The 141,922-nt window shown below is 51.2% G+C and overlaps 1 protein-coding gene across 2 annotated transcripts; it reads left to right on the top strand.

The window, feature by feature from the left end:
• The first annotated feature begins 52,175 nt into the window (after nt 1-52,175).
• On the top strand, nt 52,176-110,122 carry LOC140201726 (POU domain, class 2, transcription factor 2-like). Of its 2 annotated transcripts, XM_072266308.1 has the most exons (15): nt 52,176-52,451; nt 69,299-69,364; nt 71,083-71,117; nt 73,791-73,853; nt 75,805-75,918; nt 77,409-77,618; nt 79,018-79,135; nt 86,861-86,952; nt 88,067-88,252; nt 88,892-89,033; nt 94,224-94,372; nt 95,258-95,437; nt 103,109-103,175; nt 104,217-104,364; nt 109,997-110,122. In XM_072266308.1, exons 2-15 carry the CDS (start codon nt 69,307-69,309, stop codon nt 110,034-110,036), a joined length of 1,602 nt encoding a protein of 533 aa, XP_072122409.1. In that variant the 5' UTR covers nt 52,176-52,451; nt 69,299-69,306; the 3' UTR covers nt 110,037-110,122. The 2 variants fall into 2 exon arrangements, with proteins under 2 accessions (XP_072122409.1, XP_072122408.1); XM_072266307.1 differs by lacking the exon at nt 77,409-77,618.
• The last annotated feature ends 31,800 nt before the right edge of the window (nt 110,123-141,922 follow it).

The raw sequence follows: 141,922 nt of genomic DNA, 5'->3' as shown, positions 1-141,922 counted from the left end.
GACGGTGTGTGTTGGTACTGGTAGACGGTGTGTGTCCGTGCTGGGATACGGTGTGTGTCGGTTCTGGGAGACCGTGAGTGTCGGTGCTGAGAGACGGTGTGTGACCGTGTTGGGAGACGGTGTGTGACCGTGCTGGTAGACGGTGAGTGTCCGTGCTCGGAGACGGTGTGTGTCCGTGTTGGGAGACGGTCTGTGTCCGTGCCTGGAGACGGTGTGTGTCGCTGCTGGGAGACGGTGTGTGTCGGTGCTGGGAGACTGTGTGTGTCGGTTCTGGCAGACAGTGTGTGTCGGTTCTGGGAGACGATGTGTGTCCGTGTTGGGAGTCGGTCTGTGTCCGTGCTAGGAGACGGTGAGTGGGTTGGTGCTGCTAGACGGTGAGTGTTCGTGCTGGGAGAAGTGAGTGTCCGTGCTGGGAGACGGAGTGTATCCGTGCTGGTAGACCATGTGTGTCGTTGCTGGGAGATGGTGTGTGTCTGTGCTGGGAGACGGTGAGTGTCCGTGCTGGGAGACAAAGTTTGTCCGAGCTGGAGACGGTCTGTGTCACTGCTGGGAGACGGTGTGTGTCGGTGCTAGGAGACGATGTAAGTCGGTGCTGGGGGACATGTGTGTGTCGGTGCTGGGAGACGGTGTGTGTCCGTGCTGGGAGACGGTGAGTGTCTGTGCTGGGCGACGGTGTGTGTCCGTGCTGGGAGACGGTGCGTGTCCGTGCTGGGAGACGGTGTGTGTCCATGCTGGGAGACGGTCTGTGTCCGTGCCTGTTGACGGTGTGTGTCGCTGCTGGGAGACGGTGTGTGTCGGTGCTGGTAGACTGTGTGTGTCGGTTTTGGGAGACGGTGTGTGTCTCTGCTGGGAGACGCTGTGTGACCGTGCTTGTTAACGCAGTGTGACTGTGCTTGTTAACGGTGGGTGACTGTGCTGGGAGATGCTGTGTGTCCGTGCTGGGAGACTGTGCATGTCCGTACCTGGTTACGGTGTGTGCCGCTGCTGGGAGACGGTGTGTGTCGATGCTGGTAGATGGTGTGTGCGCTGCTGGCAGACGGTATGTGCGCTGCTTGGAGACGGTGCGTGTCGGTGCTGGGAGGCGGTTAGTGTCGGTGCTGGGAGACGGTGAGTGTCCGTGCTGGGAGACGGTGAGTGTCCGTGCTGGGAGACGGTGTGTGTCGGTGCTGGGAGATGGTGTGTGTCGGTGCCTGGAGACGGTGCGTGTCCGTGCTAGGAGACGGTGTGTGTCCGTGCTAGGAGACGGTATGTGTCCGTGCTAGGAGACGGTGTGTGTCAGTGCTGGGAAATGGTGTGTGTCGGTGGTGGGAGACGGTGTGTGTCAGTGGTGGGAGACAGTGTGTGTCAGTGTTGGGAGACAGTTTGAGTCGGTTATGAGAGACTGTGTGTGACTCTTTGGAAAGATGGTTTGTGTCTGCACTAGGAGACAGTTTGTGTCCGTTGCTAGACAGGGCTTGTCTGTTTTGGGAGACAGTGTGTGTCCGTGTTGGGAGGCGGTGTGTGTCCGTGCTGGGAGAAGGTATGTGTTCGTGCCGGGAGACGGTCTGTGTCCGTGCCTGGTGACGGTGTGTGTCGCTGCTGGGAGACGGTGTGTGTCGCTGCTGGGAGACGGTGTGTGTCGGTGCTGGGAGACTGTGTGTGTCGGTTCTGGGAGACGGTGTGTGTCCGTGCTGGGAGATGGTGTGTGTCCGTGCCGGGAGAAGGTGTGTGTCCGTGCCAGGAGACGGTGTGTGCCCGTGCTGGGAGACGGTGTGTGACCGTGTTGGGAGACGGTGTGTGACCGTGCTGGTAGACGGTGAGTGTCCGTGCTGGGAGATGGTGTGTGTCCGTGTTGGGAGACGGTCTGTGTCCTTGCCTGGAGACGGTGTGTGTCGCTGCTGGGAGACGGTGTGTGTCGGTGCTGGGAGATGGTGTGTGTCGCTGCTGGGAGACGGTGTGTGTCGGTGCTGGGAGACTGTGTGTGTCGGTGCTGGGAGACGCTGTGTGGCGGTTCTGGGAGACGGTGTGTGTCCTTGCTTGGAGACGGTGTGTGTCCGTGCTGGGAGACGGTGCTTGTCCGTGCTGGGAGACGGTGTGTGTCCGTGCTGGGAGACGGTGTGTGTCCGTGCTGGGAGACGGTCTGTGTCCGTGCCTGGAGATGGTGTGTGTCGCTGCTGGGAGACGGTGTGCGTCGGTGCTGGGAGACTGTGTATGTCGGTGCTGGGAGACGATGTGTGTCGGTTCTGGGAGACGGTTTGTGTCCTTGCTGGGAGACGGTGTCTGTCTGTGCTGGGAGACGGTGAGTGTCCGTGCTGGGAGACGCTGTATGACCGTGTTAGGGGACGGTGGGTGTGTCGGTGCTGGGAGACGGTTTGTGTCGGTGCTGGGAGATGGTGAGTGCCCGTGCTGGGAGACGATGAGTGTCGGTGCTGGGAGACGGTGTGTGTCGGTGCTGGGAGACGGTGAGTGCCCGTGCTGGGAGACGGTGAGTGTCCGTGCTGGGAGACTTTGAGTGTCAGGGCTGGGAGACAGTGTGTGACCATGCTGGGAGACGGTGAGTGTCCGTGCTGGGAGACGGTGAGTGTCGGTGCTGGGAGACGGTGAGTGTCCGTGCTGGGAGACGGTGAGTGTTCGTGCTGGGAGACGTTGAGTGTCAGTGCTGGGAGAAAGTGTGTGACCGTGCTGGGTGACGCTGTGTGACTGTGCTGGGAGACGGTTTGTGTCCTTGCTGGGAGACGGTGTGTGTCCGTGCTGGGAGACGGTGCGTGTCCGTGCTGGGAGACGGTGCGTGTCCGTGCTGGGAGACGGTGCGTGTCCGTGCTGGGAGACGGTCTGTGTTCGTGCCTGGAGACGGTGTGTGTCGCTGCTGGGAGACGGTGTGTGTCGATGCTGGTAGGTGGTGTGTGCGCTGCTGGCAGACGGTATGTGCGCTGCTTGGAGACGGTGTGTGTCGCTGCTGGGAGACGGTTAGTGTCGGTGCTGGGAGATGGTGAGTGTCCGTGCTGGGAGACGGTGAGTGTCGGTGCTGGGAGACGGTTAGTGTCCGTATTGGGAAACTGTGTGCGTCGGTGCTGGGAGACGGTGAGTGTATCGGTGCTGGGAGATGGTTTGTGTTTCTGCTAGGAGACAGTTTGTGTCTGTTGTTAGACAGGGCTTGTCTGTTTTGGGAGACAGTGTGTGTCCGTACTGGGAGATGGTGTGTGTCCGTGCTGGGAGACGGTGAGTGTCCGTGCTGGGAGACGGTGTCTGTCTGTGCTGGGAGACGGTGAGTGTCCGTGCTGGGAGACGCTGTATGACCGTGTTAGGGGACGGTGGGTGTGTCGGTGCTGGGAGACGGTTTGTGTCGGTGCTGGGAGATGGTGAGTGCCCGTGCTGGGAGACGATGAGTGTCGGTGCTGGGAGACGGTGTGTGTCGGTGCTGGGAGACGGTGTGTGTCCGTGCTGGGAGACGGTGAGTGTCCGTGCTGGGAGACTTTGAGTGTCAGGGATGGGAGACAGTGTGTGACCGTGCTGGGAGACGGTGAGTGTCCGTGCTGGGAGACGGTGAGTGTCGGTGCTGGGAGACGGTGAGTGTCCGTGCTGGGAGACGGTGAGTGTCCGTGCTGGGAGACGGTGAGTGTCCGTGCTGGGAGACGGTGAGTGTTCGTGCTGGGAGACGTTGAGTGTCAGTGCTGGGAGAAAGTGTGTGACCGTGCTGGGTGACGCTGTGTGACTGTGCTGGGAGACGGTGCATGTCCGTACTGGGAGACGGTGTGTGTCCATGCTAGGAGACGGTGAGTGTCGGTTGTGGGAGACGGTGTGTGTCCGTGCTGGGAGACGGTGAGTGTCTGTACTGGGCGATGGTGTTTGTCCGTGCTTGGAGACGGTGAGTGGGTTGGTGCTGCTAGACGGTGAGTGTTTGTGCTGGGAGAAGTGAGTGTCCGTGCTGGGAGACTGAGTGTATCTGTGCTGGTAGACCATGTGTGTCGTTGCTGGGAGATGGTGTGTGTCTGTGCTGGGAGACGGTGAGTGTCCGTGCTGGGAGACAGAGTTTGTCCGTGCTGGAGACGGTCTGTGTCACTGCTGGGAGACGGTGTGTGTCGGTGCTAGGAGACGATGGAAGTCGGTGCTGGGGGACATGTGTGTGTGGGTGCTGGGAGACGGTTAGTGTCGGTGCTGGGAGACGGTGAGTGTCCGTGCTGGGAGACGGTGAGTGTCCGTCCTGGGAAAGGTGCGTGTCCGTGCTGGGAGACGGTGCGTGTCCGTGCTGGGAGACGGTGCGTGTCCGTGCTTGGAGACGGTGCGTGTCCGTGCTTGGAGACGGTCTGTGTCTGAGCCTGGAGACGGTGTGTGTCGCTGCTGGGAGACGGTGTGTGTCGGTGCTGGTAGACTGTATGTGTTAGTTCTGGGAGACGGTGAGTGTCCGTGCTGGGAGACGCTGTGTGACCGTGCTTGTTAACGCTGTGTGACTGTGCTGGGAGACGCTGTGTGTCCGTGCTGGCAGACCGTGCGTGTCCGTGCCTGGAGACGGTGTGTGTCGGTGCTGGGAGACGATGTATGTCGCTGCTGCGAGACAGTGTGTGTCGGTGCTGGGAGACGATGTGTGTCGGTTCTGGGAGACGGAGTGAGACGGTGTGTGTCTGTGCTGGGAGACGGTGTGTGTCTGTGCTGGAAGACGGTGTGTGTACGTGCTGGGTGACGGTGTGTGTCGGTGCTGGGAGACGGTGTGTGTCGGTGCTGGGAGACTGTGAGTGTCCGTGCTGGGAGACGGTGAGGGTCCATGCTAGGAGACGGTGAGTGTTCGTGTTGGGAGATGTTGAGTGTCAGTGCTGGGAGACAGTGTGTGACCGTGCTGGGTGACCCTGTGTGACCGTGCTGGGTGACCCTGTGTGACCGTGCTGGGAGACGGTGTGTGTCCGTGCTGGGAGACGGTGAGTGTCCGTTGTGGGAGACGGTGTGTGTCCGTGCTGGGAGACGGTGTGTGACCGTGTTGGGGGACGGTGTGTGACCATTCTGGTATACGGTGAGTGTCCGTGCTGGGGAACGGTGTGTGTCCATGTTGGGAGACGGTCTATGTCCGTGCCCGGAGTCGGTGTGTGTCGCTGCTGGGAGACGGTGTGTGTCGGTGCTGGGAGACTGTGTGTGTCGGTTCTGGCAGACGGTGTGTGTCGGTTCTGGGAGACGGTGTGTGTCCGTGCTGGGAGACGGTGTGTGTCTGTGCTGGGATACGCTGTGTGACCGTGCTGGGAGATGCTGTGTGACTGTGCTGGGAGACGGTATGTGTCCGTGCTGGGAGATGGTGAGTGTCCGTGCTGGGAGACAGTGCGTGTCCGTGCTTGGAGACGGTGCGTGTCCGTGCTTGGAGACGGTCTGTGTCTGAACCTGGAGACGGTGTGTGTCGCTGCTGGGAGACGGTGTGTGTCGGTGCTGGTAGACTGTATGTGTTAGTTCTGGGAGACGGTGAGTGTCCGTGCTGGGAGACGCTGTGTGACCATGCTTGTTAACGCTGTGTGACTGTGCTGGGAGACGCTGTGTGTCCGTGCTGGCAGACCGTGCGTGTCCGTGCCTGGAGACGGTGTGTGTCGGTGCTGGGAGACGATGTATGTCGCTGCTGCGAGACAGTGTGTGTCGGTGCTGGGAGACTGTGTATGTCGGTGCTGGGAGACGATGTGTGTCGGTTCTGGGAGACGGAGTGAGACGGTGTGTGTCTGTGCTGGGAGACGGTGTGTGTCTGTGCTGGGAGACGGTGTGTGTACGTGCTGGGTGACGGTGTGTGTCGGTGCTGGGAGACGGTGTGTGTCGGTGCTGGGAGACTGTGTGTGTCGGTGCTGGGAGAGAGTGTGTGTCGGTGCTGGGAGACGGTGTGTGTCGGTGCTGGGAGACTGTGAGTGTCCGTGCTGGGAGACGGTGAGGGTCCATGCTAGGAGACGGTGAGTGTTCGTGTTGGGAGATGTTGAGTGTCAGTGCTGGGAGACAGTGTGTGACCGTGCTGGGTGACCCTGTGTGACCGTGCTGGGTGACCCTGTGTGACCGTGCTGGGAGACGGTGTGTGTCCGTGCTGGGAGACGGTGAGTGTCCGTTGTGGGAGACGGTGTGTGTCCGTGCTGGGAGACGGTGTGTGACCGTGTTGGGGGACGGTGTGTGACCATTCTGGTATACGGTGAGTGTCCGTGCTGGGGAACGGTGTGTGTCCATGTTGGGAGACGGTCTATGTCCGTGCCCGGAGTCGGTGTGTGTCGCTGCTGGGAGACGGTGTGTGTCGGTGCTGGGAGACTGTGTGTGTCGGTTCTGGCAGACGGTGTGTGTCGGTTCTGGGAGACGGTGTGTGTCCGTGCTGGGAGACGGTGTGTGTCTGTGCTGGGATACGCTGTGTGACCGTGCTGGGAGATGCTGTGTGACTGTGCTGGGAGACGGTATGTGTCCGTGCTGGGAGATGGTGAGTGTCCGTGCTGGGAGACAGTGTGTGTCACTGCTGAGAGACATTGTGTGTCACTGCTGGCAGACGGTGTGTGTCGGTGCTGGTAGACTGTGTGTGTCGGTTTTGGGAGACGGTGTGTGTCTCTGTTGGGAGACGCTGTGTGACCGTGCTTGTTAACGCTGTGTGACTGTGCTTGTTAATGGTGTGTGACTATGCTGCGAGACGGTGAGTGTCCGTGCTGGGAAACGGAGTGTATCCGTGCTGGGTGACCATGTGTGTCGTTGCTGGGAGACGGTGTGTGTCGGTGCTGCGAAACGGTGTGTGTCGGTGGTGGGAGACGGTGTGTGTCAGTGGTGGGAGACAGTGTGTGTCAGTGTTGGGAGACAGTTTGAGTCGGTTATGAGAGACTGTGTGTGACTCTTTGGAGAGATGGTTTGTGTCTGCACTAGGAGACAGTTTGTGTCCGTTGCTAGACAGGGCTTGTCTGTTTTGGGAGACAGTGTGTGTCCGTGTTGGGAGGCGGTGTGTGTCCGTGCTGGGAGAAGGTATGTGTCCGTGCTGGTAGACGGTGAGTGTCCGTTCTGGTAGACGGTGAGTGTCCGTGCTGGGAGACGGTGTGTGTCCGTGTTGGGAGACGGTCTGTGTCAGTGCCTGGAGACGGTGTGTGTCGTTGCTGGGAGACGGTGTGTGTCGGTGCTGGGAGATGGTGTGTGTTGCTGCTGGGAGACGATGTGTGTCGGTTCTGGGAGACGGTGTGTGTCCTTGCTGGGAGACGGTGTGTGTCCGTGCTGGGAGACTGTGCTTGTCCGTGCTGAGAAACGGTGTGTGTCCGTGCTGGGAGACGGTGTGTGTCCGTGCTGGGAGACGGTCTGTGTCCGTGCCTGGAGATGGTGTGTGTCGCTGCTGGGAGACGGTGTGTGTCTGTGCTGGGAGACGCTGTGTGACCGTGCTGGGAGACTGTGCATGTCCGTACCTGGTGACGGTGTGTGTCGCTGCTGGGAGACGGTGTGTGCCGATGCTGGCAGATGGTGTGTGCGCTGCTGGCAGACAGTATGTGCGCTGCTTGGAGACGGTGCGTGTCGGTGCTGGGAGACGGTTAGTGTCGGTGCTGGGAGATGGTGAGTGTCCGTGCTGGGAGACGGTGAGCGTCGGTGCTGGGAGACGGTTAGTGTCCGTGTTGGGAAACTGTGTGCGTCGGTGCTGGGAGATGGTGAGTGTATCGGTGCTGGGAGATGGTTTGTGTTTCTGCTAGGAGATGGTTTGTGTTTCTGCTAGGAGACAGTTTGTGTCTGTTGTTAGACAGGGCTTGTCTGTTTTGGGAGACAGTGTGTGTCCGTACTGGGAGACGGTGTGTGTCCATGCTGGGAGACGGTGAGTGTCCGTGCTGGGAGACGGTGAATGGGTTGGTGCTGGGAGACGGTTAGTTTTCGTGCTGGGAGACGGTGAGTGTCAGTGCTGGGAGATGTTGAGTGTCAGTGCTGGGAGACAGTGTGTGACCGTGCTGCGAGACAGTGAGTGTCCATTGTGGGAGACGGTGTGTGTCCTTGCTGGGAGGCGGTGAGTGCGTTGGTGCTGGGAGAAGGTTAGTTTTCGTGCTGGGAGACGGAGTGTATCCGTGCTGGGTGACCATGTGTGTCGTTGCTGGGAGACGGTGTGTGTCCGTGCTGGGAGACAGTGAGTGTCCGTGCTGGGAGACAGCGTTTGTCCGTGCTGGAGACGGTGTGTGTCACTGCTGGGAGACAGTGTGTGTCGCTGCTGGGAGACGGCGTGTGTCGGTGCTGGGAGAAGGTGTAAGTCGGTGCTGGGAGACTGTGTGTGTCGGTGCTTGGAGTCTGTGTGTGTCGGTGCTGGGGGACGGTGAGTGTCCATGCTGGGAGACGGAGTGTGTCCATGCTGATAGACGGCGTGTGTCGGTGCTGGGAGACGGTGTGTGTTGGTGCTGGTAGACGGTGTGTGTCCGTGCTGGGAGACGGTGTGTGTCCGTGCTGGGAGACAGTGAGTGTCCGTGCTGGGAGACAGCGTTTGTCCGTGCTGGAGACGGTGTGTGTCACTGCTGGGAGACAGTGTGTGTCGCTGCTGGGAGACGGCGTGTGTCGGTGCTGGGAGAAGGTGTAAGTCGGTGCTGGGAGACTGTGTGTGTCGGTGCTTGGAGTCTGTGTGTGTCGGTGCTGGGGGACGGTGAGTGTCCATGCTGGGAGACGGAGTGTGTCCATGCTGATAGACGGCGTGTGTCGGTGCTGGGAGACGGTGTGTGTCGGTGCTGGTAGACGGTGTGTGTCCGTGCTGGGAGATGGTGAGTGTCCGTGCTGGTAGACGGTGTGTGTCCGTGCTGGGAGACGGTGTGTGTCCGTGCTGGGAGACGGTGTGTGTCGGTGCTGGGAGACCGTGTGTGTCGGTGGTGGGAGACGGTGTGTGTCGGTGGTGGATGACAGTGTGTGTCTGTGTTGGAGACAGTTTGTAGCATTGTTTGTAGGCATTGTGAGTCTCTGCTGGCAGACAGTGTGTGTCTGCCTCGGAAGACTGTGTGTTTTTGTGCTGTGACAGAGTGCCTGTCCATGCTAGAACACAGTGCGTGTACGTGCTGGAAGACACTCTGTTCGTGCTGGGATATAGTGCGTGTCCTCGCTAGGAGGCATTGTGTGTCTGTGTTGGGAATTTCTTGTGAGTCTGTTCTGGGAAAAGTTTTGTGTCTCTGCTGGAAGACAGTGTGTTTCTGTTTTGGGAGACAGTTGTGTCTGTGCTTGCTGACAGTGTGTGTCAGTGTTGGGAGACAGTTTGAGTCGGTTATGAGAGACTGTGTGTGACTCTTTGGAGAGATGGTTTGTGTCTGTGCTAGGAGAGAGTTTGTGTCCGTTGCTAGACAGGGCTTGTCTGTTTTGGGAGACGGTGAGTGTCCGTGCTGGGAGTCGGTGAGTGTGTCGGTGCTGGGATACGCTGTGTGACTGTGCTGGGGGACGCTGTGTGTCCGTGCTGGGAGACGCTGTGTGTCCGTGCTGGGAGACGCTGTGTGCCCGTGCTGGGAGATGGTGAGTGTCCGTGCTGGGAGACGGTGTGTGTCGGTGCTGGGAGACCGTGTGTGTCGGTGGTGGGAGACGGTGTGTGTTGGTGGTGGATGACAGTGTGTGTCTGTGTTGGAGACAGTTTGTAGCATTGTTTGTAGGCATTGTGAGTCTCTGCTGGCAGACAGTGTGTGTCTGCCTCGGAAGACTGTGTGTTTTTGTGCTGTGACAGAGTGCCTGTCCATGCTAGAACACAGTGCGTGTACGTGCTGGAAGACACTCTGTTCGTGCTGGGATATAGTGTGTGTCCTCGCTAGGAGGCATTGTGTGTCTGTGTTGGGAATTTCTTGTGAGTCTGTTCTGGGAAAAGTTTTGTGTCTCTGCTGGGAGACAGTGTGTTTCTGTTTTGGGATACAGTTGTGTCTGTGCTTGCTGACAGTGTGTGTCAGTGTTGGGAGACGGTTTGAGTCGGTTATGAGAGACTGTGTGTGACTCTTTGGAGAGATGGTTTGTGTCTGTGCTAGGAGAGAGTTTGTGTCCGTTGCTAGACAGGGCTTGTCTGTTTTGGGAGACGGTGAGTGTCCGTGCTGGGAGTCGGTGAGTGTGTCGGTGCTGGGATACGCTGTGTGACTGTGCTGGGAGACGCTGTGTGTCCGTGCTGGGAGACGCTGTGTGTCCGTGCTGGGAGACGCTGTGTGCCCGTGCTGGGAGACGGTGAGTGTCCGTGCTGGGAGACGGTGTGTGTCCGTGCTGGGAGATAGTGCGTGTCTGTGCCGGGAAACTGTGCGTGTCCGTGCTGGGAGACGGTCTGTGTCCGAGCCTGGAGATGGTGTGTGTCGCTGCTGGGAGACGGTGTGTGTCGGTGCTGGTAGACTGTGTGTGTCGGTTCTGGGAGACGGTGTGTGTCTGTGCTGGGAGACACTGTGTGACCGTGCTTGTTAACACTGTGTGACTGTGCTGGGAGACGCTGTGTGTCCGTGTTGGGAGACCGTGCGTGTCCGTGCTGGGAGTCGGTGCGTGCTGGGAAACGGTGCGTGTCCGTGCTGGGAGACGGTCTGTGTCCGAGCCTGGAGACGGTGTGTGTCGCTGCTGGGAGACGGTGTGTGTCGGTGCTGGTAGACTGTGTGTGTCGGTTCTGGGAGACGGTGTGTGTCTGTGCTGGGATACGCTGTGTGACCGTGTTGGGAGACGCTGTATGACTGTGTTGGGAGACGCTGTGTGTCCGTGCTGGGAGACGGTGTGTGTCTGTGCTGGGAGATGGTGAATGTCCATGCTGGGAGACAGTGCGTGTCCGTGCTGGGAGACAGTGCGTGTCCGTGCTGGGAAACGGTGCGTGTCCGTGCTGGGAGACGGTCTGTGTCCGTGCCGGGAGACGGTCTGTGTCCGTGGCTGGAGACGGTGTGTGTCGCTGCTGTGAGACGGTGTGTGTCGCTGCTGGGAGACGGTGTGTGTCGGTGCTGGTAGACTGTGTGTGTCGGTTCTGGGAGACGGTGTGTGTCTGTGCTGGGAGACGTTGTGTGACTGTGCTGGGAGACACTGTGTGACTGTGCTGGGAGACGCTGTGTGTCCGTGCTGGGAGACCGTGCATGTCCGTGCCTGGAGACGGTCTGTGTTTCTGCTGGCAGACGGTATGTGTCGGTGCTGGGAGACGGTGTGTGCGCTGCTTGGAGACGGTGTGTGCGCTGCTTGGAGACGGTGTGTGTCGGTGCTGGGAGACGCTTAGTGTCGGTGCTGGGAGACGGTGTGTGTCGATGCTGGGAGACGGTTAGTGTCGGTGCTGGGAGACGGTGTGTGTCGATGCTGGGAGACGGTTTGTGTCGGTGCTGGGAGACGGCGAGTGTCCGTGCTGGGACACGGCGTTTATCCGTGCTGGGAGACGGCGAGTGTCTGTGCTGGGAGACGACGTGTGTCCGTGCTGGGAGACGACGAGTGCCCGTGCTGGGAGACGGTGTGCGTCGATCCTGGGAGACGGTGTGCGTCGGTGCTGTGAGACGGTGTGTGTCGCTGCTGGGAGACGGTGTGTGTCGGTGCAGGTAGACTGTGTGTGTCGGTTCTGGGAGACGGTGTGTGACCGTGCTTGTTAACGCTGTGTGACTGACCTGGGAGACGCTGTGTGTCCGTGCTGGGAGGCGGTGTGTGTCTGTGCTGGGATACGCTGTGTGACCGTGTTGGGAGACGCTGTATGACTGTGCTGGGAGACGCTGTGTGTCCGTGCTGGGAGACGGTGTGTGTCTGTGCTGTGAGATGGTGAATGTCCGTGCTGGGAGACAGTGCGTGTCCGTGCTGGGAGACAGTGCGTGTCCGTGCTGGGAAATGGTGCGTGTCCGTGCTGGGAGACGGTCTGTGTCCGTGCCGGGAGACGGTCTGTGTCCGTGCCTGGAGACGGTGTGTGTCGCTGCTGTGAGACGGTGTGTGTACCTGCTGGGAGACGGTGTGCGTCGGTGCTGGTAGACTGTGTGTGTCGGTTCTGGGAGACGGTGTGTGTCTGTGCTGGGAGACGTTGTGTGACTGTGCTGGGAGACACTGTGTGACTGTGCTGGGAGACGCTGTGTGTCCGTGCTGGGAGACCGTGCATGTCCGTGCCTGGAGACGGTGTGTGTCTCTGCTGGCAGACGGTATGTGTCAGTGCTGGGAGACGGTGTGTGCGCTGCTTGGAGACGGTGTGTGCGCTGCTTGGAGACGGTGTGTGTCGGTGCTGGGAGACGCTTAGTGTCGGTGCTGGGAGACGGTGTGTGTCGATGCTGGGAGACGGTTAGTGTCGGTGCTGGGAGACGGTGTGTGTCAATGCTGGGAGACGGTTTGTGTCGGTGCTGGGAGACGGCGAATGTCCGTGCTGGGACACGGCGTGTGTCCGTGCTGGGAGATGGCGAGTGTCCGTGCTGGGAGACGACGTGTGTCCGTGCTGGGAGACGCTTAGTGTCGGTGCTGGGAGACGGTGTGCGTCGATGCTGGGAGACGGTGTGCGTCGGTGCTGGGAAACGGTGAGTGTGTCGGTGCTGGGTGACGGTGTGTGACTGTGCAGGGAGATGGTTTGTGTGGGTGCTGGGAGACGGTGAGTGTCCGTGCTGGGACACGGCGTGTGTCCGTGCTGGGACACGGCGCGTGTCCGTGCTGGGACACGGCGCGTGTCCGTGCTGGGAGTCGGTGAGTGTGTCGGTGCTGGGATATGGTGTATGTCGGTTCTGGGAGACAGTGAGTGTCGGTGCTGGGAGACAGTGAGTGTCCGTGCTGGGAGACGGCGAATGTCCGTGCTGGGAGACGACGTGTGGCCGTGCTGGGAGATGACGAGTGTCCGTGCTGGGAGACGGACTGAGTCGATGCTGGGAGACGGTGTGCGTCGGTGCTGGGAGACGGTGTGCGTCGGTGCTGGGAGACGCTGTGTGTCTGTGCTGGGAGACGTTGTGTGACTGTGCTGGGAGACACTGTGTGACTGTGCTGGGAGACGCTGTGTGTCCGTGCTGGGAGACCGTGCATGTCCGTGCCTGGAGACGGTCTGTGTTTCTGCTGGCAGACGGTATGTGTCGGTGCTGGGAGACGGTGTGTGCGCTGCTTGGAGACGGTGTGTGCGCTGCTTGGAGACGGTGTGTGTCGGTGCTGGGAGACGCTTAGTGTCGGTGCTGGGAGACGGTGTGTGTCGATGCTGGGAGACGGTTAGTGTCGGTGCTGGGAGACGGTGTGTGTCGATGCTGGGAGACGGTTTGTGTCGGTGCTGGGAGACGGCGAGTGTCCGTGCTGGGACACGGCGTTTATCCGTGCTGGGAGACGGCGAGTGTCTGTGCTGGGAGACGACGTGTGTCCGTGCTGGGAGACGACGAGTGCCCGTGCTGGGAGACGGTGTGCGTCGATCCTGGGAGATGGTGTGCGTCGGTGCTGTGAGACGGTGTGTGTCGCTGCTGGGAGACGGTGTGTGTCGGTGCAGGTAGACTGTGTGTGTCGGTTCTGGGAGACGGTGTGTGACCGTGCTTGTTAACGCTGTGTGACTGACCTGGGAGACGCTGTGTGTCCGTGCTGGGAGGCGGTGTGTGTCTGTGCTGGGATACGCTGTGTGACCGTGTTGGGAGACGCTGTATGACTGTGCTGGGAGACGCTGTGTGTCCGTGCTGGGAGACGGTGTGTGTCTGTGCTGTGAGATGGTGAATGTCCGTGCTGGGAGACAGTGCGTGTCCGTGCTGGGAGACAGTGCGTGTCCGTGCTGGGAAATGGTGCGTGTCCGTGCTGGGAGACGGTCTGTGTCCGTGCCGGGAGACGGTCTGTGTCCGTGCCTGGAGACGGTGTGTGTCGCTGCTGTGAGACGGTGTGTGTACCTGCTGGGAGACGGTGTGCGTCGGTGCTGGTAGACTGTGTGTGTCGGTTCTGGGAGACGGTGTGTGTCTGTGCTGGGAGACGTTGTGTGACTGTGCTGGGAGACACTGTGTGACTGTGCTGGGAGACGCTGTGTGTCCGTGCTGGGAGACCGTGCATGTCCGTGCCTGGAGACGGTGTGTGTCTCTGCTGGCAGACGGTATGTGTCAGTGCTGGGAGACGGTGTGTGCGCTGCTTGGAGACGGTGTGTGCGCTGCTTGGAGACGGTGTGTGTCGGTGCTGGGAGACGCTTAGTGTCGGTGCTGGGAGACGGTGTGTGTCGATGCTGGGAGACGGTTAGTGTCGGTGCTGGGAGACGGTGTGTGTCAATGCTGGGAGACGGTTTGTGTCGGTGCTGGGAGACGGCGAATGTCCGTGCTGGGACACGGCGTGTGTCCGTGCTGGGAGATGGCGAGTGTCCGTGCTGGGAGACGACGTGTGTCCGTGCTGGGAGACGCTTAGTGTCGGTGCTGGGAGACGGTGTGCGTCGATGCTGGGAGACGGTGTGCGTCGGTGCTGGGAAACGGTGAGTGTGTCGGTGCTGGGTGACGGTGTGTGACTGTGCAGGGAGATGGTTTGTGTGGGTGCTGGGAGACGGTGAGTGTCCGTGCTGGGACACGGCGTGTGTCCGTGCTGGGACACGGCGCGTGTCCGTGCTGGGACACGGCGCGTGTCCGTGCTGGGAGTCGGTGAGTGTGTCGGTGCTGGGATATGGTGTATGTCGGTTCTGGGAGACAGTGAGTGTCGGTGCTGGGAGACAGTGAGTGTCCGTGCTGGGAGACGGCGAATGTCCGTGCTGGGAGACGACGTGTGGCCGTGCTGGGAGATGACGAGTGTCCGTGCTGGGAGACGGACTGAGTCGATGCTGGGAGACGGTGTGCGTCGGTGCTGGGAGACGGTGTGCGTCGGTGCTGGGAGACGCTGTGTGTCTGTGCTGGGAGACTGTACACGTCTGTGCCTGGAGGCGGTGTGTGTCGGTGCTGGGAGTTTGGTGTGTTTCGCTGCTGGGAGACGGTGTGTGTCGGTGCTGGGAGACTGTGTATGTCGGTGCTGGGAGACGATGTGTGTCGGTTCTGGGAGACGGAGTGAGACGGTGTGTGTCTGTGCTGGGAGACGGTGTGTGTACGTGCTGGGAGACTGTGTGTGTCGGTGCTGGGAGACAGTGTGTGTCCGTGCTGGGAGACGGTGTGTGTCGGTGCTGGGAGACGGTGTGTGTCGGTGCTGGGAGACCGTGAGTGTCCGTGCTGGGAGACGGTGAGGGTCCATGCTAGGAGACGGTAGTGTTCGTGCTGGGAGATGTTGAGTGTCAGTGCTGGGAGACAGTATGTGACCGTGCTGGGTGACCCTGTGTGACCGTGCTGGGAGACGGTGTGTGTCCGTGCTGGGAAATGGTGAGTGTCCGTTGTGGGAGACGGTGTGTGTCCGTGCTGGGAGACGATGTGTGTCCGTGCTGGCAGACCGTGCGTGTCCGTGCCTGGAGACGGTGTGTGTCGGTGCTGGGAGACGGTGTGTGTCGGTGCTGGGAGACGGTGTATGTCGCTGCTGCGAAACGGTGTGTGTCGGTGCTGGGAGACTGCGTATGTCGGTGCTGGGAGACGATGTGTGTCGGTTCTGGGAGACGGTGTGAGACGGTGTGTGTCCTTGCTGGGAGACGGTGTGTGACCGTGCTGGGAGACGGTGCGTGTCCGTGCTGGGAGACGGTCTGTGTCCGTGTCTGGAGACAGTGTGTGTTGCTGCTAGGAGACAGTGTGTGTCGGTGCTGGGAGACGCTGTGTGTCTGTGCTGGGAGACTGTGCACGTCTGTGCCTGGAGGCGGTGTGTGTCGGTGCTGGGAGTTTGGTGTGTTTCGCTGCTGGGAGACGGTGTGTGTCGGTGCTGGGAGACTGTGTATGTCGGTGCTGGGAGACGATGTGTGTCGGTTCTGGGAGAAGGAGTGAGACGGTGTGTGTCTGTGCTGGGAGACAGTGTGTGTCTGTGCTGGGAGACGGTGTGTGTACGTGCTGGGAGACTGTGTGTGTCGGTGCTGGGAGACAGTGTGTGTCCGTGCTGGGAGACGGTGTGTGTCGGTGCTGGGAGACGGTGTGTGTCGGTGCTGGGAGACCGTGAGTGTCCGTGCTGGGAGACGGTGAGGGTCCATGCTAGGAGACGGTAGTGTTCGTGCTGGGAGATGTTGAGTGTCAGTGCTGGGAGACAGTGTGTGACCGTGCTGGGTGACCCTGTGTGACCGTGCTGGTAGACGGTGTGTGTCCGTGCTGGGAGATGGTGAGTGTCCGTTGTGGGAGACGGTGTGTGTCCGTGCTGGGAGACGGTGAGTGTCCGTGCTGGGCGACTGTGTTTGTCCGTGCTGGCAGACGGTGAGTGGGTTGGTGCTGCTAGACGGTGAGTGTTCGTGCTGGGAGAGGTGAGTGTCTGTGCCGGGAGACGGAATGTATCCGTGCTGGGAGACCATGTGCGTCGTTGCTGGGAGACGGTGTGTGTCCGTGCTGAGAGACGGTGAGTATCCGTGCTGGGAGACAGCGTTTGTCCGTGCTGGAGACGGTGTGTGTCACTGCTGGGAGACAGTGTGTGTCGCTGCTGGGAGATGGCGTGTGTCGGTGCTGGGAGACGGTGAGTGTCGGTGCTGGGAAACGGTGAGTGTCCATGCTGGGAAACGGTGAGTGTCCGTGCTGGGAGACAGTGTGTGTCGGTGGTGGGAAACGGTGTGTGTTGGTGGTGGAAGACAGTGTGTGTATGTGTTGGAGACAGTTTGTATCATTGTTTGTAGACACTGTGAGTCTCTGCTGGCAGACAGTGTGTGTCTGCCTCGGAAGACTGTGTGTTTTTGTGTTGCGACAGAGTGCCTGTCCATGCTAGAACAGAGTGCGTGTACCTGCTGGAAGACACTCTGTTCGTGCTGGGATATAGTGTGTGTCCACGCTAGGAGGCATTGTGTGTCTGTGTTGGGAATCTCTTGTGAGTCTGTTCTGGGAAAAGTTTTGTGTCTCTGCTGGGAGACAGTGTGTTTCTGTTTTGGGATACAGTTGTGTCTGTGCTTGCTGACAGTGTGTGTCAGTGTTGGGAGACAGTTTGAGTCGGTTTTGAGAGACTGTGTGTGACTCTTTGGAGAGATGGTTTCTGTCTGTGCTAGGAGAGAGTTTGTGTCCGTTGCTAGACAGGGCTTGTCTGTTTTGGGAGACAGCGTGTGTCCGTACTGGGAGACGGTGTGTGTCCATGCTGGGAGACGGTGAGTGTCCGTGCTGGGAGACGGTGTCTGTCCGTGCTGGGAGACGGTGAGTGTCCGTGCTGGGAGACGCTGTATGACCGTGTTAGGGGACGGTGGGTGTGTCGGTGCTGGGAGACGGTGTGTGTCGGTGCTGGGAGATGGTGAGTGCCCGTGCTGGGAGACGGTGAGTGTCGGTGCTGTGAGACGGTGATTGTCGGTGCTGGGAGACGTTGAGTGTCAGGGCTGGGAGTCAGTGTGTGACTGTGCTGGGTGACGCTGTGTGACCGTGCTGGGAGACGGTGTGTGTCCGTGCTGGGAGACGGTGTGTGTCCGTTGTAGTAGACGGTGTGTGTCCTTGCTGGGAGATGTTGAGTGTCAGTGCTGGGAGACAGTGAGTGGGTTGGTGCTGGGAGACGGTTAGTTTTCGTGCTGGGAGATGGTGAGTGTCAGTGCTGGGAGATGTTGAGTGTCAGTGCTGGGAGACAGTGTGTGACCGTGCTGCGAGACAGTGAGTGTCCATTGTGGGAGACGGTGTGTGTCCTTGCTGGGAGGCGGTGAGTGGGTTGGTGCTGGGAGAAGGTTAGTTTTCGTGCTGGGAGACGGTGAGTGTCCGTGCTGGGAGACGGAGTGTATCCGTGCTGGGTGACCATGTGTGTCGTTGCTGGGAGACGGTGTGTGTCCGTGCTGGGAGACAGAGAGTGTCCGTGCTGGGAGACAGCGTTTGTCCGTGCTGGAGACGATGTGTGTCACTGATGGGAGACAGTGTGTGTCGCTGCTGGGAGATGGCGTGTGTCGGTGCTGGGAGACGGTGTAAGTCGGTGCTGGGAGACTGTGTGTGTCGGTGCTTGGAGTCTGTGTGTGTCGGTGCTGGGGGACGGTGAGTGTCCATGCTGGGAGAGGGGGTTTGTCGGTGCTGGGAGACAGTGAGTGTCGTTGTTGGGAGACGGTGTGTGTCAGTGGTGGGAGACGGTGTGTGTCGGTGCTGGGAGATGGTGAGTTTCGGTGCTGGGAGACGGTGTGTGTCGGTGCTGGGAGACGCTTAGTGTCGGTGCTGGGAGACGGTGTGTGTCGATGCTGGGAGACGGTTAGCGTCGGTGCTGGGAGACGGTGTGTGTCGATGCTGGGAGACGGTTTGTGTCGGTGCTGGGAGACGGCGAGTGTCCGTGCTGGGACACGGCGTTTATCCGTGCTGGGAGACGGCGAGTGTCCGTGCTGGGAGACGGCGAGTGTCTGTGCTGGGAGACGACGTGTGTCCGTGCTGGGAGACGACGAGTGACCGTGCTGGGAGACAGTGTGCGTCGATCCTGGGAGACGGTGTGCGTCGGTGCTGTGAGATGGTGTGTGTCGCTGCTGGGAGACGGTGTGTGTCGGTGCTGGTAGACTGTGTGTGTCGGTTCTGGGATACGGTGTGTGACCGTGCCTGTTAACGCTGTGTGACTGACCTGGGAGACGCTGTGTGTCCGTGCTGGGAGACCATGCGTGTCCGTGCTGGGAGGCGGTGTGTGTCTGTGCTGGGATACGCTGTGTGACCGTGTTGGGAGACGCTGTATGACTGTGCTGGGAGACGCTGTGTGTCCATGCTGGGAGACGGTGTGTGTCTGTGCTGGGAGACTGTGCACGTCTGTGCCTGGAGGCGGTGTGTGTCGGTGCTGGGAGTTTGGTGTGTTTCGCTGCTGGGAGACGGTGTGTGTCGGTGCTGGGAGACTGTGTATGTCGGTGCTGGGAGACGATGTGTGTCGGTTCTGGGAGAAGGAGTGAGACGGTGTGTGTCTGTGCTGGGAGACAGTGTGTGTCTGTGCTGGGAGACGGTGTGTGTACGTGCTGGGAGACTGTGTGTGTCGGTGCTGGGAGACAGTGTGTGTCCGTGCTGGGAGACGGTGTGTGTCGGTGCTGGGAGACAGTGAGTGTCCGTGCTGGGCGACTGTGTTTGTCCGTGCTGGCAGACGGTGAGTGGGTTGGTGCTGCTAGACGGTGAGTGTTCGTGCTGGGAGAGGTGAGTGTCTGTGCCGGGAGACGGAATGTATCCGTGCTGGGAGACCATGTGCGTCGTTGCTGGGAGACGGTGTGTGTCCGTGCTGAGAGACGGTGAGTATCCGTGCTGGGAGACAGCGTTTGTCCGTGCTGGAGACGGTGTGTGTCACTGCTGGGAGACAGTGTGTGTCGCTGCTGGGAGATGGCGTGTGTCGGTGCTGGGAGACGGTGTAAGTCGGTGCTGGGAGACTGTGTGTGTCGGTGCTTGGAGACGGTGAGTGTCGGTGCTGGGAGACGGTGAGTGTCCATGCTGGGAAACGGTGAGTGTCCGTGCTGGGAGACAGTGTGTGTCGGTGGTGGGAAACGGTGTGTGTTGGTGGTGGAAGACAGTGTGTGTATGTGTTGGAGACAGTTTGTATCATTGTTTGTAGACACTGTGAGTCTCTGCTGGCAGACAGTGTGTGTCTGCCTCGGAAGACTGTGTGTTTTTGTGTTGCGACAGAGTGCCTGTCCATGCTAGAACAGAGTGCGTGTACATGCTGGAAGACACTCTGTTCGTGCTGGGATATAGTGTGTGTCCACGCTAGGAGGCATTGTGTGTCTGTGTTGGGAATCTCTTGTGAGTCTGTTCTGGGAAAAGTTTTGTGTCTCTGCTGGGAGACAGTGTGTTTCTGTTTTGGGATACAGTTGTGTCTGTGCTTGCTGACAGTGTGTGTCAGTGTTGGGAGACAGTTTGAGTCGGTTTTGAGAGACTGTGTGTGACTCTTTGGAGAGATGGTTTGTGTCTGTGCTAGGAGAGAGTTTGTGTCCGTTGCTAGACAGGGCTTGTCTGTTTTGGGAGACAGCGTGTGTCCGTACTGGGAGACGGTGTGTGTCCATGCTGGGAGACGGTGAGTGTCCGTGCTGGGAGACGGTGTCTGTCCGTGCTGGGAGACGGTGAGTGTCCGTGCTGGGAGACGCTGTATGACCGTGTTAGGGGACGGTGGGTGTGTCGGTGCTGGGAGACGGTGTGTGTCGGTGCTGGGAGATGGTGAGTGCCCGTGCTGGGAGACGGTGAGTGTCGGTGCTGTGAGACGGTGATTGTCGGTGCTGGGAGACGTTGAGTGTCAGGGCTGGGAGTCAGTGTGTGACTGTGCTGGGTGACGCTGTGTGACCGTGCTGGGAGACGGTGTGTGTCCGTGCTGGGAGACGGTGTGTGTCCGTTGTAGTAGACGGTGTGTGTCCTTGCTGGGAGATGTTGAGTGTCAGTGCTGGGAGACAGTGAGTGGGTTGGTGCTGGGAGACGGTTAGTTTTCGTGCTGGGAGATGGTGAGTGTCAGTGCTGGGAGATGTTGAGTGTCAGTGCTGGGAGACAGTGTGTGACCGTGCTGCGAGACAGTGAGTGTCCATTGTGGGAGACGGTGTGTGTCCTTGCTGGGAGGCGGTGAGTGGGTTGGTGCTGGGAGAAGGTTAGTTTTCGTGCTGGGAGACGGTGAGTGTCCGTGCTGGGAGACGGAGTGTATCCGTGCTGGGTGACCATGTGTGTCGTTGCTGGGAGACGGTGTGTGTCCGTGCTGGGAGACAGAGAGTGTCCGTGCTGGGAGACAGCGTTTGTCCGTGCTGGAGACGATGTGTGTCACTGATGGGAGACAGTGTGTGTCGCTGCTGGGAGATGGCGTGTGTCCGTGCTGGGAGACCGTGCATGTCCGTGCCTGGAGACGGTGTGTGTCTCTGCTGGCAGACGGTATGTGTCGGTGCTGGGAGACGGTGTGTGCGCTGCTTGGAGACGGTGTGTGTCGGTGCTGGGAGACGCTTAGTGTCGGTGCTGGGAGACGGTGTGTGTCGATGCTGGGAGACGGTTAGTGTCGGTGCTGGGAGACGGTGTGTGTCGATGCTGGGAGACGGTTTGTGTCGGTGCTGGGAGACGGCGAGTGTCCGTGCTGGGACACGGCGTGTGTCCGTGCTGGGAGACGGCGAGTGTCCGTGCTGGGAGACGACGTGTGTCCGTGCTGGGAGACGACGAGTGTCCGTGCTGGGAGACGGTGTGCGTCGATGCTGGGAGACGGTGTGCGTCGGTGCTGGGAAACGGTGAGTGTGTCGGTGCTGGGTGACGGTGTGTGACTGTGCTGGGAGATGGTTTGTGTGGGTGCTAGGAGACGGTGTGTGTCGGTTGCTAGACAGGGTTTGTCTGTTTTGGGAGACAGTGTGTGTCCATGCTGCGAGACGGTGTCTGTCCATGCTGGGAGATGGTGAGCGTCCGTGCTGGGAGACGGTGTGTGTCGGTGCTGGGATATGGTGTATGTCGGTTCTGGGAGACAGTGAGTGTCGGTGCTGGGAGACAGTGAGTGTCCGTGCTGGGACACGGCGTGTGTCCGTGCTGGGAGACGGCGTGTGTCCGTGCTGGGAGACGGCGAATGTCCGTGCTGGGAGACGACGTGTGGCCGTGCTGGGAGACGACGAGTGTCCGTGCTGGGAGACAGACTGTGTCGATGCTGGGAGACGGTGTGCGTCGGTGCTGGGAGACGGTGTGCGTCGGTGCTGGGAGACGGTGAGTGTGTCGGTGCTGGGCGACGGTGTGTGTCTGTGCTGGGAGATGGTTTGTGTGTGTGCTAGGAGACGGTTTGTGTCTGTTGCTAGACAGGGCTTGTCTGTTTTGGGAGACAGTGTGTGTCTGTGCTGCAAGACGGTGTCTGTCCCTGCTGGGAGACGGTGAGTGTCCGTGCTGGGAGACGCTGTATGACCGTGTTGGGGGACAGTGGGTGTGCCGGTGCTGGGAGACGGTGTGAGTCGGTGCTGGGAGATGGTGAGTGCCTGTGCTGGGAGGCGGTGTGTGTCGGTGCTGGGAGACGGTGTGTGTCGGTGCTGGGAGACAGTGTGTGTCGGTGCTGGGAGACGGTGAGTGTCCGTGCTGGGAGACGGTTTGTGTCGGTGCTGGGAGACGGCGAATGTCCGTGCTGGGACACGGCGTGTGTCCGTGCTGGGAGATGGCGAGTGTCCGTGCTGGGAGACGACGTGTGTCCGTGCTGGGAGACGCTTAGTGTCGGTGCTCGGAGACGGTGTGCGTCGATGCTGGGAGACGGTGTGCGTCGATGCTGGGAGACGGTGTGCGTCGGTGCTGGGAAACGGTGAGTGTGTCGGTGCTGGGAGACGGTGTGTGTCGGTGCTGGGAGACGGTGTGTGTCTGTGCTGGGAGACGGTGTGTTTACGTGCTGGGAGACGGTGTGTGTCGGTGCTGGGAGACCGTGTGTGTCCGTGCTGGGAGACAGTGTCTGTCGGTGCTGGGAGACGGTGAGTGTCCGTGCTGGGAGACGGTGAGTGTCCGTGCTGGGAGACGGTGAGTGGGTTGGTGCTGCTAGACGGTGAGTGTTCGTGCTGGGAGAGGTGAGTGTCTGTGCCGGGAGACGGAATGTATCAGTGCTGGGAGACCATGTGTGTCGTTGCTGGGAGACGGTGTGTGTCCGTGCTGGGAGACGGTGCTTATCCGTGCTGGGAGACAGCATTTGTCTGTGCTGGAGACAGTCTGTGTCACTGCTGGGAGACGGTGTGTGTCGGTGCTGGGAGACGGTGAGTGTCGGTGCTGGGAGACGGTGAGTGTCCATGCTGGGAGACGGTGAGCGTCCGTGCTGGGAGACAGTGTGTATCGGTGCTGGGAGACCGTGTGTGTCGGTGGTGGGAGACGGTGTGTGTCGGTGGTGGAAGACAGTGTGTGTATGTGTTGGAGACAGTTTGTATCATTGTTTGTAGACCCTGTGAGTCTCTGCTGGCAGACAGTGTGTGTCTGCCTCGGAAGACTGTGTGTTTTTGTGTTGCGACAGAGTGCCTGTCCATGCTAGAACAGAGTGCGTGTACGTGCTGGAAGACACTCTGTTCGTGCTGGGATATAGTGTGTGTCCATGCTAGGAGGCATTGTGTGTCTGTGTTGGGAATCTCTTGTGAGTCTGTTCTGGGAAAAGTTTTGTGTCTCTGCTGGGAGACAGTGTGTTTCTGTTTTGGGATACAGTTGTGTCTGTGCTTGCTGACAGTGTGTGTCAGTGTTGGGAGACTGTGTGTGACTCTTTGGAGAGATGGTTTGTGTCTGTGCTAGGAGAGAGTTTGTGTCCGTTGCTAGACAGGGCTTGTCTGTTTTGGGAGACAGTGTGTGTCCGTGCTGGGAGACGGTGTGTGTCCGTGCTGCGAGAAGGTGTGTTTCCGTGCTGGGAGACGGTGTGTGACCGTGTTGGGAGACGGTGTGTGACCATTCTGGTATACGGTGAGTGTCCGTGCTGGGAGACTGTGTGTGTCGGTTCTGGCAGACAGTGTGTGTCGGTTTCGGGGAGACGGTGTGTGTCCGTGCTGGGAGACGGTGTGTGTCTGTGCTGGGATACGCTGTGTGACCGTGCGGGGAGACACTGTGTGACTGTGCTGGGAGACGCTGTGTGTCCGTGCTGGGAGATGGTGTGTGTCCGTGCTGGGAGATGGTGAGTGTCCGTGCTGGGAGACGGTGTGTGTCCATGCTGGGAGACGGTGTGTGTCCGTGCTGGGAAACAGTGCGTGTCCGTGCCGGGAAACGGTGAGTGTCCGTGCTGGGAGACGGTCTGTGTCCGTGCTGGAGACGGTGTGTGTCGCTGCTGGGAGACAGTGTGTGTCACTGCTGGGAGACGGTGTGTGTCGGTGCTGGTAGACTGTGTGTGTCGCTGCTGGGAGACGGTGTGTGTCTCTGCTGGGAGATGCTGTGTGACCGTGCTTGTTAACGCTGTGTGACTGTGCTTGTTAACGGTGTGTGACTGTGCTGGGAGACGGTGACTGTGCTGGGAGACTGTGAGTGTCCGTTCTGGGAGACGGTAAGTGTCCGTGCTGGGAGACGGTGTGTGTCCGTGCTGGGAGACGGTGAGTGTCCGTGGTGGGAGACAGCGTTTGTCCGTGCTGGAGACGGTGTGTGTCACTGCTGGGAGACAGTGTGTGTCGCTGCTGGGAGACGGCGTGTGTAGGTGCTGGGAAACGGTGTGTGTCGGTGGTGGGAGACGGTGTGTGTCAGTGGTGGGAGACAGTGTGTGTCACAGTTGGGAGGCAGTTTGAGTCGGTTATGAGAGACTGTGTGTGACTCTTTGCAGAGATGGTTTGTGTCTGCACTAGGAGACAGTTTGTGTCTGTTGCTAGACAGGACTTGTCTGTTTTGGGAGACAGTGTGTGTCCGTGTTGGGAGGCGGTGTGTGTCCGTGCTGGGAGAAGGTATGTGTCCATGCTGGGAGACGGTCTGTGTCCGTGCCTGGAGACGGTGCGTGTCGCTGCTGGGAGACGGTGTGTGTCGGTGCTGGGAGACTGTGTGTGTCGGTTCTGGGAGACGGTGTGTGACCGTGCTGGTAGACGGTGAGTGTCCGTGCTGGGAGACGGTGTGTGTCTGTACTGGGAGACGGTGTGTGTCCGTACTGGGCAACGGTGTGCGTCGGTGCTGGGAGACCGTGTGTGTCGGTGGTGGGAGACGGTGTGTGTCGGTGGTGGACGACAGTGTGTGTCTGTGTTGGAGACAGTTTGTATCATTGTTTGTAGGCATTGTGAGTCTCTGCTGGCAGACAGTGTGTGTCTGCCTCGGAAGACTGTGTGTTTTTGTGCTGCGACAGAGTGCCTGTCCATGCTAGAACACAGTGCGTGTACGTGCTGGAAGACACTCTGTTCGTGCTGGGATATAGTGTGTGTCCTGGCTAGGAGGCATTGTGTGTCTGTGTTGGGAATTTCTTGTGAGTCTGTTCTGGGAAAAGTTTTGTGTCTCTGCCGGGAGACAGTGTGTTTCTGTTTTGGGATACAATTGTGTCTGTGCTTGCTGACAGTGTGTGTCAGTGTTGGGAGACAGTTTGAGTCGGTTATGAGAGACTGTGTGTGACTCTTTGGAGAGATGGGTTTGTGTCTGTGCTAGGAGAGAGTTTGTGTCCATTGCTAGACAGGGCTTGTCTGTTTTGGGAGACGGTGAGTGTCCGTGCTGGGAGTCGGTGAGTGTGTCGGTGCTGGGATACGGTGTGTGTCCGTGCTGGGAGACGGTGCGTATCCGTGCTGGGAGACGGTGTGTGTCGCTGCTGGGAGACGGTGTGTGTCTGTGCTGGGAGACGCTGTGTGACCGTGCTGGGAGACGCTGTGTGACTGTGCTGGGAGACGCTGTGTGTCTGTGCTGGGAGACTGTGCATGTCCGTACCTGGTTATGGTGTGTGTCGCTGCTGGGAGACGGTGTGTGTCGATGCTGGGAGACGGTGTGTGTCGGTGCTGGGAGATGGTGAGTGCCCGTGCTGGGAGACGGTGAGTGTCGGTGCTGGGAGACGGTGTGTGTCGGTGCTGGGAGACGGTGTGTGTCCGTGCTGGGAGACGGTGAGTGTCCGTGCTGGGAGACTTTGAGTGTCAGGGCTGGGAGACAGTGTGTGACCGTGCTGGGAGACGGTGAGTGTCCGTGCTGGGAGATGGTGAGTGTCCGTGCTGGGAGACGGTGAGTGTTCGTGCTGGGAGACGGTGAGTGTTCGTGCTGGGAGACGTTGAGTGTCAGTGCTGGGAGAAAGTGTGTGACCGTGCTGGGTGACGCTGTGTGACTGTGCTGGGAGACGGTGCGTGTCCGTACTGGGAGACGGTGTGTGTCCGTGCTGGGAGACGGTGAGTGTCCGTACTGGGCGATGGTGTTTGTCCGTGCTAGGAGACGGTGAGTGGGTTGGTGCTGCTAGACGGTGAGTGTTTGTGCTGGGAGAAGTGAGTGTCCGTGCTGAGAGACTGAGTGTATCTGTGCTGGTAGACCATGTGTGTCGTTGCTGGGAGATGGTGTGTGTCTGTGCTGGGCGACGGTGAGTGTCCGTGCTGGGAGACAGAGTTTGTCCGTGCTGGAGACGGTCTGTGTCACTGCTGGGAGACGGTGTGTGTCGGTGCTAGGAGACGATGGAAGTCGGTGCTGGGGGACATGTGTGTGTGGGTGCTGGGAGACGGTGAGTGTCGGTGCTGGGAGACGGTGAGTGTCCGTGCTGGGAGACGGTGAGTGTCCGTCCTGGGAAAGGTGCGTGTCCGTGCTGGGAGACGGTGCGTGTCCGTGCTGGGAAACGGTGCGTGTCCGTGCTTGGAGACAGTATGTGTCTGAGCCTGGAGACGGTGTGTGTCGCTGCTGGGAGACGATGTGTGTCGGTGCTGGTAGACTGTATGTGTCAGTTCTGGGAGACGGTGAGTGTCCGTGCTGGGAGACGCTGTGTGACCGTGCTTGTTAACGCTGTGTGACTGTGCTGGGAGACGCTGTGTGACCGTGCTTGTTAACGCTGTGTGACTGTGCTGGGAGACGCTGTGTGTCCGTGCTGGCAGACCGTGCGTGTCCGTGCCTGGAGATGGTGTGTGTCGGTGCTGGGAGACGATGTATGTCGCTGCTGCGAGACATTGTGTGTCGGTGCTGGGAGACTGTGTATGTCGGTGCTGGGAGACGATGTGTGTCGGTTCTGGGAGACGGAGTGAGACGGTGTGTGTCTGTGCTGGGAGACGGTGTGTGTCTGTGCTGGGAGACGGTGTGTGTACGTGCTGGGTGACGGTGTGTGTCGGTGCTGGGAGACGGTGTGTGTCGGTGCTGGGAGACTGTGTGTGTCGGTGCTGGGCGAGAGTGTGTGTCGGTGCTGGGAGACGGTGTGTGTCGGTGCTGGGAGACTGTGAGTGTCCGTGCTGGGAGACGGTGAGGGTCCATGCTAGGAGACGGTGAGTGTTCGTGTTGGGAGATGTTGAGTGTCAGTGCTGGGAGACAGTGTGTGACCGTGCTGGGTGACCCTGTGTGACCGTGCTGGGTGACCCTGTGTGACCGTGCTGGGAGACGGTGTGTGTCCGTGCTGGGAGACGGTGAGTGTCCGTTGTGGGAGACGGTGTGTGTCCGTGCTGGGAGACGGTGTGTGACCGTGTTGGGGGACGGTGTGTGACCATTCTGGTATACGGTGAGTGTCCGTGCTGGGGAACGGTGTGTGTCCATGTTGGGAGACGGTCTATGTCCGTGCCCGGAGTCGGTGTGTGTCGCTGCTGGGAGACGGTGTGTGTCGGTGCTGGGAGACTGTGTGTGTCGGTTCTGGCAGACGGTGTGTGTCGGTTCTGGGAGACGGTGTGTGTCCGTGCTGGGAGACGGTGTGTGTCTGTGCTGGGATACGCTGTGTGACCGTGCTGGGAGATGCTGTGTGACTGTGCTGGGAGACGGTGTGTGTCCGTGCTGGGAGATGGTGAGTGTCCGTGCTGGGAGACGGTGTGTGTCCGTGCTGGGAGATGGTGAATGTCCGTGCCTGTTGACGGTGTGTGTCGCTGCTGGGAGACGGTGTGTGTCGGTGCTGGTAGACTGTGTGTGTCGGTTTTGGGAGACAGTGTGTGTCTCTGCTGGAAGACGCTGTGTGACCGTGTTTGTTAACGCAGTGTGACAGTGCTTGTTAACGGTGTGTGACTGTGCTGGGAGACGCTGTGTGTCCGTGCTGGGAGACGGTGAGTGTCCGTGCTGGGAGATGATGTGTGTCGGTGCCTGGAGATGGTGCGTGTCCGTGCTAGGAGACGGTGAGTGTCCGTGCTGGGAGATGTTGAGTGTCAGTGCTGGGAGGCAGTGTGTGACCTTGCTGGGTGATGCTGTGTGACTGTGCTGGGAGACGGTGTGTGTCCGTGCTGGGAGACGGTGAGTGTCCGTTGTGGGAGACGGTGAGTGGGTTGGTGCTGGGAGACTGTTAGTTTTCGTGCTGCGAAACGGTGAGTGTCCGTGCTGGGAAACGGAGTGTATCCGTGCTGGGTGACCATGTGTGTCATTGCTGGGAGACGGTGTGTGTCGGTGCTGGGAAACGGTGTGTGTCGGTGGTGGGAGACGGTGTGTGTCAGTGGTGGGAGACAGTGTGTGTCAGTGTTGGGAGACAGTTTGAGTCGATTATGAGAGACTGTGTGTGACTCTTTGGAGAGATGGTTTGTGTCTGCACTAGGAGACAGTTTGTGTCCGTTGCTAGACAGGGCTTGTCTGTTTTGGGAGACAGTGTGTGTCCGTGTTGGGAGGCGGTGTGTGTCCGTGCTGGGAGAAGGTATGTGTCCGTGCTGGGAGACGGTCTGTGTCCGTGCCTGGAGACGGTGTGTGTCGCTGCTGGGAGACGGTGTGTGTCGCTGCTGGGAGACGGTGTGTGTCGGTGCTGGGAGACGGTGTGTGTCGGTGCTGGGAGACTGTGTGTGTCGGTTCTGGGAGACGGTGTGTGTCCGTGCTGGGAGACGGTGTGTGTCCGTGCTGGGAGATGGTGTGTGTCCGTGCTGGGAGACGGTGTGTGTCCGTGCTGGGAGACGGTGCTTGTCCGTGCTGGGAGACGGTGTGTGACCGTGCTGGTAGACGGTGTGTGTCCGTGCTGGGAGACGGTCTGTGTCCGTGCCTGGAGATGGTGTGTGTCGCTGCTGGGAGACGGTGTGCGTCGGTGCTGGGAGACGGTGTGAGACGGTGTGTGTCCTTGCTGGGAGACGGTGTGTGTCCGTGCTGGGAGACGGTGTGTATCCGTGCTGGGAGACGGTGTGTGTCGCTGCTGGGAGACGGTGTGTGTCTGTGCTGGGAGACGCTGTGTGACCGTGCTGGGAGACGCTGTGTGACTGTGCTGGGAGACGCTGTGTGTCCGTGCTGGGAGACTGTGCATGTCCGTATCTGGTTACGGTGTGTGTCGCTGCTGGGAGACGGTGTGTGTCGATGCTGGGAGACGGTGTGTGTCGATGCTGGTAGATGGTGTGTGCGCTGCTGGCAGACGGTATGTGCGCTGCTTGGAGACGGTGCGTGTCGGTGCTGGGAGATAGTTAGTGTCGGTGCTGGGAGATGGTGAGTGTCTGTGCTGGGAGACGGTGAGTGTCGGTGCTGGGAGACGGTTAGTGTCCGTATTGGGAAACTGTGTGCGTCGGTGCTGGGAGACGGTGAGTGTATCGGTGCTGGGAGATGGTTTGTGTTTCTGCTAGGAGACAGTTTGTGTCTATTGTTAGACAGGGCTTGTCTGTTTTGGGAGACAGTGTGTGTCCGTACTGGGAGACGGTGTGTGTCCGTGCTGGGAGACGGTGAGTGTCCGTGCTGGGAGACGGTGTCTGTCCGTGCTGGGAGACGGTGAGTGTCCGTTCTGGGAGACGCTGTATGACCGTGTTAGGGGACGGTGGGTGTGTCGGTGCTGGGAGACGGTTTGTGTCGGTGCTGGGAGAAGGTGAGTGCCCGTGCTGGGAGACGGTGAGTGTCGGTGCTGGGAGACGGTGAGTGTCCGTGCTGGGAGACGTTGAGTGTCCGTGCTGGGAGACGGTGAGTGTCCGTGCTGGGAGCCTTTGAGTGTCAGGGCTGGGAGACAGTGTGTGACCGTGCTGGGAGAGGGTGTGTTGCCGTGCTGGGAGACGGTGTGTGTCCGTTGTGGGAGACGGTGTGTGTCCTTGCTGGGAGACGGTGAGTGGGTTGGTGCTGGGAGACGGTTAGTTTTCGTGCTGGGAGACGGTGAGTGTCCGTGCTGGGAGATATTGAGTGTCAGTGCTGGGAGACAGTGTGTGACTGTGCTGCGAGACAGTGAGTGTCCATTGTGGGAGACGGTGTGTGTCCTTGCTGGGAGACGGTGAGTGGGTTGGTGCTGGGAGATGGTTAGTTTTCGTGCTGGGAGACGGTGAGTGTCCGTGCTGGGAGACAGAGTGTATCCGTGCTGGGTGACCATGTGTGTCATTGCTGGGAGACGGTGTGTGTCCGTGCTGGGAGACAGTGAGTGTCCGTGCTGGGAGATAGCGTTTGTCCGTGCTGGAGACGGTGTGTGTCACTGCTGGGAGACAGTGTGTGTCGCTGCTGGGAGACGGCGTGTGTCGGTGCTGGGAGACGGTGTAAGTCGGTGCTGGGAAACTGTGTGTCGGTGCTTGGAGTCTGTGTGTGTCGGTGCTGGGAGATGGTGAGTGTCCATGCTGGGAGACGGAGTGTGTCCATGCTGGTAGACCGTGTGTGTCGGTGATGGGAGACGGTGTGTGTCAATGCTGGCAGATGGTGTGTGCGCTGCTGGCAGACGGTATGTGCGCTGCTTGGAGACGGTGTGTGTCGGTGCTGGGAGACCGTTAGTGTCGGTGCTGGGAGATGGTGAGTGTCGGTGCTGGGAGACGGTTAATGTCCGTGTTGGGAAACTGTGTGCGTCGGTGCTGGGAGACGGTGAGTGTATCGGTGCTGGGAGATGGTTTGTGTTTCTGCTAGGAGACAGTTTGTGTCTGTTGTTAGACAGGGCTTGTCTGTTTTGGGAGACAGTGTGTGTCCGTACTGGGAGACGGTGTGTGTCCGTGCTGGGAGGCGGTGAGTGTCCGTGCTGGGAGACGGTGTCCGTCCGTGCTGGGAGACGGTGAGTGTCCGTGCTGGGAGACGCTGTATGACCGTGTTAGGGGACGGTGGGTGTGTCGGTGCTGGGAGACGGTGTGTGTCGGTGCTGGGAGATGGTGAGTTCCCGTGCTGGGAGACGGTGAGTGTCGGTGCTGGGAGACGGTGTGTGTCGGTGCTGGGAGACGGTGAGTGTCGGTGCTGGGAGACGGTGAGTGTCCGTGCTGGGAGACGTTGAGTGTCAGGGCTGGGAGACAGTGTGTGACTGTGCTGGGTGACGCTGTGTGACCGTGCTGGGAGACGGTGTGTGTGCGTGCTGGGAGACGGTGTGTGTCCGTGCTGGGAGACGGTGTGTGTCCGTTGTGGGAGACGGTGTGTGTCCTTGCTGGGAGATGTTGAGTGTCAGTGCTGGGAGACAGTGCGTGGGTTGGTGCTGGGAGACGGTTAGTTTTCATGCTGGGAGACGGTGAGTGTCAGTGCTGGGAGATGTTGAGTGTCAGTGCTGGGAGACAGTGTGTGACCGTGCTGCGAGACAGTGAGTGTCCGTTGTGGGAGACGGTGTGTGTCCTTGCTGGGAGACGGTGAGTGGGTTGGTGCTGGGAGACGGTTAGTTTCCGTGCTGGGAGACGGTGAGTGTCCGTGCTGGGAGACGGAGTGTATCCATGCTGGGTGACCATGTGTGTCGGTGCTGGGAGACGGTGAATGTCCATGCTGGGAGACGGAGTGTGTCCATGCTGGTAGACCGCGTGTGTCGGTGATGGGAGACTGCATGTGTAGGTGCTGGGAGACAGTGTGTGTAGGTGCTGGGAAATGGTGTGTGTCAGTGCTGGGAGAGGGTTTTTGTCAGTGCTGGGAGACAGTGAGTGTCGTTGTTGGGAGACGGTGTGTGTCAGTGGTGGGAGACGGTGTGTGTCGGTGCTGGGAGACGGTGTGTGTCGGTGGTGGGAGATGGTGTGTGTCGGTAGTGGGAGTCAGTGTGTGTCTGTTTTGGGGACAGTTTGTATCATTGTTTGGAGACACTGTGAGTCTCTGCTGGCAGACAGTGTGTGTCTGCCTCGGAAGACTGTGTGTTTTTGTGCTGCGACAGAGTGCCTGTCCATGCTAGAACAGAGTGCATGTACGTGCTGGAAGATACTCTGTTCGTGCTGGGATATAGTGTGTGTCCTCGCTAGGAGGCATTGCGTGTCTGTGTTGGGAATCTCTTGTGAGTCTGTTCTGGGAAAAGTTTTGTGTCTCTGCTGGGAGACAGTGTGTTTCTGTTTTGGGAGACAGTTGTGTCTGTGCTTGCTGACAGTGTGTGTCAGTGTTGGGAGACAGTTTGAGTCGGTTATGAGAGACTGTGTGTGACTCTTTGGAAAGATGGTTTGTGTCTGCGCTAGGAGACAGTTTGTGTCCGTTGCTAGACAGGGCTTGTCTGTTTTGGGAGACAGTGTGTGTCCGTGCTGGGAGATGGTGTGTGTCCGTGCTGGGAGAAGGTGTGTGTCCGTGCTGGGAGTCGATGTGTGACCGTGTTGGGAGACAGTGTGTGACCGTGCTGATAGACGGTGAGTGTCCGTGCTGGGAGACGGTGTGTGTCCTTGCCTGGAGACGGTGTGTGTTGCTGCTGGGAGACGGTGTGTTTCCATGCTGGGAGACGGTGTTGACCGTGTTGGGAGACGGTGTGTGACCATTGTGGTATACGGTGAATGTCCGTGCTGGGAGACGGTGTGTGTCCGTGGTGGGAGACGGTCTGTGTCCGTGCCCGGAGTCGGTGTGTGTTGCTGCTGGGAGACGGTGTGTGTCGGTGCTGGGAGACTGTGTGTGTCGGTTCTGGCAGACGGTATGTGTCGGTTCTGGGAGACGGTGTGTGTCCGTGCTGGGAGACGGTGTGTGTCCGTGTTGGGAGACGCTGTGTGACCGTGCTGGGATACGCTGTGTGACCGTGCTGGGAGACGCTGTGTGACGGTGCTGGGAGACGCTGTGTGTCTGTGCTGGGAGACGCTGTGTGTCTGTGCTGGGAGACACTGTGTGTCCGTGCTGGGAGATGGTGTGTGTCCGTGCTGGGAGGTGGTGAGTGTCCGTGCTGGGAGATGTTGAGTGTCAGTGCTGGGAGACAGTGTCTGTCGGTGCTGGGAGACGGTGAGTGTCCGTGCTGGGAGACGGTGAGTGTCCGTGCTGGGAGACGGTGAGTGGGTTGGTGCTGCTAGACGGTGAGTGTTCGTGCTGGGAGAGGTGAGTGTCTGTGCCGGGAGACGGAATGTATCAGTGCTGGGAGACCATGTGTGTCGTTGCTGGGAGACGGTGTGTGTCCGTGCTGGGAGACGGTGCGTATCCGTGCTGGGAGACAGCATTTGTCCGTGCTGGAGACGGTCTGTGTCACTGCTGGGAGACGGTGTGTGTCGGTGCTGGGAGACGGTGAGTGTCGGTGCTGGGAGACGGTGAGTGTCCATGCTGGGAGACGGTGAGCGTCCGTGCTGGGAGACAGTGTGTATCGGTGCTGAGAGACCGTGCATGTCCGTGCCTGGAGATGGTGTGTGTCGCTGCTGGGAGACGGTGTGTGTCGGTGCTGGGAGACGGTTAGTGTCGGTGCTGGGAGACGGTGTGTGTTGGTGCTGGTAGACGGTGTGTGTCCGTGCTGGGAGACGGTGTGTGTCCGTGCTGGGAGACGGTGTGCGTCGGTGCTGGGAGACGGTGTGTGTCGGTGCTGGGAGATGGTGTGTGTCGCTGCCTGGAGACGGTGAGTGTCCGTGCTAGGAGACAGTGAGTGTCCGTGCTGGGAGACGTTGAGTGTCAGTGCTGGGAGGCAGTGTGTGACCTTGCTGGGTGACGCTGTGTGACTGTGCTGGGAGACGGTGTGTGTCCGTGCTGGGAGACGGTGTGTGTCCGTGCTGGGAGACGGTGAGTGTCCGTTGTGGGAGACGGTGTGTGTCCTTGCTAGGAGACGGTGAGTGGGTTGGTGCTGGGAGACGGTTAGTTTTCGTGCTGGGAGACGGTGCGTGTCCGTGCTGGGAGACCATGTGCGTCGTTGCTGGGAGACGGTGTGTGTCCGTGCTGAGAGACGGTGAGTATCCGTGCTGGGAGACAGCGTTTGTCCGTGCTGGAGACGGTGTGTGTCACTGCTGGGAGACAGTGTGTGTCGCTGCTGGGAGATGGCGTGTGTGGGTGCTGGGAGACGGTGTAAGTCGGTGCTGGGAGACTGTGTGTGTCGGTGCTTGGAGACTGAGTGTGTCGGTGCTGGGGGATGGTGAGTGTCCATGCTGGGAGACGGAGTGTGTCCATGCTGATAGACTGTGTGTGTCGGTGATGGGAGACGGTATGTGTAGGTGCTGGGAGACAGTGTCTGTAGGTGCTGGGAAATGGTGTGTGTCGGTGCTGGGAGAGGGGGTTTGTCGGTGCTGGGAGACAGTGAGTGTCGTTGTTGGGAGACGGTGTGTGTCAGTGGTGGGAGACGGTGTGTGTCGGTGCTGGGAGACGGTGAGTTTCGGTGCTGGGAGACGGTGTGTATCGGTGCTGGGAGACCGTGTGTGTCGGTGGTGGGAGACGGTGTGTGTCGGTAGTGGGAGTCAGTGTGTGTCTGTGTTGGGGACAGTTTGTATCATTGGTTGGAGACACTGTGAGTCTCTGCTGGCAGACAGTGTGTGTCTGCCTCGGAAGACTGTGTGTTTTTGTGCTGCGACAGAGTGCCTGTCCATGCTAGAACAGAGTGCGTGTACGTGCTGGAAGATACTCTGTTCGTGCTGGGATATAGTGTGTGTCCTCGCTAGGAGGCATTGCGTGTCTGTGTTGGGAATCTCTTGTGAGTCTGTTCTGGGAAAAGTTTTATGTCTCTGCTGGGAGACAGTGTGTTTCTGTTTTGGGAGACAGTTGTGTCTGTGCTTGCTGACAGTGTGTGTCAGTGTTGGGAGACAGTTTGAGTCGGTAAAGAGAGATTGTGTATGACTGTTTGGAAAGATGGTTTGTGTCTGCCCTAGGAGACAGTTTGTGTCCGTTGCTAGACAGGGCTTGTCTGTTTTGGGAGACAGTGTGTGTCCGTGTTGGGAGATGGTGTGTGTCCGTGCTGGGAGAAGGTGTGTGTCCGTGCTGGGAGAAGGTGTGTGTCCGTGCTGGAAGTCGATGTGTGACCGTCTTGGGAGACGATGTGTGACCGTGCTGATAGACGGTGAGTGTCCGTGCTGGGAGACGGTGTGTGTCCGTGCCTGGAGACGGTCTGTGTCCTTGCCTGGAGACGGTGTGTGTTGCTGCTGGGAGACGGTGCGTGTCCGTGCTGGGAGACGGTGCGTGTCGCTGCTGGGAGACGGTGTGTGTCGGTGCTGGGAGACGGTGTGTGTCTGTGCTGGGAGACGGTGTGTTTACGTGCTGGGAGACGGTGTGTGTCGGTGCTGGGAGACGGTGTGTGTCCGTGCTGGGAGACAGTGTCTGTCGGTGCTGGGAGACGGTGAGTGTCCGTGCTGGGAGACGGTGAGTGTCCGTGCTGGGAGACGGTGAGTGTCCGTGCTGGGAGACGGTGAGTGGGTTGGTGCTGCTAGACGGTGAGTGTTCGTGCTGGGAGAGGTGAGTGTCTGTGCCGGGAGACGGAATGTATCAGTGCTGGGAGACCATGTGTGTCGTTGCTGGGAGACGGTGTGTGTCCGTGCTGGGAGACGGTGTGTGTCGGTGCTGGGAGACGGTGAGTGTCGGTGCTGGGAGACGGTGAGTGTCCATGCTGGGAGACGGTGAGCGTCCGTGCTGGGAGACAGTGTGTATCGGTGCTGGGAGACCGTGTGTGTCGGTGGTGGGAGACGGTGTGTGTCGGTGGTGGAAGACAGTGTGTGTATGTGTTGGAGACAGTTTGTATCATTGTTTGTAGACACTGTGAGTCTCTGCTGGCAGACAGTGTGTGTCTGCCTCGGAAGACTGTGTGTTTTTGTGTTGCGACAGAGTGCCTGTCCATGCTAGAACAGAGTGCGTGTACGTGCTGGAAGACACTCTGTTCGTGCTGGGATATAGTGTGTGTCCATGCTAGGAGGCATTGTGTGTCTGTGTTGGGAATCTCTTGTGAGTCTGTTCTGGGAAAAGTTTTGTGTCTCTGCTGGGAGACTGTGTTTCTGTTTTGGGATACAGTTGTGTCTGTGCTTGCCGACAGTGTGTGTCAGTGTTGGGAGACTGTGTGTGACTCTTTGGAGAGATGGTTTGTGTCTGTGCTAGGAGAGAGTTTGTGTCCGTTGCTAGACAGGGCTTGTCTGTTTTGGGAGACAGTGTGTGTCCGTGCTGGGAGACGGTGTGTGTCCGTGCTGCGAGAAGGTGTGTTTCCGTGCTGGGAGACGGTGTGTGACCGTGTTGGGAGACGGTGTGTGTCCGTGCTGGGAGACGGTGCGTATCCGTGCTGGGAGACAGCATTTGTCCGTGCTGGAGACGGTCTGTGTCACTGCTGGGAGACGGTGTGTGTCGGTGCTGGGAGACGGTGAGTGTCGGTGCTGGGAGACGGTGAGTGTCCATGCTGGGAGACGGTGAGCGTCCGTGCTGGGAGACAGTGTGTATCGGTGCTGGGAGACCGTGTGTGTCGGTGGTGGGAGACGGTGTGTGTCGGTGGTGGAAGACAGTGTGTGTATGTGTTGGAGACAGTTTGTATCATTGTTTGTAGACACTGTGAGTCTCTGCTGGCAGACAGTGTGTGTCTGCCTCGGAAGACTGTGTGTTTTTGTGTTGCGACAGAGTGCCTGTCCATGCTAGAACAGAGTGCGTGTACGTGCTGGAAGACACTCTGTTCGTGCTGGGATATAGTGTGTGTCCATGCTAGGAGGCATTGTGTGTCTGTGTTGGGAATCTCTTGTGAGTCTGTTCTGGGAAAAGTTTTGTGTCTCTGCTGGGAGACTGTGTTTCTGTTTTGGGATACAGTTGTGTCTGTGCTTGCCGACAGTGTGTGTCAGTGTTGGGAGACTGTGTGTGACTCTTTGGAGAGATGGTTTGTGTCTGTGCTAGGAGAGAGTTTGTGTCCGTTGCTAGACAGGGCTTGTCTGTTTTGGGAGACAGTGTGTGTCCGTGCTGGGAGACGGTGTGTGTCCGTGCTGCGAGAAGGTGTGTTTCCGTGCTGGGAGACGGTGTGTGACCGTGTTGGGAGACGGTGTGTGACCATTCTGGTATACGGTGAGTGTCCGTGCCGGGAGACTGTGTGTGTCGGTTCTGGCAGACAGTGTGTGTCGGTTTCGGGGAGACGGTGTGTGTCCGTGCTGGGAGACGGTGTGTGTCTGTGCTGGGATACGCTGTGTGACCGTGCGGGGAGACACTGTGTGACTGTGCTGGGAGACGCTGTGTGTCCGTGCTGGGAGATGGTGTGTGTCCGTGCTGGGAGATAGTGAGTGTCCGTGCTGGGAGACGGTGTGTGTCCATGCTGGGAGACGGTGTGTGTCCGTGCTGGGAAACAGTGCGTGTCCGTGCTGGGAAACGGTGAGTGTCCGTGCTGGGAGACGGTCTGTGTCCGTGCCTGGAGACGGTGTGTGTCGCTGCTGGGAGACAGTGTGTGTCACTGCTGGGAGACGGTGTGTGTCGGTGCTGGTAGACTGTGTGTGTCGCTGCTGGGAGACGGTGTGTGTCTCTGCTGGGAGACGCTGTGTGACCGTGCTTGTTAACGCTGTGTGACTGTGCTTGTTAACGGTGTGTGACTGTGCTGGGAGACGGTGAGTGTCCGTTCTGGGAGACGGTGAGTGTCCGTGCTGGGAGACGGTGAGTGTCCGTGGTGGGAGACAGCGTTTGTCCGTGCTGGAGACGGTCTGTGTCACTGCTGGGAGACGGTGTGTGTCGGTGCTGGGAGACGGTGAGTGTCGGTGCTGGGAGACGGTGAGTGTCCATGCTGGGAGACGGTGAGCGTCCGTGCTGGGAGACAGTGTGTATCGGTGCTGGGAGACCGTGTGTGTCGGTGGTGGGAGACGGTGTGTGTCGGTGGTGGAAGACAGTGTGTGTATGTGTTGGAGACAGTTTGTATCATTGTTTGTAGACACTGTGAGTCTCTGCTGGCAGACAGTGTGTGTCTGCCTCGGAAGACTGTGTGTTTTTGTGTTGCGACAGAGTGCCTGTCCATGCTAGAACAGAGTGCGTGTACGTGCTGGAAGACACTCTGTTCGTGCTGGGATATAGTGTGTGTCCATGCTAGGAGGCATTGTGTGTCTGTGTTGGGAATCTCTTGTGAGTCTGTTCTGGGAAAAGTTTTGTGTCTCTGCTGGGAGACTGTGTTTCTGTTTTGGGATACAGTTGTGTCTGTGCTTGCCGACAGTGTGTGTCAGTGTTGGGAGACTGTGTGTGACTCTTTGGAGAGATGGTTTGTGTCTGTGCTAGGAGAGAGTTTGTGTCCGTTGCTAGACAGGGCTTGTCTGTTTTGGGAGACAGTGTGTGTCCGTGCTGGGAGACGGTGTGTGTCCGTGCTGCGAGAAGGTGTGTTTCCGTGCTGGGAGACGGTGTGTGACCGTGTTGGGAGACGGTGTGTGTCCGTGCTGGGAGACGGTGCGTATCCGTGCTGGGAGACAGCATTTGTCCGTGCTGGAGACGGTCTGTGTCACTGCTGGGAGACGGTGTGTGTCGGTGCTGGGAGACGGTGAGTGTCGGTGCTGGGAGACGGTGAGTGTCCATGCTGGGAGACGGTGAGCGTCCGTGCTGGGAGACAGTGTGTATCGGTGCTGGGAGACCGTGTGTGTCGGTGGTGGGAGACGGTGTGTGTCGGTGGTGGAAGACAGTGTGTGTATGTGTTGGAGACAGTTTGTATCATTGTTTGTAGACACTGTGAGTCTCTGCTGGCAGACAGTGTGTGTCTGCCTCGGAAGACTGTGTGTTTTTGTGTTGCGACAGAGTGCCTGTCCATGCTAGAACAGAGTGCGTGTACGTGCTGGAAGACACTCTGTTCGTGCTGGGATATAGTGTGTGTCCATGCTAGGAGGCATTGTGTGTCTGTGTTGGGAATCTCTTGTGAGTCTGTTCTGGGAAAAGTTTTGTGTCTCTGCTGGGAGACTGTGTTTCTGTTTTGGGATACAGTTGTGTCTGTGCTTGCCGACAGTGTGTGTCAGTGTTGGGAGACTGTGTGTGACTCTTTGGAGAGATGGTTTGTGTCTGTGCTAGGAGAGAGTTTGTGTCCGTTGCTAGACAGGGCTTGTCTGTTTTGGGAGACAGTGTGTGTCCGTGCTGGGAGACGGTGTGTGTCCGTGCTGCGAGAAGGTGTGTTTCCGTGCTGGGAGACGGTGTGTGACCGTGTTGGGAGACGGTGTGTGACCATTCTGGTATACGGTGAGTGTCCGTGCCGGGAGACTGTGTGTGTCGGTTCTGGCAGACAGTGTGTGTCGGTTTCGGGGAGACGGTGTGTGTCCGTGCTGGGAGACGGTGTGTGTCTGTGCTGGGATACGCTGTGTGACCGTGCGGGGAGACACTGTGTGACTGTGCTGGGAGACGCTGTGTGTCCGTGCTGGGAGATGGTGTGTGTCCGTGCTGGGAGATAGTGAGTGTCCGTGCTGGGAGACGGTGTGTGTCCATGCTGGGAGACGGTGTGTGTCCGTGCTGGGAGACAGTGCGTGTCCGTGCTGGGAAACGGTGAGTGTCCGTGCTGGGAGACGGTCTGTGTCCGTGCCTGGAGACGGTGTGTGTCGCTGCTGGGAGACAGTGTGTGTCACTGCTGGGAGACGGTGTGTGTCGGTGCTGGTAGACTGTGTGTGTCGCTGCTGGGAGACGGTGTGTGTCTCTGCTGGGAGACGCTGTGTGACCGTGCTTGTTAACGCTGTGTGACTGTGCTTGTTAACGGTGTGTGACTGTGCTGGGAGACGGTGAGTGTCCGTTCTGGGAGACGGTGAGTGTCCGTGCTGGGAGACGGTGAGTGTCCGTGGTGGGAGACAGCGTTTGTCCGTGCTGGAGACGGTGTGTGTCACTGCTGGGAGACAGTGTGTGTCGCTGCTCGGAGACGGCGTGTGTAGGTGCTGGGAAACGGTGTGTCTCGGTGGTGGGAGACGGTGTGTGTCAGTGGTGGGAGACAGTGTGTGTCACTGTTGGGAGGCAGTTTGAGTCGGTTATGAGAGACTGTGTGTGACTCTTTGCAGAGATGGTTTGTGTCTGCACTAGGAGACAGTTTGTGTCTGTTGCTAGACAGGGCTTGTCTGTTTTGGGAGACAGTGTGTGTCCGTGTTGGGAGGCGGTGTGTGTCCGTGCTGGGAGAAGGTATGTGTCCATGCTGGGAGACGGTCTGTGTCTGTGCCTGGAGACGGTGCGTGTCGCTGCTGGGAGACAGTGTGTGTCGGTGCTGGGAGACTGTGTGTGTCGGTTCTGGGAGACGGTGTGTGACCGTGCTGGTAGACGGTGAGTGTCCGTGCTGGGAGACGGTGTGTGTCTGTACTGGGAGACGGTGTGTGTCCGTACTGGGCAACGGTGTGCGTCGGTGCTGGGAGACCATGTGTGTCGGTGGTGGGAGACGGTGTGTGTCGGTGGTGGACGACAGTGTGTGTCTGTGTTGGAGACAGTTTGTATCATTGTTTGTAGGCATTGTGAGTCTCTGCTGGCAGACAGTGTGTGTCTGCCTCGGAAGACTGTGTGTTTTTGTGCTGCGACAGAGTGCCTGTCCATGCTAGAACACAGTGCGTGTACGTGCTGGAAGACACTCAGTTCGTGCTGGGATATAGTGTGTGTCCTCGGTAGGAGGCATTGTGTGTCTGTGTTGGGAATTTCTTGTGAGTCTGTTCTGGGAAAAGTTTTGTGTCTCTGCTGGGAGACAGTGTGTTTCTGTTTTGGGATACAGTTGTGTCTGTGCTTGCTGACAGTGTGTGTCAGTGTTGGGAGACAGTTTGGGTCGGTTATGAGAGACTGTGTGTGACTCTTTGGAGAGATGGGTTTGTGTCTGTGCTAGGAGAGACTTTGTGTCCATTGCTAGACAGGGCTTGTCTGTTTTGGGAGACGGTGAGTGTCCGTGCTGGGAGTCGGTGAGTGTGTCAGTGCTGGGATACGGTATGTGTCGGTTCTGGGAGACGGTGAGTGTCGGTGCTGAGAGACGGTGTGTGACCGTGTTGGGAGACGGTGTGTGACTGTGCTGGTAGACGGTGAGTGTCCATGCTGGGAGACGGTGTGTGTCCATGTTGGGAGACGGTCTGTGTCCGTGCCTGGAGACGGTGTGTGTCGCTGCTGGGAGACGGTGTGTGTCGGTGCTGGGAGACTGTGTGTGTCGGTTCTGGCAGATGGTGTGTGTCTGTTCTGGGAGGCGATGTGTGTCCGTGTTGGGAGTCGGTCTGTGTCCGTGCCTGGAGACGGTGTGTGTCGCTGCTGGGAGACGGTGTGTGTCGGTTCTGGGAGACGGTGTGTGTCCGTGCTGGGAGACGGTGTGTATCTGTGCTGGGATACGCTGTGTGACTGTGCTGGGAGACGCTGTGTGTCCGTGCTGGGAGACGCTGTGTGCCCGTGCTGGGAGATGGTGAGTGCCCGTGCTGGGAGACGGTGTGTGTCCGTGCTGGGAGGTAGTGCGTGTCTGTGCCGGGAAACTGTGCGTGTCCGTGCTGGGAGACGGTCTGTGTCCGAGCCTGGAGACGGTGTGTGTCGCTGCTGGGAGACGGTGTGTGTCGGTGCTGGTAGAGTGTGTGTGTCGGTTCTGGGAGACGGTGTGTGTCTGTGCTGGGAGACACTGTGTGACCGTGCTTGTTAACGCTGTGTGACTGTGCTGGGAGACGCTGTGTGTCCGTGCTGGGAGACGGTGTGCGTCTGTGCTGGGAGATGGTGAATGTCCGTGCTGGGAGACAGTGCGTGTCCGTGCTGGGAGACAGTGCGTGTCCGTGCTGGGAGACAGTGCGTGTCCGTGCTGGGAGACAGTGCGTATCTGTGCTGGGAAACGGTGCGTGTCCATGCTGGGAGACGGTCTGTGTCCGTGCCGGGAGACGGTCTGTGTCCGTGGCTGGAGACGGTCTGTGTCCGTGGCTGGAGACGGTGTGTGTCGCTGCTGTGAGATGGTGTGTGTCGCTGCTGGGAGACGGTGTGTGTCGCTGCTGGGAGACGGTGTGTGTCGGTGCTGGGAGACTGTGTGTGTCAGTCCTTGGAGTCTGTGTGTGTCGGTGCTGGGGGACGGTGAGTGTCCATGCTGGGAGACGGAGTGTGTCCATGCTGATAGACTGTGTGTGTCGGTGATGGGAGACGGTATGTGTAGGTGCTGGGAGACAGTGTGTGTAGGTGCTGGGAAATGGTGTGTGTCGGTGCTGGGAGAGGGGGTTTGTCGGTGCTGGGAGACAGTGAGTGTCGTTGTTGGGAGACGGTGTGTGTCAGTGGTGGGAGACGGTGTGTATCGGTGCTGGGAGATGGTGAGTTTCGGTGCTGGGAGACGGTGTGTGTCGGTGCTGGGAGACGATGTGTGTCGGTGGTGGGAGACGGTGTGTGTCTGTGTTGGGGACAGTTTGTATCATTGTTTGGAGACACTGTGAGTCTCTGCTGGCAGACAGTGTGTGTATGCCTTGGAAGACTGTGTGTTTTTGTGCTGCGACAGAGTGCCTGTCCATGCTAGAACAGAGTGCGTGTACGTGCTGGAAGATACTCTGTTCGTGCTGGGATATAGTGTGTGTCCTCGCTAGGAGGCATTGCGTGTCTGTGTTGGGAATCTCTTGTGAGTCTGTTCTGGGAAAAGTTTTATGTCTCTGCTGGGAGACAGTGTGTTTCTGTTTTGGGAGACAGTTGTGTCTGTGCTTGCTGACAGTGTGTGTCAGTGTTGGGAGACAGTTTGAGTCGGTTATGAGAGATTGTGTGTGACTCTTTGGAAAGGTGGTTTGTGTCCGCGCTAGGAGACAGTTTGTGTCCGTTGCTAGACAGGGCTTGTCTGTTTTGGTAGACAGTGTGTGTCCGTGTTGGGAGATGGTGTGTGTCTGTTCTGGGAGAAGGTGTGTGTCCGTGCTGGGAGACGGTGTGTGTCCGTGCTGGAAGTCGATGTGTGACCGTGTTGGGAGACGGTGTGTGACCGTGCTGATAGACGGTGAGTGTCCATGCTGGGAGACGGTGTGTGTCTGTACTGTGCGACGGTGTCTGTCGGTGCTGGGAGACAGTGTGTGTTGGTGCTGGTAGACGGTGTGTGTCCGTGCTGGGAGACGGTGTGCGTCGGTGCTGGGAGACCGTGTGTGTCGGTGGTGGGAGACAGTGTGTGTCGGTGGTGGAAGACAGTGTGTGTCTGTGTTGGAGACAGTTTGTACCATTGTTTGTAGACACTGTGAGTCTCTGCTGGCAGACAGTGTGTATCTGCCTCGGAAGACTGTGTGTTTTTGTGCTGTGACAGAGTGCCTGTCCATGCTAGAACACAGTGCGTGTACGTGCTGGAAGACACTCTGTTCGTGCTGGGATATAGTGTGTGTCCTCGCTAGGAGGCATTGTGTGTCTGTGTTGGGAATTTCTTATGAGTCTGTTCCGGGAAAAGTTTTGTGTCTCTGCTGGGAGACAGTGTGTTTCTGTTTTGGGAGACAGTTGTGTCTGTGCTTGCTGACAGTGTGTGTCAGTGTTGGGAGACAGTTTGAGTCGGTTATGAGAGACTGTGTGTGACTCTTTGGAGAGATGGTTTGTGTCTGTGCTAGGAGAGAGTTTGTGTCCGTTGCTAGACAGGGCTTGTCTGTTTTGGGAGACAGTGCGTGTCCGTGCTGGGAGACGGTGCGTGTCCGTGCTGGGAGACGGTGTGTGTCCATGCTGGGAGACGGTGTGTGTCCGTGCTGGGAGAAGGTGTGTATCCGTGCTGAGAGACGGTGTGTGACCGTGTTGGGAGACGGTGTGTGACTGTGCTGGTAGACGGTGAGTGTCCATGCTGGGAGACGGTGTGTGTCCGTGTTGGGAGACGGTCTGTGTCTGTGCCTGGAGACGGTGTGTGTCGGTGCTGGGAGACTGTGTGTGTCGGTTCTGGCAGACGGTGTGTGTCGGTTCTGGGAGACGGTGTGTCTCCGTGCTGGGAGACAGTGTGCGTCTGTGCTGGGATACGCTGTGTGACTGTGCTGGGAGACGCTGTGTGTCCGTGCTGGGAGACGCTGTGTGTCCGTGCTGGGAGATGGTGAGTGCCCGTGCTGGGAAACGGTGCGTGTCCGTGCTGGGAGACGGTCTGTGTCCGTGCCTGGAGACGGTGTGTGTCGCTGCTGTGAGACGGTGTGTGTCGGTTCTGGGAGACGGTGTGTGTCCGTGCTGGGAGACGGTGTGTATCTGTGCTGGGATACGCTGTGTGACTGTGCTGGGAGACGCTGTGTGTCCGTGCTGGGAGACGCTGTGTGCCCGTGCTGGGAGATGGTGAGTGCCCGTGCTGGGAGACGGTGTGTGTCCGTGCTGGGAGATAGTGCGTGTCTGTGCTGGGAAACGGTGCGTGTCCGTGCTGGGAGACGGTCTGTGTCCGAGCCTGGAGATGGTGTGTGTCGCTGCTGGGAGACGGTGTGTGTCGGTGCTGGTAGACTGTGTGTCTCGGTTCTGGGAGACGGTGTGTGTCTGTGCTGGGAGATACTGTGTGACCGTGCTTGTTAACGCTGTGTGACTGTGCTGGGAGACGCTGTGTGTCCGTGCTGGGAGACGGTGTGTGTCGGTGCTGGGAGACGGTGTGTGTCTGTGCTGGGAGACGGTGTGTTTACGTGCTGGGAGACGGTGTGTGTCGGTGCTGGGAGACAGTGTGTGTCCGTGCTGGGAGACGGTGTCTGTCGGTGCTGGGAGACGGTGAGTGTCCGTGCTGGGAGACGGTGAGTGGGTTGGTGCTGCTAGACGGTGAGTGTTCGTGCTGGGAGAGGTGAGTGTCTGTGCCGGGAGACGGAATGTATCAGTGCTGGGAGACCATGTGTGTCGTTGCTGGGAGACGGTGTGTGTCCGTGCTGGGAGACGGTGCGTATCCGTGCTGGGAGACAGCATTTGTCCGTGCTGGAGACGGTCTGTGTCACTGCTGGGAGACGGTGTGTGTCGGTGCTGGGAGACGGTGAGTGTCGGTGCTGGGAGACGGTGAGTGTCCATGCTGGGAGACAGTGAGTGTCCGTGCTGGGAGACAGTGTGCGTCGGTGCTGGGAGACCGTGTGTGTCGGTGGTGGGAGACGGTGTGTGTCGGTGGTGGAAGACAGTGTGTGTATGTGTTGGAGACAGTTTGTATCATTGTTTGTAGACACTGTGAGTCTCTGCTGGCAGACAGTGTGTGTATGCCTTGGAAGACTGTGTGTTTTTGTGCTGCGACAGAGTGCCTGTCCATGCTAGAACAGAGTGCGTGTACGTGCTGGAAGATACTCTGTTCGTGCTGGGATATAGTGTGTGTCCTCGCTAGGAGGCATTGCGTGTCTGTGTTGGGAATCTCTTGTGAGTCTGTTCTGGGAAAAGTTTTATGTCTCTGCTGGGAGACAGTGTGTTTCTGTTTTGGGAGACAGTTGTGTCTGTGCTTGCTGACAGTGTGTGTCAGTGTTGGGAGACAGTTTGAGTCGGTTATGAGAGATTGTGTGTGACTCTTTGGAAAGATGGTTTGTGTCCGCGCTAGGAGACAGTTTGTGTCCGTTGCTAGACAGGGCTTGTCTGTTTTGGTAGACAGTGTGTGTCCGTGTTGGGAGATGGTGTGTGTCCATGCTGGGAGAAGGTGTGTGTCCGTGCTGGGAGACGGTGTGTGTCCGTGCTGGAAGTCGATGTGTGACCATGTTGGGAGACGGTGTGTGACCGTGCTGATAGACGGTGAGTGTCCATGCTGGGAGACGGTGTGTGTCTGTACTGTGCGACGGTGTCTGTCGGTGCTGGGAGACAGTGTGTGTTGGTGCTGGTAGACGGTGTGTGTCCGTGCTGGGAGACGGTGTGCGTCGGTGCTGGGAGACCGTGTGTGTCGGTGGTGGGAGACAGTGTGTGTCGGTGGTGGAAGACAGTGTGTGTCTGTGTTGGAGACAGTTTGTACCATTGTTTGTAGACACTGTGAGTCTCTGCTGGCAGACAGTGTGTATCTGCCTCGGAAGACTGTGTGTTTTTGTGCTGTGACAGAGTGCCTGTCCATGCTAGAACACAGTGCGTGTACGTGCTGGAAGACACTCTGTTCGTGCTGGGATATAGTGTGTGTCCTCGCTAGGAGGCATTGTGTGTCTGTGTTGGGAATTTCTTATGAGTCTGTTCCGGGAAAAGTTTTGTGTCTCTGCTGGGAGACAGTGTGTTTCTGTTTTGGGAGACAGTTGTGTCTGTGCTTGCTGACAGTGTGTGTCAGTGTTGGGAGACAGTTTGAGTCGGTTATGAGAGACTGTGTGTGACTCTTTGGAGAGATGGTTTGTGTCTGTGCTAGGAGAGAGTTTGTGTCCGTTGCTAGACAGGGCTTGTCTGTTTTGGGAGACAGTGCGTGTCCGTGCTGGGAGACGGTGCGTGTCCGTGCTGGGAGACGGTGTGTGTCCGTGCTGGGAGACGGTGTGTGTCCGTGCTGGGAGAAGGTGTGTATCCGTGCTGAGAGACGGTGTGTGACCGTGTTGGGAGACGGTGTGTGACTGTGCTGGTAGACGGTGAGTGTCCATGCTGGGAGACGGTGTGTGTCCGTGTTGGGAGACGGTCTGTGTCTGTGCCTGGAGACGGTGTGTGTCGGTGCTGGGAGACTGTGTGTGTCGGTTCTGGCAGACGGTGTGTGTCGGTTCTGGGAGACGGTGTGTCTCCGTGCTGGGAGACAGTGTGCGTCTGTGCTGGGATACGCTGTGTGACTGTGCTGGGAGACGCTGTGTGTCCGTGCTGGGAGACGCTGTGTGTCCGTGCTGGGAGACGCTGTGTGTCCGTGCTGGGAGATGGTGAGTGCCCATGCTGGGAAACGGTGCGTGTCCGTGCTGGGAGACGGTCTGTGTCCGTGCCTGGAGACGGTGTGTGTCGCTGCTGTGAGACAGTGTGTGTCGGTTCTGGGAGACGGTGTGTGTCCGTGCTGGGAGACGGTGTGTATCTGTGCTGGGATACGCTGTGTGACTGTGCTGGGAGACGCTGTGTGTCCGTGCTGGGAGACGCTGTGTGCCCGTGCTGGGAGATGGTGAGTGCCCGTGCTGGGAGACGGTGTGTGTCCGTGCTGGGAGATAGTGCGTGTCTGTGCTGGGAAACGGTGCATGTCCGTGCTGGGAGACGGTCTGTGTCCGAGCCTGGAGATGGTGTGTGTCGCTGCTGGGAGACGGTGTGTGTCGGTGCTGGTAGACTGTGTGTCTCGGTTCTGGGAGACGGTGTGTGTCTGTGCTGGGAGATACTGTGTGACCGTGCTTGTTAACGCTGTGTGACTGTGCTGGGAGACGCTGTGTGTCCGTGCTGGGAGACGGTGTGTGTCGGTGCTGGGAGACGGTGTGTGTCTGTGCTGGGAGACGGTGTGTTTACGTGCTGGGAGACGGTGTGTGTCGGTGCTGGGAGACAGTGTGTGTCCGTGCTGGGAGACGGTGTCTGTCGGTGCTGGGAGACGGTGAGTGTCCGTGCTGGGAGACGGTGAGTGGGTTGGTGCTGCTAGACGGTGAGTGTTCGTGCTGGGAGAGGTGAGTGTCTGTGCCGGGAGACGGAATGTATCAGTGCTGGGAGACCATGTGTGTCGTTGCTGGGAGACGGTGTGTGTCCGTGCTGGGAGACGGTGCGTATCCGTGCTGGGAGACAGCATTTGTCCGTGCTGGAGACGGTCTGTGTCACTGCTGGGAGACGGTGTGTGTCGGTGCTGGGAGACGGTGAGTGTCGGTGCTGGGAGACGGTGAGTGTCCATGCTGGGAGACAGTGAGTGTCCGTGCTGGGAGACAGTGTGCGTCGGTGCTGGGAGACCGTGTGTGTCGGTGGTGGGAGACGGTGTGTGTCGGTGGTGGAAGACAGTGTGTGTATGTGTTGGAGACAGTTTGTATCATTGTTTGTAGACACTGTGAGTCTCTGCTGGCAGACAGTGTGTGTCTGCCTCGGAAGACTGTGTTTTTTTGTGTTGCGACAGAGTGCCTGTCCATGCTAGAGCAGAGTGCGTGTACGTGCTGGAAGACACTCTGTTCGTGCTGGGATATAGTGTGTGTCCTCGCTAGGAGGCATTGTGTGTCTGTGTTAGGAATCTCTTGTGAGTCTGTTCTGGAAAAAGTTTTGTGTCTCTGCTGGAAGACAGTGTGTTTCTGTTTTGGGAGACAGTTGTGTCTGTGCTTGCTGACAGTGTGTGTCAATGTTGGGAGAGAGGTTGAGTCAGTTATGAGAGACTGTGTGTGACTCTTTAGAGAGATGGTTTGTGTCTGTGCTAGGAGAGAGTTTGTGTTCGTTGCTAGACAGGGCTTGTCTGTTTTGGGAGACAGTGTGTGTCCGTGCTGGGAGATGGTGTGTGTCTGTGCTGGGAGATGGTGTGTGTCTGTTCTGGGAGAAGGTGTGTGTCCGTGCTGGGAGACGGTGTGTGTCTGTGCCTGGAGACGGTCTGTGTCCTTGCCTGGAGACGGTGTGTGTTGCTGCTGGGAGACGGTGTGTGTCCGTACTGTGCGACGGTGTCTGTCGGTGCTGGGAGACGGTGTGTGTTGGTGCTGGTAGACGGTGTGTGTCCGTGCTGGGAGACGGTGTGCGTCGGTGCTGGGAGACCGTGTGTGTCGGTGGTGGGAGACGGTGTGTGTCGGTGGTGGAAGACAGTGTGTGTCTGTGTTGGAGACAGTTTGTATCATTGTTTGTAGACACTGTGAGTCTCTGCTGGCAGACAGTGTGTGTCTGCCTCGGAAGACTGTGTGTTTTTGTCCTGCGACAGAGTGCCTGTCCATGCTAGAACACAGTGCATGTACGTGCTGGGAGACGGTGTGTGTCACTGCTCGGAGGCGGTGTATGTCGGTGCTGGGAGACCGTGCGTGTCCGTGCTGGGAGACGGTGAGTGTCTCTTTTGGGAGGCAGTGTGTATCAGTTTTCAAAGACCATTTGCGACTATGCTGGGAGACAGAGTGTGTCTGTGGTGGGGGCAGTACGTGACTTTGCTGGGAGACTGTGTGTGCTTATGCTGGGAGTCAGTGTGTAACTGTTCTGGGAGACAGTGTGTGTCCATGCTGGGATACAGTGTGTGCCACTCTGGGAGGTAGTGTGTGTCCCCATAATGGGAGATCATGGACATCTCTGCTGGGAGACTGTGTGTGTCTATTCTGGGAGAGAGTGTGTATCCGTGATGGGGACAGTTTGTGTCTGTGCTGGGAGACAGTGAGTGTCTGTGCTGGGAGGCATTCTCTGTCTGTGCTGGAAGACAATGTGTGTGTCTGTTTTGGGAGATACTGAGTGTCTGCTGGGAGACAGTATATTCTGGGAGACCGTGTGTCTCTCTGCAGAGAGATTGTGTCTCTCTCTGCTGGGAGTCTTTGTCTCTCCGCTGGGAGACTGTGTGTCTCTGCTGGGAGACTATTTCTCTCTCTGCTGGGAGACTATGTGTCTCTCTGTTGGGAGATAGTATTTGTCTGTTTTGGGAGGCAGTTTGTCTTTGCACTGGGAGACAGGGTGTGTCTTTTTTGGATTACAGTGTGTATCTGTGCTGGGAGACAGTGCATGTATATACTGGAAGAGAGTGTGTGTCTGTGATAAGAGACTGCCTGTCTCTCTGCTGGGTGACTGTGCCTCTCTCTGCTGGGAGACTGTGTGTCTCTCTGCTGGGAGACTGTGTGTGTCTGTTTTGGGAGGCAGTTTGTCTTTGCACTGGGAGACAGGGTGTGTCTTTTTTGGAATACAGTGTGTGTCTGTGCTGGGAGACAGTTCATGTATATACTGGAAGAGAGTGTGTGCCTGTGATAAGAGACTGTGCGTATCTCTGCTGGGACACAGTCCTTTCTGGGAGACAGTGTGGGTATGTTTCGGGAGACAGTTTGTGTTATTGCTGGAAGACAGTGTGTGTGTTTGTTGGAAAACACTGTGTGTCCGTGCTGCGAGACAGTGTGTGTCCGTGCTGGGAGACAGTACCTGCTGGGAGGTAGTGTGTGTCTCCACGCTGGGAGACTAAGGTGTCGGTGCTGGGAAACAGCATGCGTCCATACTGAGAGACGGTGTGTATCCGTGCTGTGATGCTGCGAGTGAGTGTGTGTCTCTGCTAGTAGGCGGTGTGATCTGGGAGGCTTTGTGTGTCTCTGTTGGGAGACTGTGTGACTGTTCTGGCAGATGGTTTGTGTCACTGTTGGGAGACTGTGTGTCTGTTCTGGGAGACAGTTTGTGCTGGGAGACTGTGTGTCTCTCTGCTGGAAGACAGTGCATGTATATACTGGGAGAGGGTATGTGTCTATGATAAGAGACTGTGCGTATCTCTGCTAGGATGCAGTCCTTTCTGGGAGACAGTGCATGTCTGTACTGGGAGACAGTGTGTGTCTGTGATTCGAGACTGTGTTTATCTCTGCTGGGACAGAGTCTATTTTGGGACTGTTTTGGGAGACAGTGCGTGTCCGTGCTGGGAGACAGTGTGCATACCTGCTGGGAGGTAGCGTGTGTCTCGGTGCTGGGAGACTGAGGTGTCCATGTTTGGAGACAGTGTATGTCCATGCTGGGAGACAGCATGCGTCCGTACTGGGAGACGGTGTGTGTCCGTGCTGGGAGACAGTGTGTGTCTGTGTTAGGAGACTGTGTGAGTTGTTCTGGGAGACAGTGTGTGTCCATGCTGAGAGACAGTATTTGTCTGTGCTGGTTAATAATGTATGTCTGTTTTGGAAGACAGTGTGCGTCTGTGCAGGGAGACAGTGTTTGTCTGTGCTGGGAGACTGTGTGTGTCTGTTTTGTGAGACAGTTTGTGTCTGTGCTGGTTGACTGTGTGTATCTGTGCTGGTTGACTGTGTGTATCTGTGCTGGGAGACTGTGTGTGTCTGTGCTGGGAGACAGTTTGTGTCTGTGCTAGGAGACAGTTTGTGTCTGTGCTGGGAGACAGTGTTTGTCTGTGCTGGGAGACAGTTTGTGTTTGTTTTATGAGACAGTTTGTGTCTGTGCTGGGAGACAGTTTGTGTCTGTTTTATGAGACAGTTTATGTCTGTTTTGGAAGACAGTTTGTGTCTGTGCTGGGAGTCTGTGTATCTGTGTTTGGAGAGAATGTGTGCCTGTGCTGGGGGACAGTGTGTGAGCAATCACAGCAGGCTTTTACTGGTGTCCCGTACCTGGATGTTGCCTTTACAACTACCCAGAGGCACACAAGGGAAGCAGATGCTAGAATCTGGAGCAACAATCTATGCTTAATTTGATCGGTTGGTCGTGCAGTGTGTGTTGATGGAAAGGAATTGGCAACATTTCAGATTGGGCTTGTGCCACTGAACCTTCCTGGGTTTTCTGCACTGGAGATTTTTATTGGGAAATCTCGGTTGATTTGGAATTGTGTTACGTGGGAGAACAGTGTGTTGTTTCTGGCCGTGGGATGGCTGCTGACCCAGTTGATTTTCAGCCGTGGCCGCCAGCCTGTTGGTAGAGTGTGTGGGAGCTCTAAATGTGTCTCTAAGGTGCTGAGTCCACCAAACGTCTCCCCAGAGCTTGACTCAGTCTCGCTCTGAACTTCGGGGACACCCCCTCCGCCTTTCACGGGATCTAAAATAAGAACTGACTTCCTCTTTCTGTTTTATCAGAAGCAGAAGGTATGGGCGCAGATGCCAAGGGCGGACTGTGTTAAAGGGTGCCCAGACCACCCCTGCTGGTCCCAGAAATAGATTGTACTGTCTTAGTCACTAGGACCCTTGGTGTTGGAGCTGGTGCTGGGCACAAAGAGCAGACACTGGGAACTCCTGACCCGGATCATGAGCACAACCCCCCCCTCCCCCTGCACCCAAAAGTCCTGAAGTTGGCAGCTGAGGCACAGCACCACAGATTGCGGAGATTCTCCACTGAAGGCAGGGTCTGCTGTCCCGCAGTCCCACATAGCTCGTCCACAGTGCCGGCCCAAAACCCAGGCAAACCACGGCCGGGTCAACTATCCCTGGGCTGGGCTGAGGCTCGGCTGTGGATGTGGCCAAGGAACCCAGACACTGTGTAACCTCATCAGTGCTGCCAGTCAGGGGCTGTCTGCAAAAAGGCATTGCACTTATCGTTAGGGCTGTGTGTAGGTCAGCAGTGTGTGACTCAGAAGGGGGAAGACAGTACGAGGTAAGACAGCTGGTGTAGACCGGGGAGTAATGTGCTCATGTAAACTGGTGCACATTGAAGAAGTATGTGAATCAGAGTGTAATTAAAGAGAGTCAGGGATGGGTACGTTGATGAAACCTGTGAGTGTGTAAATCAGGGTGTAATGTGTGTGTGATTGAGAAGTACATATATTGATGGTCTGTGCGTGTGTAAATCGGGGTAATTAGTGTGATTCAGGGGAAGCTTGTGAGTGTGTAAGTCGGGGTAATTAGTGTGATTCAGGGGAAGCTTGTGAGTGTGTAAATCAGGGTAATTAGTGTGATTCAGGGCAGATACATTGATGAGGCTTTTGAGTGTGTAAATCAGGGGGTAATTAATGTGATTCGGGACAGATACGTTGCTGAAGCTTGTGAGCATGTAAATCAGGGGGTAATTAGTGTGATTCAGAGGCAGGTACACTAATCAAGCTTTTGAGTGTGTAATTCGGGTTGTAATGAGTGTGATTCGGGGCAGATACATTGGTGAAGCTTGTGAGTGTGTAAATCAGGGTGTAATGAGTGTGATTCGGAGCAGATACATTGATGAAGCTTATGAGTGTGTAAATCATTGGGTAATTAGTGTGATTTGGGGCAGATACACTGATCAGGCTTTTGAGTGTGTAATTCGGGCTGTAACGAGTGTGATTCAGGGCAGATACATTGGTGAAGCTTATGAGTGTGTAAATCATTGGGTAATTAGTGTGATTCAGGGGCAGATACACTGATCAGGCTTTTGAGTATGTAATTCAGGTTGTAATGAGTGTGATTCAGGGCAGATACATTGGTGAAGCTTGTGAGTGTGTAAGTCAGATTTGGAGTATAAATGTCTTTGCCTGGGTGAATTGTGTAACCCAGTGTTGTGTTGTGGGATTTAATCTGGAGGTATATTCATCCTGCGTGGACTCAGCCACAGGGGAGGCTTGGTGCGGAAGGAGTTAACCGGGTATAGTCTGAGCAGCAGGGTTTGCTGGGCTGTGCGAGTCAGCTCGAGCTTCCAGCGGAGGCCACGTGTGGTTTGATGTGGTTGTCTCACCAGTGCCTGTTGCACCACGTGCAGAGGCTGATTTGCTTACAAAGTGCGTCTCGGGGGCTGAGCGATACACGTCCTTCCTCCACCCCCAGGGGGTGGGGGTGGGGGGGGGCTGACTCAGGCATCTCTCCGACTGCCACTCCGTCACGCCAGGTTGTCTTTCCCACTCTCCACCGTCCCCTGACCTCTGGTGTCCCGACACCTCTCCTAGCTCGCGAGCTGGCAGCCCTCTGAATCCGTGCTGAAACCGTTGGTGGAGGCAGTGAAAGTGGAGCACTGAGAGGATGGTGTGTGGGTGAAGGTGGAACCCAGTCGCTGGGACTCAGTAATCTGGTACACTCAGCTTTTTCTTCCCCTCTCCTTTCTGTGCAACATCCCGGGCTCTCTGTCGCTCCTCGGTCTCTGCACCCCTCTGAACCCCACATTTACCCCACCCATTATCAGGTGATACTTGTCTTTCCTTTAAGGCACATCATTATGCAAACCGCTCACCTCCTCTGAATAACTTTCTGCTCCCCCTCCTGCTAACATCTCCCGATGTGGCTCGCTGTCATGTTTTATAGTGGTGTACAAACGCGGATGTGTTGTTCTTGGGGGCAGTGGGGATGTGGTGATGTGTTCAGTGCCCCACTGTGGGAGATCTGTCTTTGGCTCAGCTCTCCTACAGCAACAGGTCCTCTGAGATACGAAGGTTCCCTGGACAAGGTCTGAGTCTGGAAGTTCCCACACAGCCAGCAGTGGCAGTGTTCATACCGATTTTCTGTCAGGGAGCAGTGGAATGTCCATAACTTTGTTCAAAGTATGTCAACCAGAGTGGTCCGTGGCTGTGTGTTTTCTACTGCGTAAGTGCTCCATTGGCCAGTCTGTGTCACGCATGCTTGGCTCTCCATGTCAGTTTGTGTGGTTATTTCAGCCTGAGTGTTTGAGCTTCAATGTGTTTCTGATTTAGACATTTTGTGACTTTGTCATGCCTTCAGAATGTGCACCTTGGAGCACGCGGGTGTTTCGATATTGTTTAATTTGAGAGAAAGTGTATTCAGTGTGTGTTGGCGTGCTGCATTGCCTGCGTCTCAGCAGAATCAGAATCAGCTTTGTTATCCCTGACGTGTGGTGTGACATTTGTTGTTTTGTGGCAGCGTTATGGTCATAAAATTTACCAAAAGTCACAAAAACAAATAGTTTAAAAATATTGTGAAGAAGAGGGACAGCGAGGGTAGTGTTCATGGGTTAGTGAAGCAGTCAGAAATCTGATGGTGGATGAGAAGAAGATGTTCTTCGGGGTGCCACGGCAGTGTAGCAGTTAGCACAATGTTATTACAGCTCGGGACATCGGAGCTCGAAGTTCACCTCCGGCATCCTTTGTGAGAAAGTTTTTATGTTCTTCACGTGTCTATGTATGTTTCCTCCAGCTTGTTTGATCTCCTCCCAAAGACGTACCAGTTAATTGGTCATTGTAAACTGTCCAGTGATTAGGCGGGGGTTAAATCTGTGGACTGCAGGGTGATGCAGCTTACTGGGCCAGAAAGGCCTGCTCCATTTGAATCCCTAAATAAAATAACATGCTGGGGCTCCCGTGTCACTGACAATTATTAGTGACTCATTAGAGAGTAAGGGCATGCAGCAGCACGGTGAGTAAGAATCGAGGCGGAGAGGCCATAGAAAGCGTGTGACCTTAAAGGCCATTTGGGCCATCTGGAAAAGAGTTGCCCCTCCTATTCCCACCTCCCCTCACAGGGTTCTGTGGCCTTGCAGTCTACGTGTGGTTAGACTTGCTGCCACCTCCCCCACCCTCTGACGGAAGAGTTTCAGTTTCCCACCACCCACCGGCAGAGAGGTTTTTCCAAACTTTGCTTTTACCCCTTCAGCCCATCACTTGAAATGTTACTTCACCACTCCCCCCCACCCCTGACCTGAATTCCAGCACAGGACCAAGCCCCCAGACCATCCATCAGTATCTATCCTAATTCCACAGCATTTGTCTATCACAGTCTCTGCCTTGGTGAGTGTAGATTCTGCTTCTATACGAGAATGGCTCTGCCTCCACCACCCCCTCAGGTATTGTGTTCCAGATTCTAACCACCCCCACCTCCGGGTGAAAAAACAGTTCCTCCTTAAGTCCCCTACCCACACTCTCCAATAATAGATGCCTCTGCCAAGCAGACAGCTCCACCCTCCACTCTATTCTTGTACGGGGGTCCAAGTCCACAGGTCTCTGAAAGTGGCTGCCAGGCTGATGGAGTGGTAAAGAAGTTCACGTAGCTTACTTGTATCGTCAAAGCTCTGAGTTCAGGAGTCAGGAAGTTGTAATGTAACTTAGTAAAACTCTGCTTTGGCTACATCTGTGATATTGTTTTCAGCTCTGGGAGCTCAATTGCAGTAAGAATGTGGAGGCTCTGGAGAGGGTGCAGAAGAATTTCACCAGGATACTGCCTGAATTAGAGGGTATGGGCTGGAAGGGGAGGTTGGATAAACTTGGGTTGTTTTCTCTGGAATGACAGAGACTGTGGAAATCCGATAGAAGTTTATAAGATTGTGAAAGGGCATAGATCAACAACCAGTATCTTTTCCTGAAGGTTTTATTTTATTTTTTTATTTGTTCATTTATGGGACGTGGGCATCGTCAGCTCAGCCGACATTTATTGCCTGTCCCTAGTTACCCTTGAGAAGGGTGGTGATGAGCTGCCTTCTTGAACCGCTGCAGTCCCTGAGGCGTAGGTACACCCATAGTGGGAGGGAATTCCATAATTTTGACCCAGCAACAGTGAAGGAACGGCGTTATGTTTCCAAGTCAGGATGGTGAGTGACTTGGAGAGGGATTTCCAAGTGGTGGTGTTCCCAGGTTTCTGCTGTTTTCGTCCTTCTAGATGGTGGTGGTCGTGAGTCTGGAAGGTGCTGCCTTAGGAACTTCGGTGTGTTGTTGCAGTGCATCTTGTAGATAGTACACACTGCTGCAACTGTTCAGCGATGGTGGAGGGATTGGATGCTTGTGGAAGGGGTACCAGTCAAGTGGGCTGCCTTGTACTGGATGGTGTCAAACTTCTTGAGTGTTGATGGAGCTGCGTTCCTTCAGGCGAGAGGTGAAATGTCTAATAGCAGAGTGCATACGTTTAAAGAGAGGGGGGTAAGTTCAAAGGAGATCTGCGGGATGGGTGTTTTTTTCACACCCTGGAATGCGCTGCCAGGCATGGTGGTGGCTCTCAGATATGTACACGAACGTGTAGAATGGAGGGTTAAGGACATTGTGTAGGCAGAAGGACTAGTTTAGTTTGGTATTTGATTACTAATTTAATTAATTCATCACAACATGGTGAGCTGGACGGTGTGTTTCTGTTCAATGCTCTTAGTCTCACGAATGCGTATACGTCAATCGAGTCCCTTGGCCTGACTGACATATGCAATGTCTTTCCTGTTTACTCAGTCTGAATCCCTCCCGACTGGCAGTCCTGTTGGGGGTCTGTGTGGGAAGTCGTGATTTTCCCCGGCCACTGTGCTGCTCGCTTGGATTGAGGTCTGTTTTGGCTGAAGGGTTCCATCCTTCTGTTGAGTCATGGAATCAGAGTCAATACCAATGCAGGCCCTGTTCTTTGTCTAATGGACATGGCCTGGGCACAACAAAGGATTCAGTAATCACTTGTCAATCTTATAAGCCATGGTGAAGTCTTACCACAGTTCCAAAGGAAACAATCCAGCCAGTCCAGCCCATCCTCATAGCTAGAGCCAACGACCTTATTCCCTCTCCGGAGTAATCACATCCCTCCTGTAATGTGGTCCCTCGGACCATTGGTGTAAGATACAGTTTGAGCATAATAGCTTCCCTGTCCCTTACTCTCTGTGCATGAGGCGATAGAGGAAACATCCCAAAAGCCTTCCTAATCATCTCACTGCCCCTCATTGCTTTCTCTCCCTTCCCTAGTCTTGGTCATAGAACATACTGTAGACTAGCACAGGATCCAGCCCCTCAGCCCATGATGTTTTACTGAACTAATTAATTAATCCAACTAAATTCATTCCTTCTGCCTACACAATGTAGATATCCCTCCTGTCCTATGCACGTTCATCTGCCTATCTAAACATCTCTTGAAAGCTTCCACCACCAACCCTGGCAGCACGTTCCAGGAACCCACCACTCTCTGTTTTAAAAGCATGCTCTTTGAACTTTGTTTACAAAATTATGAGGGGTATAGACAGAGTAAATGCAAGTAGGCTCTTTCCACTTAGATTAGGAGAGATAAATACGAGAGGACATGGCTTTAGGGTGAAAGGGGAAAAGTTTAGGGGGAACTTCTTCACTCAGAGAGTGGTGGGAGTGTGGAACGAGCTGCCATCTGACATGGTAAATACGGGCTCACTCTTAAGTTTTAAAAATAAATTGGATAGATACATGGATGGGAGAGGTCTGGAGGGTTATGGACTGGGAGCAGGTCAATGGGACTAGCGGAATAAAGTTTCGGCACAGACTAGAAGGGCCGAATAGCCTGTTTTCTGTGCTGTGATGTTCTATGGTTCTGTGGAACTTAACCCCTCTCACCTGAAATGCAGACCCTCTGGTATTATAGATTTCAATCCTGTGAACTCTATTTAGAGTTATAGAGACAAAGAGGTACAGCACAGAAACAGGCCCTTCAGCCCATCTAGTCCATGCCAAAACCATTTAAATTGCTGACCCCCATCGACCTGCACCGGGACCATAGCCTTCCATATCCCTACTGTTGATGTACCTATCCAACTTCTCTTAAACGTTGAAATTGAGCTCACCTGCACTACTTGTGCTGGTAGCTTGTTCCACACTCACCACCCTCCGACTGAGGAAGTTTCCCCTCATGTTTCACTTAAACTTTTCACCTTTAACCCATGACTGCTGGTTGTAATCCCAACCAACCTCAGTGGAAAAAGCCTGCATGCATTTAACCTACCTTTACCCCTCATAATTTTGTAAAACTCTATCAAGTCTCCTCTTGGTCTTCTGTGTTCTGAAGAACACAGTCCTAATCTATTCAATCTTAACTCACGTTCCCCAGACCACATCAGGGAACTATGCACTTGAAGCCCAAAATGCCTCTCATAATCATATAGATCTCTATCAAATCTCCCCTCATCTTCCACCACTCCACCAATCCAAGTTTGCCCAACCTGTCTTCATACCCACATGCCCTCTAATCCAGGCAGCATCCTGGTGAACCTCTTTTGCACCCCCTCCAAAGCCTCCACGTCCTTCCTGTAGTGGGCATCCCACATTGAATGCAATACTCCAGATGTGGCCTAAACCAGATTTCTCTAAAGCTGCCATAACTTCCTGTCTCTTGAACCAAATGCCTTCACTCATTAAGGCAAGTGTGCCATATGCTTCATTATCACCCTATCAGCCTGCGTAGCCACACTCAGGGAACTATGGACTTGGGACCCCAAGATCTCTCTGCTCATCAACACTGTTAAGGTTCCTGCCTTTAACAGTACACTGTCTCTTTACCTCTGATCTCCCAAAGTGCAACACTTCACATTTGGCCGGGTTAAACTCCGTCTGCCATTTCTCTGCCCATATCTGCTACTGATCTATATCCCACTATACTCTTTGGCAATCTTCTACCCTATCCAAGCTATTTATATATATCACAAACAGCAGAGGTCCCAGTACAGATCCCTGCAGAATATCTTCAGCCCAAGTAGGTCCCATTCACCACTACCCTCTTTCTTCAATGTGGAAGCCAGTTTTGAATCCAAACAGACAATTCACCATGGATCCCATTCATCTTAATCTTCCCAATGAACCTCCTATGAGGAACCTTGTTAAACACCTTAATAAGATTCATGTAGACGACATCCACAGCTCTACTTTCATCAATCACCTCCGTCACTTTCTCGAAAAACTCAATCAAGTTCATAAGACACGTCTTTCTCTGCGCAGTCATGCTGACTGTATCTAATTAGGCCAAGGTTTTCCAAATGGTCGTAAATCCAATCCCTAAGCATCCTCTCCAGTAACATCCCTACCCCTGACGTGAGAGTCGATGGCCTGTAGTTTCCAGGATTATCTCTGGTTCCCTTCTTGAATAATAGAACAATATCAGCTAATCACCAGTCATCTGAGACCTCACCTGTGGCTGGAGAGGACACGAAGAGATTGGTCAAGGCCCATCGATCTATAGCACATCATGCCCTTGTGAACTTATCCACCTTAGTGTTCTTTAAAAGACCCAACACTACCTCTGCCTTTATTTTCAAACACTCCTTCACATTAATATGCTCCACACTGATCTCTTTATCCACATTCTTCACCTCCAAGCACATGTTCCTTTCTTTATCTTTGAGTGGTCCTACCCTCTCCCTAGTTATCTTCATGCTATTGATGTATATATAGAATGTCTTGGGATTCTCTTTAATCTTACTTGCCAAGGACCTTTTATGACTCATTCCGGCTTTCCTAACTCTGCTTGAGTTCTTTTGCAGCTTCTTCATATCCCTCAAGGGCTCTGCTTAATTTTGGCTTCCTAAACCCAACATGTGCTTCCTTTTTCTTCTTGACTACATTTGCCATCTCTCTCGTCATGTAAAGTTGCCTTACCTTGCCACCCTTATCCTTCCTTCCTACTGGAACATGCCTTTCCTATACATTGTGTAGTTGGTCTTTAAGCACGCTCTACATGTAACATGTGGACTTGCCCAAAAGCAGCTGTTCCCAATGAACTTTCCCTAGTTCCTGTTTAATAGTCTCATAATTTTCCCTGCTCCAATTTAATACTCTCCCATAAAGTCTGTACTTATTTATCCTTATCTATAGTTATCTTAAAACCTAAGGAATTGTGGTCACAGTTCCCTAATTGTTCCCCACTGAAAGGTCAGTCACCTGGCCAGGCTCATTTCCCAGCACCAGGTCCAGTGTGGCTCCACATTGATTTAAGAAACTCTCCTGGATGTACCTAACAATTTCTTCTCCACCTAAACTTCTTTCACTAAGGAGGTCCATGTCTACATGGGAGAAGGTGAAGTCACCCACAACAACAACCTTATTGTTCTTATATGTTTCCCTAATCAGCCTGCATATCTGCTGCTCAACGTCTCAGTGTCTATTGGGGACTCTGCATCATCCAATATAGTGATTGCACCTTTCTAGTATTTGAGATGTATCCATGTAGATGCAGAGGATGAGGCCTCTATTCTGTGCAGGGAAGATTCTAACATGGATAAAGCAGTGGCTGACTGGCAGGGGGCAATGAGTGGGAATAAAGGGAGCCTTTCTGGTTAGCTGCTGGTGACTAGTGGTGTTCCACAGGGGTCTGTTTTGGGACCAATTCTTTTTCTGTTATATGTCAATGATTTGGACAATAGATTAATGGCTTTGTTGCAAAATTTGCAGATGATATGAAGGTAGGTGGAGAGGGAAGTAGTTCTGAGGAAGTAGAGAGGCTACAAAAGGACTTAGACATATTAGGAGAATGGGCAAAGAAGTGGCAGATGGAACACAGTGTGGGGAAGTGTACGATCATTCACTTTGTTTCCTATGGTGGGAGAGTTGAAGACACAGCCTCAGAATAGAGGGGTGCCCTTTTAGAATGAGATGAGGAGGAATTTCTTTAGCCAGAGAGTGGTGAATCAGTGGAAGCCAAGTCTGTATGTACGAGGGCTAATTGATAAGTTTGTGGCCTAAGGTAGAAAGAGACGAGTTATTAACTTCAAATTTTCTGCATTTTCACACAAAGAGTTGAACTGCACGTGCATGTAACGAGAGCTGTATAACTTACCTCCTTCTACCTTAGGCTATGAACTTATCAATCACCCCTGCTGTGGACTACCTGGAGGTCCAACATACTCCCGTTACATGCACGTGCAGTTCAACTCTTTGAGTGAAAATGCAGAAAGTTTGAAGTTAATAACTCATCTCCTTCTACTTTAGGCCATGAACTTATTAATCACCCCTGCTGTCAACCACTTCTACAAACAAGGGATCCTTATGCTCCACGACCGCTGGACTGAGTGTGTACATGTAGGAGGGGACTATGTTGAAAAATAAATGTGCTAGGTTTTCTAAAATTGACTCCTTCTACCTTAGGCCACGAACTTATGAATCACCCCTCATATGTTTAAGGCCGAGGTTGATAGAGTCTTGTTTGGTCAGGGCATGAAGGAATGTGGGGAGAAGGCAGGGGACTGGGGCTGAGAGGAAAAATGGATCAGCAGTAATGAAATGGCGGAGCAGACTCAATGGGCCAAATGGCCTAATTCTACTCCTATGTTTTACAGTCTTATGGTGTCCTTTGAATGCAGCTGATTAATAGCATTACTCCCCTCCCTCCCCCAAATTTATTTTATCTCCCGCCATATCATTCTTTAAGCATTGAAACCGTGGAACTTGAAGCATCAAGCCATGTCCCTCTCTCTCAACCAGGTCTTTGTTATGGCCACATCATCATAGTTCCGTGCACTGATCCATGTTCTTCTAAATTCGTCAGCCTTACCCATATTTCTCCTTGCTTTAAAATACACACATTTCAATCTGTCTATCCCAATGTATCTATTACCCTGCTCCTGCTTGTCCTTACTGGTCATGGCGACAGCCTTCCTCTCAGTCCCTCCACTTTCCAACCTAATGCTCTGGTTCCCATTCCCTTGCCAAACTAGTTGAAACCCTCCTGAATAGCACTAGCGAGCTTCCCGGCCAGGATATTGGTTCCCCACCTGTTAAAGTTCAACCTACTCATCTTGTACAGGTAGATCACCCCTGCCCTAGAGGAGATTCCAATGATCCAAGAACCTGAAACTCTGCCCCCTGCACCAGTTCTCAGCCACACATTCATCCGTTCCATCTTTCTATTCCTGCCCTGACAAGCATGTCGCACCAGGAGTAATTCAAAGGTTGCTACCTTCAAGGTTTTGCTTTTCAGTCTCTTTCCCAACTCCCTATACTCACTGTGCAGGACCTACTCCACCATCCTTCCTCTGTCTGTTGTGCAAATGTACAATGCAACCTCGGGCTACTCACCTTACCCCTTGAGAGTGCTCCGAGACAACCTTAACCCTGACATCTGGGAGGCAACATACCATCCTGGAGTATCTTTCCAGCCAAATAATCTCCAGTTTGTCCCCCTAACGATTGAATCTCCAACCACCATTGTTCTGCCTTACATGCTGAGCTTCAGAGACAGACCAGGAACGCTGACCTGGCTAAAATCTATTTGGACCTCCTTTGCCCAGCACAGTCTATCATGATCGTCCTGCAATCTGGACTGTGGATGCATGGTTAATCTTCGTACTGCTGCAGAACCCCTGCCCACTTACTCACACCAAGGCCTGGATTGTTCAGGTCTGTTCCTGAAGGCGAGGGTGGAGTACTGAGGCCTGTGCAGCCCCCCCACCCCCCGCCGTCCCCAATGGGAGCACCTTGCTGTCTGAACCTTCCACTGAACCCACTTGCCTTGGGGATCCCATGGGTTCTTACTTTTCTGCTCAACCTGTTAAAAGTTTCACCAGGCTCCATGTAACCTACATCACGTGCTTCATCCACCTGCACCTCGTCACCTCTGTCAAACATGATGTTCCCTTAACAAACCCGCACTGACTGGCTTGATCAATCTGTGCCCACCTCAGTCAAGATCTATCCGCCCTTCAGAATGGATCCCAGTGCTAAAATTAAGCTAACGGCATTGTACTTCCACAGTTCCCCCCACCCACCATCTTGTACAACACCAACTCTCCTTCACTGCCTGGTACTGTCCCTGCAGCCATGAAGATATAAAAATTGTAGGGAGAGCCTTTCCAGTTTTCTCCCTTTCTTCTTTTAACAGCCTGTCATATGCGTTTTCTGGGCCTGCTAATTTATCTATACTCCAGGATGATAAATGCTTTAACGATAAATAAATATCAAAGCAACTGCAGATGCTGGAAATCTAAAATAAAAGCAGAAAATACTGAAAACAATCAGCAGGTCAGGCAGCATCTGAAACAGAATTAAAGTTTGAGATAAACGCCTTACCACTTCCTCTTTTACCCTGTTTACCCATCCACAGTTTCACATTTATTTCTCTAAACTACATCTTTGATTCATACCCTCTTTTGTGAAAAATATTATTGTGATTATTTTTTACTGTGTCTTCATCTTCCTCACTTCTCTTCCTCACTGCTCTGCACTCCTGGTGCTTGACATAAGCTTCCCTTTCTTGCCTTATCTTTCACTGAGTGCACCTATATTTAGCTGTCCTATCCTTTCTGTTTGTGGAAACATGTTTGACCGGAACATATTCAATCTCTCCTCAAGATCCTTCCTTTGCTGCTGAGATTGATTTTCTTCCAAGCGTCTCCTTCTAGTCCAGTCTTGTTAACTTCAGTAGAGCTGACTTTATCCTGATTTGGAGCCTTTGCTCCCATCTTATCCCTCCGCTTTTCTATGTCTATGCTGTTTTGTGATCACTACCGCAATAATGCTCCCCCACTGATACACTTTCCACCTGCCCAGCCTTCCTCCCTCAAACTGAATCCAGACTGGTCCTGGTGAGGGGCAGTCTATCTGGCCTGCTCTCCTGGAGATGCACCTAGTGCCCTAGGGATCAATGACTCTCTCTCTCCTGCCTCACCTCTGCAGCCACAAATTCATCTGCCCAACATCCTGTTTGTGTGGTCACTGGCAGCTGCTGTGTAGCTTCTCTCTCTCCTCTCTACCTGTCGTGTATCAATGGGTGTCTAAGAATATCAGAAATTTAAAAAAATGTTTCTGATTACCACATTTCTGGAAGTAAGATTTTTGAACAACAGTACAGCACTGGACAGGCATTCAGCTCACAATGTGCCAATCTTGATGCCAGTTTAGAGCAACACACACAAATTGCTGAAGGATCTCAGCACATCGTGCAGCATCTATGGAAATGCATAAACAGTCGACATTTTGGGATGAGACCCTTCATCAGGACTGGCCAATTTATAGTAAATGCTCTCTTCCTATGTGTCCTCCATATCCTTCTATATTCATATTCCTGTGTCTATCTAACAGCTCCCTAAACTCTACCAAGCTTCCTGTATCCACCATTACCCCTGGTAATCCATTCCAAGTACCTACCACTCTCTGTGTAAAAAAAAATCGTCCCTCACGTCAGCTTTAAACTTCCCTCCCCACCCAACCTTAAAAGCATACCTTCTGGTGTCTGACATTTTTACCCTTGGGGAAAAGTTTCTAACTGTCTACCCTAACTTTGCTTCTTATAGTTTTAAAAACCTCTGTAAGGTCTCCATTCATTCACCAATACTCAAAGGAGAACAATAACCTCTCCTTGATAGCTCATATCCTGTAATCCAGACACTTCCTGGTAACACTCTTCTGCAGCCTCTCCCTCTCCACATCCACATCCTACCTATAATAGGACAGTCAGACTGCACGCAATACTCCAAGTGTGGTGTGACTAATGTTTCATACAGCTGCAGTGTGACTTCCTCACTCTTCTACTCAAAACGCATACCAATGAAGACAATCATGCTGTATATCTTCTTTACTGTTTTATCCACCTGTGTGACCACTTTTGGTGACCTGGACCCCAAGATCCCTCTGAACTTCAATGCTATAAAGGCCTACCCTGTATAGTACACTGTCTCCTTTCATTTGTCCTGTCAAAGTTCAACACCTCTATAGTAGAAAAAGTGAATAACAAGGTGGTGTTTGTGGGTTCATGGGCTGTTCAGAAATTTGGTGGTGGAGAGGAAGAAACTGGTACTAAAACATTCAGTGCGGGTCTCCAGTCTCCTGTGCCTCCGATTTCATGAGCCACAGACTTTTGAAGATGCCCTCAGTGGTGGGGAGTCTTGTGCTCACTGAGTCTACGGCTTCTTTCGATCCTGTAGATTAGATCTCCATACCAGGAGATGATGCACCAGAAGAGGTTGTCTCCACTGCACATCTGTAGAAATTTTCTTTAGACTCTTTGGTGATCTCAGGCTCCTAATGAGGTGGAGCCAGCTGCTGGTGTTGCCTTTGTAGCTGCAGAATCCTGTGTTGTCTGCGGTACCTGGAGTAGGCAGGTGGGAATCTTGTACAGCATGGACAAGTGTGGCTGAAGAGACTGTTTCGGTGTGGTATGGCTCCTGACCCTACCAATCACTCTGTGGGTTTCACACTTACGAGTCCTTCCAAAGGGCATCATCTCACTTGCAGCAAAGGGTGATTAAATTGTAGGGCACTGGAGGTCATGCAGGGAGATCAGGGAGTGCGCTCCCCACAGCTGGGTGGTTGTGGCAGAGATTAATTATCCAGTAAGGGGCAATATAAAAGAGTATCTGTAATGGAAAAGGTGCAAGAATATCATCAGCAATCCTGGGTAAGAATTTCAAGTAAAACATAATGACTTGAGACCGTCAGTGACAGTGTTGGAATGGTGTTAAACTTCATGGAATCACACAGCATGGAAACAGGCTGTTCAGTCTGCTGCCTGCACTGGCCAGTGCACACGCATCTGCTTTCACCACATCTTCTAGAACTTGGCCCCCCACCCCCGTACCCTTCTCTGCCTGGGAGGCAGTCACCACTCAGGCAGAAGAAGGTCACCTTCAGATTCTCTCTAAGTCTCTGGCCCACTTCCCCTATCTCAGTAAGAAATTACAGCTAGAAATTCCATTGTGTAACCTCTGGAATGATGATGCTGTTCAGATCATATATCAAGTTGTATATTTTGTTGAGACATTAGTGGGGTCTAGTTTGGAGTACTGTGTGCAGGTTTGGCTATCTAGCTACAGGAAATATATCAATCAGATTGAAAGAGTGCAGAGAAAACTTACAAGGATGGTGCTGGGGTTTGTGAACCTGAGTTTTAGGGAGGGGTTGAGTAGGTTACGATTTCATTCACTGCAGGGCAGGAGAATGGGGGAGATCTTATGGAGGTACAGTATACAAAATTATGAGGGGTATAGATAGGGGTATGCAGGCTTTAAGAAGTTTAAGATGCAAGGTGAAATATTAAGGGGAATCTGAGGAGAAACTTCTTCACTCAGGGGGTGCTGAGATTGTGGAATGAGCTGCCAGAGTAAATGGTAAATGGGGGTTCACTTGTAATGTATAATGAATTGGTAGATATATGAGAGAGGTAGGGAGGGATATGGTCTGGGTGCAGGTAGATGGGACTAGGCAGAAGATCAGGTCAGTATGAACTAGATGGGCCAAAAGGCTTGTTTCAATGCTGTAGTGCTCTATGCCTCAAGTACTGTGTTCATCTGAAGAGCAGGATTGTGCAGGTGGCCAAGTGTGGCAGGGAGATATAACCCTGGCTTTTTAGCCGTATTTACAATCTTTATGGTGAAGTAAAATTCCTTCAGTTGACAAATTGCAGAGTTGTGGACGCAGCTTTGAACATCACAAAAACCAGCCTCCCCTCTACGAACTCTTTCGCTGCCTCAGTAATGCAGCCAACATAATCAAAAACCCCATCCACCCCTGACATCCTGTCTTCTCCCCCGTCTATCGGGCAGAAGGTACAAAAGCCTGAAAGCACACACCACCAGGTTCATGGACTGCTTCTACCCCACTGTTATAAGACCATTCAGCAGACCACCAGTAAGTTAAAATGGACTTTTGACCTCATCTCCCTCGTTACGATCTTGCTCCTTATTGTTTACCTGCACAGCACTTTCTCTGTCACTGTTCACTTTATTCTCTGTTCTGTCATTGTTTTTATCGTTTTACTTCAGTGCACTGTGTAGTGATTTGATCTGTATGAACAGTATGCAAGACAAGCTTTTCACTGTACCTCAGTGCATGTGACAATAATAAACCAATACCAATTCCAATACGCTTCTGTTCAGCAATTCCATTGCAGCCTGTGCCTCCCTCTGGTTCCCCTCCTCCTTCTCTTTATTCCATGGTCCACTGTCTTCACCTGTTAGATACTTCCTTCAGTCCTGCACCGCTTCCACCTATCCCCTCCCTGCTTCTTACTTCACCCACACCCACCCACCCCCTGCCAGCTTGTACTCCACCTCCCACCCCACCCCTCCCTTCTTATTCTGACTCCTGCCCCTTCCTTTCCAATCCTGATGAAGTGTCTCGGACAAAAATGCAGTTTTAACACCACCCAGGATGTGGCAGTACTCACAGTGAGGGAAAAGCAGGCATCCCAGTGAAACTACTGTTTCAGAAATGGCAGCTTAACAAATTGACTCAGGGAGAACATGATCTAGCGACTAACACAAAGGGTACATCCCAGAAAGCTGGTGGGTCAATTGCGCATCACCTAACCATTTGCATTGTAGTAGTCAGTGCTGGTAACATTTTAATTAAATGCTGCAGGCCAGAGTTCCTGGAGTTCCTGCTAAACAAGGGACCCCTTTTGTAACCGTAGGGTTTTCATTTGTGGATGTTCTACTTCAGCTGACTGGTCTCTGGTTGAATTCATGAACACCAGGGGAAAGAAGACCCGACAGGGTGAAGCATAAATGGGGAAGTATCTCGAGCAGGGGTTCCTAGCTGTTGTCCAAGGACCCCTTGCTTAATGGTATTGGTCAGCGGCATAAAAAAAGATTGGGGACCCCTGATCTAGAGAAACACACACAAAATGCTGGAGAAGCTCAGCAGGTCAGGCGGCATCTGTGGGGGAGAGTAAACAGTTGACATTTTTGGCTGAGATACTTCACCAGGATTGGAAAGGAAGGGGCAGAAGTCAGAATAAGAAGGTAGGGGTGGGGGTGGGCACTCCACTCCCTCCTGACCTATGCTTTGGAGATGGGGATAAAGTTTTTGGGGTGTCAGGGCTGGCCAAGTTAGGCACCGAGGTCAGCACGGAATGGTTGGGCCGAATGGTCTGTAAGCATGCAGTATTGCTCTGTGGCACTCTTTGTACTGGAACCCCTTCCCTCCACCCTACCGTCTGAAACAATCAGGTCTGCCCCGTCTGGGGACGACCTCTCCATCCAGAGAGTTGGACCAACAGTCCCACTGGCCCCAGGGGCATTGGTGGCAGGGACGAAGAGCTGGACAGATGGGTGAAAGGGAGGTGAGGTTCAGCAAGTGGGTGCGGAACTGCACCCGTGACACATTAAATTACTTGGTACTTCAAGAACGGGATGACTTGATTTGTTGAGACTGTCTTGGTATTGGTATTGATTTATTATTAATAAACTCTTCTCGGGCTTCCAGCCAGGTCAGCCATCTATTTTAACTGAAGTTTTGATGATGAACTCTGCCATCTTCATCAGGGATGATGCCTGGGCATGTCTAGTCTGGTGGTATTTATACCCCCGTCGTCCGTCCCTCCTGATTGGATAGTCCTCATCCAATCAGGTTTCCACTGTCCCACCTTGTTTACAAAGACAAAGCAATTTTAACGAAGACGAAGGTCTCGCTCTAAGTGAGCTGGAATTCGATTATCCCCTTGAGCCAGGAATATGTACTTTCAGGGTTTTGTATCTTCTCCCTGATGGGAGGGGGGAGAAGAGAGAATGTCCTGGGTGGGTGGGGTCTTTCATTAAGCCAGCTGCTTTACTGAGACAGTGAGTAGTGTAAACACTCACTCTTCCTTCAGTTAGTCCTGATGAAGGGTCTCGGTCTGAAACGTCGACTGTACCTCTTCCTAGAGATGCTGCCTGGCCTGCTGCGTTCACCAGCAACTTTGATGTGTGTTGCATGGAGGGAGCACTGGTTTTAGTGATATGCAACTGTCTGCAGCTTCTTGTGTTGACGGGCGGAGCAGTTGCTGTGCAAGGCTATGATGCATGCAGATGGGATGCTTCTATGTGCATTGATAAAAGTCAGTGATGGTGCACGGAGACATATCAAATTTCTTCAGCTTTCCATGGAAGGAGAGGACTTTGTGAGCTCTCCATGCTGCAGGTAGACCATCTGCGTAGAGGTTGGCGTTCACCGCCCTCCCTCCCCACCCCTTGGATGGTTCAGGCACGGAACCCACCACTGATGTCAGCACCCCAGCTCCCCCACCCCCCATGGTAAATGCCCAGGGTGTCCTCTTGCTACCCACCCACATCCTGGGCTGGAACACCATTTTACCCCTCTTAGCCAGCCAGTGGCCCCTCCCAGAGACAAGCCAGGGACGGTCTCTCCCTTCACTAAACGATCTAGGAACAAAGCAGGTCAGGCAACATCTATGGGGAGGAATAAAGAGTCGATTTCTTATTCCTCTCCCCTAATGCAGCTTGACCTGCTGAGTTTCTCCAGCATCTTGTGCGTGTTACTCCGGATTTCTGGAACCTGCAGGAACTCCTGTGTTTATACACCCTGTAACCTGCCCCTTGGTCACTTTTCCTCAAACTCCTTTGGTGGGTCCATCCCCTCCTCGAGCCCACCCTGAGCCCCTGGAGTAGTTACCCCTCCCCCACTGAGATTGGTCCACTTCTCCCGGGATTGATCCTTACCTCCCCCACTCTGGGATCTGCTGGCCTCCCTCCTGTAGTCGAGGTACACAGGAGTGACTGGCCTCTCCACCCAGTCTCCCTCTGTCTCCTTTCCCTCTCTTCCCACTTCACCCTCCAGCTCCTGCCCTCTCTTTCTCATCAGTCTCAATGTTCCCCCTTCCTTTCCTCCTCTGTCTCTGCTCTGCTCTCTCACTCTCTCCATGGCTCTCCCTTTCCCTCTATCCCTCACCTCCCCCCTGCTGTTCTCTCTCTCTTTTGTTTTCTTTTATCCATCTTTTCCTTCTCTTCTCCATTTCTTTCCCCTTGATTTTCCTTTCTGTACCTATCTTTCCATCTCTCTCTCTCTCACTGCCTCTCTATCTCCCATTCTCTCTCACTACCACTACTTCTCCCCTGCTATCTCTTTTGTCCATCTGTATCTTCGTATCTCTGACTCACTCTCTTTTCCATATCTCTATTTCACAATCTTTCCTCCCTCTCCTTCTCTCCCTCACCCTCTCTCTCACTGTCAGTCACTCTTTCTCTCTGTCTCGTTATGTCACCCCTAACTACCCAGGAAAGAACAGTTCCACTTTTACTGAAGTCCATAAGTCAAAAAATACACAAAACTCACTGGGTATTGTAACTATACCTCTGCAATATTGCAATAAGCCAAGAAAATTCATAAGAAACATTAACCAAAAGTAAAGAGAGAGGAAACTCGTTCTGTCGTTAGTGGAATGTCGTGTTTGTACAAACGTTGGACTTTTCAATGTGATGGTATGAGGGGAGCAGTGTCAGTGTGAAATGCCAAGCGCTGGTAACCCGGGGACAGCCTGTGTCTGAAGTTAATGTTTGTCATCTCCCTGCAGAAATAAGAATGAACAAAGAGACAGAATGTGAGAGTGCCGGATTGGAGTCCCAGCTGGATCTTACAGGTACAGCCATGCTTACAGGTACAACTGCCAGGAGGGTGGAACATCGCTATCGCCTCACTACCCGCACCATCTCATCCCAACATATCTCTACACCCCTCCCCACCCCCACCCAACTCTCACTGGTGACACAAGGATGGGGTGGGGGCTAAGCTTCCATATGGGTATGTGTCTGCCTCTGCCAGTGTGGTGTGACCGGGTGGGAGGGGGTGGCAAGAGGGGGTGTGACCGGGTGGGAGGGGGTAGCAAGAGGGGGTGTGACCGGGTGGGAGGGGGTGGCTGGAACCAGACTCAAGCGGTGGGACCAACTCATTCAGATGGAGTGTGTGCAGTGGGAAAGGGCATGGGGAGGAGGGAGCTGGGGGAAGAGGGAAGGTAGGGGAGGAGAGAGGTAGGGAGGAGGGAGTTGGGGAGGAGGAAGATGCGTGTAGGGGAGGTGGGGTAGAGAGAGGTGGGGAAGGAGCGAGGTGAGGAGAGAGATGAGTGAGGGGGAGGTTGGGAGGAGAGAGGTGGGTGAGAAGGGAGGTAGGGGAGGAGGGAGGTGAGTGAAGGGGAAGGTGGGGGAGGAGGGAGTTGGGGAGGAGGTAGAGGGTGGGTGAGGAGGGAGATGAGCGAAGGGGGAGGTAGTGAGGAGGGAGGTGGGTGAGGAGCGAAGTAGGGGAGGAGGGAAGTGAGTGAAGGGGAAGGTGGGGGAGGAGGGAGTTGGGGAAGGTGGGGGAGGAGGGAGTTGGGGAGGAGGTAGAGGGTGGGTGAGGAGGGAGATGAGCGAAGGGGGAGGTAGTGAGGAGGGAGGTGGGTGAGGAGCGAGGTAGGGGAGGAGGGAGGTGAGTGAAGGGGAAGGTGGGGGAGGAGGGAGTTGGGGAGGAGGTAGAGGGTGGGTGAGGAGGGAGATGAGCGAAGGGGGAGGTAGTGAGGAGGGAGGTGGGTGAGGAGGGAGGTAGGGGAGGAGGGAGGTGAGTGAAGGGGAAGGTGGGGGAGGAGGGAGTTGGGGAGGAGGTAGAGGGTGGGTGAGGAGGGAGATGAGCGAAGGGGAGGTGGTGAGGAGGGAGGTGGGTGAGGAGGGAGGTAGGGGAGGAGGGAGCTGAGTGAAGGGGAAGGTGGAGGAGGGAGTTGGGGAGGAGGTAGAGGGTGGGTGAGAAGGGAGATGAGCGAAGGGGGAGGTGGTGAGGAGGGAGTTGGGAAGGAGGTAGAAGGTTGGTGAGGAGGGAGATGAGCGAAGGGGAGGTGGGGAAAGAGGGAGGTAAGGAGGGAGATGAGCGAAGGGGAAGGTGGTGAGGAGGGAGATGAGTGAAGGGGAGGTGGTGAGGAGGGAGGTGGAGAATGGCACCTCCTCCTGCCTGGTCCACTGCCTTCATGGGGCTTCCTAGGAGAGACCGACTGAGGACCAGGCGACCATTTGGCCAGCTTGAGCTTCCAGGTCCCCTGAGATTTCAGCTGCCCTCCACGTTGCCACGCTGAACTGCCCATCCACAGCCTCGGTGAGGCCAGTCACACGAGTGAGAGAAATGATCCCTTTTGTTCCCGCCCCACCGTGGAGCACTGCCATACGAAAGCAGCATCCGTAGTCTTGGGAGTGAGTTAGTCTGAAGCCTGGGGCCAACCTGCCCTGCCAACTGGAGCAGCATCCCATACCTGCTCCCCACCCACCTCTGCTTGGTAACCCCGGGCTGGGCCAGTCCCGTGTCACTCACCGATAATCCGTGTCTGTCTCTCTCTTCCAGACGCCGAGAGGAGCAGCTCAGACATCAATCACAAGGTGGGTGCTGTGGACCCTATCTGGTGTCCGATGTCTGGAACCGGAGGGGTGGGGTCTGGGGCAGAGGAGGGTGCCGAGCTGTCGGCAGGACGGCTGAGAGTAGTGGGGTGGGGGGGGGGGGTGTGATCGCACAGAGGGGCAGGGAGGAGTGGGTAGGAGAATGGAGGGATGGTATAGTGGGTCGTGACGGGAACCCTTGGGCTGGGTATGTTGTGTGCAGAGGCGCTGGAGCCTGGGGGTGGGGGTGGGGTGGTGGGGGATAGTGAGAGCACCTAATGGGATGTGGGGAGGTAGTGGATGGGGGGGGTGGTTAGTGGATTGTAGAGAGACTGAGACAGGCTCTTCGCTCACCCTGTCCATGTTGGCCAGCGCTCCCCCCCACCCCCCGTGCTTCTCCCCATTGCCAGCTTGGCGAGGTGGGGGGGGAGGAGAGGGAGGTTGATGGATGTGAAAGAGTGGTGTCGGGGGCTACGGAGGGTGTGGAGGCAATGTACCAGAGGGAGAGGGTGACCGAGAATTGTAAATCTCAGTGTTCCTGCTAGGCTGCCAATGGAGGAGTTGGCGGGAGGTACAAGGTGCTGTCCCTCTGGTTGGCAGTGGGAAAGGGAGAGAACAGACAGATTAGTGTGGGAATGGGATGAGGAGGTGAAATGGGGTACCTGTGACCGACAGGTCGGTATGCAGCTGTGCAGGACAGTCGCCCAGTCTGTGCCAATATAGGGGAGGCCACTGGATAGGGTAGACAAGGCTGGAGGAGATGCACGTGAATCTTTGCCTCACATTGAAGGGCCATTTAGAAGGTGGTGAAGGAAGAGGTCAGGGAAGGGCAGGTGGGGAGAGTTAAGCTGTCCAGGGGGCTAAGGAGGGAGTGGTTCTCAGGGAAGGTAGAAAGAGGTGAGGAAAGGAACATGAACGAAAGGTGTCATTAGTCAGGGCACTGAGTACAGGAGCTGGGACTTTTTGGTACATAGGTAGGTGGGTGAAAGTTGAATGGAGAGTTTTAGGTGATATCGCGCAGAAGGGTTAGATTGATTGAAAACCACAGTTTCAGGTGCTGGAAATCTTGAGCAATGCGCACAGAATGCTGGAGGAACTCAGCAAATCAGGCAACATCTGCAGAGAAACCTGCAGCGCATTACAGGCCCTTGAGCCCACAATGTTGTGCTGACTACATAACCTACTCTCGAAACTGCCTTGAATTTCCCTACCGCATAGCCCTCTGTTTTTCGAAGCTCCGTGGACCTATCTAAGGGTCTCTTAAAAGACCTTATCGTATCCGCCTCTACCATCGTCACTGGCAGTGAATTCCACGCACTCACCACTCTCTGTGTGAAAAACTTACCTCTGATATCCCCCTTGTACCTACTTCCAAGCCCCCTCGTGCTAGCCATTTCAGCCCTGGAAAAAAGCCTCTGGCTATCCACACGATCAATGCCTCTCATCAGCTTATACACCTCTATCAGGCCACCTCTCATCCTCTGTCACTCCAAGGAGAAAAGGCCAAGTTCACTCAACCTATTCTCATAAGGCATGATCCCCAATCCAGGCAACATCCTTGTGAATCTCCTCTGCACTCCTTCTATAGTGCCCACATCCTTCCTGTAATGAGATGACCAGAAATGAACACAGTACTTCGAGTGGAGTCTAACCAAGGTCTTATATAGCTGTAACATTACCTCACGGCTCTTGAACTCAGTCCCATGGTTGATGAAGGCCATCACACAATAGACCTTATGAACAACACTGTCAACCTGTGCAGCAGCTTTGAGCACCCCAAGATCTCGCAGATCCTCCACGCTGCCAAGAGTCTTACCATCAATATTAGGTTTTGTCTTTAAATTGGACCTACTGAAATGAACGACTTCACACTTAGCTGGGTTGAACTCCACCTGCCACCTCTCTTTATCTGACTCGGCACAGCGCCTCTCCTGTTCTCTGTTCCATGCTGTGATAGTCAGTGGTGAGGCCCCACTAGAAGCACTGTACTGTGCACAGTTTCAGTCACCCTGTTAGAGGAAAGATGTGGTTAGACCGGAACGAGTGCAAAGGGGATTTACGAGGATGTTGATAGGACTGAAATATAAAGAGAGATCAGCTGGGCTGGGTCTTCACTCCTTGGAACGTAGGAGAATGAGGGGCAACCTATTGAAAGTGTTGGGAGTGACGAGAGCCATGGATAAGATGAATGGTCACAGTATTTTCCCCAGTGCTGAGGGATATAGGTTTCAGATGAAAGGTTTAAAATGGACGAGAGAGAGGCGACCTTTGGTGAGCATGTGGAACTCCTTGCCAAAGGAAGTGGATCAGCCAGGTACAAAAGTATCTTTGAGCAGATATATGGAGGGGTACAGGGAAATGGAACTATTTGGACGGTCAGTGAGGTTAGCAGGCACTGTTTGAGTTGAGGGGCCTGTGTGCATGCTATACTGCTGTCTGAGTCTACACGGCCTGCGGTGGGATCTTGCTGCAGCTCGGCGTCTCCTGGTCTGACACTCCCCCTGTCCGATGGTTCACGAGCAGATGAGACGGTTCAGAGAGCGGCTGTGTGAGCGGGCGGTTCCCCGTCTGCCCCCCCCCACCCGCCGGCATCCCGGGGTTGTGTGTGGGCGCAGGGGTTGGGGGGGTGGGGTGGGGCGTTGGGGGAGACGAGCTGACGCCTGCTTTGTGTTTCAGACACAGCCCAGTAAAGTGCCGGCGATCTCCGCCCCCCCTGCGGCCCCCAGTCTCAGTAGCAAGGTAGGTGTCCGGGAGGCTGAAGGCACCCACGCGGCCCTGCGCTTCCTCCACCATCTGGCGCGTACACGCTCCGTGGCCGGAGCTTCCCCCTTGCCCGGCTCTCTGGCACGGGCAGGGAGTGAACCCGGGAAGAGGGGAAGAAGAAGCGAGAGAACTGGGGAGGAGGATTGGAGGGAGTGTGGCAATTGGGGAGGGACCCGAATCAGGGATGGATGGAGGGGACAAGGGAATGGGGAGGGGAGGTGGCAGGAATGAGGGATGGGTGGAGAGGGGGGAGTGGGATAGATGACGAGGAAACTGGGAGGGGTGTAGGAGGGAGTGAGGGAACTGAGGCCTGAGGAGAGGAGAAGGAGTGAGGGAACTGGAGGAGGAGGAAGAGTGGGAACTGGGATCTTGGGGGAGGAAGTGAGGGAATGGGGGTGGGAAGAAAGGAGTGAGAGAGGGAACCAGCGAGGAGGGAGTGAGAGAACAGAGGCCTGAGGAGAGGGAGTGATGTGACTGAACCCTGCAAGGGAATCAAGAGGGTGGAAGGTGGGAGTGAACCAGGGAGAGGGTGTAGGAGGGAGTGAGGTAACTTGGGAGGGGAAGGACTAATTCTTCTCCTCTACCAGTGTTGCTCAAGCCACATGCTGCTGTATGCTGTTGAGAGGCAGTGTCGGGTGTGGAGAGGGGCCGGATGTGAGGGAGCATTAGTTCACCTGCTCCTGCCAGAGAGATGAATCCTCCATTGCTTCGGCCCCCTCTCCCCGTCACCCACTGCTCACCACTTGTTCAGCACTTTCTCCTCTGTGGGCTCAGTGAGTCAGCTGTCCCCGTGGGCTGCTGGGGAAACCCCTGCTCCTGCTGTACCCAGCAGAAAACAACAGCTACACAGCACCGACACCCATCACTGCACAGAGTATTCCCTCCGAGGCAGGGCGCAGAGGGGCACCGACTGCAGTGGCTGGGGTGGGAGGCCATGTGTCAGGAAGTGTGTGAGGGGTATGTCAGGCTGTGTGTGGGGTGTATCAGGCAGTGTGTGAGATGGTGTGTCAGGAAGTGTGTGAGGGGTGTGTGTCAGGCTGTAGGGTGTGTCAGGCAGTGTGTGAGGGGTGTGTGTCAGGCCGTGTGTAGGGTGTGTCAGGCAGTGTGTGAGGATGTGTGTCAGGCAGTGTATAAGGAGGTGTGTCAGGAGATATGTCAAGCGAGTGTGAGGTGTGTCTGGTAGACGGCAGTGTGTGAGGAGGTGAGTCAGGTCGTGTGTGAAGATATGTGCCAGGCCACGTGTGAGGATGTGCGTTAGGCCGTGTGTGAGGAGGTGTGTCAGGTGGTATATAAGGAGGTGTGTTTGGAGGTGTGTCAGTAGATATGTCAAGCAGAGTGTGAGGTGTGTCAGGCAGTGTGTGAGGAGGTGTGTTTGGAGATATGTCAGGAGATATGTCAAGCAGAGTGTGAGGTATGTCAGGCAGTGTGTGAGGAGGTGTGTTTGGAGATATGTCAGGAGATATGTCAAGCAGAGTGTGAGGTGTGTCAGGCAGTGTGTGAGGAGGTGTGTCAGGAGATATGTCAAGCAGAGTATGAGGTGTGTCAGGTAGAGTGTGAGGAGGTGAGTCAGGTAGTGTTTGTGAGGCAGTATGTCGGGCAGTGTATGGAGAGGTGTGTCAGGCAGTACACTGTCTTTGCAATCTGGAGATTCGCTGTCTAAGATTCAGTGCGCCCCCCACTCCCACCTCCCGGCTCAGCACGGGTCGACGTTTCCCAGGAGTCAGCGGGGATGTGGCCTCCCATGAGGCAGCCTCAGTGCAGTCCAGAATCTTGCCCATTCCCAATGCTCGGAAACAAGTGTCGGACACGACACTCTAGGGCCTAGGCCCAGCGTGACCCATCTCTCTCCCACCCTCCGCTGCAGCCGAGCCCTGCCCAGAAGGGTACCGTCGTCTCCCCTCCCGCTAACACAGATCTCCCTCCACAGTTCAAGTCCGAAGATGCCGGCGACTGCCCCGATGCCCCCCAGCAGGCTCCCCAGCAGCAACAGACCCACCTCCCGCAGGCTCAGCTCATGCTGGCCAGCACCCAGCTGGCGGGGGTAAGTGACCTGACTGGGGTATCACTGGAGGTCGTGTATGGAATACTCATGGGACGGAGACCTGGGGGAGGGGGTGGAGCGACACACCCAGTACGAGGCAAATCACAGGACCTTCTGCGGCCTGGGTCTGAACCCTCTCCTGTCCCCTCTCGCCCCTTGAGCCCCCGGGAAGAATTAATCTTGTCCAGCTACCCGAGCTACAGTGAAACCCACAGCAACCCAATCCCCCTAATACCTTCCCGTCATCCCTCCACTTCCTCCTGCCTGAGCAACAGACAGTTGTGAGGAAACATCAGCCTTTCAGTTCTCCCTGCTGGTAACATGGGTACCAAACTGATCCCTGCTGGTAACGTGGGTACCAACCTAATCCCCGCCTGTAACGTTGGTACCCAAACTGAACTCTGTTTGTAATGTACATCCCCTCACCAATCCCTGCACATAACGTCTGTTCCCACACCGATTCCTGCTGGTAACGTCCATCCCCATATGGATCCCTGCTGGTAATGTCCAACCCTACATCGATCCATGCTAGTAACGTCCCCACACCGATCCTGCTGGTAACGTCCGTCCCCACACCCGTCCCTGCTGGTAACATCTGTCCTCGCACTGATTCCAGGTCAAGGAATTGATGTCCTGGTAACTCACAGCTCAGACTGCCTGCTCTGTTGTTTAAAGTCTCTCTGTCTCTCCTTCCCCATCCTTCTGCTCGATTACCATTGCTCCCCTTCTCCATTGCACACACATCGCCATCACCTCCCATACTTCCACCGCCCCATTCATTCACCCCCACGTCCATCAACACATCACTCCCACCCCCACATCAATCCATTTTGTCATCTGCCCTCCCCTATTGCCATTTCCCATCCTCTTCCTCCTTCTCCCCTCCTACCCTCCCCTTCCATCCTCACCCTCCTCTTCTCCATCAACTCCCCCTCACTTTCACTCCCTTTTCTCTATACGTATCCCCACCTCCCTCCACCCCTCCCCTACTCCTAACCAACCCCTCTCCCTGCCCTACCTCCCATTTCATCCGCATCCCTTCTCCACCTCCTTCTTACACTCATCTGCTCCCTCCCTTCCCCAATTCCCCCTCCTACCCTCCATCACCTCCCACTCCTCCCCTGTGCAATCAACCCCTCCCCTCCATCGCCTGCTTCTCTCTTCCCCTCCACCCTCTTCTCTCCATCTTTGCTCCCTTCCCTCATTCTCCATTAACTCCCCTTCCCTCTCACTCCCCCCAACCACCCCTCCTCTGTCCCCTCTCCCAATGCTCCCCCTCCCCCAACTCCGCACCCTCCTCTCCCTGCCCCCATATCCTCTCCTCGCTTTCCCCTCCACCCTCTCCTCTCCCTCTCCCCATCCTTTTCCCCTCCGTCTGATCGCCCTCCTCCAATCTCCCCTTCTTCATCCCCTCACCTCTCCCCTTCCCTCCACTCACCTCCCCCTCGCCCTACTCCCCCCCCTCCACCCATCCGTGCCCCCACTGCCAGCTGACGGCACTGCTCCCGGCCCAGCAGCAGCTCCTCCTGCAGCAGGCGCAGGCCCAGTTATTGGCTGCGGCCGTCCAGCAGTCCAGCGCAGCCGCCGCAGCCTCTCAGCATCCAGCACTGGAGCCTGCGTCGCAGCCGCCCACCCAGGTCGGCAGCCAGCCGCAGGCACCCCCGCTGGCACTCTCGCAGCCCATCCACATCACCGCCCAGGTAAGGAGGGACGCCCCCTCGCCCGCACGTACGCACCTCGGGACAGAGCGAGGGGTTGGGGAGGGTCACTCACACTGGGGACCAAGGACCGGGATGGGAGTGAGGGGAAGGGAGCTGGGGGAGGGGTGAAGGGATTAGGGTGAGAGTAAGGGGGAAGGGAGGAGGAGGAGAGAGTGCAGATGGATGTAATGGAGGAAGGAGGGGAGGGAAGGGAGTGGGGATTGAGGGAGGAGGGGAGAGATGGGGAAGGAGAGGGTGTGAATAGGTTGGGATTGTTGCCCCTGAAGTGAAAGAGGTTGAGGTTTATAAAATCATGAGGGACACAGATAAGGTCATAGTCTTTTCCCCAGGGTAGGGGAGTCTAAACTAGAGGGCACAGGTTGAAGGTGAGAGGCTCAGAAGTGAAGGGGACCTGATGGATGAATTTTTCTCGTAGAGGGTTGGGTATGTGGAACAAGCTCTCAGTAGGAGTGGTAGAGGTTGGTACAATGACGGCATTTAAAAGGCTATAGGGCAGGTATGAGGGTAGGTTTTGAGGGATATGAACCAATCATGGGCAAGTGGGATGAGCTCAGGAAGGCCAGGAGGAGCTGGGCTTCAGGGCCTGTTTCAGGGAGCTGGTGCTGGGAGGGGAGACCAGGGGGATGACAGGAGCTGTGGTGCTTACACACACACATACACACACGCACACACTCACACACACACACACCACACACACACACACACTCACGTGCGCACACGCGCGCACACACACTCACACACGAGTGCATGCACACACACACTCTCACACACACACACCACACACATGCACACCACACACACGCACACACACCACACACACACACAATCACACACACTCACACACGCGCAATCACACACACACCACACACATGCACACACACCACACACACACACAATCTCACACACACACACTCAATCACACACACACACTCACACACACACACACACACACACACACACACACAAAGGTCAATCTTACGCCCCATAGAGTCCCCACACACAGACATATGTACATAAATATACACAGAAACACACTTATACACAAACCCACATGCACACACAAATCTGCATGCCTTCGTACACACATGTGCACACACACACTCAGAAAACTCACTCTTCCCCACCCCCATGCAGTCCACACACAAACCTAAACATGAGTTTGGACTGCTTGGACTGTCAGTGGGAACCAGTCACTGTGTGGACATTGGAGAGGTATTAACTGACTGACATTCCTAGATGCACCTCCATGCCCTCTCTGACAACACTCTCTCTCGCTATGGAAGCGGGCTGACGTACCCCCCCCCCCAGTGGTGCAGCCATGCGGCCTGTGGTTGGGCACTCCCGTCTGGCCCTCTAACCCACTGTTGTCTGCTTCCAGGACCTCCAGCAGTTGCTGCAGCTCCAACAGTTGGTCCTCGTACCCGGGCATCACCTCGCTGCCAACCTCCAGGGGCCCGCGCATTTCCTTCTGCCCCAGGCACAGCAAGGACAGCAAGGTAGGAGCCCCAGCACTCAACGTTCACCTGGGTTGCCATTACTGTGTTTTCCCTCCTTCACCATCAGATGTAGGATCAGAACTAAGCCATTCAGTCCATCAAGTCTTCTCCGCCCTTAAATCATGGCTGACTTACTTTCTCTCTCAACCCAGTTCTCCTGCCTTCTCCCCGTAACCTTTGACATGTATACTAAACAAGAACCTTTCAATGTCCGCTTTAAATATACCCAATGGCTTGGCCTCGTCAGCCATCTGTGGCAATGAATTCCACAGAATCCTTGCGCCTCTCCCTCCCCACCCCGGCTAAAACAAAATTCCCCTCATCTTTTCTAAAGGAACGTCCTATTCAGAGGCTGTACCTCTGGTCCTAGACACTACCATTGTTGTAAAAATCTACTCCTCATCTTCTCGGCTTTTCAATATTCAGTAGCTTTCAATGAGATCGCCTCTCATTCTTTCAAAGTTCAGCATACTATCTCAATACACTTTGTAATGATTTGATCTTTATGAACATATGCAAGACAAGCTTTTCACTGTTCCTTAGAACTGGTATTATTTTGTATTTTTTACATTTATTATTGCAACTTATGTCTTGCACTGTACTTCTGCCACAAAACAACAGATTTCATGATATACTGCATGTCGGTGATTTAAAAAAACCTGACTCTGATTCTGAACGATAAGAAGGTTCCTCCCTCACCAACATCCAGAGACCTAAACAGCCCTTCTAGGTGTGGCAGAAGTACAGGTTGACTTCGTCCAACCTGGTCCGTTGCATCCAGTGCTCCTGAAGTGTTGTCCTTTACAGGTGAGGCCAAGCAGAGACCAGGCAACTGTTTTGCAGATCACCTGCTCTCTGTCCAAATGGCCATCCCCAGCTCCTCAATATGGGCCATTTGAACTTCTCTTCCCATTCTTTCCCCACTGATCCATCTTCTCCACTGCCACCGTGAGGCCAGTCACAAACTAGAGGAATAGCATCTTATATTCCCCCTGGGAGACCTACGTCCCAATTATGTGAATTTGCCATTTGCAAGTAACCCACTCCTCCTGTGTCTCTGTCCCAGCCAGGCTCTTTCCATTTGTTCGCCTTTCCCATCCCTACCCTTGTTACCCAGGTATCACTCTCCACTATTACCTAGAGCACTACCACACACAGACAGCCCCTGCAGCCCATCCAGTCCCTGCCTACTTGTTTTCCTGCACCCCAGATCATAGCCCCCCCATCTATGCACTTATCCAAAATTCAAATGTTACAATTGAACCCGCATCTACCACTTCCACTGGCACGCCTCCCTCTGAGTGAAAAAGCTCCCCTTCAGATTCCCTGTAAATAGTTTACCTTTCACCCTGCTCCCTGTTCTTTTGATTGACTGCAAATGAACAAAATTAGACCATAAGACATAGGAGCAGAATTAGGTCATCTGGCCAATCGAGTCTGCTCCACCATTCAATCATGGCTGATCTTTTTTCTTCTCCTCAACCCCAGTTCCCAGCCTTCTCCCTGTAACCTTTAATGCCATGTCCAATCAAGAACTTATCAATCTTTGACTTAAGTACACCCAACGATCTGTCCTCCACAGCTGCCTGTGGCAACAAATTCCACAAATTCACCACCCTTTGGCTAATGAAATTTCTCTGGTGCAGACACCTGGTACAGATGAGATCGGCAGCATGTTGGCAAGGTGGTTAGCACAACGCTTTACAGTACCAGCGACCCGGGTTCAATTTCCGCCGCTGCTTTTACATTCTCCCATGACTGTGTGGGTTTCCTCCAGTGCTCTGGTTTCCCCCCCACAGCCCAAAGATGGACCGGTTGGTCGGTTAATTGGTTATTGTCAATTGTCCCATGATTAGGGTAGGGTTAAATTGGGGGTTGCTGGGCAGCGCAGCTTGATTGACCTATTCCATGCTGTATCTCAATAAAAAATAATAATGGACTTCCTTTATACAATGCTTTTGACGATTATATCCTTCAAGTCTTCAGTTTCATTGTAACATTCAAGACAGTTGATGATACCTTCAACTTCTTTGTAGTTCCTAACTTTTGAAGCAACAAAACATAACAGTGGTGATAAGGTATTCTTAAAATAAACCCAAGATAGCTACTGACTTGTTGAAGTGCAATGGGACATTCAAGTTTTAAAAAAGCACAGCGAGGAATGGCAGCAAAAAAAAATGCAGCCCAGCACGCGCAGACACAGTCAAGTTAAAAAATAAGCAGCACAGCACGTGTTCGTCGGGAGGAAAGACACGACTGAGTTTTTTTTATAAAGTCAAAAAACAGAATAATTCACAATTTCATAAAGGGTGAGTTCCAGGCGATAATAATCATTTAAAGCAAGAGCAGAAATGGCTGACTGCTTCAAAAGATAGACACGCTTGATTACTTGATTTTATATACTGAGCAAATTGAACAGTATTTTGAAGCAAATGAAATAGCCAATGAGAAATATGTACCAATTTTGCTTAGTGAATTGGGTTTAAAGGCTTTGAAGTTTAACTGTTTTGCTGATATCGTGAAAGTGATGCAGGAACATTTAGAACTGAAGCCATTGTTGATTACAGAGCGCTTTAAGTTTCATAAGCGGAATCAAAAAGAAGGGGAGTCCATTTCAGTGTATGTGGCTGAATTGAAGAGATTGTCTGAGCACTCTCAGTTTGGTAATGGGTTTAATGATGCACTAAGGGATCGTTTAGTTTGTGGAATCTTACAAGAAAACATTCAAAAATGGCTCCTAACTTAAGCACAGCTCACACGGAAAAGAGCAGTTAAAATTGTTGTTTCAATGGAAACTGCAGACAGACACAGTTGAGATGCAGTCAGGAATGAAAGTGAGCATGAACAAAATTGCAGCATCACAGAGACTTGCCCGGCCAAACAAATTGAGTTACTGTTGTGGCATGGGTTTGCATACTCCAGACCAATGCAGGTTTAAAGGTGAAACTTGCAGAAAATGCAACAAAGTAAGTCACATACAAAGAGCATGTTGAGCAGACAAAAATAAATGGACTGTATAGAGAAGAGGAAAGAGAAAAAGAAAAACCTACAATTGACAAGCAAAATGGATTACGATAGAAGTGAACGGCAAATGAATTGGACCCTGGTTCTGCTGTTTCAGTCCACAAATGAGTTTGAATGACATTTCAAAGATACTGAACTGAAGCCTGCAGATATCCAACTAAGAACTTATACTGGAGAAAAGATAACTCCTGTGGAAATGACATTTGTAACAGAGAAATACAACAGGCAACAAGCCACAGTGAGTTTGTATGTGGTAAAAAGAGGAGGACCAGCCTTGTAGGGCTGTGATTGGCTGAAACAACTACAACTTAATTGGAGATCCATCCACCATTTGCATGCCACATCCCCTGTAACAGAGTCAACTGGAAGCAAATTATGAAAGGTACGGGGTGATGCCACAGCTGTATCCAATGATGGCATTGGAAAACTTAAACATATCAAAGGTAAACTAGGGTTAAATGAAAATGCTGCACCCAAGTTTTACAAAGCCTGTCCAGCTCCTTAAACCGTCCGTGCTAAAGTAGCCAGTGAGCTAGATCAGGTGGAGGCTGAAGGACTTTTTTTCAAGGTTGATTGGAGCCCCTGGGCAGCACCAGTAATCCCAGTAGCCAAGAAGGATGAGTACTGAAAGTAGATCAATGCCCTCTTACCAAGATAGAGGATATCTTTGCAAACCTTTCTGGGGGGAAACACTTCAGCAAAGTGGACTTAGCTGAGGCCTATCCACCGATAGAGATGGGAGAGGATTCCAAAGTGTTTTTCATCATAAACATTCACAAAGGGCTTTATCACTATAATACACTTATTTTTGGAGTAGCATCTGCAGTTGCACTCTGGCAGAAAACTATGGACCAAACGCGGCAAGGCTGCCCAGGCACTCAGTGTTACCTGGATGACATCATTGTTACAGGTAAGGATGACAAGGAACTTCTCCAAAACCTCAAGACACCGTTAAAAAGATTAGAATATTATGGGCTCAGAGCACAACATGCCGAGTGTGAATTCTTTAAACCAAACATCACTTACCGTAGTCACACTATTGACGCACAAAGAATACACAAGTGCGTTGGGAAAACTTAAGAGTGGTGGTGGATGTCCCAAGGCCAAAAGGTGTGTCACAGTTGCAGTCCTTTTTAGGATTTGTCAACTACTGTAACAGGCTCTTGCCAAACTTGGCTACTGTGCTCCATTCCTGCAGATCTGGAAGAAATGGCAATGGACGAAGCAGTGCAAGGTGGATTGCTAAAAGGTAAAGGAAATAATGATGTCAGACACTGTTCTCGTACATGATGATCCACATCATCCGGTGAAGCTTGCCTGTGCCGACTTGCCTTATGGTGTAGTTGCAGTCAGTCATGTCACGTGTTATGAGCAATGGAAGTGAACGCCCCATAGTTCCCTTACCGCTGCAGAGAAGAACTACGCACAGATTGACAGAGGAGCCTTAAGTCTGGTTTGAGGTGTAAAACATTTTAACCAATACTTCTATGGGAGGAGGTTCACTCTCATTACTATCATCAACCATGAGTGTCCATTCTCAATCCACAGAAGGGTGTTCCACTGACAGCAACAGCACAAATGCAGAGATGGGCTCTGTTTCTTGGAGAGCACAATTACAAGATTGAATTCAAGTGGGCAACTAATCATGGAAATGCCGATGGACTGTCCTGTGAACCTTGGAAAACGAAGTACTAGGAAAATTTACAAAAAAAAGACACTCCCTGACATATTCTCCCTAATACAAATTGTAAGTCTCCGTATTACAGCAGAGATGATCTAAAGGGAAACCAAAAAGGGACCCAACACTGTCTCAGATCTACAGGACAACCCAAAATAGCTGGAACATACAGCAGAAGCTCCAGTTCTGCATTTTTTCTAACAGTGAAACTTGCCCTTGGGAGGTTTGAGAGTTGCCATGCACTGTACAGGATGCCAACACATCTAGAAGGTGCCTAGAGCAGCTCCTCTCCATCCCTGGAGAATTCATGTGGATTTTGCTAGACCATTCATGGGCACGAATTTCTTAGTAGTATGGGATGCAGCTACAAAATGGCCAGAAAGTTCGGCATAGACCAGATGGACCAAAGGACCTGTTTCTGATCCCTGGCTCTATGACTTTAGGTGTTCCTAGTCGTCTCCACTGCAGCCTTGCACACTGCTGATGCATCGAGAAGCCTTTTTGCAAGGACCGATGTTCCAGAGCACTTAGTCAGTGACTATGGACCACAGTTTGTGAGGGAACAGTTTCAGCCATTCTTAGAAATGAATGGATTAAGTTATATTGCATCTGCACTGTACCACCCAGCTACAAAAGGCTTGGCAGAAAGATTTATATCCGGAGTCTAAAGAATGCGCTGCGACAAAGTCAGCAGAACACTACACTGAATCAGAAACTTGCCAATCTTCCCCGTGCACATCGAAATGCAGCGCACTCCGCTACCGCCACACCGACCAGCCATGCTTCCCCCCGAGTCGTCCTTTGCGTTCATGCTTGGATCTCCTCAAACCCAATCTCAGGAGGAGGGTGCAGGACAAACCGCTGAGACAAATTGAGGGCTCCTCAAACAAGGAGGTTTTGCTCCTGGGCAATCAGTTCCGGCGAGGGACTACTGAGGTGATCGGAAGTGGGTGCTTGGAAAGATCAAGGACGGAACTGGACCACGGTCTACACAGTGGAGCTTGCGTCTGGTATCACATGGAGATGACTCATCGGTCAGTTGAGGAACAGAGTCAATTATTAGAGAAGAAAGGTGGCTACTGCTGTCAGAACCACCTCCTGCAGTCTCAGAGTCACCTCCTACAACCACCACGGAGGAGGCCCCAGAACCAGAGCCTGAGATTGTTTCACAGCCACAAGTCTCTCCTGCCAAGCAGAGTGATCCCCCTTGACCGGAAAGATGTTATCCCACAAGAGTAAGAAAGCCTCTACAGCAATTAAATGTTTAGGTCTGAGTGGGCCAATTTAAAATTTACTATGCTGTGTATGCCTATGTATAGTAGTTGTATTATATAATATTCTGTGTATATAGTTAAGATGCATTCTCTATTGAATTGGAATTTATAGCTAAGCAGGGAGGAATGTTGTGTATTTAATATATCAGTAGTATTTAAGTAATCTTGTATATACATTGATTAAGCATTCTTGTTTCTTTAAATAATTCATTATGGGTTATATGTAAAAATACGTGAATTGCATACATCATCTCACTACTAACTGGTACATGTGCGCCTCACTTAAAGTAAACACGAAGTTAGACACACTTTGGGCTCACGCCTCTTCTTTTGAATAAGTTTAATGTTTCGAAGTTACAAAACATAACAGCTTCCACCCATCACCTACCAGCTCCCCTTTCCCTTTCTCTTACATTCACGTTTATTCATGCCAAGCAACTCACTTATTTAATTTGCTTTTTTAACAAGAAAATGAGTGCAAGAACTGAGTTGCCTCTCAGCATTCTTACCAAAAGAAGGCACATTTTCATTTTGTACGTCACGTACGCAGATTTGTAAATAGACTAGCAAAAAAAAGATCCGCAAGCAGTTCCATGGTAAATGGTGATTAAAATGAGAATTGAGTAAAGCTGCAAAGAGACATATCACTTGGAATCAATGGGCACCACTTTACAATGCACTCTTACTGCTTCAAGCTTTCCTTCCAAGTGGAGTATGCATCGCAGGTGCCGTGAAGCAACATCCTTGCCTCCTTGTAGCACGCTTCCTTTGTCAGTCAATCAACAACACCTTTTCATGTCACTCACTCACGCTTCACAAATGTCAGTATATTTGTTCACAAGAATACGAAAAATCATGGATCATCCCTGCTAAATTACCACAGCTCAAAATTGTAAAAGTCTCTTTAAATTCGCCCTGATTACCGAGGTTGCACCATTAAGTTTAGAGAATTTGAGAAGAAAATGTACAAGGGTCATTGCAATTTACAAGTTAATTGGAAGCCACTCAGTAAATAATGCCTTTGCAAAATGCAATATGAACACTCAACTCTGCTCCTGAAATCCAGATAACCCTGGCCAAAGCTTTTACAATCATTCTGCTAATTTGAATGTGCATATACACAGTCTGACAGTGAAATCAAATTAACCCATATCTCAAACAGAAATGTTTTGAAGCAGATTCTCTGTGCATCACAAATGTCATCCAGACCAGCGTTATTACTGTTTGTTCCCCTACCTGTCAATGCTTTAATCATGACAATCTTCCTTCCGTCTTGAGGCAGGGTCTCGGTGTGAAACACCAGTCATTCCACAACCTCCACGGATGCTGCTCAACCCACTGAATTCCTCCAGACATTTAGATTTTGCTTGATCTGTTCTCCAGGTCGGCGCCATGTTGTCCATGTCCTGGGACAGTGCGAGGATGGAATTTAGTCCTCTGCTCCTGCTCCTGTGTGCCTAAGCCCGTCAGCACAAAGTGGTTATCAAGAACCCGGCCCTCCCTCCGGATGGGAGTTTCCAGCTGGATTAACAGGGTCCGTGGACACTGCGAGGTCTCAGTACCGTGAAGGGGGCTGTTTTTACAAACTTATTGACAGTCTTTGTCCATTAATGTATAGTTTTTCACCACTTCTATTATATTTTTTCCTGTAAAATGCCTGCAAAAAAATAAAATCTCAAGGTGCTATATGTGGTAATTTATTTGCTTTGGACTCTGAACTTTGAACTGCACACTCTCTGTTCCTCCCAGGCCTGCTCTCGACACCAAACCTTCTACAGCTACCTCAGCAAAACCAAGGGGGACTCCTGCAGGCACAGCCCAGGCTGGGGTTGGCAGCACAGGTCAGTCCCCTCCCTCTCCCATTCCACCCCCCACCATACACACATTGTGCAGTGTGGCTGGGAGAGGCCCCAGGCCTGAGCACGTGTGGGTCAGGGATTGAGCACAGAGGAACTGGAGGAGGGTGTGGGGTCTGGGGTAGGGTTTGAGTGTCACTGGAGGCACGCTGCTCCTACCTTACGACAGGAGTGTGGGGTGGGGGTGGGGTGCAGGAGGGGGAGAGGTGGCGGGGTCACACTAGGCTGAATGGCCTTGCCAGGGCCTGAGAGTTCGACATCTGTGCCTCTGCCGGAGGTGGAGTGAGTGAGAGAGGGAGGGGTGGGAGGGTAAAGAGAGGGGTAGTGAGAGAGGAGAAGGACAGGAGAGAGGGAGGGGAAGAGGAGGTAAGTGAAATGGTGGGAGTGGGGAGGGGAAAGGAGAGCGGGAGTGACTGAGAAGAGGAGGTAAGTGAGCTTAGGGTTGATTGAGGGGAAAGGTGTAGTGATGGAGGGGAGGGAGGAGTGAGCAAAGAGAAGGGAAGAGGAGGGAGGGAGTGAGGAAATGAGGGAGGAGAAGCTGCTGAATTCTCCTCGAGGCCACATTGTCAGTTGCTCTGCAGCAGTTAGATGTTGTTGGAGAATAGATGAGGGGCAGGGGGAGGGGACAGCACGGGGGTAGTTCAAGCTTGATCAGGCCATGAATGGAGGGGCTGGTTCAATGTTTCGAGGCATCCCCTCGGGTGGAGGGAGTGGCTGAGGTTGGAGATACAGGCAGGGTGGGTTGGGGGTGAGGGAGAGCTGGGTGAGGAAACGGGAGGCAGAGGCAATGGGAGCTAATGACTGATGCAGAAATGATTGGGAGGAGGGTGGGTGGGTGTAGAGATGTAACAGTGGGCGGATGGACAGAAGGGGTAGGTCTGGAGGAGAGGAAGGATGAGGGGGTGGGAGAGAGGCTGGAGAGGGTGGGGGAGGGCTAAGAGACGGAGAAGTGGTGTGCAAGGAGTATGAACAATGAGGGAGGCGTTGATGAGGGTGAGGGTTGAGGCTGAGTGGGAGGAGTGTGAGAGGTTGGAAATGGGAGGTTTGGGTGTGGAGGCCTTCCCCCAAGTGGTAATGAGAAGCCCTCTCTGTGTTGCAGGCAGTGAACCGGCCAGGCTTAGCCTGCCCAATGGCCCCCGAGCCCCACCCGCAGGGACTCCCCCACCCACCGACCACTAAAGGTGTGGAGGCCGTGTCCCACCAGGAGGAGCCCAGCGACCTGGAGGAGCTGGAACAGTTCGCCCGCACCTTCAAACAGCGACGCATCAAGTTAGGCTTCACCCAGGTACTGCTGGGGGGAGGCTGGGTGGAAGTAGAGAGGGGTTGATGGGAGAGGGTGGCGGGGTTGTCAATCCACTCCAGCCCTTTGGGCTCACAACTGGACACAGAGCCCTGTGATATGCTTGGCTATATCTCCAACTCTGGCTGGGCTGTATCTGTGCTATCATAGACCCTGTCTCCTGGGTGGACTGTAACCGTGCTATCATGGACCCTGTTTCCTGGGTGGGCTGTAACTGTGCTGTGATGGACCCTGCTCCTGAGTGGGCTGTGATTGTGCTGTAATGGATCCTGTCTCCTAGCTGGGCTATAATTGTGCTGTAATGGACCCTGTCTTCTGGCTGGGCTGTAACTGTGCTGTAAATGGACCATATCTCCTGGCTGGGCTGTAACTATGCTGTAACAAACCCTGTCTCCTGGGTGGACTGTAGGACTGTAACTGTTCGGTAACAGACCCTGTTTCCTGAGTGGGCTATAACTGTGCTTTTCGGACCCTGTCCCCTGGGTGGGCTGTAACTGTTCTGTAATGGACGTTGTCTCCTGGGTGAACTGTAACTGTTCTGTAACAGACCCTGTTTCCTGCACGTGCTGTCACTTTTCCAACCTGTAACTGAGCTCGCCCCTCTGGGCTGTCACCTTCCTTCAGGGAGACGTTGGGCTGGCGATGGGGAAACTCTACGGCAATGACTTCAGCCAGACGACAATCTCGCGCTTCGAAGCCCTGAACCTCAGCTTCAAGAACATGTGTAAGCTGAAGCCCTTACTGGAGAAGTGGCTGAACGACGCAGGTAAGCAGTCATGAATGCACCCGGCAAGGCTGGCATAACCCCTCCAACTCTCCCAGACCCAATCCCACCTCCCGGGTGTGGTGAATGGGGCAGCAGTACGTGGTGCAGAGCTGGTTGTGGGTAGATGGTATGGCACGTAGAGTGGGGATGGCAGGGGTGGTGGGTTTCAGCAAGGGTGTGTGAGATTGAAGGCAGCAGGGGAGGCTGGTGATCTTGGTTTGGGCTGTTTCTAATGGTGTGAGGGTTATAATGTGTAAAGGAGCAGGGTAGCTGGGACATTCTACTGTCCAGCATCAGGTTTATTATCACTGAGAGATTAATGAAATATGTTGTTTAGTGGCAGCAGTACAGTGCCGTACGTAAAATATTACTAAGTCACAATAAACATTGCACAAGATACATAATGCCATAGTGTTCATGGTTTCATGGTCCGTTCAGAAATATCATTATTTATCAAATATCAGGCTTAGGAGCATTGGCATATGTCGTGAAATTTGTTGTTTTGTGGCAGCAGTACATTACATAATAAAAATATAATAAATTACAATAATAAATATATATAAAAAGTAAATTAAATTGAATAAATAGTGCAAAAAGCAAGAGAAGAAAAAGAATAGTGGGGCAGTGTTCATTGTCCATTCAGAAACCTGATGGCGGAGGGGAAGTGTATCTTCAGGCTGCTGTACCTCCTCCTTGGAGGTAGCAGTGAGAAGAGGGCATGTCCTCTTGAGACGAGCGTGATGGGTGCCCTTCATGACGAATGCCGCCTTGGTGTGGTGCGCCCTTTGGAGATGCCCTCAGCGGTGGGGAAGCTAGTGTCTATGATAGAACTGGTTAGTTTGTGACCTTCTGCAGTTTTTCTCTGACCTTGTGCAGTGGCCCCTCCATACCAGACGGTGATGCAACCAGTTAGGATGCTCGCCGCGGTACGTCTACAGAAATTTGCGAGTCTTTGGTGACATACCAAGTCTGGTCAAACTCCTAATGAAACATAGCTGCTGCCATGGCTTCTTTATAGTTGCATCAATATGTCGGGCTACGGATAGATCTTCAGAGATGTTGACAGCCAGGAACTTGAAGCTGCTCTCCCTTTCCACTGCTGATCCATCCATGAGGACTAGTCTACATTCCCTAGACTTGCCCTTCCTGAAGTCCACAATCCATTCCTTAGTCTTGAGTGCAAGGTTGCTGTTGCAACACCTCTCAACCAGCTGATCAATCTCACTTCTTGTCACCATCTGAAATGCTGCCAATAATAGCTGTGTCACTGACAGAATTATAGATGGTGTTTGAGCTGTGCCCAGCCACACACTCGTGGGTGTGGAGAGAATAGTTCAGTGGGCTAAGGACCATTCTTTGAGGTGTGCCAGGTAGAGAAACCTTGAACTGTTCCTCAAACATTGAGTGTGCATCTTCAGGCTCCTGTTCCTCCGCTCCAATGGCTGTAATGAGAGAAGGACAGGTTCTGGATGGAGAGGGTCCTTAATAATAGATTCCACCTTCCTGAGGCATTACCCCTTGAAGATGTGCTCAATGGCGGGAGGTTTGTGATAAATAATGGTAAGAGTCAGCGGGGAAATCCCAAATTTCTTTTGTCCCTTGAGGAAGTACAGATGCTGGTGAGCTTTCTTGGCTGTGACATCATTGTTGTTGGACCAAGACAGGCAGCTGGTGACGTTCATTCCTGGAAACTTGAAGCTCTCAATCTCTCCAACTCAGCACCATTAATGTAGACCCGAGCATATGCACCATCCCCCTTTCCTGAAGTCAGTGACCAATGGTAGCATTTAGTATCTATCCCTTATCACCCTGTGGTGGTATGGAATCCCTTGTAGCCCAGCCTGGGGCAAGGCACCAGACTTCCTTCCCAGAAGGACATGTTTTAAGTTTTATAGATACACCAGACCATAAGAGCAAATGAAACAGGAACAGGAGACCATTCAGTTCCTCGAGACTGTTTCCCCAATTGATCTTCTACCCCAGCACTATTTTCCTGCACTAACACTGGAACTTGATTTCCCTGACACCCAGAAATCTGTTCCATCTTTCTTTTAATTGACTCCATTGACTGAGCCCCTGAAACACATTGATCACTGACCTCCAGGCAGAATACGCTCTTTGTACTACCAGCCTTTGCCTACAATGGGCAAGCCGATTCCTTACCCGCACAGCCAAGTTTCCCTGGATCCCATGTCTCCTGACCGCCTGAATGAGTCTGCCGATAGCGATCCTTATCAAATGCCTTAGTAAAATCCATATACACCTCATCCACTGCTCTACCTTCATCAATATGCTTTGTCACATCCTCAAAGTATTCAGTCAGGCTCATGAGGCATGACCTGCCCCTCAGAAAGCAATGCTGACTATCCTTAATCAGACTATGTCTCTCCAAATGCTTGTAGATCCTGTCTCTGAGAATCTTCTCCAATAATATGTCCACCACTGAATGAAGACTCACCAGTCTATAATTCCCAGGGTTATCCCTATTCCCTTTCTTGAACAAAGGAATAACATTTGCTACCCTTCAATCATGTGGCATCACTCCTGTGGCCAGCGAGGATGCAAAGATTATTGCCAATGATATTCTGTTCCCTTACTTCCTGTAACCTGGTGTGTATGCTATCTGGTCCCAAGACCTGATCTATCCCAATATTTTTCAAAAGGTTCAGCATGTCCTCTTTCTTAACATTGACATGTTCAATCAAATCAGCCTGTTTTACACTTTACTCATAAACTTCAAGGTCCCTCTCAATCTTGAATACTAAAGCAAAGTATTCATTAAAGACCTCCCCTGCCTCCTGCAACTCCAGGCACATGTTTGCTCTCATATCATGTCCCCACTCTCACTCTAGCCATCCTCCTATTCTTCACGTATGCCTTGTGGGTTTTCCTTAACCCTACTCGCCCCCCTTTCCAGCTCTCTAAGTCTACTCTTCAGCTCCTTCCTGGCTACCTTGTAACTCCCTAGAGCCCTATCTGAACCTTACTTCCAAAACCTTAAGTAAGCTTCCTTCTTCTTCTTGACTCTTGTCAACCATGGTTCCTTCACCCTGCCTCAATGGGTCAAACCTGTCCAAAACCCCCGGTAAGTGCTCCCTAGACAACCTCCGCATTTCTGTTATACATTTCCCTAAGTACATCCATTCCTAATTTATGCTCCCTGGTTTCTGTCTAATAGCATCATAATTCCCGGTCCCCCAATTAAATATTTTCCTAGAGTTTTAAACTCAGTCTCCCTTTGTCAGTACTTCATCCCCCTGCTAAATTAATCTAACCTTTCCCACACCACAGAATCAGTGGCTCTTTCTATGAGGATGTCAGCCCCGGTTCTTTTAACGTCTCACAACCCCTCCTCCCTTTTCTGCTGACATCCAGAGCTGATCTCAGTGCTAAGGTCTGTAAAACCCTCCCTCCTCTACCCTTTCCCCAGCAGCACATTTATCCATGCTGTCCTCTTGGTCTTCCACCCCTTGGGACGTGGCACAGGGTATAATCTGAAAGTTGCCACCTTGTTGAGGTTCCATAAAACACAGGAGCAGAATTAGGCCATTCGGATCATCGAGTCTGATCAAGACTGATTTATTATCCGCCTCAACCCCATTCTCCTGCCTTCTCCACGTAACCTTTGACACCCTTACAATTAAAAACCTATCAACCTCTACTTTAAATATGCCCAATGATTTGGCCTGTACAGCTGTCTGTGGCAATGAATTCTCTGGCTAAAGAAATTCCTCCTCATCTCTGTTCTAAAGGGACATCTGAGGCTGTGCCCTGTGGTCCTAGACGTCCTCATTATGGGAAACACACCTCCAAGTCCACTCTATCTTTTTTTTTGTGTGCCATACTCTGCTAGAGCCCCGGTGATTTTCAAGTGGTTGTCTTGGAGGAAAGTTTCTGTGAGTGGTCTCCCACGTCCTCCTCACAGCGCAGTATTTTTTTTCACGAGGCTGAGTTGCGAGCTTGACACTCAGCCCGGCATGGAGGGAAAGCATGCCCGACTGGGTTCGAACTTGGGAACCTTCGCTCCGGAGTCCAGTGCTGATGTCGCTGTGCCACCAGCCGGCTCCACTCTATCTAGCCCTTTCAATATTCAATAGATTTCACTGAGATACCCCCTCATTCTTCTAAACTCCAGCAAGCAAAGGCCCAAAGGCGTCAAATGCTCCTCATGCTCCTCAAAGCCCCTGAGGGCCTTTCGTTGCCAGGATCATCCTCTGGACCCTCTACAATGCCAGCAGATCCCTTCTTAGATAAGGGGCCCAAAACTTCTCACAATGCTCCCACTGCCCTCAGGACTCTTTCCCTCTTTTTATTTATACTGCGGCTTTCAGGCTAGATCACAACCTCTTCCTGTGCATCCTACACCTCCCAAACCTTCTCTGTAGTGACACAGTGATATCCTGAACCACAGATATGTATACGTACATACTTTGTATACATACACGTATGCACTTTTATGATAAAACTTACTTTGAACTTTGAGGTGCACGAGGAACTGGTCAGGCAGCACCCATGGAGGGGAATGGGCAATCGATGTTTCAGATCGAGTCCCCTCATCTGCACTGGGAAGTTTCCCTGCCTGCGTAAGAGAATCATGTGCTCCTGGGCCTCTCAGTTCTACAACATTTCCAGGGCTGTGGACTCCTTGGATCCTGCCCTGGTTTAACTGATGAGCTTCTTGCACTTGTCCAAGTGGCAATGCAGATGGGACAAGGGTGGGGGTGGGCGGTGGAGACTGAGGTTGGCATACCAGGGCTGGAGGGAGAGGGATGGGGTCGGGTGATGGAGACCGAGATTGGCATACCAGGGCTGGAGGGAGAGGGATGGGGTCGGGTGAAGGAGATCAGAGGGTGTGATGGTAGAAGAATACGCTGGGGGTCATTGGGTGGTAGGAGAGAGATGTAAGGAGAGGGAAAGAGGAAGGGATGGAATGGAAGGGATGGAGATGAGTGAGCGAGTATGGAGGATGTGACAGTAGAGATGGAGGGAGTAGAATGGAAGGGGATGGAGGATAAATGATGCAGCTTCACGGAGTGAAAGGGGTTGGGTGTGCAGGAGTGGAGTTGGATGTAATGAAAGGTCTGAGGGAAAGGAATGAGAGGGAGATAGCAAGGAACAGAGGGAAGGGATTGAAATGGTGAGGGGAGGACACCTCTTCCTGTCGTACTCACCTGCCCGTGTACCCGGCAGAGAACATGTCTGCGGACTCGACCCTGCCCAGCCCCAACGCACTAAGCAGCCCGCCGGTCGGCATGGAGGGGATGGGGGGACGACGCAGGAAGAAACGAACAAGCATCGAGACCAATGTCCGCGTGGCCTTAGAGAAGAGCTTCCTGGCGGTAGGTATCCCTGAGTAAGGGCAGAATGTCTCTCACACAAAAGTGGGACACCACACTGACGGACAACGTAGTACACAAAAAGATGCTGAAGGAACTCAACTGGTCAGGTGACATCTGCAGAGAGGAATAGGCAGTCAGTGTTTCGAGCCGAGACCCTTCATCGGGACCAGTGAAGTGTCTCAGCCTGAAACACCAGCTGTATATTCCTCTCCATAGATGCAGCCTGACCTGCTGAGTTCCTTCAGCAATTTGTGTGTGTTACTCTGGATTTCCAGCTTCTGCAGAAACTCCTGTGTTTATGACTGATGGGCAGGGAGTGTGTTATACAGGACTGGGCTCACCATGCTCCTGGGCAGGGAATATGTTACTGCGGGGTGAGTCTGGTGACAGTGAACACACACAGAGTCATCTGATGGGTATGCAGATCGAGAGGTGGAGGGGGATTGGGGATTGATTAGAGTGAAAGGGATCACGGTGGGGAAGGTAATATGTCAGTGTTGAGAGTGGGGGAGTAGGAATGGCGGGGTGGATGAGTTTGCGAGAGGTAGATGGCAGTGTGGTACACTTTGCGTGGGTGTGGGTGGGGGACGGTGCTGTGGAGGGAGTAGCAGAGGCTTGATGTTAGGAGGGTTTGGGCTGGTGAGGCAGTGGGAGGTAGATGGAGGGTGCGGAATTGTTTGGGGAGGGAGTCCACGAGAGGTATGGGGAAGGGGGCAGTGAGGGTGAAGTTAGTGGGGGAGGGTGTGGTTGATGCTGAGACTGTGAGGGGTGGGTGTGGGTGGGGGAGGCTGTTGGAGCGTGGTGGGGGTTCAGTCAGAAGGCGAGGGGACGTCCCCCTCCGAGCTTGTGTGTGACTCTAGCTGTGACCACCCCTCCCTCGGACAGAACCAGAAGCCGACCTCGGAGGAGATCCAGCTGATCGCCGAGCAGCTGACCATGGAGAAGGAGGTGATCCGCGTCTGGTTCTGTAACCGGCGGCAGAAGGAGAAGCGCATCAACCCCGCCAGCAACAGCGGCCTGACTCCCCACACCCACAGCAAGCCGTCCGTCTACAGCACACACATGGTGAGTGGGCGAGGCTGGCTCCACCCCAGGGGAACAGAGTGACCTGCCCACCCCACCCTTTTTTGCTGCAGAGTGAGGGGTGCGGAGCACCGCGCCGGGCTGCTGTGGCCGCACGAGGGGAGGGGGAAGGTGGGACACCCTCCGCCCAGCTGTGAGAGTTACCGGAAGAGGCGCCATGTTGATGAGGGCTCCTGCAGGGGCCCCGTGTCCCACTTCATCCCCAACAGTTGTGTAAACTGATCTAGGAGCTGTTCCCGGGGCGGGAGACACGGGGAGACGGATGTTAAGTGCTGCTGGAAGATCATCAGCTCAACAAAAGGCACCCTGTGGCCTGCCCAAAACTCATTGGTCTCCCAGCACGGTGAGATATTCATTAGGGAACACTGCCAGTTGGCACATTCCAGATACAGGAGGGAGAGGCAGAGGTTATTATGTAAATGGTGACAGGTTGCAGAGGGACTGGGGGGTGCTTGCGCCTGAATCGCAAAAGGTCGGTTTGCAGGTACAACACAGGGCCAATGCAATGTTGTTCTTCATTGCTGGAGGGATTGAATTAAAGAGCAGGGAAGTTATGCTGGAGCTGTACAGGGCACAGGTGAGACCGCACCTGGAGTACTGCTCGTAGTCCTGGTTTCTACTTGAGGAAAGATGTACTGAGGATGTTCGCCAGGTTGATTCCAGAGATGATGGGGTTTACCAATAAGGAGAGGTTGAGTCTCCTGGGACTATACTCACTGGAATTCAGAAAATTGAGAGCAGATCTTATAGAAACCTATGAAATGGAAATATATAAAGTTTACAAGACTCGGGTAGGTGAGACTGGACCTAAGGGGCATAGCCTCAAGATTCAGGGGGAGTACATTTAGGACGGAAATGAGGAGAAGCTGCTTTTCCCAGAGAGTAGTGAATCTGTGCAATTCTCTGCTGATGGAAGCGGTAGAGGCTCCCTCATTAAATATACTTCATACACAGTGAGATAGATTTTTGCATAGTAGGGTTCTTGGAAAAAGACAGGTGGTAGAGCTGAGTCCATGCCCAGATCAACCATGATCTTGTTGAATGGCGGAGCAGGTTCGATAGACCAGGTGGCCCCATTCCGGGTTCTTCCACTACAGGACAGGGACGTTCTGGATTGGGTGGGAAAGCCCCAAAATAATGTATTAACGTACCACTGTGGGGAGCCACATGCATCGCAATGTGCATCAGTATGAAAAACGAAGTTAACACTAGTTTTCTCCTAACTTAGGGGGTGGCCATGAACACCCACATGGGCCCCAGCTATGCCTGCCTTTTTGTTGACTACGTAGAACAGTCCATATTCCAAGCCTTACCCAGTAACGCTCCCCAACTCTTCCTGCTCTACATTGACGACTGCATTGATGCTGCATTATGCACCCATCCTGGACCTCCTCAATTTCATCAACTTTGCCTCCAACTTCCACCCTTCCCTTAAATTCACTCAGTCCACTTCTGACACCCCTCTTCCCTTTCTTGATTTCTCTGTCTTCATCTCTGGCGACAAACTGTCGACCAGTATCTTTTATAAACCTACCGATTCCCACAGTTATCTCGATTGTATCTCTTCCCACTCTGTCTCCTGTAAAATGCCATTCCCTTTTCTCAGTTCATTTGACTCCACAGCATTTGTTTCCAGGACATCAGAGATGCTTTCCTTCTTCAAAATCTGGGTTCCTTTCCCCCTCCATTGATGCAGCCCTCACCTGCATCTCCTCCGTTTTCCGGACATCTACGCTCATCCTTTGTTCCCGACACCTTAACAGAGATATTTTTCCTCTTGTCCTCACTTCATGTCCTCCATGTCCAACACTTCATTCTCTGCAACTTCCGCCATCTTCAAAAGGATCCTGCCACAAAATACATCTTTACCTCCCTTCCCCTTCACATTCTCTGCTTTCCACAGGGATCGATCCCTCCATGATTTCCTTGTTCATTTGTCCCTCCCAGCACATATCCTTGCAAATGACCTGCCCTTTCACCTCCTCCCTTACCTCCATTCAGGTACTGTAAACAAACTGTCCTTGCAGGTGAGGCAACACTTCACCTGCCAATCTTTTGGGGTCTGTTGTGTCCAGTGCTGTCTAAACACACTGGTGATACCCGATGTAAATTGGGAGAGCACTTTGTCAAACACCTCAGCTCCATCCGCCAAAAGCGGAATTTCCCAGTGGCCAATCATTTTAGTTCCTATCCCCATTCTCATTCCAACATGTTGGTCTATGGTTTCCTCTTTTGGGTGAAGTTAGCAACATCTCATGTTCCATCTAGATAGCCTCCAACCTGATGGCAAGAGCACTGATTTCTCCTTCTGGTAACTTTTTTCCCCTTCCCCTTTTCCTCTTCTTCTGTTCCCCATTGTGGCCTCTTATCTCTTCCCCTCACCTCCCCCTTGTGGCCCTCCATCTTCCCCTTCTCCTACGGTTCACTCTCCTCTCCTATCAGATTCAACCCTTTACTTTCCCACCCACCTGGCTTTGCTTATCACCTTCTAGCTAGTCTTCCTTCCAGTTCCCCCTCCACCCACTTTTTCACTCTGGCATCTTCTCCCTTCCTTTCAAGTTCTGAAGAAGGGTCTCAGCCTGAAACATTGACTGTTTATTCATTTCCGTAGACGCTGCCTGGCCTGCTGAGTTCCTCCAGCGTTTTGTGTATGTTGCTCTGTGTTTCCAGAGATTTTCTCTTGTGTTTATGGTTAACACTACTAAATGCATTGCCCAGGAATGAAAAGACTTTGAATGGTTTATTCTTGCATAATTTTTTAATCGCGAATACAGGTTATTTTTTTTTAAAGAATGAGCTAAGAACCCAAGTCCACAAGCACTGGGGAAGGAGGTGACAGAAGAGCAGGAGGCTGGTATTGAGGAGGGAAGTATTGCAGTTCGAGAAATAAACTGCAGTGGTCATGATGAGGCAGACTCAGAGATCAGGTTCATCTTTATCTTACAAAAGTCGGCTGTATCTTGCTCCCTACTGTGTGGATGAGTGGTCAGGAGGAAGTCGATGGGAATATGGGGGACAAAACTTAGATTAGTAATCTCTGGGTTAGTCCAGCGCCACGTCACATTGGTATAGATGCACAATGGAAAGTATCCAGCACAACCTAGTATGGAAACACCAGTGCCCAGGAACAGAAAAGGCTACAGAAAGAAGTGGACATTGTCTAGTCTATCACAGCCAAAGCCCTCCCCACCATTGAGTATATTTACATAGAGCACTACGATAAGAAAGCAGCATCTGTCATCAAAGAACCCCAACATACAGGCCATGCCCTCATCTCGAGGTATAGAGGCCTTAGATCGAACACCACCAGGTTCAGGAACAGTTATTACCCTACAAGCATCAGGCTCCTGCACTAGAGTGGATAACTTCAATCACTGCAGCTCTGAACTGATTTTATAACCTACAGATCCTCTTTCAAGGACTCTTTACATCTCACATTCTGAGTATTATTTTTATCTGCACAGTGTGTTTTCTTTTGCACATCGGTTGTTTGCCAGCCTTTGTCTTTCATTGTCTTACAGTTTTTCATAAAATTCTATTGTATTTCTTTTTTCCTTGTAAAATCTACAAGAAAATAAACCTCAAGGCACTATATGGTAACATATACATACTTTGATAATAAAGTTACTTTTGAACTTTTGAATATGCTCGTAAGGTCAGCAACATATATGGTAACACATATGTACCTTGATTATAAACTTATTTACTTTGTTTAACCTTTTGACAACTTTCACATCTTCTGAATTTTTGATATTCCGCTTGGGCATGTAACTCTCCCTGCATCTTCCACATTCCCTTTTGTGATGCCATTTGACGTACTGGTTTGGAACTGCAGCCAGGAATGGTTAAACATTGGGACAGATTGCGTGGCCCCAGGGCTATTTTTGTGGCATGCAACCTCTTCATCTACGGCTGTTGGCAGCAGCGTATGCCTCTGGGTCTCCACTGAAGGTTGGCCCATCTGTGGAACTTTGACTAATTTGAACCAATGCTCTTCTCTTTCCTTGTAAGACTCTCCAGCAAAGAAAGATAAGGAAATATTTGGGGAAAGCATGTTTACTCTAAAGAAAAGGCCCTTAAGAATACAAAGCCAGTTAACTAAACTCTTTGTCACATAGATCGATTCCTCTTGCATCGTTTCCCATGGATAATTGTGTGTTTTTTCCCAACTGCTCAGAATGATCATTTAGGAGCTTACTAACTGTATCCAGTTCAGGCAACAATGGACAGAACTATGACTGTATTACCATTCGCAAGAAGTTACCCCAAAGCTGATGAGTGAAAAAGGTCAGCAGAAAACATAATGTCTGGAGACCCTGGGTTTATCTTCAGCCAGCCTGGCTCCACTGGAAAGGCATGACCAAGGGGAAAGTCCACAGGCTCTACAGATGTAGCACTTACAATGGTGCTGTTTTTTTGAGGCATCTCAGCACATTGAGACCCAGCTGCAGTCAGAATGTTTAGATGGTTAATTTTAGAAAACAAATTGCTGCCCAATTATGTTGCTCTAATTTTTTTATTCCTTCCCTTCTGGAGTTTTTGCTTTAATGTTTGCTGAGCAAATCCAAACAGTGTGGAAACACTGCCACTGAATCCTTCAGTTTTATTAATGATATACTAATTTTATGCAAAAAATGATATATCATCAATGAAGGCATATAGTATAGGTTAGCAAAACTGGATTCAATAATATGCATAAAATACATAATATTCATTGTTCATTTGTATCTACCTTATTGCAGTCCACTATTATTCTATTATAGATTTATTGAGTATGCCCACAAGACAATGAATCTCAGAGTTGTATATGGTGACATGTACGTACTTCGATAATAAGTTTCAACTTTAAGAGGAGGGTAGGACAAAAGAATGTGTGGTAGGGAGCTGGTGTAAGGCAGGGATTCGGGTATTGGACTGTTGGGATGTCTCCTGGACAGAGGTGACGTGGACAAGAGGGATGGGTTACACCTGAGCTGAAGGAGATCAGTATCCTGGCAGGTGGATCTGCTGCACCTATTCAGGTGGCTTTAAACTGCCCACCAGAGAGGTGGGACCCGGTGGGAGATGAGGAAGTTGAGGCAAATGTAGAAGATGAAGTGACACAAGAGGTCCTGCAGGTAATGAAAACCTTGAGGAACACATACAAGATGCTGGAGCAACTCAGCTGCTTGCTGTCCCCCTTGAGAATGACCTGCAACTGTTCAGAGGCATCCTCAACCTTGACAGCAGGGAGGCAACACACCATCCTGTGGCCGCAGGATCTCCTGTCTGTCCTCCTAACCATCACTACAGCTCTCCTTGTCTCCACCCTCCCTGCTGTGCTTCAGACTCAGTCACTGAGCCACAGACCAGGCTGCTGCTGCTCGCCTCTGAAAGGCCACCCTCTGCCAAAACTGGATACATGTTAGCGAGGGAACAATCACAAGGGATCTTGCACTCTCTGCCTACCCCTTCTGTTCTTCCTGGTGGTCACCCTACCAGCTGCCCCCTGTAACTCTGGTGTGAGTCCCTCTCTGTGAAGTTCTCCAGAGAGAGTCCACGCGCAGGTCCTAATCTAGAACCTCCCTTATCTGTTCACAGCACACTTAAATGTCTCTTAAGAGCCTGACGCAGAGTCTCCGCCCAAAACCGCAGCCATCCCCTGTCTCCCACAGATGCTGCTTGACTTGCTAAGTTCTTCCTGCAGTTAGTTTACTGCTCCAGATTCCAGAATCTGTAATCTCTTGAGTCTCTGTTAAATATTCTTCAAGTCAGAATTGATTCACTGGCAGTACAAAGTTTTGCTTTCCAGTGGATATGCCTCGAACTTGCCAAGGTTCAGCCTTGCTCCTCAGTGTGTTGGATACTGAACTGTGCCTCATGGGATAATGGACTTTGCAGAGCAGAGGGTGTGCCCACTGGTCCTCACTGGCTGCAGGGTGGAAGTTAGCGCTCACAGGGAGCTGTGATCTGAGGGGAGCTGGCTCCAGCCACCTGCTGAAAGAGTGTAGCCTGTGCTGTGGTCCTGGGCCAGCCACCTCCCTTCCTGCTGCTGCTCGGTCAGAACCTGAATCAGGTTTATTATCATAAGACCATACAATATAGGAGCAGAACTAGGCCATTCAGCCCATCGAGTCTGCTCTGCCATTCAATCATGGGCTGATCCAATTCTTCCAGTCATCCCCACTCCCCTGCTTTCACCCCATACCCTTTGATGTCTTGGCTAATCAAGAACCTTTTTATTTCTGTCTTAAATACACCCAATTACTTGGCCTCAACAGCCACTCATGGAAAAAAAAAATCCACAGATTTACCACCCTTTAACTAAAGTAATTTCTCTGCATCTCAGTTCTAAAAGGACATCCTTCAATCCTGAAGTCGTTAGTCGTGCCCTCTTATCCTAGACTCCCCTACCATGGGAAATAACTTTGTCATATCTAATCTGTTCAGGTCTTTTAACATTTGGAATGTTTCTCTGAGATCTTCCCCTCATTCTCCTTAACTCCAGGAAATACAGCCCAAGAGCTGCCAGACGTTCCTCATATGATAGCTCTTTCATTCCTAGAATCATTGATGTTATATCGTGAACTTCATTTTATGGCAACAGGACATTTTGGTATTAGTTTATTATCATGTGCACCAACATATAGTGAGAAGCTTGTCTTGGGTACTGTTCACAGATCAAATCATTACACAGTGCACTGAGGTAGAACAAGATAAAAACAGAGTATAAAAACCAATGCAAACAAGTGCAGTGCATGTAAATGATATCATAATGAGGTAGATTGTGAGGCCAGGAGTTCATCTTTTCGTACAAGAAGTCTGTTCAGTCTGTTTAACAGAAGCTGACCTTGAGCCTCAAGGTACATGCTTTTAGGCTTTTGTATTTTCCACTCATGGGAGGGGGGAGGAGAGAAAATGTTTGGGATGGGAAGGGTCTTTGAATATCTTGGCTGCTTTACCGAGGCAGGGAGAAGTATAGACAGAGTCCGTGGAGGGGAGGCTGGTTTCCGTGATGCGCTGAGCTGTGTCCACAACTCGCCGCAGTTTCTTGCAGTCACTAGCAGAGCAGTTGCCGTGCCAAGCTGTGATGTATCCTACAGAATGCTTTCTATGTTGCATCAATAACAATTGTCTAGGGGTGGTGAGGTCATGTCAAATTCCATTAGTCTCCTGAAGAAGTAAAGGCATTGGTGAGCTTTAAAAATATATGTTGCAATAAGAAAATAAATAGTGCAGAATAGTGAAGTAGTGTTCATGAATTCATGGACTGTTCAGAAATCTGGTGGGAGAGGAGTTCCTAAAGAAACTCTTCCCAAAGGACGAGGTGTGGGCCTTCAGGCTCCTGTACCTCCTGCCTGCTGATAGAAGAGGGCATCTCCTGCATGGTGAAGGTCCTTATGATGGATGACACCTTCCTGAGACACCAGGTTAGGGTATGCCTGTGATGGAGTTGTTGAGTCTAAAACCCTCGCAGACTCTTTCAATGCAGTGCGTTGGAGGCTCCGTTCCAGGTGGTGATGCACCCGGTTAATTTGCTGGAGCCTTTGGTGACATGCCAAATCTCCTCAGACTCCTAATGGCGTGTAGTCACCGGCACAGTTTCAGCCCCTGGCTCGCCGAACCCTTCCCAGTGTCTGTCTGATGGTTGTTCCATTTACCGCTCCCTTCCAGGTCTCTCCTCAGCCCACGGGTTTGAACCTGCCAGTATCACAGAGTTCCAACAGCCTCAGCACAACAGGTAACAGGCTGAACCGCAACAGGGGAGCAGGCGGGGTGGGGGCGGTGGGGCGGGAAGAGAAAGACAGGGGGAGGGTAACCGCAACAGGGGAGCAGGCGGGCTCTGGGTGGGGGGGGCGCGGGAAGAGAAAGACAGGGGGAGTGTATGGTGGGGCTGGGCACAGGGTGCAGGGGGAACGAGGTGGAGGAAGGTATTGCGGGTGGAGAAGACTGGGGTTGGGGATAGTGGCTGTAGAGTGCTGAGGGAGGGGGAGAGGGGCAGGGAGAGGAAGAGGATGGGAAAAGTTGGGCAAGGTTAGAGTGGGAGGGGCAGGGAGTGGATGAAGGGTGGAGGGGTGAAGAAAGAGGGTCGGGGACAGGGGAGGGAAAAGGAGCGGGTGAGAGGAGGGGCCGAAGAGGAGATAGGGTGGTATGGGAAAAGGACAGGGGAGGGGGTGCCAGGGGCAGGGGAAGGTGTGGTGGAGAGGGTGGGGAGGGGCAAGGGAGAGGGGCAGGCGAGGGGATCGGGGTTGGGGATAGAAGGTTGGAGGAGAGGGAGAGAGGGAAGGAGTGAATGAATGTGGGGGAGAGGGGCAGGGAGGGAGAGATTGTGGATGGGAGAGGGCCAAGGGAGTGTTCGGAGGGGTGAGGGGCAGGGTTTTGAGGTGAGATGGACATCCTCAGCACATGAGTTGGAAGAGACAAAGAGATGAGAGAGGGGGAGAGAGAAAGAGAGAGATATATATAGAGATAGAGATAGAGAGAGATAGAGAGGGGGAGAGGGAGGGGGGGAGGAGGGAGAGGTATAGGGGGAGGGGAAGATGAGGATGGATGGGGGAGAGATGCAGAGGAGGGGTGGTGGAGTGGACAGGGACCAGGACAGGAATGGGAAGGTGGGGGGGAATAGAGACAGGAGGAGGGAATGGTGTGGGGTGAGGTAACAGGACGGTGTTGGTTCTGGTTGGGATGGAGAGGTATTGCATGACCTGGGAAGGAAGGGAATGGTTCAGTGAGCTGAGCCCAGCAATGGTGCTGACTGTGATCCTGTCCTGTCTACTCCCAGTTTCTACCATGTCTGCCGCTGGGTCGTCACACACGCCGGGAGTAAGCGGGAGCTCCTTGTCGGCACTCAACACCTCCCCTCCCACACCCCCGAACAGCACAAACAGCAGCCACTCGATGGCACTGTCAGCACTGAACACCAGCACAGGGTAAGAGACATTCCCTTCTCACACCTCAGCCCAGAGACGCTGAAACACCAGGGAGCGGCGCAATGCGAGGGAGGGGGGGAAGGGAGAGAGGCGATGTCAGAGACACCAGGGGCTGGGGGGGCGGGTGCATGTCCTGTGGAATGGAGCACACTGCGGAGGAAACAGAAGAGAGAGTTGGTGGTCTGGTTACCCTGAGGGAGAGGGGAACATAGAGGAGATGATGAGGTCTGGAGTGAGACTTCGATGCCATGTGGGGCTGACAGCATCCCCGTCCCATCCCATCGTCCCCCCAAAACATATCCATCGCCATCACTACCCCCAAAAACACACACACACCCTATCTCCAAAAACACCCACACACACGGATGTGTACATGCCCGGAATGCATATGCTTAAAAACACACGCACAATATGCATGTGCCTATACATACACATGTAAATGTTGCACACATATTATGCACACACATACATACAAAATGTACACATACAACTATGCATATACACACACACACACACAGACAGCATGTATGCACACATGTATACAAACATATAAGCACACACATTCACTGGCGTTGACACTCCACACTGAAGGAGCACCCCCTTGCACCCCTGTGCATGCCTGCCCACGGACCCAGCCAGGACCTGCACCCCTCAGTATGCGACGACTGTTTCTGAATGCCTTCTGTTGGTTGGATTGCAGGAGTTCACTGCTGCCTGTCAACCATGGGATTAACGCCTCGTTGATGGCCAGTAATCCCTTGGCCACCATCCAAGGTTTGTTTGTATCTGTGTGTGCACTCATTCCATTTCACCCACAAGGCAAGTGCTGCTGGCCTCGGGAGTGACGGTCCCACACATCCTGCATCAGACCCGTCACACACCCTGCCATATGCGTCATGAATCCTGCCCGCATGTATGTTACACATTCCACTCCATTACTGTCATATCATACAGTCCCCCCCATCTCCCGTAAACCACCACACGTCTGGACTGGACGTGTCCCTGAAGGTCACTACTCCCCTTTCCAATTCTCTTATCTTCTCTCCTCTCTTGCCCTCTAACCCCCTTCAATCTCTTTCTCCCTTCTCACATATACTTCTTGTCTCTTCCCCAATCTCTCCTGATCTCACCCTCTGCTCCATTCTGTCCCGTCATCTTTCCCCGATCACCTCCTGCTCTTTTCCATCACCTTGGTGTCCATCTTGCTGCTCTGACTTTCCTGGTTTCTCTTTCCAAGGATTAGGTGCCAGCCTTAGGTTCTCATCTTTGTCCTGTTGTGAAGCAAGGAATGATGGACAAGGTATATCTGTGCAGAGCAAGGGAAAGCTGACATTTCAGACTGATGACTGTTCCAAAACTTGCATGTCTTCATACTGGGTTTGGGGAGGTTAGACACTATTCTCCGGTGGGTGGGTGTAGTGGAGTGTCAAGAAAAGAAATCTTGTCTCAGCTGTACAACCACAGCTGTGCTTAAGCATAACCCTCCCTTGAGGCCCCAATTCTTTATCCTCTCCTCTGAAGGTCCCAACTCTCCACCCCCTCCCCTGAAAAGTCCAGACTCTTTTCTTCTCCCCCTCCCTGAAGATACCCAACTCTCCCACTCCTTTCCCTGAAGGTCCTGCCTCTTCCCCCTCCCCTGAGGTCATGACTGTCACACCCTTTCCTCTGACTCCCCCCTTCTTCCCCTAAAGTTCCTGACTTCCCTCCCCACCCCCCTAATGGTCCTGACTCTCCCTCCCCATGTCCTAAATGTCTCGACTCCCCACTCCCTGGACTCTCTATCCCCTCTCCTGAAGGTTCCGACTCTCTCTCACCCTGCCCCCAATGGGATCTCCTGATTTAACCTTGTACCCCAGGCATTCGGGATGAGCATCGCCCACTGCCTGCAGACGGAGCATCTCCAGCCTGCAGACCATCGGGTTTAGAGGAAGAAGGAGTGAACCATGGTGGAACTCACCGGGTCAGACAGCATCGGTGGAGGGAAATAAACATGACGTTTTGAAAGAAGGATTTTAATCAGAAACTTCAGCTGTCCATTCATAAGAACATAAGAAATAGAAACAGGAGCAGACCATCTGGCCTGTCAAACCATTCAATAAGATCATAGCTGATCTGGCTGTGGACTCACCTTTTCCCCCTAACCCTTAAATCCCCTGCTATGCAAAAATCTATACAACTCTTCCTTAAATATACTTAATGAGGTTAGCTGTACTGCTTCTGTAGGCCGAGAATTCCATAGTGTCACGACTCCCTGGGAAAAGCAGTTTCTCCTCATCTCCTTTCATGTACCTATTCCACCAAAATCTTGAGGCTATGTCTTGTAGTTCTAATCTTGCTTACCAGTGTAACAACTTTCCTATCTCTATCTTATCTATTCCTTTTATAATTTTATACACGATCCCCTCTCATCCTTCTCATCCACTGAGTATAATCCCGGGTGACTCCATCTCTCTTCATCTCTGGAATCAACCTGGTGAACCTGTTCTGTACTGCCTCCAAACAGTGTAATCCCTTCGTTCTTTCCCCTTCCCTGCCCCCATTTGGTGTACACTCGGGGAAGGATGCTGCTGTACCCCCGCACCACTGGTAATGAGAAGAGGGTTTGTCCTGGTCGGTGAGGGCCGTTAATGATAGACGTCCCCTGCTTGAGGCACCGCTACTTGAAGATGTCCCTAACGGTGCGGGGGTTGTGCCCATGATGGTGCTGGCTAAGTCTACAACTCTCTGCAGCCTCTTGCGACCCTTTGTATTGGTACCTCCATGCCTATAGAAGCAGGTTGGAAACTCTGACTGCAGCAGTGAGAGGTTGACGATGTCCACGGGGAGCGGTGGCAGTGGACTCGCTGATGGTGGAGTGAGGAATTTGGGGGTGGAAGGTTTGGAGAAGGCACGGGACATTGCTCATACCAAAGCCCCAGTAGCAAAGATCTGACGGGAAGGCAGAGAGCTTGTAGGCCCAAATGAGTACCTCCGGCTCCTCCTTGTCAACGCACAAGGCCGTCAATCAGAAATGGTCACTCCCACTCTCTGCTTAGAGGCTGCCTGACTGACTGAGCATTTCCAGCCCTCCCGGCATTGATGCCAGCATTCTCACAAGCAACAGTGCCCCAGGGCACAATCTTACAACACCCTTCGAACTATGTCTCCGTCTCATTCCTTGTCAAGTGTCTACGTTCTTGAGCCAGTGTACCCGTCCCCGGTTCAGTGTCTCCGACCCCGGTTTAGTGTCCCTGTCCTTGGTTCAGTGTTTCTGACCTTGTGCCCCTGTCCGTAGTTATATTTCTGTGTCCCTCTATCTGGTGTCTCGGTGTCCCAAGTTCGGTGATCCCATATCTCTTTCACACTACCATCAGACCTCTGAACTAGTCACCTCCTTCCCAGTCGTGCTGCCACATTCTCAGATTCTTAACTCTACTTCTTGCAATCATTCTCTTATTGTCACTTCAGAATTTTTTTGTTGCACTACTTTAGATGTGCACTCGTAACCTTTGCAACATTCTGTCATTTTGATATTCTGGGTGCTGTGAATCTTAGATCAGTACCTGGCCCTCTAACAGTGTCAGCATTGTTTCCGGAGAATATCCTGTCCCCGGCTACTTCCGATCTGCACAGGGTTGCCTTCCTCAGTCCCAAGAGACTCTCTTCTTTCTCCCCTCTACACCCTGTCACATCTCAGTGGCCTGCTTTATTTTTATATCACGTCACGATATCTCAGTGATCACGTCCCGGTGTTTTTCAGTTTGTTCCCTGGAGTTCCAGCAGTGTTCTGCCCTCTAGCAGTGGTCATGACAACCTCATGACATATGGCGAATATCACTGGGGGTGCGTTCCCACTCCATGTCATCTGTTCCCCATGTCCTCATGACGGTGTGTTCTCACGTAAAGCAGCATTGGGACCAGTTCAAATGCATCGCCACGTTGTGTTCTCAGTAACTGTGATGTATTTGTGGGTTGTGTTCTCATTTCACTCCAGAGTGGCATTGTATTTCCTTTAGTTATTGGGTATAAGGACTTGAGACCTCTCCTGTGTGGCACGCATATCCCCAATGTACTGACTGTGCCTTGTTGCTGTCTTTCAGAGCGTTTACACTACTCCCTATTCCATCCAATTACCTTCGCCTGACTGTGTGCTCAGCTGGCGTTCGTGTGATCTTTGTGTGTGTTGTGTTCTAACTGTGCTCCCTTTGACTCTCTACTGTTTTAACTGTCGACCCTTTGTGCTGTATTTTGACTATGTACTCTCTCGCTCTGTGCTGTGTTTAGACTGTGTTTTCCTTGAATGTGTTATGTTGGTCTGTATGTTCTCTCTGTGCTGTGTTCTGACCATGTCCTCTCCCTGTGTGTATTGTCTTTGACTGTATGCTCTGTCTCTGTGCTGTATTCTGACTGTGTTCTCTCTCTCTGTGTTGTGTGCTCTCCCTGTGTGTTGTATTCTGATGGTGTACAATCTCTCTGTGCTGTGTTGAGACTGTGTGCTCTGTTGTACTGTATGTTATCTCTGTGTGTGCTGTGTTCTAACTATCCTCTCCCTTTGCTGGGTTCTGTCTGGTTGTTCACTCTGTGGGTGCTGTATGTTGGCAGTAAGCTCTCACTGTGTTTTCTGTATCCTGACTGCGTGCTTTCCTTGTGTGTGTGTGTGTTATGTTTGACTGTATGCTCCCTCTGTGTGTTTTGTTCTGATTGTGTGCTCTGTGTGTGTGTCATCTGCTGTGTTCTGACTGTGTACTCCATCTGTATGTGATGTTTCCTGACTGTATGCTCCTCTTGCTGTGTTCTGACTCAATGATCTCTCCATGTGCTGTGTTTGCACTGTATGCTCTGCCTGTGTGTTGTGTTCTCTGTGCTCTTTGTGTGTTTCCTGTGTTCTGACTGTATGCTCTGTGTATTGTGTGCTCTCTCCCTCTGTCTGGTGTTCTGACAGTATGCACTCCGTTTGTGCTGTGTTCTGATTGTATGCCCTCTCTGTGCTTTGTACTGACCATATGCTCTCTCTATCTGTGCTGTGTTCTGACTGAAAGCTGTGTATGTGTGTACTGTGTTCTGACTGTACACTTCCTCTCTGTGTTGTGTTCTGTCTGTATGCTGTCCCTGTGCATGCTACGTTCTGGGTGCTCTGAGAATTACCGCTGCATTCTCACTGTTCCCCATGGTGTGTACTGTGTTGTCGCTGCCTGTTCCCCATGGTGTGTACTGCATTTTTACTGCCTGTTCTCCAGTATATATATTCTGATGTCCTCTCCAATTGTTCCGCATGGTGTGTATAGTTCTCTCTGCCTGTTCCTCATGGTATGTACAGATCTCACTGCCTGTTCCTCATGGTCTGTATTGTTGTCACCTCTGCCTGTTCCCCACACTCTGTACTGCTGTTCTCACTGCCCGTTCTCCCAGTCTGTACGGGTGTCCTCACTGCCTGTTGCCCATGGTATGTACAGTTCTCACTGCCTGTTTCCATGGTATGTACAGTTCTCACTGCCTGTTGCCCATGGTATGTACAGTTCTCACTGCCTGTTCCGCATGGTATGTACAGTTCTCATTGCCTGTTCCGCATGGTATGTACAGTTCTCACTGCCTGTTCCCCATGGTATGTACAGTTCTCACTGCCTGTTCCCCATTGTCTTCTCTTCTCTTGCAGCCCTCGCGAGTGGTGGGACCATTCCAATTACCAGCCTTGACGCCGGCGGGAACTTGGTGCTGTCCAGTGGCGCAGGCAGTGCAGGGACACAGAGCATCGTTACCTCACCCCTCTTCCTCAACCACCCCAGCCTGCCTCTTCTCGCCAGTAACCCCACGGCCGTCAGTCTGGCTTCGGTCGCCTCTCTGCAGACGAAACCTCCTGCAGCCTGCAGCGAACAGGGGCTGCCCGCGGTCAGCATCGGCCCCGCCGGTTCCAGTGCAGAGTGACCGGGGCGGGGAGGGAGTGCCAATCACTCTGACTCCAGCTTCTCAGCTCCCTCTGGACCTTATGGAGGAGGATCCCAGAGAGGCTGCGCAGGTCTGTGCGACGGGGGCTTGCTCACGGCCTGACGCTCAACCTTCCGAACTTCCACATGGATCCATCACCATTCCCCTTCGGTTTTTTTCTCCTTTAAGTTTTCTCTGGGATTTGGGGTTTTATATCATTTATAGTGTTTATTTTGTATTATTTCCCAGTGGGGAGGGATTTATCTATTTATTTACTGCTTGAAATATTTTATTCAGATACAAAGCCCTCCCCATACTACAAGACCAAACTTAACACATCTTCTCTGCATATTGCTACTATCCAGTGCCTGAACACCCAGTTATATCACTCAAACCAAAAAAAAAGAGACACAACACTTTTTAAAAATGTTTCTCCGGCATTTGAATACTTCAATTAAAACAACCGTGGGTTTTAATTAGATATGAGTGGGAGACGGCCGTGTCCCTGCTCCTATATACCTCATAGCCAGGGTCGGGTTGCAGTGGGAAACCCTCCTCTCTCTCTGCCCCCGGGTCTTCCCGTCCTCACAAACAAACCCTGGCTTTCCTCCGAGATGTATTTAGTAATGAAACAAAGATAAAACCAAAGTAATGTTGAGAGGAGGAGTGGGCCATTTCGACGGGATGGGACTAAACAGGAAGTGGGGGGGGTGGAGAGGGGGCCACCAGCTCCCATCCTGATCCCCGAATCTCTGACCTCAGTTTCGCTTTTCGCTTCCCGCTTTCTGATTTCAGGTGTTTAACTCTAGACTGTGAAACAGTGTGTACACTGTAGTGTGTGAATCCAGGTGTACACCTTCATCTGTGAATCCAGGTGTACACTGTGGTGCGTGAGCCCAGGTGTACACAGTATAGTGTTAGCCTAGCTGTACAAACGTGTGTGAGCTCAGGTTTCTACTGTAGTGTGCGAGCGAGTGCATACACTCGTGTGCACGTGAGTGTGTAGACCAGCGTGCACACTGGGCGTGTGGGCCAGATTCTAGGCAACTGGACGAACTAACACGTACCCTGGGCTTGAGTGAGTTTGTGTCTGTGTATGATCCAAAGTGTACGTGACTGCATAGGAGTGTGCGGATGAGTGTGTGAATCTGTGTACACAAGCGTGTGGGACTACTGTATGAAGCCCTGCATACACCAATGTGTGAAACAGTCTGTTAATGAGTGTGTGGATCAGTGTGTACACAGGAGTGTGAGCCAGCGTGTACGTGAGTACAGCTTTAGGAGAGTGTGTGCAGGGGAGCAAGGGAGCCCAGCCCCTCCTCACTCCCTTTAAACCCCTTTTACACCTGGAATTGAAGTGATCCTCACCTACTTTAGATGGAATGTATCTGTTTAGCTAAATAGTTTTTATAGAAGAAATCTATGTTCGGCTTTTATTGCATATGTATAAAAAACAAAAGAAACTTGACTTTAGACCAAAAATTCTCCTATCTCCACATTAACCAGCTGGTGGTTGACAGCGCATTCCTGATGCACAGAAATACCAAAAAAAAATCCCTGCCCGCAGCTCTTGCTGTGGGGATCTGATCAAGGCTGAGTTCTCAGCCTGGTCGACCCTAATTGCCTCACTCAGCACCGGGCTCCACCCAGTGGCCCAGATAGCTCCCAGTGAATCTCAGCCTCAGCATCTTTATCCATGGCCTTTGGAGGCGGTGGACACCACCAATATTGGTCAGAATCATCAGTATTCACCAGCATTACTACTGTTAATATAACCGTTGTGCTGAAACATGTCTTTACTATTAATTAATGTAATGGGTGGCTCTTATTGTTCACTGAGATTCACTGGATTTATCTGGGGAAACGTATCCCTGTCCAGGGCTCCTACCTTCATTAGGGAGGGGCCTTATTTTGGAACTTGGACGGGGTTTCTGGCACAGGAGCAAATGCACCTCAAGTTGTCCTGCACAGGATCTCTCCAGGGCGGGGGGAAATGAGCTGAGGAGAAACTGTCCTGTGGAAGTCTCTCTGGTCTGGGCCCTGAGGTTCCACCCTGGTCCAGGGCAGTTAGACTCCATCCTGTGCCAAGGTCCAGGGGGGCTTTGTTTTGGGAGGGGTGGGCTGCAGAGGTGATTACCCTGCTCACGGGGGTCTTTTCCCAGGGTTACAAGGTCTACGGATTTAACCCAGTGCTGAGTGAAGATTGTCCCGGCCAAAAATGTGCACATAAAAAGAGTTTGAAATAAACACAGCCAAATAAACCGTGGATCCCCTGAGGAACGAATGCGCCAAGAAACCACCCCGGCGGTAGGGAGATAGCCCGTCATATACCTCATGTACTTTGATGAACCAAATAAAGACAGCACGGGTTTAAGCACAGCACAGCATAGGAACCCTGGCCAGGCAGCAAGTGAAGGCAGTCCGGGTGTACTGCACCGACTGCCCTGTGCCCGGCTGCTGGCCCCGACTGACCACCAGCGCTGGGGTGACAGGGCTGGGGCTGGTGGCACTCTCAGCTACCTCTTCCACCCAGGGTCTGCAGGGCACAGGGGGGCTGAGGAACCCATTCAATTGCAAAACCTATAGAGGAATGCTTTTACAAAATGCCTCTGGACAGTGTGCCTTGCAAGCCGGGGGGAGGGGTGGGGGGCGGGGGGGGAGAAAGAACACGTCCATTGTAACCCAGGCAGAAAATAATTCCAAAGATATAAGTAAAGTGTCCAGTGTAATTCAGAAAGAAAGAGGGAGAGAAGAAGCATTCAATGTAATTTGGAAAGAATCCAGTTAAACCCAAAGAAAGGAGAAGAGTATCCCGTATAATCAAGAGGGAGTGCAGAGCATGCAGCATCGCCCAGAGAAGATTATCCAGTGTGATCCAGAGGGAGTGCAGAGCACGCAGCATCATCCAGAGAAGAGGATCCAGTGTGATCCAGAGGGAGTGCAGAGCACGCAGCATCGCCCAGAGAAGAGGATCCAGTGTGACCCAGAGGGAGTGCAGAGCACGCAGCATCGCCTGAGAAGAGGACCCAGGAAGAGAACAGTAAATGTAGCGTTAACGAGAGGGAGAATACGGAATACAGTGTGATCCAGAAAGAAGAACAGAGGAGGCTCTGGTGTAATCCAGAGAGCGAGAGAGGAAGAGGAGAGCACTCGAAATGCAAGTCAGAAGGGAGACAGATATTAAAGTGCATCCAGTGTTAACCAAATAGACATAAGCACGAATGACACTTCACACAGAAAGCAACATTTCCTCATTCACGCAATGCACACAGAATGCCAGGGGAACTCAGCAGGCCAGGCAGCATCTATGGAAAAGAGTCCTGATGAAGGGTCTCGACCCGAAACGTCAACTGTGCTTTTTTCCATGGATGCTGCCTGGCCTGCGGAATTCCTCCGGCATTTTGTGTGTTTGGCCTGGATTTCCAGCGTCTGCAGATTTTCTCTTGTTTGTGATTTCCTTATTCGATCCAGAGACAGAGAACAAGATCTATATTTTGGAACTGGAAGGTTTGAGTGTCGCCCAAATTCAGGAGTGCGGGAATCCAGTGGGATCTAGATTAGAAAGAACGAAGGGTGAGAAGACGTTGTTGAGGGTGGGTTTGGCTAGGACTTGAGGAGGCTGAGCAGTAGTTAGTGAAGCTCTGTTGCTGTCTGGGTACTGTTCAGTCCCTTCTCCAGTGGCCACCATATTCTTCCTAACAGATTGTACAAGGCAGCCTGGGTCTGTCAGGAGAGCAGCCTCTCCGTGAAACAGGGTCCCCGACTGATGCTGTGCTGTGCTCTGATCTTGTGCGGTCGCTTGTGATTTCTGGACACCGGAAATCTCTCCAGTCTCTGTGGGCGGCAGGTCACACTGCAAGTGTCTTAATGCTTCCCTCAAACCAGTAACCAAACAGAAAAACACTTTAAACGTAAATCAAACAAACCTCGAAAGGAACTTACCAAAGGTTACATCGCCAGTATACCTGGGCAAAGACTTGTGTTCCCAACAGCTTGTTCTGGGAAACAAAATATACAAAGAAAAGCTTGCTGACTTTTTCTACAACCAAAGACAGGGCAACTGTGGTACCTGGTTGTTGGACGGGGTAGGGGTGGGTGGGTGGGTGGGAGGGAGGGAAGGTGGAGGGGTGGGGGGGTGGTGTGTGGTACCCAGCTTCCTGCCCATGCACCCGAAGGTGCCAGCTCTGGTTTAGCCTGTGGACAGGGTGACCTGGAGGCCGGAAGGCCAGCCTCGACCCCTGCTACTCGGCAGAACGGGTGAGGGAAGGCGACAAGCCGGAGGTGAGACACAACCCAGCCTGCCTCTCCCGGGGGGGGAGTGGGGCAGACCCCCACCCTCCACTCGCGTGGGCTGACCCAGAGCTGCTGCCTAGGGACCCTCTGCCGGTGAGGGCATCGAGTGAGTGCCCGCTGCAGTTCAGCAGCAAGCGGGCACAGGTGATTGCTGGCACCTACTCTGATGAGGAGGGCACTGCTCCTAGCTGGGTGATTCGCATTTATGCACTCCAGGGCAATGGGTCCTGCTGAACGGGGGGCTCAGGTGGGGCCAAGACTCCGGCCCTCCACTACACCAGCACCGGGAAGGACTGGGCCAGGATTCCGGCTCACGGGACGGTGGGTGGCGGGGGGGTGGGGGAGGAGAGAAGGGGTGGTGTGCTGCCAGTCCAGACATGCTCAGTCGCAGCTCAGAGTCCAGGTGAAGAATGGTTTAAGGTGGCAGGAACCTCAGGAGAGACAAGATGACTCAGGCGAAAATCTTGTGGCAAACATAGTGTAGCAGAGGGAGAAGAGGCAGAGAGGGAGAAGAGAGGAGGGAGAAGAGGCAGAGAGGAGGGGAAGGGTGAAGAGGGGAGGGGGAAGGGAGCAGCGAGGGAGAAGAGAGGAGGGGAAGGGAGAAGAGAGGAGGGGAAAGGAGAAGGGAGGGGGAGGGGCAGAGAGGAGGGGAGGGAGCAGAGAGGAGGAGGGGGGAGGGAGAAGAAAGGAGGAGGGGGAGGGAGAAGAGAGGAGGAAGGGGAGGGAGAAGAGAGGAGGAAGGGGAGGGAGAAGAGAGGAGGGGAAGGGAGAAGGCAGGGGGAGGGAGAAGAGAGGAGGAGGGGACGGAGAAGAGAGGAGGGGGATGGAGAAGGCGGGGGAGGGGCAGAGAGGAGGAGGGGATAGGGCAGAGAGGGAGAAGTGGAGGAAGAGGGCAGAGAGAGGAGGGAAGGGAGCAGAGAGGGAGAAGAGAGGAGGGGAAAGAGGGTACTGAGGGAGAATAGAGGAGAGGGAGAGGGCAGAGAGAGTGAGAACAGGGGTCAGGGTGAGAAGACACCAGATTCAGGTATAGTGCGGTAGTGAGGATTGGGTGGGGGATAGGAGGCCACAAGAAAGCATGCGAAGAAGACAAACTGAGTGGACAGCTGCTGGCATACAGAGGAGTGATGAACGATAGAGGTGAGGAGAGCCAGAAGGGGTAAGAGCCAGGGATGAGATGGGGAAGAGAGAGCACAGGGGTGAGGCAAGTGGGGGAGAGTGGGAGAGCAGAGTATATTGTGGGAGGGGGGCTGGGGGAGAGGAAGAAGAGAGGGCAGACAGAAATGGCTGAGAGGACAGAGGGCAAGGTAATGCACAGAGAAAGGCCACAAGGGGGCAGGATGTGGAAGGAGAGGTTGAGAGGACTGAGGGACGTGGTCAGCAATGGGGATGAAGGAGAGAGGCCATGGTACAATGCCCCTACCGCCGTTCAGCGGGAGCACTGACCTGTACACAGCTCTAACCCAAAGCTAGAAACAAAGTGTTAAATAAATGAAAATGTAATGAAAACGCTTTTCTTGCGGAATAAAACCAAAGAAACTTCAAATCCACAACTCCACTACCTTCAGTGTTTAAATCCAATTACCCAGCCAAAGTGAACTTTAACCTTTGACCTCAGCTATCCAAAGTGAAATTGTATATTTTATTATATTGTCCTGGGTTTAGCTTTGTAATGTTCTGTATCTTGTTTGATCCCTGTACTGAGAGCACCCTGTGCTGGGGACACCAGTAGATGTAGGCGATGAGAAACTGTCTGTCTGTATTTCTGTACGTCTTTGTAGAGCAATCTTTTCTCTGCCGTTTGTCACCCTCATGCCCCATCACTGACCCCTCATCATCATTGATCCCCCGCCACTCCATCAACCTCCATCACTGACACACTTACACACCCCTGTCACTGCCACACAACCACTATTGCTTTCACACACATCACTGACACACTCTGCCATTGACACACAGATTGCCCCATCGCTGACACAACCCGTTACTGTCACTGAGGCACAACCACACACCCTGTCACTGGCACACACGCACATAACACACACAAACACATCGTCACTCACACACACAACCCCCGTCACACAAACACACACACGCCACTGATGCACAATGCTGTCTCTCTCTCTCTCTCACACACATACACACACACCATCACTGACACACTCTCGTCACGTACACACACACATCGCCACTGACACACACCCTCACTCCCACACATCTCACACCAATCCCACTAACAGCCCACCCGTCACCAATCTCCATCCCCACCATTAGCGACTTCCCAGACACTGAACTATCCAAACGCTCCCCTGACAGCGCTGACCCCGGTCCCAACAGCATCCCACCGGTCGCTATCCCCATTCTCAACACCCCCTACCCGTCACTGACCCTCACTCCTGCAATGGATTTGCCCTTTCTCCTACCCAGCTTAGTCTCCCCAACTCAGCCTGTTCCACTCCCTTAACCCCTCTCCCTACATTCCAGTTCCATCATCGATTCCCCCCACCCTACACATTCGCTCAGCTCCCCTTCCCTGAGCACCTCCCCACCTTGCCATCCGTTGCTCCACTCAGTGAGACATCATGGCCCAGCAGTACTGTGGTCAACCGAACCCTCACTGCTGCCTGTGGACTGGATTCCTGCCCATCTGACGTGGGTTCAGCTGACTGGGCCCCACTGTCGTTTGTTGTGGGATTGGCCTTTCTCTGGCCCCAGCCCTTGGCCCACCACGGTAACAGGGCCCGAGCTCTCACAGCTCTAGGTTCACTGTGGTAACAGGGCTCAGGCTCCCACCGCTCCAGTGGAAATGAAGGGTAGGATGGGGAAGAAGGGTATCTGTACCATTAAACACTCTTCTTCTCCAACCTTCTCCGGGCACAGTATGGGCTGCCCCAGGTCTGTCTGCACCAGGGTCCCAGTTCAGGTCTGGGTTCTGCATCTGTCTCCCACTGACAAAACATCCCACATCCCCCTGAACTCTTCCCGAAGCCCCCTCACTCCCCATCTCACTGACACCCTTCCCTCTCCTCAGTGACTCCTCAATTCCCTCACTGACACAACAACCCTCTTCCTCCTCCCACAACATGGTCACCCTTCATTGATGCCTATCTCTCATCTGCTCCCCTCCCTTCCCTACCACTCACCTTCCATTCCCACAATTCCTCACCTCCCAACCACTACTGACCCTCACCTCCCATCCCAACTCACTTCCTCTCCCCACAATTTCCCTCTCTTCCCCACACCTCCGCTCCACTCACCCCATCACTTCCACCCTCCTTTCCACTCATTTTCCTGCCCCTCGGCTCCCCACCCCAATCCTCCCTCCCAAAAACCCCTTTCCCTGGTTTTGATTTTATCATTTGGACGTCTGTTAAGCTGTGCTAGTCTCTACGTCCTGTGCTAGTGAGTAGATGTTCTGGTGTGTTTCACGAGCTTGGTGTGTACAGTGACGTTAATCCACGTCATTTTTGTAATTTGAGTGTCAAACATCAAAAATAAACTGTACAGTTAAACACAGTCCGGTCCATGTGTTCATTGGTGGACTTCCACAACAGCTGGGCCGGATAACCATCAGGTTAGTACGGGGATAGGAGAAATAGTCTCCCACCAATACATACTTCCCAATCAGCTGCCCTCAATGCAGACGACCATCAATGCAAAGTGAATCCCATCCCTAAATTAACCAGCTGTCAGCAAAATCCAGTTTGAATTCAAATGTCAATAAAGCACACTCTCTATGTAAATCCCCTCGCAGGAAAATACATGCTCAGTAAAACGCACCTTCAATGTGAATCCTTCTCAGTAAAATCACCTTCAGTGTGACTCCCCTCTCAGTAAAACACACCTTCAATGTGAATACCCACTCACTAAAACACGCCCTCATTGGGAATTCCCTCTCAGTAATATGCATTCTCAGTAAAACACACCTTCAGTGTGAATCCCCTCACAGTAAAACACACCTTCAGTGTGAATCCCCTCTCAGTAAAACACACCTTCACTGTGAATCCCCTCTCACTGACATGCATTCTCAGTAAATTACTCCTTTAGTGTGTATGTCTTCTCAGTAAAACACACATCAGTATGAATTCCCTGTCAGTAAAACTACCTTTAGTGTGAATCCCCTCTCAGTGGAATACACCTTCAGTGCAAATCACTTCTTCCTTCACAGTAAAATACAACTTCAATCTGAATCCCCTTTCAGTGAAACACACCGTCAGTGTGAATCCCCTCTCAGTAAAACACTCTTTCAGTGTGAATCACTTCTCAATAAAACACACCTTCAGTGTGATTCACCTCTCAGTAAAATGCATTCTCAGGAAAATAGACATTCAGTGTGAATTACTTATCAGTAAAACACACCTTCAATGTGAAACACACCTTCAGTTTGAATTCCACTTCAGTAAAACACACCTGCAATGTGAATCCCCTCTCAGTAAAATGATTTGTCAGTAAAATACACCTTCACTGTGAGTCCCCTCTCAGTAAAACACACCTTCACTGTGAATCCCCTTTCACTGACATGCATTCTCAGTAAAATACTCCTTTAGTGTGTATGTCTTCTCAGTAAAACACACGTCAGTATGAATTCCCTGTCAGTAAAACTACCTTCAGTGTAAATCCCCTCTCAGTAACATACACCTTCAGAGTGAATCCCTTCTCAGTAAAACACACCTTCAGTCTGAATACCCTCTCACTAAAATACATTCTCAGGAAAATAGACCTTCAGTATGAATTACTTATCAGTAAGACACACCTTCAGTCTGAATCCTCTCTCGGTAATACACACTTTCAGTGTGAATTTCCTCTCAGTAAAACTCACCTTCAGTGTGAATCCCCTCTCAGTAAAACACAAATTCAATGTGAATCCCCTCTCAGTTAGATACACCTTTGTTGTAAACTCCCGCTCAGTAAAATGCATTCTCAGTAAAACACACCACCAGTTTGATTTCTATTTCAGTAAAACACACCTGCAATGTGAAACCCCTATCAGTAAAATGATTTCTCAGTAAAACACACCTTGTGTGAATCCCCTCCCAGTAAAACACAACTTCAGTGTGAATCCCCTCACAATAAAACACAACTTCAGTGTGAATCCCCTCTCAGTAAAATGCACTCTCAGGAAAATGGACCTTCAGTGTGAATTACTTATCAGTAAAACACACCTTTAGTGTGAATCCTCTCTCAGTAAAACACAACTTCAATGTGAATCTCCACTCAGAAAGATGCACCTTCATTGTAAATTCCCTCTCAGTAAAATGCAATCTCAGTAAAACACATCTTCAGTTTGAATTCCACTTCAGTAAAACACACCTGCAATGTGAATCCCCTCTCACTGACATGCATTCTCAGTAAAATACTCCTTTAGTGTGTATGTCTTCTCAGTAAAACACGTCAGTATGAATTCCCTGTCAGTACAACTACCTTTAGTGTGAATCCCCTGTCAGTACAACTACCTTTAGTGTGAATCCCCTCTTAGTGAAATACACCTTCAGTGTGAATCCCCTCTCAGTAAAACACACCTACAGTGTGAATTCCCACTCAGTAAAACACACCTTCAGTGCGAATCCCCTCTCAGTAAAACACACCTTCAGTGTGAATCCCCTCCCAGTAAAACACACCTTCAGTGTGAATCCCCTCTCAGTAAAACAAAACTTCAATGTGAATCCCCTATCAGTAAAACACACCTTCAGTGTGAATCCCCTCTCAGTAAAACACACGTCAGTATGAATTCCCTGTCAGTAAAACGACATTCAGTGTCAATCCCCTCTTAGTGCAATACACCTTCAGTGTGAAGCCCCATCAGTAAAACACACCTTGTGTGAATCCCCTCTCAGTAAAATACACATTCAGTAAAATACACACGTTGTAAACTCCCTCTCAGTAAAATGCATTCTCAGTAAAATACACCTTCACTTTGAATCCCCTCTCAGTAAAATGCATTCTAAGTAAAACACAACTTCAGTGTGAATTTCCCCTCTGTAAAACACACCTTCAGTGTGAATCCCCTCTCTGTAAAACACACCTTCAATGTGAATACCCTCTCAATAAAATGCATTTTCAGGAAAACAGACCTTCAGTGTGAATTACTTATCAGTAAAACACACCTTCAGTGTGAATCCCCTCTCAGTAAAACAAAACTTCAATGTGAATCCTCTCTCAGTAAAATGATTTGTCAGTAAAATACACCTTCACTGTGAGTCCCCTCTTAGTAAAACACACCTTCAGTGTGAATCCCCTCTCAGTAAAACACAAATTCAATGAAAATCCCATCTCATAAAACACACCTTCAATGTGAATCCCCTCTCAGTAAAACTCACCTTCAGTGTGAATCCCCTCTCACTAAAATGCATCCTCAGGAAAATACACCTTTAGTGTGAATTACTTATCAGTAAAACACCCCTTCTCTGTGAATCCCTTCTCGGTAAAACACAACTTCAATGTGATTCCCCACTCAGTAAGATGCACCTTCATTGTAAATTCCCTCTCAGTAAAATGCATTCTCAGTAAAACACACCTTCAGTTTGAATTCCACATCAATAAAACACATCTGCAATTTGAATCCCCTCTCAGTAAAATGATTTGTCAGTAAAATACACCTTCACTGAGTCCCCTCTCAGTAACACACACCTTCTGTGTGAATCCCCTCTCAGTAAAACACACGTTAACTGTGAGTCCCCTCTCAGTAAAACACATTCAGTGTGAATCCCCTCTCAGTAAAAGACATCTTCACTGTGAGTCCCCACTCAGTAAAACACACATTCAGTGTGAATCCCCTCAGTAAAACACACATTCAGTGTGAATCCCCTCTCAGTAAAACACACATTCAGTGTGAATCCCCTCTCAGTAAAACACAAATTCAATGTGAATCCCCTCTCGGTAAAACACACCTTCGTTGTTAACTCCCTCTCAGTAAAATGCATTCTCAGTAAAACACACCACCAGTTTGATTTCTATTTCAGTAAAACACACCTGCAATGCGAAACCGCTATCAGTAAAATGATTTCTCAGTAAAATACACCTTCACTTTGAATCCCCTCTCAGTAAAATGCATTCTTAGTAAAACACAACTTCAGTGTGAATTTCCCCTCTGTAAAACACACCTTCAGTGTGAATCCCCTCTCTGTAAAACACACCTTCAATGTGAATACCCTCTCACTAAAATGCATTTTCAGGAAAACAGACCTTCAGTGTGAATTACTTATCAGTAAAACACACCTTCAGTGTGAATCCCCTCTCAGTAAAACACAACTTCAATGTGAATCCTCTCTCAGTAAAATGATTTGCCAGTAAAATACACCCTCACTGTGAGTCCCCTCTTAGTAAAACACACCTTCAGTGTGAATCCCCTCTCAGTAAAACACACCTTCAGTATGAATCCCCTCTCAGTAAAACACACCTTCAGTATGAATCCCCTCTCAGTAAAACACACCTTCAGTATGAATCCCCTCTCAGTAAAACACACCTTCACTGTGTATCCCCTCTCACTGACATGCATTCTCAGAAAAATACTCCTTTAATGTATATGTCATCTCAGTAAAACACACATCAGTATTAATTCCCTGTCAGTAAAACTACATGCAGTGTCAATCCCCTCTTAGTGAAATACACCTTCAGTGTGAATCCCCTCTCAGTAAAATACCCATTCAGTGTGAATCCCCTCTCAGTAAAACACAACTTCAGTGTGAATCCCCACTCAGTAAGATGCACCTTCATTGTAAATTCCCTCTCAGTAAAATGCAATCTCAGTAAAACACACCTTCAGTTTGAATTCCACTTCAGTAAAACACACCTGCAATGTAAATCCCCTCTCAGTAAAGCACACCTTCACTGTTAATCCCCGCCCACTGACATGCATTCTCAGTAATATACTCCTTTAGTGTGTATGTCTTCTCAGTAAAACACACGTCAGTATGAATTCCCTGTCAGTAAAATTACCTTTAGTGTGAATCCCCTCTTAGTGAAATACACCTTCAGTGTGAATCCCCTCTCAGTAAAACTCACCTTCAGTGTGAATCCCCTCTCACTAACATGCATTCTCAGGAAAATGGACCTTTAGTGTGAATTACCTATCAGTAAAACACCGCTTCAGTGTGAATCCCTTCTCGGTAAAACACACCTTCAGTGTGAATCCCTTCTCAGTAAAACACAGCTTCAGTGTGAATCCTCGCTCAGTAATACACACTTTCAGTGTGAATCCCCTCTCAGTATAACACACCTTCAGTGTGAATCCCCTCTCTGTAAAACACAAATTCCATGTGAATCACCTCTCAGTAAATGCATTCTCAGGAAAATAGACCTTCCGTGTGAATTAATTATCTGTAAAAAACACCTTCAGTGGGAATCTCCTCTCAGTAAAACTCACCTTCAGTGTGAATCCCCTCAGTAAAACACAACTTCAGTGTGAATCCCCTCTCAGTAAAATGCATTCTCAGGAAAATAGACCTTCAGTGCGAATTACTTATCAGTAAAACACACCTTCAGTGTGAATCCCCTCTCAGTAAAATGATTTGTCAGTAAAATACCCCTTCACTGTGAGTCCCCTCTCAGTAAAACACACATTCAGTGTGAATCCCCTCTCAGCAAAACACACCTTCACTGTGAATCCCCTCCCACTGACATGCGTTCTCAGTAAAATAACCCTTTCGTGTATATGTCTTCCCAGTAAAACACGTCAGTATGAATTGCCTGTCAGTAAAACTACCATTAGTGTGAATCCCCTCTTAGTGAAATAGACATTCAGTGTGAATCCCCTCTCAGTAAAACACACCTTCAGTGTGAATCCCCTCTCAGTAAAACACAACTTCAATGCGAATCCCCACACAGTAAGATGCATCTTCATTGTAAATTCCCTCTCAGTAAAATGCATTCTCAGTAAAACAAACTTTCAGTGTGAATTTCCTCTCTGAAAAACACACCTTCACTGTGAATCCCCTCTCAGTAAAACACACTTTCAGTGAGAAACCCCTCTCAGTAAAACACACCTTCAGTGTGAATCCCCACTCTATAAAATTCACCTTCAGTGTGAATTCCCTCTCACTAAAATGCATTCTCAGGAAAATAGACGTTCAGTGTGAATTACTTATCAGTATACACACCTTCAGTGTGAATCCCCTCTCAGTAAAACACAACTTCAATGTGAATCCCCACACAGTAAGATGCACGTATATTGTAAATTTCCTCTCAGTAAAATGCATTCTCAGTAAAAGACACCTTCAGTGTGAATTTCCTCTCTGTAAAACACACCTTCAGTGTGAATCCCCTCTCACTAAAATGCATTCTGAGGAAAATAGACCTTCAGTGTGAATTACTTATCAGTAAAACACACCTGCAGTGTGAATCTCCACTCAGTAAAACAAACCTTCAGTGCGAATCCCCTCTCAGTAAAACACACCTTCAGTGGGAATCCCCTCTCAGTAAAACTTACCTTCAGTGTGAATCCCCTCTCAGTAAAGCACACTTTCAGGGTGAATCCCCTCTCAGTAAAACACACCTTCAGTGGGAATCCCCTCTCAGCAAAACTCACCTTCAGTGTGAATCCCCTCTCAGTAAAACACAACTTCAATGTGAATCCCCTGTCAGTAAAATGCATTCTCAGGAAAATGGACGTTCAGTGTGAATTACTTATCAGTAAAACACACCTTCAGTGTGAATCCCCTCTCAGTAAAACACAATTTCAATGTGAATCCCCACACAGTAAGATGCACCTTCATTGTAAATTCCCTCTCAGTAAAATGATTTGTCAGTAAAATACACCTTCAGCTGAATTCCACTTCAGTAAAACACACCTGGAATGTGAATCCCCTCTCAGTAAAATGATTTGTCAGTAAAATACACCTTCAGTTTGAATTCCACTTCAGTAAAACACACCTTCAGTGTGAATCCCCTCTCAGTAAAACAAAGTTTCAGTGTGAATCCCCTCTCAGTAAATCTCACCTTCAGTGTGAATCCCCTCTCAGTAAAACACACCTTCAGTGTGAATCCCCTCTCAGTAAAACACAACTTCAATGTGAATCCCCTCTCAGTAAAATGCATTCTCAGGAAAATAGACCTTCAGTGTGAATTACTTATCAGTAAAACACACCTTCAGTGTGAATCCCCTCGCAGTAAAACACACCTTCAGTGTGAATCCCCTGTCAGTAAAACAAAACTTCAATGTGAATCCCCACTGAGTAAGATACACCTTCATTGTAAATTCCCTCTCAGTAAAATACAATCTCAGTAAAACACAGCTTCAGTTTGAAGTCTGCTTCAGTAAAACACACCTGCAATGTGAATCCCCTCTCAGTAAAACACACCTTCAGTATGAATCCCCTCTCAGTAAACCACACCTTCCATGTGAATCCCCTCCCACTGACATGCATTCTCAGTAAAATACTCCTTCAGTGTGTATGTCTTCTCAGTAAAACATACGTCAGTATGAATTCCCTGTCAGTAAAACTACGTTTAGTGTGAATCCCCTCTTAGTGAAATACACCATCAGTGTGAATCCCCTCTCAGTAAAACAAACCTTCATTGTGAAAACCCCCTCTCAGTAAAACACCACTTCAATGTAAATCCCCTATCAGTAAAACACACCTTCAATGTGAATCCCCTCTGAGTAAAACTCACCTTCAGTGTGAATCCACTCTCACTAAAATGCATTCTCAGGAAAATAGACCTTTAGTGTGAATTACATATCAGTAAAACACCCCTTCAGTCTGAATCCCTTCTTGGTAAAACACACCTTCAGTGTGAATCCCCTCTCAGGAAAACACACCTTCAGTATGAATCCCCTATCAGTAAAGCACACCTTCAGTGTGAATCCCCTCTCAGTAAAACACAACTTCAAAGTGAATCCCCACTCAGTAAGATGCACCTTCATTGTAAATTCCCTCTCAGTAAAATGCAATCTCAGTAAAACACACCATAAGTTTGAATTCCGCTTCAGGAAAATACACCTGCAATGTGAATCCCCACTCAGTAAAACACAACTTCAGTATGAATCCCCTCTCAGTAAAACACAACTTCAATGTAAATCCCCTCTCAGTAAAACACACCGTCAATGTGAATCCCCTCTCAGTAAAATTGACCTTCAGTGTGAATCCCCTCTCACTAACATGCATTCTCAGGAAAATGGACATTTACTGTGAATTACTTGTGAGTAAAACACCGCTTCAGTGTGAATCCCTTCTTGGTAACACATACCTTCAGTGTGAATCCCCTCTCAGTATAACACACCTTCAGTGTGAAACCGCCTTCAGTAAAACACAAATTCCATGTGAATCCCCTCTCAGTTAGACGCACTTTCGTTGTAAACTCCCTCTCAGTAAAATGTATTCTCAGTAAAACACACCACCAGTTTGATTTTTATTTCAGTAAAACACTCCTGCAATGTGAAACCCCTATCGCTAATGATTTCTCAGTAAAATACACTTTCACTTTGAATCCCCTCTCAGTAAAATGCATTCTTAGTAAAACACAACTTCAGTGTGAATCCCCTCTCAGTAAAACACACCTTTAGTATCAATTTCCACTCTGTAAAACACACCTTCAGTGTGAATCCCCGGTCAGTAAAACACATTTTCAGTGTGAATCCCCTCTCAGTAAAACACAACTTCAATGTGAATCCCCTCTCAGTAAAACTCACCTTCAGTGTGAATCCCCTCAGTAAAACACAACTTCAGTGTGAATCCCCTCTCAGTAAAATGCACTCTCAGGAAAATAGACGTTCAGTGTGAAAAACTTATCATTAAAACGCACCTTCAGTGTGAATCCCCTCTCAGTAAAACGGAACTTCATTGTGAATCCCCACACAGTAACATGCAGGTATATTGTAAAATCCCTCTGAGTAAAATGCATTCTCAGTAAAACACACTTTCAGTTTGAATTCCACTTCAGTAAAACAAACCTACAATGTGAATCCCCTCTCAGTAAAATGATTTGTCAGTAAAATACCCCTTCACTGTGAGCCCCCTCTCAGTAAAACACACATTCAGTGTGAATCCCCTCTCAGTAAAACACACCTGCAATGTGAAACCCCTATCAGTAAAGTGATTTCTCATTAAAATTCACCTTCACTTTGAATCCCCTCTCAGTGAAATGCATTCTCAGTAAAACAGACCTCCAGTGTGAATTTCCTCTGTGTAAAACACATCTACAGTGTGAATCCCCTCTCAGTAAAAGACACTTTCAGTATGAATCCCCTCTCAGTGAAACACACCTTCAGTGTGAATCCCCTCTCAGGTAAACACACCTTGAGTGTGAATCCCCTCTCACTAAAATGCATTCTCAGGAAAATAGACCTTCAGTGTGAATTATTATCAGTAAAACACACCTGCAGTGTGAATCCTCTCTCAGTAAAACACACCTTCAGTGTGAATCCCCACACGGTAAGATGCACGTACATTGTAAATTCCCACTCAGTAAAATGCATTCTCAGTAAAAAACACCTTCAGTGTGAATTTCCTCTTTGTAAAACACACCTGCAGTGTGAATCCCCTCTCAGCAAAACACAACTTCAATGTGAATCCCCTCTCAGTAAAATGCATTCTCAGGAAAATAGACCTTCCGTGTGAATTAATTATCAGTAAAAAACACCTTCAGTGTGAATCCGCTTTCAGTTAAACACAACTTCAGTGTGAATCCCCACGCAGTAAAACACACCTTCAGTATGAATCCCCTCTCAGTAAAACACACCTTCAGTGTGAATCCCCGCTCAGTAAAACACACCTTCAGTGTGAATCCCCTTCCACTAACATGCATTCTCAGTGAAATACTCGTTTAGTTTCACCTTCAGTGTGAATCCCCTCTCACTAAAACACAACTTCAATGTGAATCCCCTCTCAGCAAAATGCATTCTCAGGAAAATAGACCTTCCGTGTGAATTAATTATCAGTAAATAAACACCTTCCGTGTGAATCCGCTCTCAGTTAAACACACCTTTAGTGGGAATCCCCTGTCAGTAAAACTCACCTTCAGTGTGAATCCCCTCTCACTAAAACACAACTTCAATGTGAATCCCCTCTCAGTAACACACACCTTCAGTGTGAATCCTATTTCAGTAAAACACAACTTCAGTGTGAATCTCCTCACAGTAAAACACACCTTCAGTGGGAATCCCCTCTCAGTAAAATGCATTCTCAGGAAAATAGACCTTCAGTGTGAATTACTTATCAGTAAAACACACCTTCAGTGTGAATCCCCTCTCAGTAAAGCACACTTTCAGTCTGAATCCCCTCTCAGTAAAGCACACTTTCAGTCTGAATCCCCTCTCAGTAAAACACACCTTCAGTGGGAATCCCCTCTCAGTAGAACTCACCTTCAGTGTGAATCCCCTCTCAGTAAAACACAACTTCAATGTGAATCCCCTACTAGTAAAATGCACTCTCAGGAAAATAGACGTTCAGTGTGAAAAACTTATCATTAAAACGCACCTTCAGTGTGAATCAACTCTCAGTAAAACGGAACTTCAATGTGAATCCCCACACAGTAAGATGCAGGTATATTGTAAAATCCCTCTGAGTAAAATGCATTCTCAGTAAAACACACCTTCAGTTTGAATTCCACTTCAGTAAAACAAACCTACAATGTGAATCGCCTCTCAGTAAAATTATTTGTCAGTAAAATACCCCTTCACTGTGAGTCCCCTCTCAGTAAAACACACCTGCAATGTGAAACCCCCATCAGTAAAGTGATTTCTCATTAAAATTCACCTTCACTTTGAATCCCCTCTCAGCGTAATGCATTCTCAGTAAAACAGACCTCCAGTGTGAATTTCCTCTGTGTAAAACACATCTACAGTGTGAATCCCCTCTCAGTAAAAGACACTTTCAGTATGAATCCCCTCTCAGTGAAACACACCTTCAGTGTGAATCCCCTCTCTGTAAAACCAAATTCCATGTCAATCCCCTCTCAGTAAAATGCATCCTCAGGAAAATAGACCTTCCGTGTGAATTAATTATCAGTAAAAAACAACTTCAGTGTTAATCCGCTCTCAGTAAAACACACTTTCAGTGTGAATCCTCTCACAGTCAAACACAGCTTCAGTGGGAATCCCCTCTCAGTAAAACTCACCTTCAGTGTGAATCCCCTCAGTAAAACACACCTTCAGTGTGAATCCCCTCTCAGTAAAATGCATTCTCAGGAAAATAGACCTTCAGTGCGAATTACTTATCAGTAAAGCACACCTTCAGTGTGAATCCCCTCTCAGTAAAATGATTTGTCAGTAAAATACCCCTTCACTGTGAGTCTCCTCTCAGTAAAACACACCTTCAGTGTGAATCCCCTCTCAGGAAAACACACCGTCAGTTTCAATTCATCTTCAGTAAAACACACCTGCAATGTGAATCCCCTCTCAGTAAAATGATTTGTAAGCAAAATACCCCTTCACTGTGAATCCCCTCTCAGTAAAACAAATCTTCAGTGTGAATCCCTTCTCAGGAAAGCACACCTTCACTGTGAATCCCCTCCCACTGACATGCATTCTCAGTAAAATACTCCTTTAGTGTGTATGTCTTCTCAGTAAAACACACGTCAGTAAGAATCCCCTGTCAGTAAAACTACCTTTAGTGTGAATCACCTGTCAGTAAAACACAACTTCAATGTAAATCCCGCCTCAGTAAAACACACCTTCAATGTGAGTCCCTTCACAGTAAAACACACCTTCAGTGTGAAACCCCTCCCAATAAAATGCATTCTCAGGAAAATAGACCTTCAGTGTGAATTACTTATCAGTAAAACACACTTTCAGTGTGAATCCCCTCTCAGTCAAACACACTTTCAGTGTGAATCCCCTCTCAGTAAAACACAACTTCAATGTGAGTCTCCACACAGTAATATGCAGGTACATTGTAAAATCTCTCTCAGTTAAATGATCTGTCAGTAAAATACCCCTTCACTGTGAATCCCCTCTTAGTGAAATAGACATTCAGTGTGAATCCCCTCTCGGTAAAACACGACTTCAGTGTGAATCCCCACTCAGTAAGGTGCATCTTCATTGTAAATTCCCTCTCAGTAAAATGCATTCACACTAAAACACACCTTCAGTTTGAATTCCACTTCAGTAAAACATACCTGCAATGTGAATCCCCTCTGAGTAAAATGATTGGTCAGTAAAATACAACTTCACTGTAAGTCCCCTCACAGTAACACACACCTTCTGTGTGAATCCCCTCTCAGAAAAACACACCTTCACTGTGAGTCCCCTCTCAGTAAAACACAACTTCATTGTGAATCCCCGCTCAGTAAAACACACCTTCACTGTGAATCCCCTTCCACTAACATGCATTCTCAGTGAAATACTCGTTTAGTTTCACCTTCAGTGTGAATCCCCTCTCACTAAAACACAACTTCAATGTGAATCCCCTCTCAGTAAAATGCATTCTGAGGAAAATACACCTTCTGTGTGAATTAATTATCAGTAAATAAACACCTTCCGTGTGAATCCGCTCTCAGTTAAACACAACTTCAGTGTGAATACCCTCTCAGTAAAACACACCTTCAGTGGGAATCCCCTCTCAGTAAAACACACCTTCAGTGTGAATCCCCTCTCAGTAAAACACAACTTCAATGTGAATCCCCTACTAGTAAAATGCACTCTCAGGAAAATAGACGTTCAGTGTGAAAATCTTATCATTAAAACGCACCTTCAGTGTGAATCAACTCTCAGTAAAACGGAACTTCAATGTGAATCCCCACACAGTAAGATGCAGGTATATTGTAAAATCACTCTGAGTAAAATGCATTCTCAGTAAAACACACCTTCAGTTTGAATTCCACTTCAGTAAAACAAACCTACAATGTGAATCCCCTCTCAGCAAAATGATTTGTCAGTAAAATACCCCTTCACTGTGAGCCCCCTCTCAGTAAAACACACATTCAGTGTGAATCCCCTCTCAGTAAAACACACCTGCAATGTGAAACCCCCATCAGTAAAGTGATTTCTCAGTAAAATTCACCTTCACTTTGAATCCCCTCTCAGTGAAATGCATTCTCAGTAAAACAGACCTCCAGTGTGAATTTCCTCTGTGTAAAACACATCTACAGTGTGAATCCCCTCTCAGTAAAAGACACTTTCAGTATGAATCCCCTCTCAGTGAAACACACCTTCAGTGTGAATCCCCTCTCTGTAAAACCAAATTCCATGTGAATCCCCTCTCAGTAAAATGCATTCTGAGGAAAATAGACCTTCCGTGTGAATTAATTATCAGTAAAACACACCTTCAGTGTGAATCCCCTCTCAGTAAAATGATTTGTCAGTAAAATACCCCTTCAATGTGAGTCCCCTCTCAGTAAAACACACATTCAGTGTGAATCCCCTCTCAGCAAAACACACCTTCACTGTGAATCCCCTCCCACTGACATGCATTCTCAGTAAAATTATCCTTTCGTGTGTATGTCTTCCCAGTAAAACACATGTCAGTATGAATTGCCTGTCAGTAAAACGACCTTTAGTGTGAATCCCCTCTTCGTGAATTAGACATTCAGTGTGAATCCCCTCTCAGTAAAACACAACTTCAATGCGAATACCCACACAGTAAGATGCACGTACATTGTAAATACCCTCTCAGTAAAATGCATTCTCAGTAAAACAAACTTTCAGTGTGAATTTCCTCTCAGCAAAACACACCTTCACTGTGAATCACCTCTCAGTAAAACACACTTTCAGTGTGAAACCCTTCTCATTAAAACACACCTTCAGTGTGAATCCCCTCTCTGTAAAATTAACCTTCAGTGTGAATTCCCTCTCACTAAAATGCATTCTCAGGAAAATAGACTTTCAGTGTGAATTACTTATCAGTAAAACACGCCTGCAGTGTGAATCCCCTCTCAGTAAAGCACACCTTCAGTGGAAATCCCCTCTCAGTAAAACACAACTTCAATGTGAATCCCCACACAGTAAGATTCTCGTACATTGTAAGTTCCCTCTCAGTAAAATGCATTCTCAGTAAAACACACCTTCAGTTTGAATTCCTCTTCAGTAAAACACAGCTGTAAAGTGAATTCCCTCTCAGTAAAATGATTTGTAAGCAAAATACCCCTTCACTGTGAGTCCCCTCTCAGTAACGCACACCTTCAGTGTGAATCCCCTCTCCGTAAAATTCACCTTCAGTGTGAATTCCCTCTCACTAAAATGCATTCTCAGGAAAATAGACCTTCAGTGTGAATTGCTTATCAGTAAAACACACCTGCAGTGTGAATCCCCTCTCAGTAACGCACACCTTCAGTGGGAATCCCCTCTCAGTAAAACTCACCTTCAGTGTGAATCCCCTCTCAGTAAAACACACCTTCAGTGTGAATCCCCTCTCAGTAAAACACAACTTCAATGTGAATCCCCTCTCAGTAAAATGCATTCTCAGGAAAATAGTCCTTCCGTGTGAATTAATTATCAGTAAAAAACATCTTCAGTGTGAATCCGCTCTCAGTTAAACACAACTTCAGTGTGAATCCACTCTCAGTAAAACACAACTTCAATGTGAATCCCCACTCAGTAAGATGCATCTTCATTGTAAATTCCCTCTCAGTAAAATGCATTCTCAGTAAAACACACCTTCAGTTTGAATTCCACTTCAGTAAAACACACCTGCAATCTGAATCCCCTCTGAGTAAAATGATTGGTCAGTAAAATACACCTTCACTGTAAGTCCCCTCTCAGTAACACACACCTTCTGTGTGAATCCCCTCTCAGAAAAACACACCTTCACTGTGCGTCCCCTTTCGGTAAAACACACCTTCATTGTGAATTCCCGCTCAGTAAAACACACCTTCACTGTGAATCCCCTCCCACTGACATGCATTCGCAGTAAAATAATACTTTCGTGTCTATGTCTTCTCAGTAAAACACATGTCAGTATGAATTCCCTGTCAGTAAAACCACCTTTAGTGTGAATCCCCTCTTAGTGAAATAGACATTCAATGCGAATCCCCTCTCGGTAAAACACAATTTCAATGTGAATCCCCAGTCAGTAATATGCACCTTGATTGTAAATTCTCTCTCAGTAAAATGCATTCTCAGTAAAACACCCCTTCAGTTTGAATTCTACGTCAGTAAAACACACCTGCAATGTGAATCCCCTCTCAGTTAAATGATTTGTCAGTAAAATATACCTTCACTGTGAGTCCCCTCTCAGTAAAACACACCTTCTGTGTGAATCCCCTCTCAGTAAAACGCACCTTCAGTGTGTGTCCCCTCTCAGTAAAACACACCTTCAGTGTGAATCCCCTCTCAGTAAAACACAACTTCAATGTGAATCCCCTCTCAGTAAAATGCATTCTCAGGAAAATAGATCTTCCGTGTGAATTAATTATCAGTAAAAAACACCACCAGTGTGAATCCGCTCTCAGTTAAACACAACTTCAGTGTGAATCCCCACTCAGTAAAACACACCTTCAGTATGAATCCCCTCTCAGTAAAACACACCTTCAGTGTGAATTCCCTCAGAGTAAAACACACCTTCAGTGTGAATCCCCTCTCAGTAAAACACATCGTCAGTTTCAATTCCTCTTCAGTAAAACACACCTGCAATGTGAATCCCCTCTCAGTAAAATGATTTGTAAGCAAAATACCCCTTCACTGTGAGTCCCCTCTCAGTAAAACACACCTTCAGTGTGAATCCCCTCTCAGTAAAACACACCTTCAGTGTGAATTCCCTGTCAGTAAAACTCAACTTCAATGTGAATCCCCGCTCAGTAAAATGCACCTTCATTGTAAATTCCCTCTCAGTAAAATGTAATCTCAGTAAAACACACCTTAAATTTGAATTCCACTTCAGTAAAACACACCTGCAATGTGAATCCCCTCTCAGTAAAACACACTTTCAATGTGAATCCCCTCTCAGTAAAACACAACTTTAATGTAAATCCCCTCTCAGTAAAACACACGTTGAATGTGAATCCCCTCTCAGTAAAACTGACCTTCAGTGTGAATCTCCTCTCACTAACATGCATTCTCAGGAAAATGGACCTTTAGTGTGAATTACCTATCAGTAAAACACCGCTTCAGTGTGAATCCCTTCTCGGTAAAACACACCTTCAGTGTGAATCCCTTCTCAGTAAAACACAGCTTCAGTGTGAATCCTCGCTCAGTAATACACACTTTCAGTGTGAATCCCCTCTCAGTATAACACACCTTCGGTGTGAATCCCCTCTCTGTAAAACACAAATTCCATGTGAATCCCCTCTCAGTACAATGCATTCTCAGGAAAATAGACCTTCCGTGTGAATTAATTATCTGTAAAAAACACCTTCAGTGTGAATTCGCTCTCAGTAAAACACACTTTCAGTGTGAATCCCCTCTCAGTCAAACACAGCTTCAGTGGGAATCCCCTCTCAGTAAAACTCACCTTCAGTGTGAATCCCCTCAGTAAAACACAACTTCAGTGTGAATCACCTCTCAGTAAAATGCATTCTCAGGAAAACAGACCTTCAGTGCGAATTACTTATCAGTAAAACACACCTTCAGTGTGAATCCCCTCTCAGTAAAATGATTTGTCAGTAAAATACCCCTTCACTGTGAGTCCCCTCTCAGTAAAACACACATTCAGTGTGAATCCCCTCTCAGCAAAACACACCTTCACTGTGAATTCCCTCCCACTGACATGCATTCTCAGTAAAATTATCCTTTCGTGTGTATGTCTTCCCAGTAAAACACATGTCAGTATGAATTGCCTGTCAGTAAAACTACCATTAGTGTGAATCCCCTCTTAGTGAAATAGACACTCAGTGTGAATCCCCTCTCAATAAAACACACCTTCAGTGTGAATCCCGTCTCAGTAAAACACAACTTCAATGCGAATCCCCACACAGTAAGATGCATCTTCATTGTAAATTCCCTCTCAGTAAAATGCATTCTCAGTAAAACACTCCCTCAGTTTGAATTCCTCTTCAGTAAAAGACACCTGCAATGTGAATTCCCTCTCAGTAAAATGATTTGTAAGCAAAATACCCCTTCACTGTGAGTCCCGTCCCAGTAACACACACCTTCAGTGTGAATCCCCAGCCTGTAAAATTCACCTTCAGTGTGAATTCCCTCTCACTAAAATGCATTCTCAGGAAAATAGACCTTCAGTGTGAATTACTTATCAGTAAAACACACCTGCAGTGTGAATTCCCTCTCAGTAAATCACACCTTCAGTGGGAATCCCCTTTCAGTAAAACTCACCTTCAGTGTGAATCCCCTCTCAGTAAAACACACTTTCAGTGTGAATGCCCTCTCAGTAAAACACACCTTCAGTGGGAATCCCCTCTCAGTAAAACAGAACTTCAATGTGAATCCCCTCTCAGTAAAATGCATTCTCAGGAAAATAGACCTTCAGTGCGAATTACTTATCAGTAAAGCACACCTTCAGTGTGAATCCCCTCTCAGTAAAATGATTTGTCAGTAAAATACCCCTTCACTGTGAGTCCCCTCTCAGTAAAACACACTTTCAGTGTGAATGCCCTCTCAGTAAAACACACCTTCAGTGGGAATCCCCTCTCAGTAAAACAGAACTTCAATGTGAATCCCCTCTCAGTAAAATGCATTCTCAGGAAAATAGACCTTCAGTGCGAATTACTTATCAGTAAAGCACACCTTCAGTGTGAATCCCCTCTCAGTAAAATGATTTGTCAGTAAAATACCCCTTCACTGTGAGTCCCCTCTCAGTAAAACACACCTTCAGTGTGAATCCCCTCTCAGGAAAACACACCGTCAGTTTCAATTCATCTTCAGTAAAACACACCTGCAATGTGAATCCCCTCTCAGTAAAATGATTTGTAAGCAAAATACCCCTTCACTGTGAATCCCCTCTCAGTAAAACAAATCTTCAGTGTGAATCCCTTCTCAGGAAAGCACACCTTCACTGTGAATCCCCTCCCACTGACATGCATTCTCAGTAAAATACTCCTTTAGTGTGTATGTCTTCTCAGTAAAACACACGTCAGTAAGAATCCCCTGTCAGTAAAACTACCTTTAGTGTGAATCACCTGTCAGTAAAACACAACTTCAATGTAAATCCCGCCTCAGTAAAACACACCTTCAATGTGAGTCCCTTCACAGTAAAACACACCTTCAGTGTGAATCCCTTCTCAGTAAAATGCATTCTCAGGAAAATAGACCTTCAGTGTGAATTACTTATCAGTAAAACACACTTTCAGTGTGAATCCCCTCTCAGTCAAACACACTTTCAGTGTGAATCCCCTCTCAGTAAAACACAACTTCAATGTGAGTCTCCACACAGTAATATGCAGGTACATTGTAAAATCTCTCTCAGTTAAATGATCTGTCAGTAAAATACCCCTTCACTGTGAATCCCCTCTTAGTGAAATAGACATTCAGTGTGAATCCCCTCTCGGTAAAACACAACTTTAGTGTGAATCCCCACTCAGTAAGGTGCATCTTCATTGTAAATTCCCTCTCAGTAAAATGCATTCTCACTAAAACACACCTTCAGTTTGAATTCCACTTCAGTAAAACATACCTGCAATGTGAATCCCCTCTGAGTAAAATGATTGGTCAGTAAAATACAACTTCACTGTAAGTCCCCTCACAGTAACACACACCTTCTGTGTGAATCCCCTCTCAGAAAAACACACCTTCACTGTGAGTCCCCTCTCAGTAAAACACAACTTCATTGTGAATCCCCGCTCAGTAAAACACACCTTCACTGTGAATCCCCTTCCACTAACATGCATTCTCAGTGAAATACTCGTTTAGTTTCACCTTCAGTGTGAATCCCCTCTCACTAAAACACAACTTCAATGTGAATCCCCTCTCAGTAAAATGCATTCTGAGGAAAATACACCTCCTGTGTGAATTAATTATCAGTAAATAAACACCTTCCGTGTGAATCCGCTCTCAGTTAAACACAACTTCAGTGTGAATACCCTCTCAGTAAAATACACTGTCAGTGTGAATCCCCTCTCAGTAAAACACACCTTCAGTGTGACTCCCCTCTCAGCAAAACACACCTTCAGTGGGAATCCCCTGTCAGTAAAACTCACCTTCAGTGTGAATCCCCTCTCACTAAAACACAACTTGAATGTGAATCCCCTCTCAGTAAAATGCATTCTCAGGAAAATAGACCTTCGGTGTGAATTAATTATCAGTAAAAAAACACCTTCAGTGTGAATCCCCTCTCAGTAAAACACAACTTCAGTGTGAATACCCTCTCAGTAAAATACACCTTCAGTGTGAATCCCCTCTCAGTAACACACACCTTCAGTGTGAATCCTCTTTCAGTAAAACACAAATTCAGTGTGAATCCCCTCACAGTAAAACACACCTTCAGTGGGAATCCCCTCTCAGTAAAATGCATTCTCAGGAAAATAGACCTTCAGTGTGAATTACTTATCAGTAAAACACACCTTCAGTGTGAATCCCCTCTCAGTAAAGCACACTTTCAGTCTGAATCCCCTCTCAGTAAAACACACCTTCAGTGGGAATCCCCTCTCAGTAAAACACACCTTCAGTGTGAATCCCCTCTCAGTAAAACACAACTTCAATGTGAATCCCCTACTAGTAAAATGCACTCTCAGGAAAATAGACGTTCAGTGTGAAAATCTTATCATTAAAACGCACCTTCAGTGTGAATCAACTCTCAGTAAAACGGAACTTCAATGTGAATCCCCACACAGTAAGATGCAGGTATATTGTAAAATCACTCTGAGTAAAATGCATTCTCAGTAAAACGCACCTTCAGCTTGAATTCCACTTCAGTAAAACAAACCTACAATGTGAATCCCCTCTCAGCAAAATGATTTGTCAGTAAAATACCCCTTCACTGTGAGCCCCCTCTCAGTAAAACACACATTCAGTGTGAATCCCCTCTCAGTAAAACACACCTGCAATGTGAAACCCCCATCAGTAAAGTGATTTCTCAGTAAAATTCACCTTCACTTTGAATCCCCTCTCAGTGAAATGCATTCTCAGTAAAACAGACCTCCAGTGTGAATTTCCTCTGTGTAAAACACATCTACAGTGTGAATCCCCTCTCAGTAAAAGACACTTTCAGTATGAATCCCCTCTCAGTGAAACACACCTTCAGTGTGAATCCCCTCTCTGTAAAACCAAATTCCATGTGAATCCCCTCTCAGTAAAATGCATTCTGAGGAAAATAGACCTTCCGTGTGAATTAAATTATCAGTAAAACACACCTTCAGTGTGAATCCCCTCTCAGTAAAATGATTTGTCAGTAAAATACCCCTTCAATGTGAGTCCCCTCTCAGTAAAACACACATTCAGTGTGAATCCCCTCTCAGCAAAACACACCTTCACTGTGAATCCCCTCCCACTGACATGCATTCTCAGTAAAATAATCCTTTCGTGTGTATGTCTTCCCAGTAAAACACATGTCAGTATGAATTGCCTGTCAGTAAAACGACCTTTAGTGTGAATCCCCTCTTCGTGAATTAGACATTCAGTGTGAATCCCCTCTCAGTAAAACACAACTTCAATGCGAATACCCACACAGTAAGATGCACGTACATTGTAAATACCCTCTCAGTAAAATGCATTCTCAGTAAAACAAACTTTCAGTGTGAATTTCCTCTCAGCAAAACACACCTTCACTGTGAATCACCTCTCAGTAAAACACACTTTCAGTGTGAAACCCTTCTCATTAAAACACACCTTCAGTGTGAATCCCCTCTCTGTAAAATTAACCTTCAGTGTGAATTCCCTCTCACTAAAATGCATTCTCAGGAAAATAGACTTTCAGTGTGAATTACTTATCAGTAAAACACGCCTGCAGTGTGAATCCCCTCTCAGTAAAGCACACCTTCAGTGGAAATCCCCTCTCAGTAAAACACAACTTCAATGTGAATCCCCACACAGTAAGATTCTCGTACATTGTAAGTTCCCTCTCAGTAAAATGCATTCTCAGTAAAACACACCTTCAGTTTGAATTCCTCTTCAGTAAAACACAGCTGTAAAGTGAATTCCCTCTCAGTAAAATGATTTGTAAGCAAAATACCCCTTCACTGTGAGTCCCCTCTCAGTAACACACACCTTCAGTGTGAATCCCCTCTCCGTAAAATTCACCTTCAGTGTGAATTCCCTCTCACTAAAATGCATTCTCAGGAAAATAGACCTTCAGTGTGAATTGCTTATCAGTAAAACACACCTGCAGTGTGAATCCCCTCTCAGTAACGCACACCTTCAGTGGGAATCCCCTCTCAGTAAAACACACCTTCAGTGGGAATCCCCTCTCAGTAAAACACACCTTCAGTGTGAATCCCCTCTCAGTAAAACACAACTTCAATGTGAATCCCCTACTAGTAAAATGCACTCTCAGGAAAATAGACGTTCAGTGTGAAAATCTTATCATTAAAACGCACCTTCAGTGTGAATCAACTCTCAGTAAAACGGAACTTCAATGTGAATCCCCACACAGTAAGATGCAGGTATATTGTAAAATCACTCTGAGTAAAATGCATTCTCAGTAAAACGCACCTTCAGCTTGAATTCCACTTCAGTAAAACAAACCTACAATGTGAATCCCCTCTCAGCAAAATGATTTGTCAGTAAAATACCCCTTCACTGTGAGCCCCCTCTCAGTAAAACACACATTCAGTGTGAATCCCCTCTCAGTAAAACACACCTGCAATGTGAAACCCCCATCAGTAAAGTGATTTCTCAGTAAAATTCACCTTCACTTTGAATCCCCTCTCAGTGAAATGCATTCTCAGTAAAACAGACCTCCAGTGTGAATTTCCTCTGTGTAAAACACATCTACAGTGTGAATCCCCTCTCAGTAAAAGACACTTTCAGTATGAATCCCCTCTCAGTGAAACACACCTTCAGTGTGAATCCCCTCTCTGTAAAACCAAATTCCATGTGAATCCCCTCTCAGTAAAATGCATTCTGAGGAAAATAGACCTTCCGTGTGAATTAATTATCAGTAAAACACACCTTCAGTGTGAATCCCCTCTCAGTAAAATGATTTGTCAGTAAAATACCCCTTCAATGTGAGTCCCCTCTCAGTAAAACACACATTCAGTGTGAATCCCCTCTCAGCAAAACACACCTTCACTGTGAATCCTCTCCCACTGACATGCATTCTCAGTAAAATAATCCTTTCGTGTGTATGTCTTCCCAGTAAAACACATGTCAGTATGAATTGCCTGTCAGTAAAACGACCTTTAGTGTGAATCCCCTCTTCGTGAATTAGACATTCAGTGTGAATCCCCTCTCAGTAAAACACAACTTCAATGCGAATACCCACACAGTAAGATGCACGTACATTGTAAATACCCTCTCAGTAAAATGCATTCTCAGTAAAACAAACTTTCAGTGTGAATTTCCTCTCAGCAAAACACACCTTCACTGTGAATCACCTCTCAGTAAAACACACTTTCAGTGTGAAACCCTTCTCATTAAAACACACCTTCAGTGTGAATCCCCTCTCTGTAAAATTAACCTTCAGTGTGAATTCCCTCTCACTAAAATGCATTCTCAGGAAAATAGACTTTCAGTGTGAATTACTTATCAGTAAAACACGCCTGCAGTGTGAATCCCCTCTCAGTAAAGCACACCTTCAGTGGAAATCCCCTCTCAGTAAAACACAACTTCAATGTGAATCCCCACACAGTAAGATTCTCGTACATTGTAAGTTCCCTCTCAGTAAAATGCATTCTCAGTAAAACACACCTTCAGTTTGAATTCCTCTTCAGTAAAACACAGCTGTAAAGTGAATTCCCTCTCAGTAAAATGATTTGTAAGCAAAATACCCCTTCACTGTGAGTCCCCTCTCAGTAACGCACACCTTCAGTGTGAATCCCCTCTCCGTAAAATTCACCTTCAGTGTGAATTCCCTCTCACTAAAATGCATTCTCAGGAAAATAGACCTTCAGTGTGAATTGCTTATCAGTAAAACACACCTGCAGTGTGAATCCCCTCTCAGTAACGCACACCTTCAGTGGGAATCCCCTCTCAGTAAAACTCACCTTCAGTGTGAATCCCCTCTCAGTAAAACACACCTTCAGTGTGAATCCCCTCTCAGTAAAACACAACTTCAATGTGAATCCCCTCTCAGTAAAATGCATTCTCAGGAAAATAGTCCTTCCGTGTGAATTAATTATCAGTAAAAAACATCTTCAGTGTGAATCCGCTCTCAGTTAAACACAACTTCAGTGTGAATCCACTCTCAGTAAAACACAACTTCAATGTGAATCCCCACTCAGTAAGATGCATCTTCATTGTAAATTCCCTCTCAGTAAAATGCATTCTCAGTAAAACACACCTTCAGTTTGAATTCCACTTCAGTAAAACACACCTGCAATCTGAATCCCCTCTGAGTAAAATGATTGGTCAGTAAAATACACCTTCACTGTAAGTCCCCTCTCAGTAACACACACCTTCTGTGTGAATCCCCTCTCAGAAAAACACACCTTCACTGTGCGTCCCCTTTCGGTAAAACACACCTTCATTGTGAATTCCCGCTCAGTAAAACACACCTTCACTGTGAATCCCCTCCCACTGACATGCATTCGCAGTAAAATAATACTTTCGTGTCTATGTCTTCTCAGTAAAACACATGTCAGTATGAATTCCCTGTCAGTAAAACCACCTTTAGTGTGAATCCCCTCTTAGTGAAATAGACATTCAATGCGAATCCCCTCTCGGTAAAACACAATTTCAATGTGAATCCCCAGTCAGTAATATGCACCTTGATTGTAAATTCTCTCTCAGTAAAATGCATTCTCAGTAAAACACCCCTTCAGTTTGAATTCTACGTCAGTAAAACACACCTGCAATGTGAATCCCCTCTCAGTTAAATGATTTGTCAGTAAAATATACCTTCACTGTGAGTCCCCTCTCAGTAAAACACACCTTCTGTGTGAATCCCCTCTCAGTAAAACGCACCTTCAGTGTGTGTCCCCTCTCAGTAAAACACACCTTCAGTGTGAATCCCCTCTCAGTAAAACACAACTTCAATGTGAATCCCCTCTCAGTAAAATGCATTCTCAGGAAAATAGATCTTCCGTGTGAATTAATTATCAGTAAAAAACACCACCAGTGTGAATCCGCTCTCAGTTAAACACAACTTCAGTGTGAATCCCCACTCAGTAAAACACACCTTCAGTATGAATCCCCTCTCAGTAAAACACACCTTCAGTGTGAATTCCCTCAGAGTAAAACACACCTTCAGTGTGAATCCCCTCTCAGTAAAACACATCGTCAGTTTCAATTCCTCTTCAGTAAAACACACCTGCAATGTGAATCCCCTCTCAGTAAAATGATTTGTAAGCAAAATACCCCTTCACTGTGAGTCCCCTCTCAGTAAAACACACCTTCAGTGTGAATCCCCTCTCAGTAAAACACACCTTCAGTGTGAATTCCCTGTCAGTAAAACTCAACTTCAATGTGAATCCCCGCTCAGTAAAATGCACCTTCATTGTAAATTCCCTCTCA

This window comes from Mobula birostris, chromosome 8, assembly GCF_030028105.1.
Source record: "Mobula birostris isolate sMobBir1 chromosome 8, sMobBir1.hap1, whole genome shotgun sequence".
Taxonomy (NCBI): domain Eukaryota; kingdom Metazoa; phylum Chordata; class Chondrichthyes; order Myliobatiformes; family Myliobatidae; genus Mobula; species Mobula birostris.
Note: the sequence above shows the minus strand (reverse complement) of the source record. Positions and strands in the feature narration are given on the sequence as shown.

What these genes read in the sequence shown, in the direction of transcription:
- LOC140201726 (XM_072266308.1), top strand. Translation starts at nt 69,307, where the DNA reads ATGAACAAAGAGACAGAATGTGAGAGTGCCGGATTGGAGTCCCAGCTG. An exon ending in GCTCAGACATCAATCACAAG is followed by an intron (nt 71,118 to 73,790) that starts GTGGGTGCTGTG and finishes TTTGTGTTTCAG; the next exon opens with ACACAGCCCAGTAAAGTGCC. An exon ending in GAAGTGGCTGAACGACGCAG is followed by an intron (nt 89,034 to 94,223) that starts GTAAGCAGTCAT and finishes TGTACCCGGCAG; the next exon opens with AGAACATGTCTGCGGACTCG.